The sequence below is a fragment of the Oncorhynchus masou genome, chromosome 31 (genome assembly GCF_036934945.1).
Source record: "Oncorhynchus masou masou isolate Uvic2021 chromosome 31, UVic_Omas_1.1, whole genome shotgun sequence".
NCBI lineage: Eukaryota > Metazoa > Chordata > Actinopteri > Salmoniformes > Salmonidae > Oncorhynchus > Oncorhynchus masou.
Window position 1 is genome coordinate 65,557,450 of NC_088242.1, and position 128,824 is coordinate 65,686,273.

The 128,824-nt window shown below is 43.3% G+C and overlaps 1 protein-coding gene and 1 long non-coding RNA gene across 4 annotated transcripts; both read left to right on the top strand.

The window, feature by feature from the left end:
* The first annotated feature begins 22,168 nt into the window (after positions 1-22,168).
* Positions 22,169-25,852, top strand: LOC135525264 (uncharacterized). The gene is made up of 3 exons (XR_010453106.1): positions 22,169-22,222; positions 24,264-24,405; positions 25,220-25,852. It is a non-coding gene; the product is annotated as an uncharacterized LOC135525264 (long non-coding RNA).
* Positions 25,853-52,281: 26,429 nt separating this feature from the next.
* On the top strand, positions 52,282-121,433 carry LOC135524280 (tripartite motif-containing protein 44-like). Of its 3 annotated transcripts, none has more exons than XM_064951684.1 (6): positions 52,282-52,548; positions 62,350-63,017; positions 65,815-65,892; positions 87,575-87,859; positions 92,011-92,033; positions 119,257-119,444. In XM_064951684.1, the coding sequence occupies exons 2-6, from the start codon at positions 62,397-62,399 to the stop codon at positions 119,339-119,341; spliced, it is 1,092 nt and encodes a 363-aa protein (XP_064807756.1). In that variant the 5' UTR covers positions 52,282-52,548; positions 62,350-62,396; the 3' UTR covers positions 119,342-119,444. The 3 variants fall into 3 exon arrangements, with proteins under 3 accessions (XP_064807756.1, XP_064807754.1, XP_064807755.1); XM_064951683.1 differs by having other exon boundaries at positions 52,287-52,548; positions 92,008-92,033; XM_064951682.1 differs by lacking the exon at positions 92,011-92,033 and having other exon boundaries at positions 119,257-121,433.
* The last annotated feature ends 7,391 nt before the right edge of the window (positions 121,434-128,824 follow it).

Consider the following 128,824-nt stretch of genomic DNA (forward strand, 5'->3'; position numbering starts at 1 on the left):
TGCATCGGTGATGTTGTACCCACGGCGACTATTAAAACCTTCCCCTACCAGAAACCGTGATTAATGGCAGCATTTGAGCAAAACTGAAAGTGCGAACCACTGACCGGAAACATGACCGATTACAAGGCAATCAAACAAGCTAAGCATCAGTATCGAGACAAAGAGTCACAATTCAACAGCTCAGACACAAGTGGTATGTGGCAGGGTCTACAGTCAATCACGGGCTACAAAAAGAAAACCAGCCCCGTCGCGGACCCCGATGTCTTGCTCCCAGACAAACTAAACAACATCTTTGCTTGCTTTGAGGACTATACAGTACCACCAACACGGCCCGCTACCAAAACCTGCGGGCTTTCCTTCACCGCTGCCAACGTGAGTGAAACATTTAAACGTGTTAACCTTCGCAAGGCTGCCTGCCCAGATAGCATCCCTAGCCGCGTACTCAGAGCATGCGCAGACCAGCTGGCTGGTGTGTTTACAGACATATTCAATCAATCCCTATCCCAGTCTGCTGTTCATAAATGCTTCAAGAGGGCCACCAAGAAAGCTAAGGTAACTGAGCTAAACGACTATTGCCCCGTAGCACTCACTTCCTTCATCATGAAGTGCTTTGAGAGACGAGTCAAGGATCATATCACCTCCACCCTACCTGACACCCTAGACCCACTTCAATTTGCTTACCACCACAATAGGTCCGCAATTGCAATTGCAATCACACTGCCCTAACCCATCTGGACAAGAGGAATACCTACGTAAGAATGCTGTTCATCGACTACAGCTCAGTATTCACCATAGTACCCTCCAAAGTCATCATTAAGCTCGGGACCTTGGGTCTCGACCCCGCCCTGTGCAACTGGGTCCTGGACTTTCTGAAAGGGCACCACCAGGTGGTGAGGATAGGTAACATCTTCACCCATCTGATCCTCAACACTGGGGCCCCACAAGAGTGCGTTCTCAGCCCTCTCCTGTACTCCCTGTTCACCCATTACTGCGTGGCCATGCACGCCTCCAACTCAATCATCAAGTTTGCAGACGACACTACAGTGGTAGGCTTGATTACCAACAACGGCGAGACGGCATACAGGGAGGAGGTGAGGGCCCTCGGAGTGTGGTGTCAGGAAAATAACCTCACACTCAACGTCAACAAAACAAAGTAGATGATTGTGGACTTCAGGAAACAGCAGAGGGAGCACCCCCATATCCACATTGACGGGACAGTAGTGAAGAAGGTGGAAAGTTTTAAGTTCCTCGGCGTACACATCACGAACAAACTGAAATGATCCACCCACACAGACAGCGTGGAGAAGAAGGCGCAGCAGCGCATCTTCAACCTCAGGAGGCTGAAGAAATTTGGCTTGTCACCAAAAACACTCACAAACTTTTACAGATGCACAATCGAGAGCTGTATCGTCGCCTGGTATGGCAACTGCTCCACCCACCTTCATCCAGAAGGTGGGATCAGTACAGGTGCATCAAATCTGGGACAGAGAGACTGAAAAACAGCTTCTATCTCAAGGCCATCAGACTGTTATACAGCCATCACTAACATTGAGTGGCTGCTACCAACATACTGACTCAAATCTATAGCCACTTTAATAATACAAATTTGATGTAATAAATGTATCACTAGTCACTTTAAACAATGCCACTTTATATAATGTTTACATAAACTACATTACTCATCTCATATGTATACTGTACTCTATATCATCTACTGCATCTTGCCTATGCCGTTCGGCCATCGCTCATCCGTATATTTATATGTACATATTCTAATTCATTCCGTTACACTTGTGTGTAAAAGGTAGTTGTTGTGAAATTGTTAGATTACTTGTTAGATATTACTGCATGGTCAGAACTAGAAGCACAAGCATTTCCCTACACTCACATTAACATCTGCTAACCATGGGTATGTGACCAATAACATTTGATTTGATTTGGCAAGTCCTTTATTCTGACATTTAAACAATATCAGTCTAATAAAAATAAAATAAACTATCACACTAATCATTTGACGTCAGGTAATGTATTTTTTTCCCCAGAATATTATTGTAGTTGATGTGGTCTGTTGGTTTATTCTGTAAATTGGACTACTTTGAACATCATCGCTGACAGTTTTTAAGCATTTGAAAAAGCTAACATAAGTGAATGTGATAGATGGGAGCAATAATACATATTTTGTTGCAATCTCCAGTTGGCTCCTCTTTCTTATTGATATCATGGTTACTTTATTGAAATTATATAGCAGTTGAAATTTGGCCATAGAATCAATGACCAAAAAATACGTATTTTCAATGTCTGTAAATTACATATTTCTGATAAAAACGGATTTTCAACGTACAAGAAAAAATTGATTTCCGATGTCCAGAAATACGTATTTTTTCTCTCAGCACCTAAAACGCAACTGATTTCAACGTCCAGAAAATATGTATTTTTGACTTCCGTATATAAGACGTCTTTCAAACGTCATTATAAGATGGATTTTTGATGTCCGGAAAGGATGTCTTCTAACCTTTCATTCAGCACCAGAAATGCACGTGATGTCAATGTCTGGAAAAGACGTCTAAAATATCTATTTTCAGCGTAATTTTGCTTACTGGGATACTTTTATGATTATGTTGATGTTATAAGCAGTTCAGTGTTGCTCTATCATTGTTTGGAGGTCTTAGTAAAATAATAGCGTGGGAGAGTTTACTGTATTATCCCAGATTGGTTTGGCCACTGCCTAGCCATCTAGTCTTAGGCAGGGCCGTCCACTCAATGCTCAGCTACAGTAAATGAAAAGAAAAGGGAAAAGTAATCGGAGGCAGAGATGCTCTGCAGGTAATTCCCCACCTCGAGGCCATTGCTAAGCTAACAGGCCGTGCACTGATTAAGAGATTCATTTCCCACCTCTCAGAGATGCCATTACAAAGTCATCATCTCACTCACTCACACAGGCACACACACCGAAGGGATGAAAATCCACACACATTTATTTTAGCAAGCTGAAGAGGAATGATTTCCAACCTATTTGCTAGTACATTAATGTACATCCAGTATTATTATTTACTTATATTTCCTGGTTGCATCACTTAATCTCATAATCTGCTTTTGCCCTGAATAGTTTTGTTTTCATCCAAAGATGCCTGACATACAGCTTAATTAACCACAAACACATACACACACTCATATGTGCACTGTCAGCCTAATCAATGAGGCTTAACTTTCATTAAATCTAAATTTTGATGATGATTATTTCGTTCTCCCCCCTCCTATCCTTTTCCCCTCTTTTCTCTCTTCCCTCTCGCTCTCTGTGACACAAAGCTAACAACAAACGTTCCGACAACTTTAGAGAATGTTCCCTTAAGAGTCTCATTAGGCTATAAATTAACGTTGTAGGAATGTTTCCAAGAGAATGTTTCGCTTAATGTCAAATTGAACTTACCCAGAACGTGGTTATCATGATCTCAGAACTTTAGGTAATAATGCTCTAGAAATGTTCAATGGGAACATTGCAAAAACATTTGTGCCCAGTTTTCTGTGGGTTAGGAGAATAGTTCTTCAAAGTCACACCACATTCACAGAACATGGTTGACATGTTCTCAGAAGATAATATATTGATGTTCTAGAAACGTTTCAAGAGAACGTTGCAAGAAAATGAATGTATACAATTACAGATCAAAATGCAATGGCTACAGCTGATGTGATTCCTAATCAGAGACAGGAGACAAAGGGCTGTGTGACAGGGGTTTAATTCTAGATACATGGGAAGTGGGATGTATACAGAGGGTGCATGGCCACATGAAGGAGAACAGCAAAGGGGCTAAGGACCTTAGAGATGGGGAAATGGACGATTAAACAGGGGGAAAGTTTGCGGGACTCCACACGGAGGGTCAGATCCCGAGTGGAAAGCCATCTGCCCAAGACGGTAGCGGGGAGCAGGGGTCTGGTGGCGGTCCGCCTGTTGTGGATACCTTTTCGGTAGTCTTGAGAAGACCAGGCTCTCTTCCAGGTACGGCCGACTTCAGATAATGTGCGTGGGAAAACAAACTCCAACCCAGTCGATTAGGGGGTTGTGCCTCTGGGGCCATGAAAACCCCGAAACTATGGGTACACGACGAGTCTCCAGGAGCAGAAACTGCATAGCCTCACTGTGGTTGCCTGACACTTGCAGGTTGAAAGGAACCGTATTGTGAGTGACTCTGCCAATAGAGCGCCCATCCAGCGCTCTGGCGTCCATTGGGATAGAAAGGGGTTGAGTGGAGATACCCAGCTCTGACACCAGGGTAGTCTCCATAAAGCTCTCGTCAGCCCCAGAGTCAATGGACTGGTCTCCCCACAACAGGGTAGCATAGAGGGGTTACGAGTAGTGAGAAATTGGAAACTCCCCGTACGGCTCACCAGTGTACTCATTCCTACTGATGAGCCTGGTCTTTTAATGGGCAGCTAGATAAGAATTGTCCCGTAGCTCCACAATACAAACAGCTGTTGGTGTACAGTCTGTGTAAACACTCAGCAGGAAACAATCTAGCCCTGCCCAGTTGCACGGGCTCCAGAGGAGGCGAGTCAACAGCCCTCTGTGATCTCAAAGGGAACTCGGGTGACACCGAATTCTTCAACGTAGTTGGAGCAGCTTACGAGCAGCCTCTCTCCCTGACAACGGAGAATCAAACACTTTTCATACCTCCGCCACAAACTCCTCCAGACTGAGGCAAATGGTGGACTGTTGCTCCCACACCGCCGTAGCCCAGGGCCCTCCTGGACATCAGCGTTATCAAGTATGCTATCTTTGAGCGGTTCGAGGGGAACGAAGAAAGCTGCAGCTCGAAGATGAGGGAGCACTGGGAGATAAATGCCCGGCAGGTTACAGAATCTCCAGTGTAGCACTCCGGAGGAGAGAAGAGGGTAGGCTGGGAAGAAGCGACGGTGGTGGCGGGGTTGCTGAGAGTCTGGGGATTACTGTTGTGGCTTGCTGCCTAGTTGGTAATCCGTGGAATTGCTCCAGCAATGTATTCAACCCATGGTCATGGCATTCTGCCAGGGTATGGAGTCTTTGGCTTTGCAGTAACTCCTCATGTCTTCCAATGGTGGCTCATTGGGAGTAGACAGCGTTGCGGAGCTGGTCCAAGCCTGCTGGGTCAGTCATGGCTAGTTCGTACTATCACGGCTCAAGCTAAGACCCAGGTAAGTCAAGGCAGGCAAAGAGTAGTAATCCAAATCAGAGTCAGGCAGGTACAGGACGGCAGGCAGGATCAGGGTCAGGACAGGCAGAAAGGTCAGAACTGGGATGACGAGAAAAAGCAATAACTAGAGCACAGGAAACATGGGAACACTTGACGGGACAAGACGAACTGGCAACAGACAAACAGAAAACGCAGATATAAATACACATAAGGTAATGGGAGACAACTGGTGGGGTTTGGAGACAATCACAAGACAAGTTAAACAGATCAGGGTGTGACAGTTGCCAAATAACAACATTAGCATATATTACTAAGATTGTGGTAGTAGAGCCCCCCCCCCGCAGCAGGTCTTGAACCCAGGCTACTAGCACCAATAACATAACTATTTCTAACTTTGCCAACAGACTAAAAGAGCTGTAAGCAATCAGGCCCTTGGTGGGCTTGGCAACAGTAACAAGGTATGATGTATTTTTGGGAGAACATTTCATTGGGGACCATCAGACGACGTCCTAACAACTGATGCTCAGAAATGTTCTTGGAACGTTCCCATGAAATGTGTCTTGAACATGAATATCTTGTATTCTGAGAACATGGCAACCGTGTTCTCTGTTTGTTTGGCCAAATGTTGATGGAACATTCTCCTAACCCCCTGAAAACTGGACACATTAATAATGTTCTTGCAACGTCCCATAGAACATTGTAAGCACGTTCTGGATAAGTTCTGTTTGACATTAAGGGAATGTTCTCCTAACTTTAACACCAAAACAAGCTATCATAGATAGAATGTTCCCCTAACTAATGGAAACTGGACACAAATAGGAATATTACGGGTAATATTACAAAACTGTTCTCTCTCCCTAGAATTGTTAGCTGGACAGATACTCTTCCCTGGTCTGTTGGCTGTCGCTGGCTCTACACTCCCTTTGGCACTTCAATAATTGTTTTAGAAGTTGATATTGGACATTGACACAGAGAGAAGGAGAGAGAGAGGAAAAGAGAGGGAGAGCACACTCCATCCGTCAGCCAGGCTGAGACAGAGACCAGCGGCAGGTCATAGTTTTATCCTTTTGTTTTGGTGAAGGCAGTGTTCCCGTCTCTGCGAAGATGAAATTCAATCTTCTTCCTTTCACTCACACTTTCTTTTTCTCTCTACCTCCTATTCACTCTCTTGCTCCCTTTCCTTTCTCCTTCACTCAACCTCCCCTTCCCATTACTTCTCTATCTCTCCATCAGCCACATCAGCCTATCCACCCCACACACAAAGCCCTCTCTTCTGTTGTGTTCACCTCAGGCTTCGTTGGATTGCGTTGTTTGAGGGAACATTATGTAATTCACATTCACCTTCAAATCTGTAATTACCTGAACAATTGTGCCAAATGCTAGCAGCCCCCCCCACCTCCCCATGTTACTCTTATAGAGAACAGAACAGGTTTTGATGCTGCAGACTTCTGATTGACAGTTTAGATAAGCTACTCTGAGCTTCATGCCAAGCTGAAGAGAGTGCAGAAATGGGGCCCGGTTAGAAGGTTAGATACAGTATGAAAAGAGAAGGACGAGAAAGGAGAGAAAAGAAAAGGAGCCGCACTCCAGAAATAAGAGGCTTGTCACTTGATATAATATGATTTTCAGATATTTGTTTTACATCTCTTTTTCATGGTTATAGTAAGTGAAAGTAACCTTAAACACAGTCCACCACAAAACTGTCATGGGTCAGTAGCGTTGCCAGTCATTTTCAGGTCAGAGACTGAAGGCAATGATGACATACAGGTATTTTGGTTGTAATCAGTCTACTTCCCTCCTTAACAACCCAACCCTGTGTCCAGGCTGGGAGCTAGAAAGTCTGGGGCTCTGAGTGGCAGGCAGGCAGGGGGCAGGCCTGGGGGAGAGAGGCCAGTGGTGGGTTTGGCAGGGTCTGGCTCTAGGGCCTTTTGGCTGGACAGTCAATTATGGTAGGGGAGCCACCTAGGGCCACAACAGTGCCAGGATGGCAGTCGCTATACCCAAGCTCAAGACCAACAATTTAAAGTAGGCAACAAAAAACAAAAGGGTACTCTAAAATCCTTCCAATCCAGATTAAACTGCAATGTCTGTTTAGTGTATACAATGTCTGGCTTTAGGACTATGTGGAGCATCGCTCAGAGAGCAGCTGCCAGTCTGTGCACCTTTTCTGTCACTTTTAGAAAGAAGACGGCAGAGACAGTGTCATTTGCTTTGCCAGTCAGTCATTTAGGCAGTGCACAGATTGCTTTGAATTTGATGTTGACATTTGAACGCGGCCTTGTAAACCTTGTAATCTGATAGCCATGCATGAACTGAACCAGGCATTGGCAGCACTCCTTTTTGGTGACTATTAAAATGTAGGTTGTGATAGCTGTAGGCCTAATTGTTATTTTCATTAATTTGACAGTACGATAGTGCAACTTTGGTTTCATGTTTCATGCTTATTGGTTTGAAAATAAACGCAACTGGGCCTAGTTTTCCAAAAGCATTGTAAGGCTAAATTCATGTTAGAACCATAGGATCTTGTAGTTCTAATGATTAAGTTAGCCTTGTTAAGATGCTTTTGGGAAACCGTGCCCTGAACAACTTGCTATTTAGACCATTTCCCAAAAATACATGTCTTGTTTTGTCCTTCAAATACAATAACATTTGTGAGCCATAATAACAAATGTGCATTGTCATGCAGTGACAGAATGATAATTGAGATAATGCAAATCATTAATAATTACTTAGTTGGGCTAGATCTTCAGTTCCTTGGAAATTTCTCGCATGGCATTGCCTTCATTTCTCAGAACAAGAATGGACTGATGAGTTTCAGAAGAAAGTTATTTGTTTATGGCAATTTTGAGCCTGTAATCGAACCCACAAATGCTGATGCTCCAGATACTCAACAAGTCTAAAGAAGGCCAGTTTTATTGATTCTTTAATCAGGACAACAGTTTTCAGCTGTGCTAACATAATTGAAAAAGGGTTTTCTAATGATCAATTAGCCTTTTAAAATTATAAACTTGGATTAGCTAACACAACGTTGGAACACAGGAGTGATGAATGCTGATAATGGCCCTCTGTACGCCTACGTAAATATTCCATATATCTGTCACTTCCAGCTACAAAGGTCATTTACAACATTAACAATGTCTACACTGTATTTCTGATCAATTTGATGTTATTTTAATGGACAAAAAAATTGCTTTTCTTTCAAAAACAAGGACATTTATAACAAATTTTGTTGTACTACTGAATGAAGATGAACTCAGACCAGCCTTTGAACCGACGTTAACTACATTACATTAGTTGGCTGCTTTGAGCAAATATTGTATGTAATATAACCTATTCTGGGAGTCATGTGTGTGTGTGTGTGTGTGTGTGTGTGTGTGTGTGTGTGTGTGTGTGTGTGTGTGTGTGTGTGTGTGTGTGTGTGTGTGTGTGTGTGTGTGTGTGTGTGTGTGTGTGTGTGTGTGTGTGTGTGTGAACCATATGGAATATATTTGGACAATTGGCTTCCAGAAGGAGAAATTTGACAGAAGGAGAAATTTGAGTCTGACAGAGGTCATCACGCTGATGGGGATGGTGATGGAGGTGTTTGTTGTGTTGGTGGTCCACACAAGGAAGAAGCAGGTGACCCTTCCAGTGATATAGAGCTGACCTTGGACCTGGTGCCGGAAAGGATGGTCACCACGGAGGCTGTAAAACCCTCCGTCCTTGATATAGAAATGCTTTGACTTCACTGCCTCTTCAATGGTAAGGTCCCTTGCAGCATAGGGGCACTTGACCTCCATCACTGCTGTGACCAGACCATCCAGCGACCCAGCGACCCAAAGCCCTGACTCCTGCACATCCATTCCTGTAGCCATTTGTCTTGATGCCTCAACAGATGGCCTGGTGCCCTCCTCTTCGTTATCTGTGCCCCAATTTACAGACAACTCCCCATCCAATGACTGTGATCTGAGGAACCTTTTTAGCAGCAATGGAGTAACGCGCTTGGCGGATCTCAACCTCCCTCTCCTCATGGTGTGCCAGTTGGGGTTGATGCACTGTCCAACTATTGCCTGCCGTACAGCATCCTGCTGCTCCACCGACAGCCAGGATGCTTGCATGCCCCAGGTGTCCTTGTTTTTTAACAATGTCCAGTACAGACAAGGATGACAGGGTGGGTAGCCATTGTTCTGGCTCAGGTTCAAGGAGACATGCCATTCCACTAAACCTGCGCCAGAAACACGTTTTTTAGCCACTGAAGATCCTCCTATTTGGGCTATCGGGACAGAGGGTTGTCATCATCAAACGGGTACAGGTCCTCCCCTGACTGCACTTGGTTGGGTATGGCTAGCTTACTTCACTCGCATTCCACATCCAAACTCCCGATATTATGAACCACTAAAAAAGGCTGCGCGGCTACATTTATGAGCTCCACCGAGGCATTCACAGGCGGTAGAGAAAATCCCCTGGTCACCTATAGAGACCTGCCGAGAGGAAGGATGAAGTGCCACATGCCTTTCATTGCATGACTTTGAACACCTTGAAATGCATGTGTTGTAAGAAATGTGCTATATAAACAAAGTTTGATGACATTACAGCTGTAGAATATTTAATAAACTGTCATTTTCTCATGAGGACAAGTGCAGTTTTTTCATAAACTTAATTTATCACTTGGGATTTGATCACTTGATATTAATCATATAGTGAGAAGGATCCCATAAATCAAGAATGTGTGAATGCATGTACGGTACCACTTGGTGGTCTTCTCACCTTTTCATTGTACTTCACCGGGGCAAATCTTCCTGCCATCCAGGACCTCTATACCAGGCAGTGTCAGAGGAAAGCCCTAAAAATGGTCAAAGACTCCAGCCACCCTAGTCATAAACGGGACCCTCTGCTACTGCACGGCAAGCGGTCCCGGAGCTCCAAGTCTAGGTCCAAGAGGCTTCTAAACACCTTCTACCCCCAAGCCATAAGACTCCTGAACAGCTAATCAAGTGGCTAACTAAACTATTTTCATTGCCCCCCCCCCCCACCTTCTATGCTGCTGCTCCACTCTGTTGTTATCTATGCATTGTTACCTTAATAACTCTACATACATGAACATATTACCTCAATTACTCAACACCGGTGCCCCCGCACATTGACTCTGTAACGGTACCCCCTGTATATAGCCTATTTCTATTTTATTCCGTTTGTCCAATTATATTCTTCATACTATAAAATAATGCCACGGAATTCTAAGCAAATCTTGTCTGCTAAATGAACTAGTGTAGCCCACAGCCATTTGGCATAGCCAGATCAGGACCTAACATAAGGACAACTCAGTGTATGCTATTCTGTTCTTCTTAAGAGACTACATTTTCTTAATATCATGCTTCTTTAGACCTGTCTCAAATAAATAATGGATTTATTGTGAAGGTGTCGGCTATATTACATGGTATTTATTAAACGTTTTAAAGGTGTGGAAGGCAGGAGATGCTAAATGTGTTTATGTTAATTAACGGTCAATTACAGTGAGACCGAAGGTTATTTGCTTGACAATCACCTCCTGATGAAATGTTGAGGATTTGTTGGCCCATGACAAACTTTTTCAGCCTCCTGAGGGGGAAGATGCGCTGTTGTGCCTTCTTCACGACTGTGTGCATCTGTTTGTACCTTTTTAAGTATTTAGTGATTTGGAAGAACTTGAAGCTCTTAACCTGCTCCACTGCGGCCCCGTCTGTGGATGGGACCACATTCCCTGTAGTCCACGATCAGCTCCTTGAGCTTACTGATGTTGAGGGAGAGGTTGTTTTTCTGGAACCACACTGGCAGGTCACTGACTTCCTCCCTGTAGGCTGACTCATTATTGGCAGTGATCAGGCCTACCACCGTCGTGTCTTAATTAAGCAAACTTGATGGTGTTAGATTCGTGCATGGCCACGCGGTCGTGGGTGAACAGGGAGTACAGGAAGGGACTAAGCACACACCCCTGTGTTGAGGATCAGCGTGGCAGATGTATTGTTACCTACCCTTACCACCTGGGGGAGGCCCGTCAGGAAGTCGGTGATCCAGTTGCAGATGGAGGTGTTTGGTCCCATGGTCCTTAGCTTAGTGATGAGCTTTGAGGGAACTATGGTGTTGAACGCTAAGCTGGAGTCAATGAATAGCATTCTCATGTAGGTGTTCCTTTGTCCAGGTAGGAAAGGGCAGTGTGGAGTGCAATAGAGATTGCATCATCTGTGGTATGCAAATTGGAGTGGGTCTAGGGTTTCTGGGATAATGGTGTTAATGTGAGCCATGACCAGCCTTTCAAAGCACTTCATAGCTACAGACGTGAGTTAGTGTTCTTAGGCACAGGGACTAAGGTGGTCTGCCTGAAACATGTAGGTATTACAGACTCAGTCAGGCATAGGTTGAAAATGTCAGAGAAGAAACTTGTCAGTTGGTCAGTGCATGCTCACAGTACACGTCCTGGTAATCCGTCTGGCCCAGCGGCCTTGTGAATGTTCACCTGTTTAAAGGTCTTACTCACATCGGCTGCGGAGAGCGTGATCACACAGTCGTCCGGAACAGCTGATGCTCTCATGCATGTTTCAGTGTTACTTGCCTCGAAAGTGAGAATAGAAGTAATTTAGCTCATCTGGTAGGCTCGTGTCAAAGGGCAGCTCGCGGCTTTGCTTCCCTTTGTAGTCTGTAATAGTTTGCAAGCCCTACCACATCCGAAGAGTATTTGGAGCCGGTGCAGTACGATTGAATCTTAATCCTGTATTGATGCTTTGCCCTTTTGATGGTTCGTCAGAGGACATAACTGGATTTCTTGTAAGCGTCCGGGTTAGAGTCCAGCTCCTTTATCTTATTGCGTCGAGCAAACCGGATCCGGGATTCTATTTATAGCCTCAAGCTCATTAGCATAACGCAACGTTAACTATTTATGAAAATCGCAAATGAAATGAAATAAATATATTTGCTCTCAAGCTTAGACTTTTGTGATACTCCCCATCCCGGATCCGGGATCGTGAATAAAGCCTCAGCTCATTAGCATAACGCAACACTCTTGAAACTCCCCATCCCGGATCCGGGATTGTGAATAAAGCCTCAGGCTCATTAGCATAACGCAACGTTAACGATTTCTGAAAATCGCAAATAAAATGAAAATAATGCGCCTGCTCTCATGCTTAGCCTTTTCTTAACAACACTGTCATCTCAGATTTTCAAAATATGCTTTTGAACCATAGCAATTCACTAATTTGTGTAAGAGTATGCTAAGCAAGCTTAGCATTTTGAGTAGCATTTAGCACGCAACATTTACACAAAAACCAGATAACCAAATAAATAAAATCATTTACCTTTGAAGAGCTTCGGATGTTTTCAATGAGGAGACTCAGTTAGATAGCAAATGTTCAGTTTTTCCTGAAAGAATCTTTGTGTAGGAGAAATCGCTCCGTTTTGTACTTCACATTTGGCTACCGAAACGAACCGAAAATTCAGTCACCAACAACGTCAAACTTTTTCCGAATTATAACTCCATAATATCGACTGAAACACGGCAAACGTTGTTTAGAATCAATCCTTAATGTGTTTTTCACATATCTCTTCATTGATATGTCGTTCGTGGTAGTCTCCTTTCTCCGGTGAATCGCTTGGAAAAAGATGTGCAGTTGAAGATGACGCACCAATTTCGACGGAGGACACCGGGCAGACACCTGGCAAATGTAGTCTCTTATGGTCAATCTTCCAATGATATGCCTACAAATACGTCACAATGCTGCAGACACCTTGGGGAAACGATAGATCGGTCAGGCTCATTCCTTGCGCATTCACAGCCATATAAGGAGACAATGAAAAACAGAGCCTCAAAAATCCTGCTCATTTCCTGGTTGAAGTTTCATCTTGGTTTTGCCTGTAGCATCTGTTCTGGGGCACTCACAGACAATATCTTTGCAGTTCTGGAAACGTCAGAGTGTTTTCTTTCCAAAGCTATCAATTATATGCATAGTCGAGCATCTTTTTTTGTGACAAAATATTGCGCTTGAAACGGGCTCGTCTTTTTATCCAAAAATGAAATAGCGCCCCCATAGCATCAAGAGGTTAAAGCAGCAGCTCTACCCTTTAGCTCAGTGCGGATGTTGCCTGTAATCCATGGCGTCTGGTGGGTGTATGTACGTCTGGTCACTGTGGGGATGGCGTCATCGATTAACTTAATGATGAAGCCAGTGACGAATGTGGTGTACTCCTCAACATTTTCCAATCTGTGCTAACAAAACAGTCCTGTAGTTTAGCATCTGTGTCATCTGACCATTTCTTTATTGACCGAGTCACTGGTGCTTACTGCTTTAGTTTTTGCTTGTAACTGGGAATCAGGAGGATAGAATTATGGTCAGATTTGCCAAATGGAGAGTGAGAGAGAGCTTTGTGTGTGTCGTAAATGTCGTCTAGAGTTGTTTTCCCTCTGGTTGCACATTTGACATGCTGGTAGAAATTAGGTAACACAGGTTGAAGTTTCCCTGCATTAAAGTCCCTGGCCACGCTGCCTCTGGATGAGCGTTTTCCTGTTTGCTTATGACCTTATACAGCTCATTGAGTGCAGTCTTAGTGCCAGCATCGGTTTCTGGTGGTAAATAGACAGCTACGAAAAACACATCTGATAATTCACTTGGTAAATAGTGTGGTCTACAGTTTATCATAAGATACTCTACCTCAGGTGAGAAAAACTTCAAGACTTCCTATTATATTGTGCACCAGCTTTTATTGCATCACCCGATTTCAACTTCCTGCTACTCATGCCAAGAATATAAGATATGCATATTAGTAGATTTGGATAGAAAACACTCTGAAGTTTCTAAAACTGTTTGAATCATGTCTGTGAGTACAACAGAACTTATGTAGCAGGTAAAACCCCGAGGACTAACCATTCAGAATTATTTATTTTTGAGGTCACTGTCTGTTCAATGAGTTCTCATTGGGAAACAATATTTATTAGGCACTTGTTTGCAGTTCCTTCCGCTTCCACTGGATGTCACCAGTCTTTGGAATTTGGTTGAGGTTATTCCTTTGTGCAATGAAGAATTACGGCCATCTTGGAATAGGGTAACACTGTTGAGAGTTGGGCAAGACTAGAAAAGTAGCTTTAGTTTCCTCTCATCCTCTATTGAAAACAGATAGACCCGTCTTCAATTTGATCGATTATTAACGTTTAAAAATACCTAAAGTTGTATTACAAAAGTATTTAGAAATGTTTTGGCAAAGTTTACAGGTAACTTTTGAGATATTTTGTAGTGACTTTGCGCAAATTGGAAGCTGTTTTTTTTCTGGATCAAACACGTCAAATAAATGGACATTTTAGATATATATGGACAGAATTAATCGAACAAAAGGACCATTTATGATGTTTATGGGACATATTGGAGTGCCAACAAAAGAAGCTCGTCAAAGGTAAGGCATGATTTATATTTTATTTCTGCGTTTTGTGTAGCGCCTGCAGGGCAGAAATATGCTACTCTCTTTGTTTACTGTTGTGCTATCATCAGACAGTAGCATCTTATGCTTTTGCCGAAAATACTTTTTAAAATCTGACATGTTGGCTGGATTCACAACGAGTGTAGCTTTAATTTAGTACCTTACATGTGTGATTTAATGAAAGTTATATGTTTATATAATTTTATTTGAATTTGTAGCTCTGCAGTTTCCCTGGCTTTTGGCCAAGTGAGACGTGACTGTCTCCCTATCCTAGAGAGGTTTTAAAGAAACAATCTTCATCCAGTACAAGGTGAGTAATCGCTGTCCTAATATCCAGAAGCTCTTTTTGGTCTTAATAAGAGACGGTGACAGAAACATTATGCACAAAATAAGTTACAAATAACGCAAAAGAACACACACAACAGCACAATTGGTTAGGAGTCTGTAAAATGACATCATCTCCAGCGGCATTCTGTCATATCTAAACTAGCCAGCTGCATTTGCGAGCTAAGTAAGTGAAACAGAAAGTTAAAAAATTACAAAATCTCTCTCTCTCTCTCTCGCTTTCTTCTCCTTCATTGTTGAATAAATTAAATCCATTTTTCAATCATCCATTTGTCTTGTTTCCATACACATTTGGTTTTCATTTCCCCAATCAATCTACTTGTATTTAACCCTCTGTTTCCCATCATGTTTTGTGTGTAATTGTTTCATGTTATGTGAAGTTAGTTTACCTGCTTTACTTTTATGTTCCGTTGTTTGAGAGCGGTTGTTTTATGTAGTGCTCTTGTTTTTGGAACTATAATAAAAGTGCGCCTGTTCATTATACTCTGCTCTCCTGCACCTGACTTCACCTCCCATACACCATTGACACACAGGTAAGACATTTAACTTGATTTGGTATAGTCCGTTTGTGACTCCACTGATTACTTGTAGCTGAATAGTCTGTTTGTGTTCACGTGGCTGCTAGCACCTTCATTAAAAGGGTCATGAGGGAAGTTCTACAATATTACGTTTTTATGAGTATTGAGAACATTCGGGAGCAGGCAATATTGAAACGTATTCTTAAGACATGTACTTTTCTTAAATGTGGTTTTGTAATTGACTAAAACAAAGTATCAATAATATTGTGTTTGGAAAAGTAAATGTTTTTGAAGTGAGCCAATGGGGTAACCTAAGTAACCACAGGTTGTTTTCCCCACAGCTGGGCGGGGCCGTGACGTTGTATCTAATAACGACTGGGACTTATAGCAAAGACTTTTATAACTAACCCAAGATAGACCACGTTTCAAATGGGAACAAATCAGTCAGAGGACTTTTTTTTTTTACACTGTTGTAACGGCTTTCTTCTACCTCCTTCTCTGACGAAGAGGTGGAATAAGGATTGGACCAAAATGCAACGTGGTTCGTTCGATACATCTTTAATAAAGAAGAACACGAACAATACAAAACAACAAACGTCGAAAACCGAAACAGCCCTGACTGGTGCAACAAACACAGAAACAGGAACAATCACCCACAAACACACAGTGAAACCCAGGCTACCTAAATATGGTTCCCAATCAGAGACAACGATAATCACCTGACTCTGATTGAGAACTGCCTCAGGCAGCCATAGACTAATCTATACACCCCACACAACCCCAAGACGAAACACACTACAAATAAACCCATGTCACACCCTGGCCTGACCCAATACATGAAGATAACATAATAAATATAGACCAGGGCGTGACAACTGTGGAATGGGTAAAGTCTATAGTCAAAACTTAGTCCACTCTGTTCATGGCAGATTCTAGTTTTAGGAACAGAACTGTATTGAGATCAAATGTTTTATCAAATAGAAGACTTGCAAAATCAATTTGTTCCATCTTCTCCCAATGCCTGCAACTGGGATTCCTCTCACTACCATATTTGGAGAGATAATTGCTTGATGGAAAAGTGTTTTCTCATGTGATTCTTATTTAGTATTTGTCAAGTGCTACAGTTTTTTTCCCCTATTGTAAATGTCTTTCAAATGATTTCCTTCTTTCAAATGATTTCCATATTTGGTAGTGAGTGGAAACGACAAGCGGATGCTTCACATTTATACATCCGGTGAGATATATGTCTCATTGTTCTATCTGTGCTTACTGTCTCCTTGGGAGTGTGTGGTCATAAATGTGATGCCAGTCCCCTTCATTGATTTTAACACATAAAGCAATGTATTAATGGTTTCTTTCCTCTCAAGCAACTGAGTTAGGAAGGACGCCTGCATCTTTGTAGTGACTGGGTGTATTGATACACCATCCAAAGTGTAATTAACAACTTCACCATGCTCAAAGGGATATTTTGTTTTTACTCATCTACCAATAGGTGCCCTTCTTTGCGAGGCATTAGAAAACCTCCCTGGTCTTTGTGGTTGAATCTGTTTGAAATTCACTGCTCAACTGAAGAAACTTACAGATAATTGTATGTGTGGAGTACAGAGATGAGGTAGTCATTCAAAAATCATGTTAAACACTATTATTACAGAGTGAGTCCATGCAACGTGTTATGTGACTTGTTAAGCAAATGTTAACTCCTGAAGTTATTTTAGCTTTCCATAACAAATATTTATTTACTCAAGACTTTTCAGCTTTTAATTTTTAACTAATTAGTAAGCATTTCTAAAAACATAATTCCACATTGAAATGATGGGGTATTGTGTGTAGGCCAGTGCCACAAAATGTCAATTTAATCCATTTTAAATTCTGGCAGTAAAACAACAAATGTGGAAAAAGTCAAATGGTGTAAATACTTTGAATACTTTATATGCATCTATTTCATGTTGCACTGTATGCCCCATTCCACAAGTAAATTAGTCAGTGTATGATGAGGTTGAGTGGTGGTTGACATTGTACATGCCGTTCCACAGACATTTAAACCTAATATTGAGGTGATAATTAAAGTCTGGGGTCAGATTTGTTCATTTTTGCTGTTCCTCAAATAGCATTTTGGAGTTGTTTTTATTGTGTAGAAATGCATAAAATGAGCTTCAACTTCTACACAACCTACTTTGCCATACCTTAGGTTTAGCTGAACTGACACACAGAGGACCGTTGTGCGCTCACGGTTAGGGCCCTGGTGAAAGGGGAGCACTGGGTTTTATTGTAAGGAGGAGTCCAAGGACATGTTCTGTGTCCTCTGCTATGATGTCACGGCTGTGAGGATTCTAATTGTGGTGGAACAACATGTGAGAATGGAACAGACAGACTGATAATAGTGCCCTAATATGTGCACTGTGAGTGGAGGCATTCAAAGCATAGGCTCTGTGGAGAAGAACGAGTAAGTATGAGTGATGTGTGTGCATGCATGAGTGTGATGTTGGAATGCCTTTTCTGTATCTTTACAATCCACTCTTCCGTTGAATTGAACCATTATGGTATAGTCCGAGAAAACTGTTATCTAACAGTGCCTGTTAGAGAGTTCATATCTCTGTGTCAGTGGTGTCCTGAAGTATCTGGCCCTCTGGAGTGAAGTGAAGTAGAGTAGAGCAGCACTCAGACAAGGAACAGGCATTGACTTGCCAACCTCCGATGAATCACTGATACGGTATATCAGTGAGCGCCTTCAGTGTCGTACCCCATGCCAACACGTGATAGTCTCAGACAAATCCCCATTGTGTTTGGTTAGGACTTGTATACCCTGCTTTACCTGGCAGAGGAGGCAGTCAGTGTTTCTGTCTCTATTCTGCTGATCTGGACAAGATTAAGTGTTGTGTTAGGACTTAATTATTCTTGACAACATAGATGACAGTATTTGCTTACTTTAGAGCTACTCCTCTTTGCTCCCTGTGGAACCTAAGGCATTAACAAGGCCTTAACATACTTAACAAGCCCAGAAGCTACAGTAAAGTAATTGTAACTCCACTGTTCCCTTGTAAGGATTCTGTCTGAAAGACTGTTAGGACCAGTGGCGTCCGGTCATTCAGGGTCACCTGTTTTGAGCCCCAAATTTTTGGCAAATGAATAAATACATTTTAGGAAATGTTTTTGGGGTTGCCTGTTTTGCATGTTGTTTTGGCATTAATGTGTTACATATCAGTTTGCAAACAATGTAAACAATAATAATAAAATCTCCATATAAACATGGTCTCTTTTTTGCTTTCTTGAGTAAGGCAGCTCCAAAATGCAGGTGCTTCAGCTCTAGTTGCGCCGTGATTGGCTCAGGGTTCTGTCACTCATGGGGACACTACGTCACTGCCAAATCTAAAGGGGGAGCTCGAAAATTCAAGGCCCTTGGGTGCTGCCATAGAGTTACATTAGAAGTGCCCATCCAAAAAGGCTCAAGGTCATTGACCACAGATAAAATGACGTCAAATCACATTATATCTAGAGTAGCTGTCACGTTCTGACCATCATTCGGGTGTGTTTTCCTTGTTTTAGTGTTGGTCAGGACGTGAGCTGGGTGGGCATTCTATGTTGTGTGTCTGGTTTGTCTATTTCTATGTTTGGCCTGATATGGTTCTCAATCAGAGGCAGGTGTTAGTCATTGTCTCTGATTGGGAACCATATTTAGGTAGCCTGTTTTGTGTTCGGTTTTGTGGGTGATTGTTCCTGTCTTTGTGGCACCAGATAGGACTGGTTTAGTTTTTTCATGTTTTGTAGATTGTTGTACTTTCATCTTTATTAAAGATGTACAAAACTAACCACGCTGCATTTTGGTCCGCCTCTCTTTCACCAGAAGAAAACCATTACAGTAGCTTTGATTGGACTGATCATTTCAACATCATACTTTCAAAATTTTAGCTAGCGGTCATGAATCAAGTCGACAACCCTACTCACAAATACTTCTTAATCCTTGTCATATGAAGAGAAAGTATAGCTAAAACATATCGGTGCTAATCGGCCATTGCACATAAACATTACACAACAAGTTGGAAATCGCAAATTCAACAGTGAGTGGTTTGGAAGGAATCAGTGGCTAATTGCAAGCATTGCAAAGCAATCACTAGCCTGCTATTCTGTGGAGTGGGTGTGTTGTCCCAATTCTTGGATCATGGTTCTCTTTCCCAGTTTAAAATGATAAACATTCAACATTGGCCATGCTGTCAATCCAGCATGATTTCTGCCACACTAAAAACAACTGTTAAAACTTCTTGGTAGCTTGGATGAATAAGGTGCCCAGAGTAAACTGCCTGCTACTCTGTCCCAGATGCGAATATATGCATATTATTAATAGTATTGAATAGAAAACACTCTGAAGTTTCTAAAACTGTTTGAATGATGTCTGTGAGCATCACAGAACTCATATGGCAGGTGAAAACCTGAGACATCCAACCAGGAAGTGGGAAAACTGAGGTTTGTAGTTTCATTTAAGTGGTTGCCTATCCAATATGCTGTGTCTTTGGGGCCAGATTCCACTTCCCAAGGCTTCCAGCAGATGTCAACAGTCTTTAGAAAGTTGTTTGAGGCTTCTATTGTGGAAGGGTGTCGAATAAGAACTGTTTCAACATGTGGACTAGGCTGAGGCCAATCAGTTGTTTACTGCTATTGTCCGGTTGGAATATTATTGATTTTTTATTATATAACGACCCTAAAGATTGATTGTAAACATCATTTGACATCATCATCATCAGTTTCTACAAACTGTAATGGAACTCTTTTGACTTTTCTTCTGGATTTTGCGCTCGCACATTGTGCCTTTGGAATAGTGAACTAAGCGCGTAAACAAAACTGAGGTATTTGGACATAAATATGGACGTAATCGAACAAAACAAACATTTCTTGTGGGAGTCCTGGGAGTGCATTCCGATGAAGATCAGCAAAGGTAAGTGAAGGTTTATAATGCTATTTATGACTTGTTGACTCCACAATTTGGCGGGTAACTGTATGGCTTGCTTTTGTGGCTGAACCTGTTCTCAGATTATTGAATATTGAGCTTTTGCCATAAAGCTTTTTTTTTAAATCTGACACAGCGGTTGCATTACGAACAAGTTTATCTTTAATTCTATGTAAAACATGTATCTTTCATCAAAGTTTATGATGAGTATTTATGTTATTTGATGTGGCTCTCTGCAATTTCTCCGGATGTTTTGGAGCCATTTCTGAACATGGTGCCAATGTAAACTGAGGTTTCTGGATATAAATATGAACTTGATCGAACAAAACATACATGTATTGTATAACATTGAGTCCTGGGCGTGTCATCTGATGAAGATTGTCAAAGGTTAATGATTAATTTTAGCTATATTTCTGCTTTTTGTGACACGTCTCTTTGGTTGGAAAATGGCTGAATGCTTTCTGTGACTAGTTGCTGACCTAACATAATGATATGTTCTGCTTTCGCCAAAAAGCCTTTTTGAAATTGGACACTATGGTTGGATTAACAACAAGTGTATCTTTAAAATGGTGTAAAAGGAATTTATTTATGAGATTTCTGTTTTGAATATGGTGCCCTGCAATTTCACTGGCTGTTGGCGAGGTGGGGCGCTATAGCGTCCCGAACGATCCCAGAGAGGTTAAGTCAGAACTGGGAAATCTGACTTTGGTGAGTTCAAGATAACTGGGAACTCAGGAAAAAACGAGCTCCGACTGAGAAAATACATTTTGAACGGTCATCCAACTCAGAATTGTAAGTCGAGGAACTCGGGCCTCTTTCTAGAGCTACGACCTGAAGATCACTGACGTCATCATGATTCAATCTTTTTTTTTTTTTTTTCTTGAGTACCCAGTTGTCTTGAAAGCACCATAAATCCAGAGAATGCCAGACTTTGATGACAAAGTTTGATGACAAAATTTGTCCACGAAGGAACACTGGTCTATTTTCCCCTCTTAATTCTGCCTATTGTTCTGACTTGGTGGTTGACATGCAGCCTATGACCTGTTTTAGAGAAATGTAATCATCGAATATTGTAAGAGCTTTCATTGTCTGCTTACATGCCCCCTGTATTTATCCTACGGTTCTGACTTGGTGTACAGGGAGGAAACTGTAAGAACGGCCCATGTTCTGAATTCTGGCGCTGTACATTTCAAAAGTGCTGAGCAAATAGTTATATTGACTAACTCCGTCCTAGCTCGCTTATTGTCCTAATCTTAATAATAATTATGGATTGCCTCTTATCTGCTTGTCATCTTCTTATGCCATAGTTTGTACATCTCATTTGTCAGTAGGAACTACATTTGTTTAAGCAAGTCAGCATTATCAGCTGAATTAACTATTTTGAACTGCCAGACAAGGCTCTGCTGATAGCCAGGTGGAGCAGTGGTAGGGTATTGGGACTGCTGTTGGGAACTTTGCTAACCTATGGTTCTGTTCAAATAAGGGTTGAAAGTTACACGGATTGGCATAACTTGATCTCTGGAGATCAAGCACAAACAGAAGTGGAAATCCAAGAGAGATATTAGAAGGCAAACAGAATGTCATACATAATATTAGCTGAATGGGTTGTTTGACTAAATAACTCTCTCTAGTTTCCCCAGCTCTGACAGCAGTCAGAAAAAGCAGGGGCCGACCTTGCTGGAAACCGACGGAGGCACATCGCTGCCCTCAAATTGGTAGTGGAAAATGGTTACCATGGAGACGGCCTGTGTGAAGAGGGGACTAATAAGAGGTAGTCGTGGATCGAGTGGGGTGGAACGAGGCTGCAGAACAGGACTGCGTTCACTAAGGCTCTGATGGTGAGTCACCGATTTATCTGATTATTTACATGTCTGTCTAACTGACTGACATGGCACAGGATCCAAACCGTAGCCAAATCGATAGAATCTTGTTTGCGGCTCGGTGGAGCTCGTCTGGAGCCCAGAGCATGAGCAATGGAATGGTAGGGAAAGGGATTGTGCTCTGACGTCTTTGGAAAATATGGTACACTTTCAACCTTTGGATGACCATTTTGTTTTCACCCCTTTTGAGCAGAGAAAACATCAAATATTGGCCTCAGTGGACAAATTAGTGTTCCCTGTCGTGGAGGCTTTTCTGAGCTGGGACCGGGAGATCAGTTGATTAGCTTTGATCAGTATACTGATTGATATAAAGCAACTTTGATAAGGCATATGACAGTGGTGATGTTTACAAGCTTGCATCTCCTTTCAGTTTGTCTCCAGACAGCTGGCTGGGTGTCAGGCTTGACAGCATCGGGGAAACGCTTTTCATCTGAGCCACAGAGTGACAGGGGCTATTGTCCATATATTGTACTGTCAACACTCAGTGAATCACTGTCAAGGAGTACACCGTTTTCCTTCCAACAGTTATTTGATTGTGCCAGTCGTCTCATCAATCAAACGACTGCCAGTGTTAACCCAGCCACTGTAGCATATTGACTAACCATACATCCTCTCAAAATCGAATTGTTTTGAACAGATTAACAGAGGATATTGTTCATGATTTGGGATGCATTTTGTTTTATTTTAGGCGCGGAGGACATTGTTAGTGATTTGGGGTGCATTTTGGTTTAGTGGATGAGCCTCTTTAACTTTTGTATATACTGTAGATATTTACCCTGGTCAGCCAGCCTGACCCTCTCCCAGCCTCTAATTGGCTCAATGGAAGTTACATTCACTTCTATTGAATCTTTGTGTTCATTTCAACAACTTTGTACTTGTAATGTACGAGACACCTTGAACAAGATTGATGTAAAATAAATCCACTGGGGCTGATTTGCTTGATCCTTTCTTGCTGCAGATTTCTGCTCCTCTGATTACAGAATCTTTAACACATATTTATAACCTTACTATTATTTCTGGTACCATCCCCAGGGTCTGGAAGGTGGCCATATACTCCCCCTTCACAAAGTTGGGGACCCCTGTGACTGAAATAATTATCGCCCCACTTCAAAACTCTCTTGATTTGCAACAATTATAGAATTGGTGGTAAATATTCAACTTACATCCTTTTTAACTTCAACATTTATTCTAAATGTCCACCAGTCAGGTTTCAGATTAGGTCATAGCATCATCTCTGCTACTTCTTTGGTTTTAAATTATGTTCTTAATTGTTTGTAAAAGAAGAAACACTGTGCGGCACTTTTTATTGACCTGTCTAAAGCAACACTGTGGACTACTCATTACTTATCCATAGGCATTCATACATTTGGCTGAACCAGGCTGCAGGTAGCTGGTTTGGAAATTATTTAAAGGACAGAATAGTGTGTATTTACTGATGGTGTCAAATCATGTTTTCTGGACAAAACGATTTTTGGTCCGGTTCTTTTTACCACTTACATGAACAATATTGGTTTATCTGTAAAAAAAAAGAAAATGCTTTCACCTGAATGCAGATGACACTGTGGTGTATGCTATTGCCCCCACAGCTGACCTGGCTCTGTCATAGCTTTAATCTGCCTTTATTGCCCTGCAAAAAGCCTTTGTAGAACTGAAATGGGTACTTTTAATGCAGGTAAAACCAAGTACAGTGCATTCGGAAAGTATTCAGACCCCTTGACCTTTTCCACATTTTATTATGTTACAGCCTTAAATATTTTTCCCCCTCATCAATCTACACACACTAGCTCAAAATAACAAAGCAACATCTGGATTTTAGACAATTTTGCAAATGTATTACAAATTTAAAATGGAATATCTAATTTACATAAGTATTCAGACCCTTTACTCAGTATTTTTTTGAAGCACCTTTGGTAGCGATAACAGCCCTGAGTCTTCTTTGGGTATGACGCTACAAGTTTGGCACACCTTTATTTTGTGGAGTTTCTATTCTTCTCTGCAGATCTTCTCAAGCTCTGTCAGGTTGGATGGGGAGCATCACTGCAAGGCTCTGGCTGGACCATTCAAAGACATTCATATACTTGTCCCAAAGCCACTCCTGCGTTGTCTTAGCTGTGTGCTCGGGGTCGTTGTCCTGTTGGAAGGTGAACTTTAGTACCAGTCTGAGTGCTCTGGAGCAGGTTTTCCTCAAGGATCTCTCTGTACTTTTCTCCATTCATCTTTCCCTCAATCCTGACTAGTCTCCCAGTCCCTGCCGCAGAAAAACATCCCCACAGCATGATGCTGCCACCACCATGCTTCACCGTAGGGATGGTGCCAGGTTTCCTCCAGACGTGAAGCTAAGGCAGGGTAGAGATGGCACCGGAGATCAAGGCAGACATTTTAGGTATTCCTAACCAATTGTGTTTTTTGTTCATTTCTTTGCGTTGTTTAACTTATTTTTTAAACTTATTTTGTACATAATGTTGCTGCTACCGTCTCTTATGACCGAAAATAACTTCTGGGCATCAGAACTGCGACTACTCAACATGGACTGACAGAATCCTTTATTTCCTTTAACGAGTCTGACGAGCCAGATGTGAATGATATACTGTTTTCCCGGGAAAAGGCCCAGATCCCCGTCATATGCATGAATAAAAGGCAGAGAAAAAGGTGCCAGAGGGCAGGATGCGTTCTGAGAGTTCGTAGGCAATTGAATAAACCCTCACTTCCTTCCATTCAGCTAGCAAATGTGCAATCTTTGGAAAATAAAATCGATGACCTACGCAGAAAATAAAACTACCAATGGGACTTTCAAAACTGTAATGTCTTATGTTTCACGGAGTCGTGGCTGAACGACGACATTATCAACATACAGCTGGATGGTTATTTGGAGTATCGGTAGGACAGAACAGCAGTGTCTGTGTTATGTTCCCCAGTTTGTGTTGTAGTTTGTGTATTTGCATGTGTTTATTTCAGGAAATGGCTTCCTGAAATCCCTCAAGCAGCTGATTGGTCGACTCCATGGCTATTTGGAGAGCTGACCCCGCCCCCTCGTCAAGACACAGCTGTCTCCAGTTACACATTCATTCTGAAGCTATATAAAAGCCAGTGTTCTGTTCAGGAGGTTAATTGCTGGGAGGTCATTGCAGAGAGATTGAATGTGATGGAGAATCATTGCTGAGAGAGGAGGCTGATGGCTATGGATAATTTACTATGTTAGTTGTTGGTAGCAGTTGGTAAGTTCAGTGAGTTTGTTGCTCAGATAGAGCTTATTTGATGTCCTTTGTTTCTTAGTTTGTTTGAGAAATTATTTGTTCTCCTGTTTCATTTGTTCCCAGGGGTTAAGGGGAAGGCACCTAGGGAGTGCTTAGGCAAGAGGCCCGCGGGCATGCATATACCCGTAGCATTTTCACTGTCTAGGCACAATAGGTAAGACCTGGGCGGACCACCCCCTGTATTTTGGTTAGGGCACCAGGTGGTGCTAAATTAGGTAAGTATTGGTTAGGCAGGTAAGATAGGAGAGGGGGGGGGCTTTGAGATTTACTTTCTTTGCTTTGGTTCCGTCCAGCCCCTTTTCCCCATATTACCGTGTAAAGGAATAAAGTCCTTGTAAACGGTACCACATTCTGTCTGTCATCCTTACTCGCACCTACAGTCCATACCTTTTTCACTTCACGGAGAGTTGAGTTGTAGCAGGGTGTTGCATTCCCTCTTCATAGAGGCGTGCGTAACAGTCTGGAAAGACAAGGGACGGCAGACTATGTATTTTTTGTAAATAACAGCTGGTGCACGATATCTAAGGAAGTTTTTGCTCACCTGAGATAGAGTATCTCATGATAAGCTGTAAACCACACAATCTATCTAGAGTTTTGATCTGTAATTTTCATAGCTGTTTACATATCACCACAGACCGATGCTGGCACAAGGGCCACACTCAATGAGCTTTATTCCGCCATAAGCAAACAGGAAAATGCTCACCCACATGCGGCACTCCAAGTCGCCGGGAAGTATAATGCAGGAAATTTCTAGCAGCATGTTAAATGTGCAACCAGAGGGGGGAAAAACTCTGGACCACCTTTACTCCACACACAGAGGTGCATAAAAAGCTCTCCCTCACCCACCATTTGGCAAATCTGAACATAACCCTATCCTCCTGATTCCTGCTTACAAGCAAAAAATGTAAGCAGGAAGCCCCAGTGAATCGATCAATAAAAAGTTGTTAGATGAAGCAGATGCTAAGCTACAGAACAGTTTTGTTAGCACAGACTGGAATACGATTCCTACGATGGCATTGAGGAGTACACATCAGTCATTGGCTTCATCAATAAGTGCATCGATGACGTCGTCCCCACAGTGACTGTACGTACATACCACAACCAGAAGCCATGGATTACAGGCAACATCCGCACTAAGCTGAAGGCTAGAGCTGCCGCTTTCAAGGAGCGCGACTCTAACCCGGAAGCTTATAAGAAATCCCACTATGCGCTCAAATGAACCATCAATACAGGACTAATATTGAATTGTACCTCCCCGGCTCCAAACACTCTTGGGATATGTCAGGGCTTGCAAACCATTACAGACTACAAAGGGAAGCACAGCCAAGAGCTGCCCAGTGAGGCAAGCCTATCAGACGAGCATAACTAAATCTATGCTCGCTTCGAGGCAAATAACACTGAAACATGCATGAGAGCACCAGCTGTTCCAGAAGACTGTGTGATCACGCTCTCCACAGCTGATTTGACTAAGTCCTTTAAACAGGTCAACATTCACAAGGCCGAAGGGCCAGATGGATTACCAGGACGTGTACTGCGAGCATGTGCTGACCAACTGGCAAGTGTCTTCACTGACATTTTTGATCTCTCCCTGTCCAAGTCTGTAATACCTACATGTTTCAAGCAGACCACCTTAGTCCATGTGCCCAAGAACACTAACATAACCTGCCTAAATGACTACTGACCAATAGCACTCACATCTGTAGCCATGAAGTGCTTTGAAAGGCTGGTCATGGCTCACATCAACACCATTATCCCACTCCTATCTGCATACCGCCCCAACAGATCCACAGATGATACAATCTCTATTGCACACTGCCCTTTCCCACCGGGACAAAGGAACACCTATGTGAGAATGCTATTAATTGACTACAGCTCAGCGTTCAAAACCGTAGTTCCCTCAAAGCTCATCACTAAGCTAAGGACCCTGGGACTAAACACCTCCCTCTGCAACAGGATCCTGGACATCCTGACGGGCCGCCCCCAGGGGGTAAGGGTAGGTAACAACACCTCCGCTATGCTGATACTCAATACAGTGGCCCCTCAGGGTCGCGTGCTCAGTCCCTTCCTGTACTCTCTATTCGCTCATGACTGCACGGCCAGGCATGACTCCGACACCATCATTTAGTTTGCCGATGACACAACAGTGGTAGGCCTGATCACCAACAACGACGAGACAGCCTATAGGGAATAGGTCAGAGACCTGGCCATGTGGTGCCAAGACAACAACTTCTCCCTCATAGTGATCAAGACAAAGGAGATGATTGTGGACAGCAGGAGAAAGAGGACCAAGCACGCCCCATTCTCATTGACGGGGCTGTAGTGGAGCATGTTGAGAGCTTCAAGTTCCTTGGTGTCCACATCACCATCCAACTAACATGGTCCAAGCACACCAAGACAGTCGTGAAGACGGCACGACAAAACCTATTCCCCCTCAGGAGACTGAAATTATTTGGCACGGGTCCTCAGATCCTCAAAAGGTTCTACAGCTGCACCATCGAGCACATCCTGACTGGTTGCATCACTGCCTGGTATGGCAACTGCACAGCCTCCGACCGCAAGGCACTACAGAGGGTAGTGCGTACGGCCCAGTACATCCCTGGAGCCAAGCTTCCTGCCATCCAGGATCTCTACACCAGACTGTGTCAGAGGAAGGTCCTAACAATTGTCAAAGATTCCAGCTATCCTATTCATAGACCGTTCTCTCTGCTACTACACGGCAAGTGATACCGCAGCGCCAAATCTAGATCCAAGAGGCTTCTATACAGCTTCTACCACTGAGCCATAACACTCCTGAACATCTAATCAAACTACCCAGACTATTGGCATTGCCCCCCCCCCCCCCACACACTTTTATACCATTGCTACTCTCTGTTATTATCATCTATGTATCGTCACTTTAATAATTCTACCTACATGTTCATATTACCTCAACTAACCGGTGCCCTTAACTCTGTGACGGTACCCCCTGTGTATATTCTCGCTATTGTTATTTACTGCTGCGCTTTAATTACTTGTTACTTTTATTTATCCTTTCTCATATTTGTTTTTAACTGCATTGTTGGTTAGGGCCTTGTAAGTAAGCATTTCACTGTAAGGTCTACACCTGTGGTGTTTGGCGCATGTGACCAATACAATTTGATTTGTCATTCAAGCCAAAGAGTTCAATCTTGGTTTCTTTGTCAAACTCCAAGTGGACCTTCATGTTCCTTTTACTGAGAACTGGCATCTGTCTAGCCACTACACCATAAAGGCCTAATTGGTGGAGTGCTGCATAGATGGTTGTCCTTCTGGAAGGTTCTGCCAGAACTCTGGAGCTCTGTTGGAGTGACCATCGGGTTCTTGGTCACCTCCCTGACCAAGGACCCTTCTTCCCTGATTGCTCAGTTTGGTCAGCTCTAGGCAGAGTTTTGGTGTTTCCAAAGTTCTTCCATTTAAGAATGATGGAGGCCACTGTGTTCTTGGGGACCTTCAATACTGCAGACACAATCCTGTCTCGGAGCTCTACGGACAATTCCTTTGACCTCATGGCTTGCTTTTTGCTCTGACATGCACTGTCAACTGTGGGACCTTATATTGACAGGTGTGTGCCTTTCCAAATCATGTCCAATCAATTGAATTTGCCACAGGTGGACTCCAATCAGTTGTAGAAACATATCAAGGATGATCAATAGAAACAGGATGCACCTGAGCTCAATTGAGTCTCACAGCAAAGGGTCTGAATAATTATGAAATAAGGTATTTCTTTTTTTGTTTTTTATATAAAAATTATCAAACATTTCTGATAACCTGTTTTCACTTTGTCATTGTGAATTTTGTCATTTTGTGTAGATTTATGATATATACTTTTTTAAATCCATTTTAGAATAAGGCTGTAACATAACAAAATGTGGATAAAGGGAAGGGTTCTGAATACTTTTCACATTTATAGTCCATATCACATAAAAATGTATCTGGTGATTTATATATACATACTTTGATGGTGCCCTTCATTGATTGTTTGTATACCTGCTTATATACGGTATATTTGGGCATCTGGATTGTGTAACGGTTTTCTTGTGGTGAAGGAGAGGCGGACCAAAATGCAGCATGGTGGTTATTCATGGTTCTTTAATATAGACTCTAGACATGAATAAACTAACAAAACAAGAAATGTGAAAAAACCAAAACAGCCCTATCTGGTGCAAACACAGAGACAAGAACAATCACCCACAAACACACAGTGAAACCCAGGCTATCTAAGTATGATTCTCAATCAGAGACAACTAATGACACCTGCCTCTGATTGAGAAACATACTAGGCTGAAACATAGAAATACCCAAATCATAGAAAAACAAACATGGACTGCCCACCCCAACTCACGCCCTGACCATACTAAATAATGACAAAACAAAGGAAATAAAGGTCAGAACGTGACAGATTGACCTAAAAGCTGTTCATTTTAAGAAACTAAGAATGCAAATAGGCTTATTCCATACGAACAGGTCCTGTCGTTCGTTAAATAGCGTAAAATAAATCATTATTGACAATGGCCATATTGTCTATATGAATGCAGCTGCCACTGTATTGGAGGCAGTATTAAGGTTGATGGGTTCAATACACATCATTGCATTTTGTGTCAGAAAGTAGGGTGGCCCACCATGAAGTCTCGTAGATCGATGCATTGCGCTCTTTTTGACTTTAAAGCCCTCATACATAAACCGCCATACATAAACCGCCATACATTAGCTCATTGTCAACCTTCAGACGTACAGTATAAGTTACCAGACCCAGAGTCAGGGATGTCTAAACTTGGAGATCCCTTCCATCTCCACCAAGCTTTTAGTTTTTTTGCATCTTATGTTGGTGCCTCTAGGGCAATTCAGGCAGATGTTAGAGGGCCTTTTTATTGAAGAATGTGTTAGTTTCATATGATTACGTTTTTCTTTTAATGTATTTTGTAAATTAAGATGTATACAAATATGTATAGGTGTAATTGTTTATTGTAATGTTCATGCAGAGCTCATCTCCTTGAAAAAAACATGGACTTAGCATGACTCCTAATGTCACGCCCTGGCTTTAGTATTCTGTGTTTTCGTTAGTATTTTGGTGAGGCCAGGGTGTGACATGGGGATTTATGTGATTTGTTTTGTCTGGGGTTGTTTGTAGTTATGGGATTGTGGTTAGAGTAGTACTCTAGGTAAGTCTATGGTTGCCTAGAGTGGTTCTCAATCAGAGGCAGGTGTTTATCGTTGTCTCTGATTGGGAACCATATTTAGGAAGCCATATTCTTTAGGTCTCTTGTGGGTGATTGTTCCTGTCTCTGTGTTTGTTTGCACAAGATAGGCTGTTTAGGTTTTTGCGGTACGGTTCTTGGGTTGTATTGTTCGTGTTTATTCGTTTATTAATCATGTATCAAAATTACCACGCTGCATTTTGGTCCGCCTCTCCTTCAATGGAAGAAGACCTTAACACCTAAATAAAGGTTGAATAAGAAAATATGTGGAGTAGAAGATTTCACTCCAACCTGTTGTGTCTTAGCCATTCTTCTGTTAGTGGTGAAAAATGGCATGTTAAGACCTGCAACTTCCTGCCAAGTGGCTCTCTCCCACACTCCTAGCGTTACCATCTGCTAGTAGCAATAAAGTCCAGGTCAGGCCTGGTTTTATGATAATAGACACGCTACATACCTGCCTCAGGAAATGATTGAATCATTGACTTATTGGGGGAAAGTGTCCAGTAAACCTGGGTATCGATCCTATGGTAATATAAGAGAAGGAAAAGGAAAAATGGGCAGATGAAGGCTTTCGCAGTCTCATAAAATAGCCTGAGAGCTGTTAGTGAAGTGTGAGTGATGTGAAATTACCAACATTACTGAACATAACATCAGAGCTGAATGCTGCATCCAGATTGTGCCTAACACCACACACACACACACACACACACACACACACACACACACACACACACACACACACACACACACACACACACACACACACACACACACACACACACACTGTGTTACCTTTCTATCATTGTATGAAGCAAACACTCTCTCTGCCTTCTCTCCACTTCTCCTTCCTTGCCTCATATGCATGTACAGGATTAATATAATTCTGACTGCATAAGAAATATACAGATTATATTGAATATTATATTAGGGGTTTTCAGGAATGAATGATTCTGCAGAAAATTGTTTGAGAGTTTTGTATTGAATATAGAATATTCTGGGATGATTCTGAAATTATTAGCTTTTCCTCTGGGACAGCAGAGGATCAGGAGCAAATTCAAATGTCCCCCTTTGGCATTATAATCTCTCTCTTTCTGTCTGACCTATTTCAGTCTCTTTCTCCATATCTCCCACTATGTTTATTCATTGGATGGGTCTCCCATTGATCGGATTCCCATCTACAAATATCTCGGCATCTGGATTGACAAATACTTCATGTTTAAAAAAAGTATGGATGAGCTAGTTAAAAAGCTGAAGTGACATATATATATATATATATATATATATATTTTTTATTTTTTTTAGATCTTGCCTCTCCCAAAATATCAGGAAGCAGATTGTACAGTCCAACTTCCTGACAGTTCATTATGGTGACTCCATTTACCAGATTGCAGCAGCCACCACTCTTAAACCTTTGGATGCCGTCTACCATAGCGCTATTCATTTTATCATTGGTGACAGTTTTAATACTCACCACTGCATCCTGTATCAACAGGTTGGCTGGTCCTCATTAAAGGCCCATAGATAAGTAAATTACTCCCTTTTTGTTTACAAATACCTGTTATACAAGCTTCCAACTTACCTGACTTCGTTGCTAACATCTAAAATAATTTGATACCAAACCAAGCATGGTTTATTAACTCTTCAGATTCCTCGGGTCTCCACGGAATTAGGTAAATCTGCTTTAAGTTTTCACACTCCACATTTTTGTAATCACTTGCAAAATGTATTACATTTGGATTCCGTGGTGCTACTAGGGAACTAAGACAATTGTTTTAATTGATTGATTGTTTATGATGGCTGTGATGTTCTAATGTAATGTAGTTGTTATTGTATTTTGTAATTTTTTAAATATTTTACTTTATGCTCTCAGTGCACAATTGAAAATGAGACCCTGGTCTCAATTGGGCTCCCCTGATTCCTCTCTATATCTCTCTCTCCTTCTATTTCTCTCTTTCACCCTTTTCTAGATCTCTTCTCCCTCTCCATTTCTCTCTACTCAGCAAACTGGATGCAGTCTATCACAGTGCTATCCCTTTTGTCACCAAAGCCCCATATACCACCCACCACTACGACCTGTATGCTCTTGTTGGCTGGCCCTCGCTACATATTAGTCGTCAGACCCACTGGCTCCAGGTCATCTATAAGTCTTTGATAGGTAAAGCTCCGCCTTATCTCAGCTCACTGGTCACCATAACAACACCCACCGTAGCACGCGCTCCAGCAGATATATCTCACTGGTCATCCCCAAAGCCAACACCTCCTTTGGCCGCCTTTCCTTCCAGTTTTCTGCTGCCAATGACTGGAATGATTTGCAAAAATCGCTGAAGTTGGAGACTTATATCTCCCTCTCTAAATTTAAGCATCAGCTATCTGAGCAGCTCACCAATCGCTGCAGCTGTACACAGCCCATCTGTAAATAGCCCATCCAACTACCTACCTCATCCCCATATTGATTGTATTATTATTTTTTGCTCTTTTGCACACCACAATTTCTATTTACTTGCACATCATCATCGGCACATCTATCACTCCAGTGTTATTTTTCTAAATTGTAATTACTTTGCTACTATGGCCGATTTATTGCCTTACCTCCTCACTTCATTTGTACACACTGTATGTAGATTGTTTTATTGTTATTGACTGTACTTTTGTTTATCCCATGTGTAACTCTGTTTTGTTTTTTGTCACACTGCTTTGCTTTATCTTGCCAGGTCACAGTTGTGAATGAGAACTTGTTCTCAGCTGGCCCACCTGATAAATAAAGGTGAAATAAATCAAAAATAATCTCCCTCCACACAGACCCATCTGAGCACCACCAGTCCAGACACTGACATACTCTCTAAAACCTATTGATTCTGCATTATTATTATTTGACACAGTGTTATACCAGGCAGGGTGTACCGGGCTTGAAGAGAGCAGCCCAGGAACTGACCTGCTTTGAGATGAGTGAGAGAGAAACAGGAACGTACTGTATATTCTGCACCTTTCCATTCAACCAAGGTGCATGAACAGAGGGACACACTAGGTTGTAGAGCAGGTATGTCAAACATATTGCCTGCCAGGGGGTCCAATACGGTCCGCGGGTGGTATGAGTAGAAAATATATAATATACAGTAACAGTCAAAAGTTTGGACACACCTACTCATTCAATGGTTTTTCTTTATTTTGAATATTTTCTACATTGTAGAATAATAGTAAAGACATCACAACAATGAAATAACAAATATGGAATCATGTAGTAACCAAAAGTGTTAAACAAATCAAAATATATTTTACATTTGAGATTCCTCAAAGTTGCAACCCTTTGCCTTGATGACAACGTTGCACACTGTTGGCAATCTCTCAACCAGCCTGGAATGCAATTCAATTAACAGATGGGCCTTGTTAAAAGTTAATTTGTGGAATTTCTTTCCTTCTTAATAATGCATTTGAGCCAATCAGTTGTGTTGTGACAAGGGTAGGGTGCTATACAGAAGATAGCCCTATTTGGTAAAAGACCAAGTCCATATTATGGCAAGAACAGCTCAAAAAAGCAAAGAGAAATGACACTCCATCATTACGTTAAGACATGACGGTCAGTCAATGAGGAAACATCAAGTGCAGTTGCAAAAAACCATCAAGCGCTATGATGAAACTGGCTCTCATGAGGACCACCAAAGGAAAGGAAGACCCAGAGTTACCTCTGCTGCAGAGGATATGTTCATTACAGTTACCAGCCTCAGAAATTGCAGCCCAAATAAATGCTTTACAGAGTTCAAGTAACAGACACATCTCAACATCAACTGTTCAGAGGAGACTGTGTGAATACGGCCTTCATGGTCAAATTGCTGAAAAGTAACCTTTACTAAAGATGAAGAGACTTGCTTGGGCAAAGAAACACAAGCAATAGACATTAGACCGTTGGAAATCTGTCCTTTTGGTCTGGAGTCCAAATTTGAGATTTTTGGTTCCAACCACCGTGTCTTTGTGAGATGCGTAGTTGAGTGGATAATCTCTGCATGTGTAGTTCTCACCGTAAAGAATGGAGGAGGAGGTGTGATGGTGTAGGGGTGCTTTGCTGGTGACACTGTCAGTGATTTATTTAAAATTCAAGCCACACTTAACCAGCATGGCTATAGCAGCCTTCTGCAGCGATACACAATCCCATCTGGTTAGGCATTTAGTGGGACTATCATTTGTTTTTCAACAGGACAATGACCCAACATACCTCCAGGCTGTGTAAAGGCTATTTGACCAAGAAGGAGAATGATGGAATGCTGCATCAGATTATCTGGCCTCCACAATCACCCGACCTCAACCCAATTAAGATGGTTTTGGATGTGTTGGACTGCAGAGTGAAGGAAAAGCAGCCAACAAGTGCTTAGCATATGTGGGAACTCCTTCAAGACTGTTGGAAAATCATTCCAGGTGAAGCTGGTTGAGAGGATGCCAAGACTGTGGAAGGCTGTCATCAAGACAACAGGTGGCTTCTTAAATATATGGGTGGCTACCTAAATATATTTTCATTTGTTTAACACTTCTTTGGTTACTATATGATTTCATAAGTGTTATTTTACAGTTTTGATGTCTTCACTATTATTCTACAATGTAGAAAAGAGTAAAATAAAATTAAAACCCTTGAATAAGTAGGTGTGTCATCTTTTGACTTGTACTGTAAATTAAATATAATGTTGTTGTTTTTTTGGGGGGGGGTGAACTCAATTAAAAATAGCAACATGCCACAATTTCAAAGAGTCAACTGAGTTTCAGTCCATGAAAGGAAATGAGTCAATTGAAATAAATCAATTAGTCCCTAATCTATGGATTTCACATGACTGGGCAAGGACGCAGCCATGTGTGGGCCTGGGAGGGCATAGGCCCACGACTTGGGAGCCAGGCCCATCCACTGCATAGCCAGGTCCGGCCAATCAGAATAAGATTTTTCCCAAAAAAGGTCTTTCATACACCAAGAAATACTCCTCAGCACCGCCTCACACAATTCCGCAGGTGAAGAAGCTGGATGAGGGGGTCCTGGGCTGGCATGGTTACAAATGGTCTGCGGTTGTGAGGCTGGTTGTAGGTACTGCCAAATTCTCTAAAACGACGTTGGAGATGGCTTATGGTAGAGAAATTAACATTTCATTCTCTGGCAACAGCTCTGGTAGACATTCCTGCAGACAGCATGCCAACTGCACGCTACGCCAAAACATCTGTGGCATTGTGATGTGTGACAAAAATGTACATTTTATAGTGGCCCTTTATTGTCCCCAGCACAAGGTGCACCTGTGTAATCAGCTTATTGACATGCCACACCTGTGAGGTGGGTGGAATGTCTTGGCAAAGGATACATTCACACTAACAGTGATGTAAACTAATTTTTGCACAACATTTGAGAGAAATAAGCTTTTTTTGCAAATGGAAAATTTCAGGGATCTTTTTTTTCAGTTCATGAAACATGGGACCAGCAATTTACATGGTGAGTTTATATTTTTGTTCAGTACACATTAAAATTATTAAATCCAAATTGAAATGATAACGGACCTACAGCTTATTGACGGTGTCCAGCTCACTATTAATCATGTAAGCTAGACAGTCAGCAAAAGTTTGCAAGAAAAAATAATATGATTTAGAAGGCTAAGATCACATTTCCATCTTTAATAAAATAAATATTTAATCATATTTTTTTACAACATTTAGATGTAAATCTGATATATACAGTGTGTATCTGTTATAACGTCTGTATGATAATTTTAATGACATCACAAAATAGACATTAATTTCCCATATTCCATCTCTCATCATTCCCAACGTTCGTATGTTGAAATATATTGTCCCAGTGTTCATCGTTTGTTGTTGACGTTTTGGGCAAGAGTCTCTCTGTAATACCAAGACATTCCATTCTCCCAAAATAGAGATCAAGAAAGAGGAAGTTCTCTCTAAATTTTATGATCGACTGTTAAGTCATAAAATCGCCACAACTCCCCCATTTCCTCTCCTGTGGGAGAGAGGGGGGATGGTTATCTGTCCTCCAATAGCTTAGCTGATCTGGCACCTTTGATTCTCACCAAGGAGAGAGAGTCATGACAATGGTATGGGTGATACTATCTTTGTTCTCGATTCGGGCCCAAAAAGTATCTTCTAAAATGTCCAGTGTCCAGTTTGTTTGAGGGGGGTCCCCAGGACCGAGTTTGGGAAACCCTCCTGTAACATATAGTATATAGTAAGTCAACAGCCAAACCTTGTGACACTTCCACTCCCGCTCCTCCTCTCCAGCGCTCGATGTCACCGGTCTACTAACCACCGGTCCTGGCAACCCATCCTTACGCACACCTGGCACCCTTAATTCTGCACACCTACGCCTCATTAGGCACACCTGGACTTCATCATCTCCCTGATTACTTCCCCTTTATACAGCCCTCCATTGAATCACCCACCAGGCAATATTGTTTATGTTTCCATGTTTAGACACTTTCTTGTTTTGTATCATTCAATGTCCTTTGTCACTAAACTCACTAACTGCACTTCCTGACTCCCTGAGTCTACGTTACAGAATATTGCCTCACAAAATGGAATCAGCAACCAACCGAGACATCTCCTAGATGGTCGGCGAACAGGGAGACCTACTTCGTCAAAACACCACGATCAGCTGGCGCAACTGGGGACAGTGATGGATGAGGTCCTCCACCTTCTTCAACATCTAGATCTTCCCCACAAGGCCTCACCCCAACGAGCGGAGGATCCTCAACCATGGGTTGATGGAGCGAGCCAGCACCCTAGCACATTCAGCAGTCTGCCCAGGTCAGCGATTCCCATTTGTACCTTCCAGACAGATTTGACGGGACCCCATCCAAATGCCGTGGCTTCCGTCGCCAGTGCTCCCTCTATTTCCTCATCAAATGGGAGCCCCCGCCACCGAGATGTCCAAGGTTGCCACGGATATTTCAATGTTGACTGGGCTGGTGTTGGAATGGGCTACGGCCGTCTGGGAGAGAGGAGAGGAGGAGCCTGGTTCCTATATGAGGTTCGTGGCTTTGTTCAAAGGAGTCTTCAATCATCCACCGGAGGGAAGAGCGGGGGAGTGAGCACCTACTTCAACGACGACATGAGGACCAGACCGCTGCGGATTTGTCCTTGGCCTCCCGTGGCTCCAACACCACGACCCCACCATCTCCTGGCAGAGGATGGAGATTATGGCCTGGGCCCCGGATGCCGGAAGACCTGCTTTCCCTTACCTTGTGGTTCCATTTCGGTTGAGAGTTCTGTGGTTGTCCACCAGGACGACATCCCAGAGGTTTACCAGGATCTCAGGGAGGTTTTCTCCAAGACTCGTACCACCTGTCTCCCCCCTCATTGCCCCTGGGAATGTGCCATTGACCTGCAAACAGACTCCGAGCAACGTCATCTACCCCCTGTTGGAGGCTGAAACCAAGGCTATGGAGGAGTACATCCAGGAGGCTCTTTAACAGGATTTCATCCGTCCATCCACCTCCCCTGCGTCAGATGGTTTCTTCTTCGTGGCCAAGAAGGAGGGGGGTCTCCGTCTGCGTATTGACAACAGAGGTCTCAATACCATCACCACCAAGTACTGTTACCCCCTCCCGTTGGTGCCGGGGCCCAGTTGTTTCGCCCACTCCGGATAGTCCTGGGACGCCTCCTGGAGAACCATCTGTAAGTGAAAGCAGAGAAGTGCCAGTTCCATAAGGTGGATGTCTCCTTCTTGGGATATCAGATCAGCCCACATGGAGTGGTTATGGAGGAAAGGAGGGTAGATGAGGTCAGGTCATTACCAGTCCCAACCACCATAAAGGGACTACAATGGTTTTTGGGGTTTTCCAACTTTTACTAGGCCTTCATCAGGAACTTCAGCTCCATCGCCTCTCCTTTCACCTTTCTCCTCAACGGTGGTCCCTGTTAGTTGGGGTGGAATCATGCAGTTGATGAGGCCTTCCGCCTACTGCAGGGGGCGTTTCACCTCCGCCCCATTGCTGAAACACCCAGACCCTAAGCTGCCCTTTGTGGTGGAAGTGGATGCCGCAGAAGGGGGAGTGGGGGCGATTCTGTCACAACGTCAAGGTAATCCACAAAAACTGATCCATGTGCATACTACTCTAAAAAACTGTCCCCTGGTGATCGGGAGCTCCTTGCAATGAAGTTGGCATTAGAGGAGTGGAGACACTGGCTGGAGGGAAACACGGACCCATTTCTCATCCTCACCGACCATCGGAACTTGGAGTACATACGGACAAGCGAGATTGCTGTGGCCGCGCCAAGCAAGGTGGGCCCTTTAGTAGATTCAACTTCACCTTGTCATATACCAAAGTCGGTACAATGTCCCGACTCCACCATTCGGGAGAAGTTCCTGTCCTGAGTGGTCCAATCATACTGCCTTCCCGAATTGTTGCCCCGTGCTTTGGGACATAGACGTGGACATCCGCCAGGCCCTGGAGAGGATACCTGTACTGGCTACCTGTCCTCCGGAGCGTACCTACATTCCCAGGGTGTTAAGGGATTGGCTTTTGACCGAGGGGCACACATTGCTTGCTGCTGGACACACAGGTATCATCCGGACCACTCAATCTATCTACATTAAAACCTCTTGAAACTCTGGGGGCGCAATTTCATTTTTGGATGAAAAACGTTCCCGTTTTAAACAAGATATTTTGTCACAAAAAGATGCTCGACTATGCATATAATTGATAGCTTTGGAAAGAAAACACTCTGAATTTTCCAGAACTGCAAAGATATTGTCTGTGGGTGCCGTAGAACAGGAGCTACAGGCAAAACCAAGATGAAACGGCAACCAGGAAATCAGCAGGATTTTTGAGGCTCTGTTTTCCATTGTCTCCTTATATGGCTGTGAATGCGACAGGAATGAGCCTGCACTATCTATCGTTTCCCCAAGGTGTCTGCAGCATTGTGACGTATTTGTAGGCATATCATAGGAAGATTGACCATAAGAGACTACATTTTCCAGGTGTCCGCCCGGTGTCCTCCGTCGAAATTGGTGCGTCATTTTCAGCTGCTGGTATTTTTCCATGGGATTCTGAGGGGAAAGCAGGCTTCCACGAACGGCATATCAATGAAGAGATATGTGAAAAAACACCTTGAGGATTGATTCTAAACAACGTTTGCCATGTTTCAGTCGATATTATGGAGTTCATTCTGAAAAAGTTTGACGTTTTGGTGACTGAATTTTTGGTTCGTTTCGGTAGCCAAATGTGATGTACAAAACGGAGCGATTTCTCCTACACAAAGATTCTTTCAGGAAAAACTGAACATTTGCTAGCTCTTCAAAGGTAAATGATTTTATTTATTTGGTTATCTGGTTTTTGTGAAAATGTTGCGTGCTAAATGCTACGCAAAATGCTAAGCTAGCTTGCAATACTCTTACACAAATGCTTGATTTGCTATGGTTCAAAAGCATATTTTAAAAATCTGAGATGACAGTGTTGTTAAGAAAAGGCTAAGCTTGAGAGCACGCATATTATTTTCATTTCATTTGCGATTTTCAGAAATCGTTAACGTTGCGTTATGCTAATGAGCCTGAGGCTTTATTCACGATCCCGGATCCGGGATGGGTAGTATCAAGAGGTGGCCCACCTTGGTGCAGGATGTCTCCCACTATGTCAACACTTGCTCTGTATGTGCCCAAACCAAGTCTCCCTTGAACACATCAGCAGGGGAAACTCCCTCCCCTTCCTGTGCCTCAGTGGCCTTGGACCCATCTGTCACTAGATTTAGTCACGGATATTCCCTTGTCTGATGGTTTCCCCACGTATGGTTGTTGTGGACAGATTCTCCAAATCCTGACGTTTTATCCCTCTCTCTGGTCTCCCTGCCACTCTCCAGGTTAATGTGGCACTGTTTCAGCAGGTCTTCTGGCACTATGGCCTTCTGGAGGATATCGTCTCCGACTGTGGTTCCCAATTCACGTCACGTGAATGAACATCCTTCATGGAGAAGCTGGGGTTATGGTCAGCCTAACATCCAGGTACTGGCCTCAATCCAATGGGCAGGAGGAGAGGACCAACCAGGAGCTGGGGAGGTTCCTGAGGAGTCACTGTCAGGATGGAAGATGGAGTGGGCGCGGTTTCTTCCCTAGGTGGAGTATGCTCAGAACTCACTTACTTCACTCCTCTACAGGGTTGTCTCCCTTCCAGTGCATCCTGGAGTACCAGCTGGCCCTGGCTCCATGGACCCCGAGCTAGATCAACACCCACATGAAATTCCAATGCGCCAGAAGGAGAAGGCGAACTGCCAACTCAGTGAGGCACCCGTTTTCAATCCTGTTTGATTGTGTCTGGCTCTCCACCAGGAATCTCCCACTCCGCCTGCTCAGCCAGAAGCTGGGAACCAATTTTGTGGGACCATTCAAGTCCTCAATGAGGTAATTTACCAATTTACAGCTTCCCAATGACTAAGGGATCTCACCCTCTTCATGTTTCCCCCCTAAGGACGGTGGTTCCGGGTCCCCTGGTTGGTGCAGTCCCCCACGACACCCCTCCCCTGGACTTCGAGGGTAGTCCCGCCTATGACGTAAGGTCCCTTCTGATCCCCATATATGAGAGCATCAGCTGTTCCAGATGACGGTGTGATCACACTCTCCGTAGAAGATGTGAGTAAGACCTTTAAACAGGTCAACATTCACAAGGCCGCAGGGTCAGACAGATTACCAGGACGTGTACTCCGAGCATGCGCTGACCAACTGGCAAGTGTCTTCACTGATTTTTTCAACCTCTCCCTGACTGAGTCTGTAATACACACGTTTCATGCAGACCACCATAGTCCCTGTGCCCAAGAAATGATTACTGCCCCATAGCACTCACGTCGATAGCTGGTTATGGTTCACATCAACACCATCATCCCAGAAACGCTGGACCCACTCCAATTCACATTCCACCCCAACAGATCCACAGATGACGCAATCTCAATCGCACTCCACGTTGCCCTTTCCCACCTGGACAAAAGAAACACCTATGTGTGAATGCTGTTCATTGACTACAGTTCAGCATTTCAACACTATAGTTGCTTAAAAGCTCATGACTAAGCTAGGAACCCTGGGACTAAACACCTCCCTCTGCCACTGGATCTTGTACTTACTGCCATGCCGATCCTCAACACCGGGGCCCCTTAGGGGTGCATGCTTTGTCCCTTCCTGTACTCTCTGTTCACCCATGACTGCGTGGCCAAACATAACTCAAACACCATCATTCAGTTTGCTGATGACACAGCAGTGGTAGGCCTGATCACCAACAACAATGAGATGGCCTATAGGGAGGAGGTCAGAGACCTGGCAGTGTGGTGCCAGGACATCAACCTCTCCCTCACGTTGAGCAAGACAAATGAGCTGATTGTGGACTACAGGAAATTGTGAGCCGAACAGGTCCCATTAACATCGACTGGGCTGTAGTGTAGCTGTTTGAGAGTTTCAAGTTCCTTGGTTTTCACATCACCATCAAAATATCATGGTCCAACCACATGAAGACAGTCGTGGAGACGGAACGACAACACCTTTTCCCCCTCAGGAGACTGAAAAGATTGGGCATGTGTCCCCAGATCCTCAAACATTCTACAGCTGCACCATTGAAAGCATCCTGACCGGTTGCATCAATGCCTGGTATGGCAACAGCTAGGCATCTGACCTTAAGATGCTACAGAGGGTAGTGCGTACAGCCCAGTACATCACTGGGGCCAAGCTTCCTATCATCCAAGAATTATATTCCAGACTGTGTCAGAGGAAGGCCCCAAATAATTCAAACACTCCAGTTACCCAAGTCATAGACTGTTCTCTCTGCTACTGCATGGCATGTGCTACCGGTTAATAACAGCTTCTACCCCCAAGCCATAAGACTGCTGAACAATTAATCAAATGACCACCCAGATTAGTTACATTGACACTGCTGCTACTGGCTGTTTATTATCTATGCATAGTCACTTTACCTCTACCTACAGTTGGGGGTATGTATTGAAATGGACTGGTGATTTCCTATCACAATAAGGTTTATTTAAAGCATGGCAGAGGTTGTCCATTGAGATCTATATTTGGTACAGTTGAAGTCAGAAGTTTACATACACTTAGGTTGGAGTCATTAAAACTCATTTTTCAACCACTCCACAAATTTCTTGTTAACAAACTATAGTTTTGGATAGGCTAATTGACATAATTTGAGTCAATTGCAGGTGTACCTGTGGATGTATTTCAAGGCCTACCTTCAAACTCAGTGCCTCTTTGCTTGACATCATGGGAAAATCAAAAGAAATCAGCCAAGACCTCAGGAAAAAAATTGTAGGTGGTACGCGGTCTGCGTTCATCTGTACAAACAATAGTACGCGAGTATAAACACCATGGGACAACGCAGCCATCATACCGCTCAGGAAGGAGACGTGTCCTGTCTCCTAGAGATGAACGTACTTTGGTGCGAAAAGTGCAAATACATCCCAGAATAACAGCAAAGGACCTTGTGATGATTCTGGTGGAAACCGGTACAAAGTATCCATATCCACAGTAAAACGAGTCCTATATTGACATAACCTGAAAGGCCGCTCAGCAAGGAAGAAGCCACTGCTCCAAAACCGCCATAAAGAAGCCCAACTACTGGTTGCAACTGCCCATGGGGACAAAGATCTTACTTTTTTGAGAAATGTCCTCTGGTCTGATGAAACAAAAATAGAGCTGCTGGCCATAATGATCGTCATTATGTTTGGGGGAAAAAGGGGAAGCTTGCAAGCCGAAGAACACCATACCAACCGTGAAGCATGGGGGTGGCAGCATCATGTTCTGGGGGTGCTTTGCTGCAGTAGGGACTGGTGCACTTCACAAAATAGATGGTATTATGAGGATGGAAAATTATGTGGATATATTGAAGCAACATCTCAAGACATCAGTCAGGAAGTTAAAGCTTAGTCTCAAATGGGTCTTCCAAATGGACAATGACCCTGAGCATACTTCCAATGTTGTGGCAAAATGGCTTAATTAAGGACAACAAAGTCAAGGTATTGGAGTGGCCATGACAAAGCCCTGATCTCAATCCCATAGAAAATGTGTGGGCAGAACTGAAAAAGCGTGTGCTTGCAAGGAGGCCTACAAGCCGAACTCTGTCAGGAGGAACGGGCCAAAATTCACCCAACTAATTGTGGGAGGCTTGTGAAATGCTACCTGAAACGTTTGACCCAAGTTGAACAATTTAAAGGCAATGCTAAAAAATACTAATTGAGTGTATGTAAACTTCTGACCCACTGGGAATGTGATGAAAGAAATAAAAGCTGAAATAAATCCTTTTCTCTACTATTATTCTGACATTTCACATTCTTAAAATAAAGTGATGATCTTAACTGGCCTAAAAAAGGGAATTTTTACTAGTTATTAAATGTCAGGAATTGTGAAAAACGGAGTTTAAATGTATTTGGTTAAGGTGTATGTAAACTTCCACCTTCAACTGTACATGTGCAAATTACTTTGACTAACATGTACTCCCACACATTGACACTTTTTACTTTGTTTATTATGTATTTCATTTAACTGCATTGTTGGCTAAGGACTTGTAACTAAGCATTTCACGGTTGAATTCCGGGCATGTGACAAATAACATTTGATATGAAAAGTCCTTACAAATTAAATTCTTACGTACTCCTCTTTAAATGTACGCATTTCTCCAAGGCTCAGTTGTCCTGAGTCTGCACAGAACTGCCAGGACCTAGGATCAATGGAGACACTCAAGTTTCTGAATCCTGTATCTCTTTACACATTCATGAAAATAGTCACGGCCTCCAAACCTTCAAGTTGAATACTGGACCCTATTCCAACTACTGAAATAACTACTTCCTGTGCTTGAACCTCCTTTGTTGAATATAATAAATGGCTCCCTATCCTCCGAGTGTGTACTAAACTCACTAAAAGTGGCAGTAATAAAGCCTCTCTTGAAAAAGCCAAACCTTGACCCGGAAATGTAAAAAAAAATCGGCCTATATCGAACCTCCCATTCCTCTAAATATGTTTAGAAAAATCCGTGAAGGTGGTAAATTACCTTTTAATGGCATCAGACTAAGGCTCTGGATCTGTCCTCGTGCTTCTAGACCTTAATGCTGCATTTGACACCATCGATCACCACACTCTTTTGGAGAGAATCGAAATCCTAATTGGTCTACATTGACAAGTTCTTGCCTGGTTTAGTTATTTTCTGTCAGAAATATATTAGTTTGTCTCTGTGGATGGTTTGTCCTCTGACAAATCAATTGTACTTTTCAGTGTTCCTCAAGGTTCCATTTCAGGATCACTATTGTTCACTATATATTATTGTCCACTATATATTATTGTCCACTATTGTTCACTATATATTCTACCTCTTTGTGTCGTCATTCAGAAGCACAATATCAAATGTCACTGCTATGCGGACGACACACAGCTGCACATTTCGATGAAACATGGTGAAGCCCCAAAATTGCCTACGCTGGAAGCTTGTGTTTCAGACCTAAGGAAGAGGATGGTGGCATATGTTACTTTTAATCTTGGACAAAACAGAGATGCTAGTTCTAGGTCCCAAGAAACATAGAGATCTGCTGTTGGATTTGACAATTAATCTTGATGGTTTACAGTCCATCTCAAATAAAACTGTGAAGGACCTCGGTGTTACTCTGGACCCTGCTCTCTTTTTTGACAAACATATCAAGAATATTTAGAGGACAGCTTTTTAAAATTGTTGTAACATTGCAACTGTTTGTCCAAAAATGATGCAGAAAAGCTAATCCATGTTTTTATCACTTCCAGATTAGACTACTGCAATTCTCTACTCTCCAGCTTCCCGGATAAAGCACTGAATAAACTTCAGTTAAAGCTAAACACGGATGCTAGAATCTTGACTAGAATCAAAAGATTTGATCATATTTCTCCAGTGCTAGCCTCTCTACTTATGTTAGGACTGGTTTCAAGGTTTTACTGTTAACCTACAAAGCAGCACATGAGCTTGCTCCTACCTATCTCTCCGATTTGGTCCCGCCATACATACCGACACATACGCTAAGGTCACAAGACGCAGGCCTCCTTATTGTCCCTAGAATTTATAAGCAAACAGCTGAAAGAAGGGCTTTAACCTATAGAGCTCCATTTTTATGGAATGGTCTTTCTATCCATGTGAGACTCATCTCCTCAGTAGGTCCTATGATTGAGTGTAGTCTGGCCCAGGGGTGCGAAGGTGAACGACAAGGCACTGGAGCAATGAACCACCCTTGCTGTCTATGCCTGGCCAGCCCCTCTCTCCACTGGGATTCTTTGCCTCTGACCCTATTACGGGGGCTGTTCAACTGGCTTACTAGTGCTCTTCCATGCCTTACCTAGGAGGGGTGCGTCCCTTGTCATGGAAATTCATACTGAGAGAGACTCCCATTTCTTCAAACAAACATCTTTATTTCAAATGGATTCATTAATGCAATAATGAGGCTGGTCGACCCCACACCCTTGAGTGTTGGACCGAGTAACCTAACCTTTACACAAATGCAGAGTACTATATATAGCTGACACTAACATTGCTTCGTCGTGGTTGGTTCAGCCCCTCTCATGCAGACCAAGAGGAATCATAAACCACTCTGGGTTCATCCGGTCGTTATCTGCACAGGGTTGTTGTCTTAACCCCACCCTGGCTTAGTTTCCCAGTTGCAAGGATGATTTTGAGACAATGAGGGATTGTTCTACTCCTATGCTATCTCTAGTAAAACACATTCTTGTCTACAGTATGTAATGCAATCTTGAACTCATGTGTCAGCTCTAGTCATCTCTAGTGACCATACGCCCAGATTAGCTGCAGGGAACTAGAATGGAGACCATAAAGACACAGCCACTAGTAGGACAGAAATGTCTTACTATGAGTCGGTTGAGTCACTGACCTGATCTTCCTGTCCGTTTTTGCGCCTCCTTGGGCTTGTTTCGGTGGAGGAGATCCTCGTGGGCTATACTCAGCTTTGTCTCAGGGTAGTAAGTTGGTGGTCTGTTGATATACCTATAGTGGTGTGGGGGCTGCGGGGTTATATTCTGCCTGGTTGGCCCTGTCCGTGGGTTCAACTGTTCTGCCTGCGGCTATGGAACCCTGACCTGTTCACCGGACATGCTACCTTGTCCTGGACCTGCTGTTTTCAACTCTCTCTCTCTCTCTACCGCACATGCTGTCTCAACCTCTGAATTCTCGACTATAAAAAGCTAATTGACATTTACACCTGAGGTACTGACCTGTTGCACCCTCTACAACCACTGTGATTATTATTTGACCCTGCTGATCATCTATGAATGTTTGAACATCTTGAAGAACAATCTTTAATGACCATGTACTCTTATAATCTCCACCTGGCAAAGCCATAAGAGGACTGGCCACCCCTCAGAGCCTGGTTCCTCACTCGGTTTCTTCCTAGGTTCCTGCCTTTCTGGGGAGTTTTTCCTAGCCACCATGCTTCCACATATCCAATGCTTGCTGTTTGAGGTTTTAGGCTGGGTTTCTGCATAGCACGTTGTGGCATCTGCTGATGTAAAAAGGGCTTTATAAATACATTTGATTGATTGATTGATAATGGAACAGCATTTCATAACCTTTATTGTGGGAAAGTTGATATGTTTCAGTTTTCTGCCGTATGACTGGTTTCACATTTGAATCCAGTGATCAAAAGATAAATAAATCTAAAAAGTAATTTATATTCACAATCCCCTTATGCAAATAAATTACTCAACAGTTTGTATTAATTTGGAAATTACAGTGCATTGAGAATGGTGTTATTTCTATCAGGAAAAAATAAAGTAGATGCATTTCCAATTGGGACCATGTTACGAAAATGTTCAATCCCAATGATGATAACTAAACAATTATTTAAGCTTTGACCAATCCCCAAGGTTTGTAAGACCCTGGGTTTAATAATAATTAGGCAAAGACTCAGCTTCGGCAAAAGGTTGGTTCTTTATTCACGAGAACGTTCTAAAGTCATCCAAAATTTGAACAGTCTTTATAACCCCCTCTACACACACACACACACACACACAGTTTTATCACTTTTCTACCAGCCTTGGTAGTTTCTCGCCGTTCTCTCCTCTCCTCCCTAGATTAGAGAGACCTTGGAAGGGCTCTCCTGTTGTCAGCTTTTTCAGAGATATCATGTGTAGTCTACCAGCCTCTTTTCTCAACCATACATTTCTCCCTCCTAACTTGTCCCACACAGGTATTATTGGAATATAGTCTTACAATTCTAATACATTTCACGTAGTCTTATACATTTCAGGGTGGAACTCTTTAGTCATTACTTTAAACATATATATTCCCTTAACAGACCAGTAGATTTGCTAGAACTTATCAATGGTGGTCGAATTATTAGGGAATTAAAAGGCTGTGCATTGTCAAACTGACTTCTGCATTGGCCGTGCAGCATTTATGGTGATATGGTCTCTGCAGAAGTCAGGGCATTCATACTGCTTGCGCTTCACAGAGCAGTGCAGAGCTGTTGGGCAGAGATCTTGTCAAGGAAGTGAGTTTGTGATTATATAGGACTTCCTGCCCCCACCTACCGTCAACCAATCATGTCAATGCGGAGCTATATGGAGCCCTATGCATTGTTATTAAAATTGGGAGGCGCACAGTGATGAAGTACCAAGCTCAATTTGGCCTCTGCATGCCTCAGGTGGCTCCACAATTGTGTCACACCTTCCATAAGAAGCTTTCGGACACATTTCCGGTTTCAAGCATACAGTGCATTCGGAAAGTATTCAGACCCCTTGACTTTATCCACATTTTGTTACATTACGTCCATATTCTAAAATGTATTAAACAGTCAATCTACTCACAATACCCCAGAATGACAAAGCAAAAAAAGTTTTTTAGAAAATGTTGCTAATTTAGAAATAAAAAATAAAATAATTAATAAATAAAATATCACATTTACATAACTATTCCGACCATTTACTTTGTTGAAGCACCTTTGGCAGTGATTACGGCCTCGAGAATTCTTGGGTATGACGCTACAAGCTTGGCATACCTGTATTTGGGAAGTTTCTCCAATTCTTCTCTGCAGATTTCTCTAGCTATGTCAGGTTGGATGGGGAGCATCCCTGCACAGCTATTTTCAGGTCTCTCCAGAGATACCCTGCTCTGGCTGGGCCACTCAATTACATTAAGACTTGTTCCAAATCCACTCCTGCATTGTCTTGGCTTAGGGTCGTTGTCCTTTTGGAAGGTGAACCTTTGTCCTATTCCGAGGTCCTGAGCACTCTGGAGCAGATTTTTATCAAGGATCTCTCTGTACTTTGCTCCGTTCATCTTTCCCTCGATCCTGACTAATCTCTCAGTCCCTACTGCTGAAAAACATCCCCACAGCATGATGCTCCCACCACCATGCTTCACCCTAGGGCTTGTGCCAGGTTTCCTCCAGACATGATGCTTGGCATTCAGGCCAAAGAGTTCAATCTTGCTTTCATCACACCAGAGAATCTTGTTCCTCATGGTCTGAGAGTCCCGGGCTGTCATGTGCCTTTTATTGAGTGGTTTCCGTCTGGCCACTCTACAATAAAGGCCTGATTGGTGGTGCTGCAGAGATGCTTGTCCTTCTGGAAGGTTCTCCCATCTCCACAGAGGAACTCTGGAGCTCTGTCAGAGTGACAATCGGGTTCTTGGTCACCTCCCTGACCAAGGCCCTTCTCCCACCATTGCTCAGTTTGGCCGGGCGGCCAGCTCTAGGAAGAGTCTTGGTGGTTCCAAACTTCTTCTATTTAAGAATGATGGAGGCCACTGTGTTCTTGGGGACCTTCAATTCTGCAGAAATATTTTGGTACCCTTCCTCAGATCTGTGCCTCGACACAATCCTGTCTCTGATCTCTATGGACAATTCCTTCAACCTCATGGTTTGGTTTTTGCTCTGACATGCATTGTCAACTGTGGGACCTTATATAGACTAGTGTGCGTCTTTCCAAATCATGTCCAATCAATTGAATTTGCCAGAGGCACTCCAATCAAGTTGTAGAAACATCTTAAGGATGATCAATGAGCTCAATTTTGAGTCTCATAGCAAAGGGTCTGAATACTTATGTCCATTTTTGTGTTTATTTTTAATTTTTAATACATTTCCAAACATTTCTTAAAACCTGTTTTTGCTTTGTCGCTATGGGGTATTGTGTGCAGATTGAGGATTTTTTTTTTTGGTTTTTTTGCCCTTTTTCTCCCCAATTTCATGGTATCCAATTGTTAGTAGCTACTATCTTGTCTCATCGCTACAACCCCCGTACGGGCTCGGGAGAGACAAAGGTTGAAAGTCATGCGTCCTCCGTTACACAACCCAATCAAGCCGCACTGCTTCTTAACACAGCGCGCATCCAACCTGGAAGCCAGCCGCACCAATGTGTCGGAGGAAACACTGTGCGCCCGCCACCACAGGAGTCGCTGGTGCGCGATAAGACAAGGATATCCCTACCGACCAACCCCTCCCTAACCCGGACGACGCTAGGCCAATTGTGCGTTGCCCCACGGACCTCCCAGGCGCGGCCGGTTATGACAGAGCCTGGACGCGAACCCAGAATCTCTGGTGCAGTACAGCGCCCTTAACCACTGCGCCATCCGGGAGGCTAGGATTGTTATTTTTTTAATATCACTTTTAGAATAAGGCTTTAATTAACGTAACAAAATGTGGAAAAAGGGAAGGGGTCTGAATACTTTCCGAATGCACTGAGAATTGGCTTTGAATTGGCTTAAAGTGAAGGTCCGAATACGTTGTATCTTTAGACACACCTCCACCACACCTTCATTTATTTGCGTTCCACCTCAAACGGTTAGTGGGTGAATAGCATGCTATTCTCATACTAAAGTTCAAGGTCAGAATAAGCATAGAGAAAAAGTGCATAAAAAGGCAATGATGTTCTATAGTGAGTAAGTTATGTGGTCTTGCCATATCTTGCCAATTAGAGCTTACTTAACCCTCTGCATAGTTTCACCCTTCTCCAGGTTTTCACCATCCTTGTAAAGCCCTAGTTATTTTGTTGCTTTGAGAACATTATTCCTGATGATTGTTATATATTTCATGTGATTAGTGATTCATTTTAAGGGGGGGAAACCTATCCCTCAATTTAAGGTCAACCGTGAACTGAACTATTTTAATTTGGTGAAGCTATTCCTTTAAAAAATGTTTTTTTCAAAATCAACATTGAACATCTAATAGTCAAATCATAGTGTAAAAGCAAGTGAGCTCGTTCTACTCTTTTTGGCCACTTTTGAGTGCAAAACTGAGTGGGTCGAGCGTAACACCTCAACAATGTTACCCATAGACAGGCTAGAAATGTTTTAACAGTTACATGTTTTATTTTATTTAACATCTTGAGATGGGAAATGTGTTTTTTATTAAGTTGGATGTGCTGGTCGTGACAGAATTAAAATTAGGTAAATGTTTTATTCCCCACCAAGTTACACAACCCAAAAAGGGACTCTTGTGAAACTACCCAAGTGCGATATATCAAGTGTTGTCTTTGTTGTAATCCGACCTTCTGAGTTGTTTTTTTTTAGCCACCCTTATTCTCCACTGGAAATCACTAAAGATTTGGACAATATAATTTTCTCATCTGTTTGTGCTAAATGCTTGTCTGTTGTTTATTCTCTTGCAGTGTGGCTTGTCTGGCTTTGTTATTTTATATTTTGTAATTGGCAACACATCTTTGTCCACATCCTCTGAGGCCCACTCAGACTGTGATTTCAGTTTACACCTTGACCAAACTGGCTCTGTGCATGCATCCTCCACCATGCACATGTTGATTTTGTCTATTCCCACCAGATGCATTCATGACACGCCGGTTAAAATAGCAAAACCAACTGTGAACCAACTATATTCATTTGGGGACAAGTCAAAACACAGATGAAACATTAATGGACATTTCTAGCTTGCTGTTGCTGGGTAATTTATCTTGTTAGATAATCATTGGGTTGTTGTTGTTTTTTACCTGAAATGCATATGGTACTTTTTTTAGCTGGATCTTTGTAGAATTTTGACCCATTTTGTGTCATATTTTTTCTAATCTGACATTTAATCCACAGATAAAGGGGAAACCTAGATAGTTTTTAGTTAGTTCTCTTTTATTAATCTCTCATCTTTCTTCTTCTGTGAATTCTATATGGCAGTTGGCAACCAACTTTAATGTGCATTACCGAATGGACTGGCGTGTGGACCTTGTTCATTTTTCAATCACCCCTGTGGGTTAGTATTCTCCTAAAAAACAATTAGTAGATGGGAGAGGCGGACTTTCAGCGTGTCAATCGTCTAAAATAGCACATGGCCACTCAACGTAGCCGGTTTAGTTAATGGAACATGTATTTATGTTTCACCATAGAGTAGGAGGCAGCACTCTAAACACAGACCAAACACTTCTGCTTATGTGGAGCCTAGCTCAATAGCCTCTTAGCTCTATCTGAGGAGAACGGTGGAAGAGTTTGTTTCCTCTCCCTCTGAAGCCTTTTAATCCTGCTCCATTGTCTGTGTTTGCTAGCGGGCTGCTCCCTCTGCCTTTATGGTTGTCAATATAGTTTCTCTCTCTCCGGCTGCCGCTAGAGAACCAGGAAGTAAAGAGAGAAAGGGGGGAGAAAATAAATACCCAGCAGCTGAGGAAAACAAGGAAGTGAATGCAGCTAGAGCTTCAGCTGTGAAATGAAAGTAGATCAGGGCAGTTTGCATAAGGAAGTGCTAGCTAGCTAACGTCAACACTGGCTGTGCTCTCCCCAGCAGAGAGTTTAACGAAGAGCGACAGAAAGAGAACGAGACTGCAGCGCCTGCCTCACAGAAATACCAGCAGCGAGTACCCATTTCAACTGAGCTGCCCACTGGTAGACCTTACAGGGGAAAAGTGAGTGTATGAATGAGTCAGAGAACTGGATATAGCAGAGGGGAGAAGATGGTGATGTTTTTGTTGTTGCAGCGAAGCCCGGTTTGTGCTGGTTGTTCGTGTCAGGAAGGAGAGAGAATACCCGAGCATTGTTCAGGAGGGAATAGGCCTCAACACAGAGAAGGAGAACAAAATAGAGGATTTGAATGAAGTTTAGGCCCTGCTGTGTATAATCGTAAATATTACTACTGACCTACAGTACCAGCCTTTGTCTCATACACTATTATTGAATCCCAAAATGCACACTTGTGTTCTATCTAGAGCGTATAGCGAGTACGTAAGACAACTGTCATTTTCAAGTGCGAGTCCAAACATAAGAACGCAAAAAGGCAAGTATGTACTAAGTTTACCGGAAGTTCTATAAGCGAAAAGTCTGGAAAACAAAGCACGCATGGGAACACATTTTTTCGTTAACCGGGGAGGATATCCCATAACACCTTGCGACAGAGCGAAACTTTTAAATTAACGGGGTCTGAGGTCCCTGCTTGGGAGAAAATGTTCCAGAGGAATAAGGAATAACTTTGTAAAATGTAAGTATTAGGTTTATTGATTCACCATATTTTGTTAATATTGAACGAATTACTTTCATATAAATGTTTTATTCAAATGTTGAGTCACTGCGCCAACTGGTTTGGAGGCAAGACATTTTAACATCGGATAAAAAAACCTGCAGGAAATGCAGCTAACTGTGTTCTGTTCAATCTAGGCTTGCTAGCCAGGCAAGTTATTTGTGCATTCTTAAATTATCAGAAAATACAGGCATGTAGTATGTTTACCTAACGTTAGCTAACTTTCTTCTTGTCACCCCCCCCCCCTTTGTTTCACCATTGCATATAATGAAATTAACGTTTTAAAACTTAAAACGTGATCAAGCCAATGAATATGAAAAACCATTGCACATTAACAAAGCTAGTTGTGGTTCTCAGCAGCTTCAACCAGCATTTTAAATTTGAGCATTGAGGTTAATTTATCCTCTCTTGGCTTTGTTTCTGCTCTGTTTTCCTTAGGTTGATGCACATCCCACCCCATCACCCAGACAGATGTGAAGAACTTGAGGACCTCCTGTCCACCAGGAAAATCACCCTATCACAGGAGTTTAGTCAGGAACTTATTCAGCAGTGTGCAACGTCACTATGTTAGAAGTGGATCCACACAGTATTCTCCATCATGCAGAATTGTCAGCTCATTGTAACATATGAAGCTCTTTCTAAAATACAGATGTGGATGATTTCTGTGTGCACATTTTATTACTGCCCAGCAAACACAATGTTCAACTATTTGTCTACAATTTAGACAACAATTAGTTGAATGAGTTGAATGTCCTGTGTATTTAAAAAAAACAACAAAAAAAAAACAACAACTTGTGGCTGTTGTGAAGAAATGTACCCCCATGTCCTGAACAAGCTTTTGAATGTTAATCTCCTTGATGTGTCTCTCTTGGGATTGATTAAAGGTTTATGCTACTGAGCAATTTACTCTTTGTTGGTATTCATTTTATTTCTTATTATTCTTTGTTGAGAATGAACATGCACATAAGAACTTATTTGGACCATATGTAGTATCCTGTTGTATTCATAATGTACACAGATACAGGAAAACAACAGGGTTAATATTTTATAAGAAATAACCAGTATTGATGTTTCCAGACAATTCTGGTTTTGAGGCATGGGCATCTGGGGACTGCAGTTCATCTGTCTAATCCCCTGCAAGGAGAGAGAAGGGCATTAGTCATATTTGGTGTATTCATTTAATTGATATTCCTGTTTATGTTTGCATATAATTAAATTGGACCTGTTCTCCTTTTATAATATGCCAGTGTTTGTTTTGAATCCAATACATTAAGATGAAGTAGTCTAGACCTAATGTCGTTGTATTGAATCATATTGCCTATCAATTAGTTATCAATGCATAGGGTTCAAGCTGTCTTGAACATCGGTGTAATTTAATAATATGCATGGTTGTTGTATGAATTTATCACAATGTAAGCCTGCTCGTTGGAAATAAAACACCAGCAGTCCTAATGCAACTGCAGATTTACAGTTTTCTGGCTATGTATCATTCTTAAACAGTAAGCAAAATAGCTTATTTCACTTTTTTTTTTTTTTTTGCTTCAGCCGCGGTACAATTCATGAAAGCTTACCTGTCATACGTCCACAATGATGTAGCAGCAGACCAAGCAATTCTGGTTGGTTTCACCTTCATTTAGTGAATGGTACTGAGAACATTTATTCTGTTCCTTTACTTAGTATTTGTGTTCAATATTTCAATTCTGGCATAGTCCTTCACTGAATTGGTAGCACTAGTGGCTAACACTACTACATTGGGTATATTGTAAATGGATGTAGCTAGCTACACTACATGACTAAAAGTATGTGGACATCTCATTCCAAAATCATTGGCATTAAAATGGAGTTGGTCCCCCTTTGCTGCCGTAACAGCCTCCACTCTTCTGGGAAGGCTTTCTTTGGGGGCTTTCATTCAGCCACAACTGCATTAGTGAGGTTGGGCACTGATGTTGGACGATTAGGCCTGGCTCACAGTCGGCGTTCCAATTCATCCCAAAGGTGTTCGATGGGGTTGAGGTCAAGGCTCTGTGCAGGCCAGTGTAGTTCTTCCACACCGATCTTCACAAACCATTTCTGTATGGACCTCGCTTTTTGCACAGGGGCATTGTCATGCTGAAACAGGAAAGGGCCTTTCCCAAACTGTTGCCACAAAGTTGGAAGCACAGAATTGTCTAGAATGTCATTTTATGCTGTAGCATTAAGATTTCCCTTCACTGGAACTAAGAGGCCAAGCCCAAACCATTAAAAACAGCCCCAGACCATGGAAACCCATTTTTATTAAGATCCCAACAAACAGTTATTGTGCTGACGCTGTTTCAAGAGAAAGTTTGGAACTCAGTGAGTGTTGCATCTTAGGACAGACTATATTTTTTTCTTGCTACCCACTTCAGCACTCGGCGGTCCCGTTCTGTGAGCTTGTGTGGCCTACAACTTTGCAGCTGTGCCATTGTTGCTCCTAGATGTTTCCACTTCACAATAAGAGCACATACAGTTGACTGTGGCAGTTCTAGCAGGCAGAAATTTGATGATCTGACTTGTTGGGAAGGTGGCATGCTATGATGGTGCCACGTTTAAAGTCACTGAGCTCTACTACTGCCACTGGTTGTATATGGAGATTGCATGGCTGTGTGCTCGATTTTATACACCTGTCAGCAACGGGTGTGGCTGAAATAGCCAAATCCACTAATTTGAAGGAGGGTCCACATGCTTTTATGCTACACAATATATCTTTGTTGACGCCAGGTGCGTGATGAACTTTACTGTTTAGGTTAGAGGTCACATCGAGGTACCTTTCAGTTTTGGGGGATTTTAAGCGCTCTGTGTTCTCCCAATCTATACGATATGCTGTTTCAGGTGTTCTCAGAAGAGCACCCTTGAAAGAACAGGAGAACGCATAATGCAAGTGGGTATTTTGAACACAAACTATGTGAAGGTGGACACATGGAGTGTGAACTGTGACCGTTAAGGGGTAGGGCATTCTACCACATGCTTATATCTTATTTCTTGCTTTATACGTGTGGGTCAGTTGTAATTCAAGCCACCTTTTTATAGCTTATTTCTTGGTATAAATGCGGGGACTTAAGGAAAGTGTTGGCAGGACTTATGGGAAGTGTACAGTGTATTTATAATTGTGCTCAGTCCTGCAATGGTCACACCTCATTAAGCTAGCCTCTTTGCATAGCTTGTTCACTGTGGAACACATAAGAGCAAGAGTCTAGGCAAGATGGCTGCAGGGTAGGCGGTCCCAGAACCGGAAGGCTAAAACCGCGAGGGTTCTGGTGGACAGAGTCCCACAGACAACTAAGACAAACCGCCAGCGCCGCAATACTGGTCGACCAAACTGAGTATTGCCCATGTTAGTACACTGTCACGAGTGATTTAAAAACAAGAACAAAACCCGAACGAGATGACACAAGTCAAACTGAGTGGGGGGACAGCAGAGCACCCAAATAGAGAGGCTCGCTAGCTGCTCCAAGGTATTGAATAGCAGCGGGTATACTTCTGTGCTTATACACTCTCTAATATAGAGCTCTTACCAAGCAAATCCTCTCTGGAATGAGCCAAGAAATGAAAGATTTGGAAGTAGTGCGGCGGCAGCTGCACTACCCGGTACATGGGACTAATCTTACTTGGAATGTATCCTTCCGCGCAGAAGGATACCATATTGGAGTGATTCAATATAGTGCCACATAGTGTTTGAATGAAGCTTAGGTCCTGCTGTGTGTGTCAGGCAGGCAGTGCGGGTAGCCTGCATTCTTATATGCTCTCCTGTAGAGTGAAATGAAAGAAAGGGACAGGAGCAAAAGATGACGAGTGAAGTCATTTAAAAAAATAAATTTTAAAAAGTAGCGTATTGAAAAAAAACTAACTGTAATCCGTTACGTTACCAGCAAAAATATTGTAATCAGATTACAGATGATTACTTCTAGGATTAGAAGAAAATATTTATCTTTAACATTTTTCTATTTTACATTTTTACATTCAAATCAGCATTGAAAAAAGGCACAAGTTAAAGTTTGTTCCACATGAGTCTGACAACAAGTCAGAGACCACTATTACACACCAAATCTGTGATGGATTGCGGGAAAAGAGCAGGAATACGCTTTTATAGGCCATAGTCCAAGCTATGTCTTCCAATGTGACTGCTGTCAGCATCCAAAGATTATCCAACTTGAATAAATGCTTGGAAGTAAGGATGACCGCAGTGGCAGGACGACAGCAGTGGCATATTCAATACCCGTTGAATATGCATAAATTGTAGTTTACCAGGAATGCATTTAAATTAACAGGTGTGCATTGTTAAGTTAATTTGTGGAATTTCTTTCTTTCTTTAATGCTTTTCAGCCAATCAGTTGTGTAGTGACAAGGTAGGGTTGGCACACAGAAGACTGTCCTATATGGTAATAGACAAAGTCCATATTATGGCAAGAACAGCTCAAATAAGCAAAGAGAAACGACAGTCCATCATTACTTTAAGACATGAAGGTCAGTCAATGCGGAAAATGTAAAGAATTTGAACGTTTTTCCAAGCGCTGTCCCAAAACCTATCAAGTGCTATGATGAAACTGGCTCTCATGAGGACAGCCACAGGAAAGGAAGACCCAGAGTTACCTCTGCTGCAAAGGATAAATTCATTAGAGTTACACGCCTCAGAAATTGCAGCCCAAATAAATGCTACTTAGAGTTCAAGTAACAGACACTCAGTAACAGAGATCTCAACATCAACTGTTCAGAGGAGACTGCGTGAATCAGGTCTTCATGTTTGAATTGCTGCACAGAAACCACTACTTAAGGTCACCAAATAGAAGAAGAGACTTGCTTGGGCCAAGAATCCCGAGCAATGGACATTAGACCGGTGGAAATTTGTCCTTTGGTCTGGAGTCCAAATTGGAGATTTTTGGTTCCAACCGCCTTGTCTTTGTGAGAGGCTGCGTAGGTGAACAGATGATCTCCACATGTGTATTTCCCACCATAAAGCATGGAGGAGGTGTTATGGTGTAGGGGTGCATTGCTGATGACACTGTCAGTGATTTATTTACAATTCAAGGCACACTTAAGCAGCATGGCTACCACAGCATTCTGGAGCGATAAGCCACCCCATCTGGTTTGGGCTTAGTGGGAATATAATATTATTTTTCAACTGGACAATGACCCAACACACCTCCAGGCTGTTTAAGGGCTATTTGACCGAGAAGGTTGAGTGATGTAGTGCTGCCTCAGATGACCTGTCCTCCACAATCCCCTGACCTCAACCAAAGTGAGATGGTTTGGGAGGAGTCAACAAGTGCTCAACATATGTGGGAATACCTTCAAGACTGTTGGAAAAGCATTCCAGGTGAAGCTGGTTGAGAGAATGCCAAGAGTGCAAAGCTGTCAAGGCTATTTTGAAGAATCTCAAATATAAAATCTATTAAGATTTAACACTTTTTTTTTTTGGTTACTACATGATTCCATAAGTGTTATTTCATAGTTTTGATTTCTTCGCTATTATTCTACATTGTAAAAATAAAGAAAAACCCTTGAATGAGTAGGTGTTCGAAAACGTTTGACCGGTAGTGTATATTTATATAAAAACATTTTTTACTCCACCTGTCAACCACAGGAGCCCGCTCTGCTAATCATCAAATGGGAGGAGGAGAAGAGGTAGGGGGCCCACATGGGTAACTGGGGGGCCCTCCTTGGTTGGGTAAATGATTCTACACCTAAGTGAGCCCCCCCCCCCCCACCTCTCGGGCAAAACACTTTAGTCACCACCCTCTTGACGGCAGAGAAGTTCACTTGCTGCAATTCTACACATTTTCCCATGGGGTGTAGAGAAAATGTTGTAGTTTTAAAACGAATTACCTGCAATTATACACATTTTGCCATAATTTATGCCATGTTAATTATATCTGAGTGAGAGTGACTAACAAAATCAAAAAATCAAATCAAATTTTATTTGTCACATACACATGGTTAGCAGATGTTAATGCGAGTGTAGCGAAATGCTTGTGCTTCTAGTTCCGACAATGCAGTAATAACCAACAAGTAATCTAACTAACAATTCCTAATCTACTGTCTTATACACAGTGTAAGGGGATAAAGAATATGTACATAAGGATATATGAGTGTGTGATGGTACAGAGCAGCATAGGCAAGATACAGTAGATGGTATCGAGTACAGTATATACATGTGAGATGAGTATGTAAACAAAGTGGCATAGTTAAAGTGGCTAGTGATACATGTATTACATAAGGATGCAGTCGATGATATAGAGTACAGTATATAGGTATGCATATGAGATGAATAATGTAGGGTAAGTAACATTATATAAGGTAGCATTGTTTAAAGTGGCTAGTGATATATTTACAACATTTCCCGTCAATTCCCATTATTAAAGTGGCTGGAGTTGAGTCAGTGTCAGTGTGTAGGCAGCAGCCACTCAATGTTAGTGGTGGCTGTTTAACAGTCTGATGGCCTTGAGATAGAAGCTGTTTTTCAGTCTCTCGGTCCCAGCTTTGATGCACCTGTACTGACCTCGCCTTCTGGATGATAGATGGGTGAACAGGCAGTGGCTCGGGTGGTAGATGTCCTTGATGATCTTTATGGCCTTCCTGTAACATCGGGTGGTGTAGGTGTCCTGGAGGGCAGGTAGTTTGCCCCCGATGATGCGTTGTGCAGACCTCACTACCCTCTGGAGAGCCTTACGGTTGAGGGCGGAGCAGTTGCCGTACCAGGCGGTGATACAGCCCGCCAGGATGCTCTCGATTGTGCCTCTGTAGAAGTTTGTGAGTGCTTTTGGTGACAAGCCGAATTTCTTCAGCCTCCTGAGGTTGAAGAGGTGCTGCTGCGCCTCTTCACGATGCTGTCTGTGTGAGTGGACCAATTCAGTTTGTCTGTGATGTGTATGCCGAGGAACTTAAAACTTGCTACTCTCTCCACTACTGTTCCATCGATGTGGATAGGGGGTGTTCCCTCTGCTGTTTCCTGAAGTCCACAATCATCTCCTTAGTTTTGTTGACGTTGAGTGTGAGGTTATTTTCCTGACACCACACTCCGAGGGCCCTCACCTCCTCCCTGTAGGCCGTCTCGTCGTTGTTGGTAATCAAGCCTACCACTGTTGTGTCGTCCGCAAACTTGATGATTGAGTTGGAGGCGTGCGTGGCCACGCAGTCGTGGGTGAACAGGGAGTACAGGAGAGGGCTCAGAACGCACCCTTGTGGGGCCCCAGTGTTGAGGATCAGCGGGGAGGAGATGTTGTTACCTACCCTCACCACCTGGGGCGGCCCGTCAGGAAGTCCAGTACCCAGTTGCACAGGGCGGGGTCGAGACCCAGGGTCTCGAGCTTGATGACGAGCTTGGAGGGTACTATGGTGTTGAATGCCGAGCTGTAGTCGATGAACAGCATTCTCACATAGGTATTCCTCTTGTCCAGATGGGTTAGGGCAGTGTGCAGTGTGGTTGAGATTGCATCGTCTGTGGACCTATTTGAGCGGTAAGCAAATTGGAGTGGGTCTAGGGAGTCAGGTAGGGTGGAGGTGATATGGTCCTTGACTAGTCTCTCAAAGCACTTCATGATGACGGAAGTGAGTGCTACGGGGCGGTAGTCGTTTATCTCAGTTACCTTAGCTTTCTTGGGAACAGGAACGATGGTGGCCCTCTTGAAGCATGTGGGAACAGCAGACTGGTATAGGGATTGATTGAATATGTCCGTAAACACACCAGCCAGCTGGTCTGCGCATGCTCTGAGGGCGCGGCTGGGGATGCCATCTGGGCCTGCAGCCTTGCGAGGGTTAACACGTTTAAATGTTTTACTCACCTCGGCTGCAGTGAAGGAGAGACCGCATTTTTCCGTTGCAGGCAGTGTCAGTGGCACTGTATTGTCCTCAAAGCGGGCAAAAAAGTTATTTAGTCTGCCTGGGAGCAAGACATCCTGGTCCGTGACTGGGCTGGATTTCTTCCTGTAGTCCGTGATTGACTGTAGACCCTGCCACATGCCTCTTGTGTCTGAGCCGTTGAATTGGGATTCTACTTTGTCTCTGTACTGACGCTTAGCTTGTTTGATAGCCTTACGGAGGGAATAGCTGCATTGTTTGTATTCAGTCATGTTACCAGACACCTTGCCCTGATTGAAAGCAGTGGTTCGTGCTTTCAGTTTCACACGAATGCTGCCATCAATCCACAGTTTCTGGTTAGGGAATGTTTTAATCGTTGCTATGGGAACGACATCTTCAACGCACGTTCTAATGAACTCGCACACCGAATCAGGAGGGCTCCCTGGAGGTCAGAGCCCCTGGGTATGTGCCGGTATTCGGCCATTATTAATAGTTTAGATATCTGGCTAGACTAATTTACCAATCAAAAAATTGTTAGCTGACATGGCTAATTTGAGTGACATAACAAGATAAAAAAACTGCTGATACACAACATTTCAAATTTGCACCTTGTGTATCCTACTATTCTAATTCTCAACAGTAAATTGAGACCCCGACTGAGTATGTGTGTGTATATGCTCAGGTAAAACTATTTGGCTAGTCTATATTTCCATATAACATATTTAATATTCTTGAAGATCAAGGGGTATTAAATTAATTGGATTGATGGGAAATCTGACGGACATAGATTGTTTTGGAACGATATAGCCTAATCGTATTATTATCTGTCGTAGAAAGCAATGGGTTATAAGAGGCCTACATAACCAACCCATAAATGAAAATGCAACATTGATTTATGGCCAGCTATGTAAACTCTAACATTGGTTTATCCTGCAATATATCTTTGTCTTCTTCTAATTGCCTCTTAAGGGGAAAGTAACCCCAAGTAATCAGATTACTTTACTGAGTTTGGTTAATCCAAAAATTACTTTGCTGATTGCAATTTTGGACAGGTAACGTAACGGATTACATTTAGAAAGTAACCTAACCAGTACAGTACCTGTGGAAGAATTGGGTTGTGTTTTCCCTCTGACAGTAGTCGCTACAACTTGTTGCTGTTGCTTAGGTGATGTACAGTAGGAGGATGTGTTTGTTAAAGGTGTAGATTACTATTGTTTTCTTAGAGAGAGATTGTCTGTCCCTCCCAAACACATTTGATATATCTAGAAGCGCTGACTGTAACATTCTGACTACATAACCTTTCTTCAGAGCTTGGTGTGAGTATGTTCCCTGGTCAACACTATTTATATACTCTGTCCTGTACTACTGATCTCTCCTACAGGGTGTCCTGCTCATAGTCCCCTATTCACCCTACTCATACCCACCACAATGACAGACCAAGGGAAACCCTGGAGAGGAAGTGGAGGACCTGAGGAGGAGGAGTTACCACAGATGGATGGGTCATGTGACGCTTGTGAGCCTGACGAGGCCCAGCAGGCAACCCAGGTGTGTTACACCTGCAGCTTCGCTTTCTGCTCTACCCACGCTGAGAAACATGTCCACAGCACACGACACCTACTGACGCCCTACGACCAGGAAGTGGCGCAGCCCCAGGCCCGGTCCCAACAGCCGGCCAGGGACAGAGACCCAGGGGAGGGGGAGGAAAGGGTTCGAGAGATTGGGCGTAGGGCAGAGCAAGAGGTGGTGGAAAATGGGGCATGGGGTGGGACTGGGGTACAAGAGAACGAGGCGTGTGGAGGAGAGAGAGTCCAAGGGGAGGGAAAAGTTGATGATGAAGATGATGGTGATGAAGAGGCAGTGGCAGCCCCAGAGGGGGGCAGTAAGAGGGAGACGGTGACAGTGGAGAGGCTGCGCTGTAATGAGCATGGCCAGGAGGGTACTCTTTACTGCAAGACTGACGAGAAGGTCATCTGTGTGGTGTGTGCCGTGCAGGGGGAGCACCGCGAGCATGAGATCATCACCTTGCGCGAGGCCTACATCTGGCAAAAGGTGAGTCGCACTTAAATAATATCATACCTGCAGGCAGACTCGCAATGACTTCACATAAGAACACTGTACCACTGTTAATAAACTTGATATAAGTGCAGTACCACATTTATAACATGGATTTAAGCACAGTCCCACAATTTAACAAACACTACAGTACATGACCAAAAGTATGTGGACATCTGCTTGCCGAACATCTCATTCCGAAATCATGGGCATTAATATGGAGTTGGTCCCCCCCCTCCTCCCTGGCTGCGATAACAGCCTTCACTCTTCTGGGAAGGCTTTCCACTAGATGTTGGAACATTGCTGTGGGGGGGACTTGCTTCCATTCAGCCACAAGATAATCCGCTATTCTGATGGGGTGTCCTTTTATACTTTTGTATATAGAGGGTATACAAACATGCAGACCCTTAACAACGGCCAACAAGAGTTCTAAACATGCATTTCATTGTAAAGGGGGAGAGAGATCCTTGCCACCTGTGTCCTTGATTAAATGACCTGCAAAGGTATTCTTCATGGATAGAAATCGTATAGCAGTAGCAGTCATTGCCATTTAAGATGGCAATGACTGCTACTGCTATACGATTTCTATCCATTTAAGATGAGGGAGGCATTTAGTTTTTTTTATTCAGCATGGCCTTATTTCTATTACAGCATATTGGATGACTGTCATTCATGTTCCATTCACCCCGTTCAATGTATCAGCGATAGGTTTAGACTACTACACGATACTCAATGTTTCCCGATACCCATCACAAGGTTGCTACAACCTAGCCTATGAATGTAAGTTTACAATGTAGGTGCACACAGGTCGAGAGACAAATTTGAGGCGGCAGACAGTGACACATGGACAGACAGTGAAATTCCATACAGCCTTACACACTCCTGCTTGCATCTAGCTGATATAGGGTGTAATCATTAGTCCAACATTTGCAAACAAGAGTTTCTATTGGAGAAATTCAGGTATGTTTATCCCCATTTTGGGGATAATGAGAATACATTTTTCAACAGAATTGGTGAAATGAATACACCCCTGATCACATTCACTTTCATATCAGCCACGTTGTATTTCTTCTTGCGTCTATGGGCTCTCCTCCTCTCAACTCTTCCTTTCGCTTGTGGATTTCAATGCACATCAGCTGTATGTGACCAGGTGAAAAAAACCTTTCCAAGCCAAACCACTACACACAGCCTACATCGTAGTCACCATATTAGCTAAAGTAACGTCATAGTCTGCATAGCCAATAGAACTAACGCGTTCGTAAACCCGCTACAATCATGCAGTAACGTTACAGTGTAAAGTCAGTAAGCATTTACACCTGCGGCAATAAATTAGTCAAACCAAAGTTTACCTAGACTTGGAAGAGTTCCAGTGTTTTGTTGGATAGCCATAGCCCGCTAGCTAACATAGCATCCTTCTGTTTGAGCAGGATGTTTGAGTAGGCTAAACCTGCTAGCTGCATTTGATAGCTAAGTAAGGGAAACAAAGTGAGAAAAAAGACAATCTCTCTCTATTTCTTTCTTGCTTCTCTTTCATTTTGGAAGAAATGTACAACTACTGTCATTCTTTCTCTTTGATTAAACCACTCACCACATTTTATGCACTGCTGTAGTTTATGCTTTCAGTACTAGATTAATTATCTGACCCTTTGACTGGGTGGACAACATGTCTGTTCATTCTGCAACAGCTTTGATAGGTTGGAGGACTCTCCTAAGGAAGTTGTCATAATTACTGTGTAAGTCTATGGAAGGGGGTGAGAACCATGAGCCTCCTAGGTTTTGTATTGAAGTCACAGCCTGACTTCGGGGAGGACGGAAACTAGCTGTCTTCCAGCAACACCATGGTGCTACCCTACAGATAGCTGTTGAGGCTACTGTAGAGCTTCTTCGCCAAATAGTGAGTTTTAATCAATTATTTGATGACATGATTATATTTAGTATAGTTGTATTTAAAAGGATAACTTTTTCAATATTTTACCATTTTAATTTTCATGAAATTCACTGAGGAGGATGGTCCTCCCCTTCTTCCTCTGAGGAGCCTCCACTGGCATACAGTGAAGTGACACAGCCTGTATGTAACTCATTTTAAGCCATCTACTGCAAATTACATCCCCTATAGAGAAACAATACTATCAATATTGTTTATGTAGTGTCTGTAATATTATATGATTACAATAGACTAATAGCTCTCATGCATGGATACATTACCTCCAGTCAACACACTAGGGATTTATAAAAGTTGAGCAGAGTACCTCCATATGTTTAACACAATGATTTCATGTCAAAATAATAACAGTATGCCACCATGTAAAGGCTACAATGACCTCATGACAAATCCTCCCAATTATTAAGCCCTATTAATAATTTGTATGGAAACAACATTTTTTTTTTTTTGAATATGATTAACATATTCCAATGTCTGTTTGGCTAGGGAGGGATTCCTTCCCAGATGGCTTTTTACTGCAGGCCTTTTACAGCCCGTCCCATCCCGTGACTAACTGACTAACTGACTGCTCTCTGTGGGCAGAGGAGATATCATGGATAATGTGCAGGGGAGGGAATGACACATCATCATCACTACGTAGGGAGGAGAGAGATGACATTATCATGGCCCCATTTACACCCCGTATCATTATAGTACCAATTAGTGATGAACCAAGTGGGGTAATCATCATCATAATTTCGCCTCTGAGGAATAGATTAAGCCTAGGAATGATGGAATTTTACAAAATTCAAAAACAAACCAACTTGAAATTGTGTGACTGTCTGTCTCTGTGTTGTCTTTGTTCTCCTCCAGAGCAGGGAGGGTTATGACCTGCTGGGCTGCACACAGAACATGGCTGACCATATCAAGACCAAGTGGACCAACCCTGAGGTCAGTACAACCACACTATTAGAACTAACATTCCAATATGGCCGACAGTGTTTCTACCCCGGGAACACTGCTTTGAACGAGGAAGTCTGATTTATTCTCCTAATTCTCTAAGAACAAAACCCAGCTGTGGCAGTATGACACACATCAGTCTAGTGTGAGCTAAAGATGGAATACACAGAGATTGCATCCTAAATGAGACAGAGGAAGTATACATGGGAGCCAATTATTCCTATTTACTCACTGTGTTCCGTTCACTGAGAAGGCTCCCACTTGGCTTCCTGGAGCATCATACCTTTCTAAAAATCTAGATATTTATGACATCACCACCTAAATCTGTCTTCATAAACTCTCAGACAGACATCTATGGCTTTGTTGAGCAGTACTGGAGTAACAGGGATACCACCTGGTTTACTTCTGAGACATAGCAGAGGGCTCAGAAGTGGCACAGCATCTCAGTGCTAAAGGCATAACTACAGACCCTGTTTCGATTCCAGTCTGTATCACAACTGGTCGTGATTGGGAATCCCATAGGGCGGTGCACAATTGGACCAGCGTCAAGGTTTGGCCGGGGTAGGCCGTCATTGTAAATAAGAATTTGTTCTTAAGTGACTTGCCTAGTTAAATAAAATAGAAAATAGCACAGAGTCTTTTAGCACAGAGTCCTTTATACTGTGTTGGTGACTGTAGGTTTTCCTCTAAGGAGTTTATTGTTCAGTGTATGGGATTGATTATTTGGCAGCGGTCAGAGTGATATTAATAATTTCACTCTGTGCTGTTGGTTCCTACATTTACATTTACATTTAAGTCATTTAGCAGACGCTCTTATCCAGAGCGACTATTACTTACAAATTGGGTAGGCTATAGGATTGGCAGGTAGCTAAGTTGCTCTCCCTCTTGCCAGGTTGGCCCATTTTAACACACAGCAACTCAAATAGACTTTCTTTATCCCCGGTCAACCTTGGAAATAATGTCTTTAATGTCAGCCTAAATAACTGTGTGTTCGTGCGTGCGCACGTGGGAGGTCATTGCTAATCAGCCAGGTCTAATTTATTTACCATAGACAGTGTTGAACCTGGCCCTCCAGCGAACCCTGCAGCCTTAACACTCTGCTGTGTCGTTGCATAACTATGTCTCTCTCTGTGAGCGGAGCAGCGTGACGCCGCCCCCTCTGAGAGCTGACCCGCTGTCAAGCACCATAATGTAGCAGGTTCATTTGAACACCCTGTGAAAAGGTAATACCCTTATTGGCAAGTAGTCACTGAGTACAGTTACATGTACACAATATTATGATTATTGTGGATTAAAACAACGACATGCTTTGCAAGAAGAACGTTTTCCCTAATAATTATTTTTACATGGACACATCTGAAATCCGGCTACCTGCTAGCACTCTTATCAATGCCAATCAAAATAAACGTCCTACCACAGTGTTATGTTTGGGAAGCCTATTTGATTCTGAGTTCAGACATATATAAAGTTTGTATGTGAAAACTACTTCTAAGACACATGCATTCCGTTGTTACGAACTCACTTCACTTGTGCTAAAGAGGGAGGCTCTCGGCTGGTGGTAGCACATGAGCTGATCAAATACACCGCTGGAACGCCGAATGAGGTCTTTACATGTCCTAATAAGTTGAGAGATTGCTCAGAAAACCAGGTGTTTTAATCGACATATGCATACTTCAATTTGGACCTCATGGCGATTTAATATAAGCTGAATTAAGGTGTTTCTGTGACTATTGCATAATCTGCCTACTCTCATAATCAGTTTAATATCGTACTCACTGGAATACCAGCCCTGGCATATTATCATACTAGAATACCAATGCTGCCCCTGGGCCTTCCTAGACCTTTTGTCTCCTGTCTTCCCACCAGAGAGGTGTGGCCTGTTCAGGAGAATCCACTTCCCTCCTCACTCACAGGCTGAAGCGTCAGGAACCATTAGGTCGATTTGTCAGTGTGTCCTCTCCATGCTCTCAAATGCCACAGCTTCTCATTATGCAAGACTACTACCGTTCAGACTACAGTTCAATGCTGGCAGAGGGAAGGGTGTGTGTGTGTGAAGGGGAAGTTTGAAGAGATTAAACTTTAGCATGGTCCCAAGGGAGTGTGTGTGCGTGCGTGTGCTTTTCAGGGAGGTGAGTGGATAAAAAGGTTTAACCCATAGCTGCTGTTTACTTATTAAATTCCCTCTACTTAATTATGTACTCTGCCTCAGGTATGGGGATTTTAATCTTCACGTCTCTTAACTCATATCTCCATGCTCTGCAGGGGGATGGAACACACACACACACACACACACACACACACACACACACACACACACACACACACACACACACACACACACACACACACACACACACACACACACACACACACACACACACACACTATACCTGCAGGGGGAATGGAATATTATACAAAAAGCACAGTAATGCTGTGACTCAGCCCATACATATTAATGGGTGACCAGGGGATTAGGATAGCATGGGGGGTGTGCCTGCCTGCATATCTAACCGCCTGCCTGCATACCTAACCGCCTGCCTGCATGTCTCTCTGTCTGGGCATCTCTCTGTGTGTGTATACGTGTCTTTCTCAGAGAGCAGGTAACAGGGAAGCGGGGAGGTTTAGATCAAGGCAGCAGGTAGTCAGCATATTTACCTCTGTCTCTTTTTTATTTACTGTTTCCGCTGCATAATTCTGTCAGTGGCGCACTGCCTTCTGTGGTGTTGCTGGCTCAATCACCTCAGACAGGACCCATTGGTTTGTGGGATTTCACAAAGTGTAATCCATAATCAAATCAAATCAAAATCAAGATTTGATTTGATTTTTGATTTGATTTGATTTAATCCATAATCCATTTTGGAGGAAGAATTGTTGACATATATTTGACTTTTGTATCTAAAAGCATAATTGAGAAATAATTGATACAATTTGGCATATTTGTGACATTTGGCCTTCCACAGGCCTCCTTTAAGACTCCATAGTGTTTCATCTGTAGGTGCTACTAAGCAAACATTGGTGTCATATGAAGCTTTATCGTTTGCTCTGTAATATCAGTAGTGTTTTGATTTCAATAATTTTTTTTTTACATTACTTTACAAATATAAAAAAATATATTAACATGTTTGACTGGGCAAGATATTGCTGAACATAATATAATTTATAGGCATAGCAAGCATAGGTCTCTGCTACTTTTAGAGTTATGATCCGATTTGTAGGCATTACCAACAGAATGAATGTGAAGATTGATTCAAAAAGGTTGCTCTCTGCTGGTATTTGCCACTCAAGGATATTCAGAGACTTGTCCTGAAGCCACTCCTGTGTTGTCTTGGCTGTGGGCTTGGGGTTGTTGTCCTTTTGGTTGTTGTCCCCCCACCCACCCAGAGGTCCTGAGCAGGTTCATCTTTCCCTCAATCCTGACTAGTTTTCCTGTTTCTGCCGCTGAAAAACATCCCCACGGGTGTCCAGGTTACCTCCAGAGGTGATGCTTGGCATTCCAGCCAAAGAGTTCAGTCTTGGTTTCATCAGACCAGAGAATCTTGCTTCTCATGGTCTGAGTCCTTTAGGTGCCAAGCAGGCTGTCATGTGCTTTTTACTGAGGAGTGGATTCCGTCTGGACACATTACCATAAAGGCCTGATTGGTGGAGGTTCTCCTATCTTCACAGAGGAACTATGGAGCTCTGTCAGAGTGACCTTCTGTTCTGGTCACCTCCATGACCAAGGCCCTTCTCTCTGATTGCTCAATTTGGCCGTGCAGCCAGAACTAGGAAGAGTCTTGATGGTTCCAAACTTCTTCCATTTAAGAATGATGGATACCACTGTGGTCTTGGGAACCTTCAATTCTGCAGAAATGTTTTGGTCCCCTTTCCAGATCTGTGCCTCAACACAATCCTGTCCCGGAGCTCTATTGACAAGTCCTTCAACCTTATCGCTTGGTTTTTGCTTTGACATGCTCTGTCAACTGTGAGACCTTTTTATATAGACAGGTGTGTGCCTTTCCAAACCACAGGTGGAAACATCTCAGGGATGATCAATGGAAACATGATGAACCTGAGCTCAATTTTTTTTTTAAAGCTACGTTTGACACGATTACCTAGACATACTGACCAGCTCCAATAGACAGACGAGTGCTATATGGCACACCAATCCAAACTCATCTCTCGGCATGTCCAGCCCACTCATTATCTCAGCCAATCATAGCTATTGGGAAGGTTGCCTGCTTTTTCTATGGCTAAACCAACTATGCTTGTAATTTAACTCTTATTCATATTTACAGATGGCATACAAGTTTGATATTAAGGCACGTGAAAGGTCACATGGTCGAGAAGGCATTTCTGCTGAAAAAATGTTTTACTTTCACACAGCTCTCCTGTGAAGTCATGACTTGCCTAGTTTCCTGAATCGGGTCACAAATGTAAATAATGGTGGTCATTTGATTAATTGTTCAGCAATGGGGGGGTAGAAGCTGTTAAGGAGCCTTTTGGTTATAGACTTGGCGCTCCGGCACCATTTGCCGTGCTGTAGCAGAGAAAACAGTCTATGACTTGGGTGACTGGAGTCTCTGACAATTGTATGGTCTTTCCTCTGACACCTCCTATTATATAGGTCCTGGAAGGCAGGACGATTGGCCCCAGTGATGTACTGGGCCATACGCACTACCATCTGTAGCTTCTTACGGTCAGATGCTCCACAACAGCCCGTCAATGTTAATGGTGGCCTGTTCGGCCCGCCTTTTCATGTAGTCCTCTATTATACCAGAGAGTGCATTATATTCTAGTATCTCTGGTTATAATTAACCACCACGGGTCGTTGCACACCAAGCTAGCATTACTGGTGTAGACAGGGGCCGACGAACTCCAAGCACCTATTCTGCATACTAGGGTCCTTCGGCAGAGCATGCACACTATAGAGGCATGGTCAATACGTATTGGGGTTTTCATTCTCTAATGGCAGTGATCCTTTGAGCGTGTTGGGGGAGATGAAACAACGGAGCCCTAATCATAAGGGAAGGGCAGAGGGGTGATTTGCATATGGAGCTTGGCATAACGGGGCATGATTTCTTGTCATAATTGTTCACCCAAACCCAACCTTCATTTACTTGTTGTGACGCACGGAAGTTCCAAACTACGTTTCGACACGAGAATAAATGTTACTGACCCATATCGATGCCACATAGGCCATTTTCAAAGGGATTACTTGCTTTTTAGGGGAATTTGCTCTTTAAAACTAGCTGAGATTTGCACATGGAGTGTAATTTATTGAAAAATGTGCTTCTTTTTTCCATAGTCATTAATCAATGTAACAATTATTATATTGGAATAAAATACTCATTGCATAGCAGGCGCTAAATCTTCATATGACACCAATTTATGCTTTGTAGCATCTATAGGTTAAACATTATAGACTCTCTTAAAGAAGGCCTGGGTATGGCCTTCATGCCATCCAGGACCTCTATACCAGGCGGTGTCAGAGGAAGGCCCTAAAAGTTGTCAGACTCCAGCCACCCTAGTTATAAACTGTTCTCCCTGCTACCACACGGCAAGTGGTACCGGAGCGCCAAGTCTAGGACCAAGAGGCTTCTACTCCCAAGCCATAAGACTCCTGAACATCTACTCAAATGGCCAGACTATTCACATTGCCCTCCCCTCTCCACACCACTGCCACTCTCTGTTGTCATCTATGCATAGTCACTTTAATTCAATCTACCTACATGTACATATTACCTCAACTAACTGGTGACCCCACACATTGACTCTGTACCGCCACCCCCCTGTATATATTGGTTATTTTTTTTACTGCTGCTCTTTAATTACTTATTACTTTTATCTCTTATTCTTATCCGTATTTGTTTAACTGCATTGTCGGTTAGGGGCTCGTAAGTAAGCATTTCACTGTAAGGTCTACCTACACTTGTTGTATTCGTCGCATCAGACTAATAAAATTTGATTCGAAGGCCTGGGTGTGGCCAAAATGTCATAAAAACACAAACTTTGATCAATTATTTCTCAATTTTTGTTTTTAGATAAAAATGTCAACATTCTTTCCTTCAAAGGACTATTCGATGGATTACATTTTGTGAAAACCCCCCCAAATCATTAAAAACATTTTTTTTGCCTGGGTTTTGTGAGGAATCACTCCATTTCAGGAACACCTAGTAATACATACAGTATATATGCCATCTGTCTCCATCTCTTCACCCTGCTTCAGAAAATCTACAAGAGCAGTAGACACATTAAAGCTGTCACGGGGAGGCCAGGAACAGACAGAAATGCATTAAAATAAATCTGGTGATGGGCTATTTCTCTCTATTTCCCTCTCTATCTGCCTCTACCTCCAGTTATCCTTCTTTCTCTCTTTTCACAGCATTTTAATTTAATTACGGTATGTATCATTAAACAGGAGCTCACTGTAGCTGAGTTCTTTCACAGCCGATGTCACAGGCCCTCTCCTTCTCTCCCTCTCTGACACTCTCTCTCACTCTCCCTGTCTTGCTTTCCCCATTTGTACATTATTTTAGAGGGAAAAAAGGGAGAAAGTACATTAAAAAAAATGTACTTCTCCTTTGTTGAGTTAGTGGGTAATTTGGAGAATGTGATTGCTTGCAGAGAAATGCCGATAACAGAGAGCGAGAGTTAGAGAGAGAGAAGAATGGGGCTTTGGATCTCTCTGGAAAAGTGTTTAGAGCAGGGTCGTTGTTGCCAGAGGGAGGGATAGACCGTTCAAAGCCATTTAGTCCTAATGTTCCATTAATGCTTTTTAGGTCTTGTAAAAACAGTACGCAGAGCCTGGCACTGGGGATAAGCACCAGCCGGACCTACAGTATATATAGAGAGATGATCTGCACAGAAAGGTTTACAACAAGTGTACAGACCTTAATGTTTCATTTATGATTTGCTCAGTGTTGCTTTTAACCCAACCAGGTCTAAAGATCTGACCCATTATTACCGACTCAACATTTTTTTTCTTCCTATAGCGGATCTCAGGGACCGCATGGTCTAACCATTTGTTTATAGTCTGTTCAGTCATGTTATCTGATTGGCTAGCTGGCTAATAACCTGGTAGATTTACCAGTATAGCCAAACATTTGGAGCACAGAAAGAAAGTTAAAGGGATAGCTTCTTCAGGAGATCAATGATCATAGACATGCCAATGAATGATTGACAGATCTCTTGCATGTCATCATCACTATGTTTTTAGGGGACGTGTACAATTTTCAAAATAATGCATCTCAACAGGGAAATAGTGTTTTTACACCATGTAGAAACCTAATATTTCAATTCCAGGTATTTGTATAAGCAATTTAGCTTTTATAATAAACTCATGTCTTTACAGTGTTACATATTAGTTTATAGGGCACAACATGTGCTTCATAATAAACCACCCACTGGGCACACACTGGTTGAATCAACGTTGTTTCCATGTAATTTCAATGAAATTATGTTGAACCAACTCAGAATAGACCTTGATGTCTGTGCCCAGTGAGTAGAATTCATATTGACCCAATATAGGCTGTTTCTCGGTCAATTTAGACAATCTTATTTTCTGGTGCTCCTACATTTTAAAGTTAGCACCTGGGTGCATTGCTACTAGTGTTAGCACAATTACATGCTAGCAGTTCCCATAGGCTTCCAGTCATTGAGCCAACAACAATCCCTTTAAACAATATTTACATATGTGACCAACCTCCTCGATTCGGTCTTATGTAGCAAAATTTGAAATAGTATTTTTTTACAATGGATAAAAGTAATGACTCCGAGCTAGTCAATGGTATATCATACACTGCAGTTGAGGAACAATGGGAAGTAATTCTGCTTTGAAAGTTGATAAACTTGTAACCCCACTTTTGAGAAAATGGCCCTTGAATAATTTGTTACACCTACTGGAGAGTTCTTCTTTGTCTACACCATTTCAGCATCTTTCATACCCTCTTAAGCCTTAGCCTCACCCATCTTATTAAGGATTCACATGTGAGGCCATGTGGTAAACACACAATATATACAATAAAATCTATGTTTATTTGTCACATGCAAAGGATACGGAAGGTAGAAATGGTTCACTGAAATGGTGACTTGCATAGTAGCAGTATCAAAAACAGTGTCCAGATAAAAATATTTCAGAAATATTTTATAATTATTAGATGACACTTACTCAACACACAAAATTGATGGGCGATATGAAGGAAATTCTATAACCACCCCCCAGCCATGTTTAGCTAAGTGGATGGGTCACTATTGTCTAGCCATGTACACATGTTCATGAAGTACAATAGATTGTCGTAATCACCCCCAGATACACCTGGCTAATTTGATGAGTCATGTAATAATCTGTCCGAAGTGGTCTTTTTGTCTAGACATGTAGCTAGCTAGCTAAACAATGAACCGGCATAATCCGAACTTGTACTACTACCAATACAAACATTGTCATAGCTGTAGTACGAATCCGCAGGATGCTAAAGCTAACAATCTAGGTTCAGTGTTAGCTAGCTAACATTAGACTAACTAGCAATGCGCATGGATTTCTGATTCAAATACTTTTAATTCATAGATCAACGACTTTCTGATAAAATTAGAAGCGTATATCGGAATATGTGGCTAGTCTCTTACCTGTGTACATGGATAAACTCTTCACGGCAGACTGGAACCTCAGTTTTGTTTGTAGCTACATCTTGTTTTGTCAAGTCACTCCAGTTCCCACTGAAAGTAGCCCATCACTTTTTACAACTGATCTGTCGATAGCGCCTGCTAAATTCAGGGCATCAATGTTGTTAAGGAAAAGTAGCAACATTTTTGTAATTCTCGATGGTTAACGTTATATACTTTTCAAAAATGGCGTGTTAGTCCTTTCTATCAGCACATACTGAACAGCTCACTTTACAGACAGAAGCATGCTACATGGCAGACCAAACCAAGCTCATCTCCCGGCATGTCCAGCCCATTATCTCAGCCAATCATGGCTAGTGGTAAGGTTCCTGTCTTTGTCCGTGGCTAAACAAACTAGGCTCGTAATTTAACCATTTCATTTGTATTTATGGATCGAATACAAGTTTATTATTACAGCACATGAAAGTTCACATGTTCCAGAAGACATTTCTGCCAAGAAACTCATTTTGATAGATTTTTTATATTTACATTCAAATGGCTCTCCTGTGAAGTAATGATGTGCGACATATGCCTAGTTTTCTGAATCGAGTCACATATTTTTTGCAGCAGGGGAGGAAGGAATATATGGGAAACGCTGATACTAAATATTTCAACGTAACCAAGACTAAGGAGATGATTGTGGACTACAGGAAAAGGAGGACCGAGCACGCCCCCATTCTCATCGATGGGGCTGTAGTGGAGCAGGTTGAGAGCTTCAAGTTCCTTGGTGTCTACATCAACAACAAACTAGAATGGTCCGAGGGCACGACAAAGCCTATTTTCCCATCAGGAAACTAAAAAGATTTGGCATGGGTCCTGAGATCCTCAAAAGGTTCTACAGCTGCAACATCGAGAGCATCCTGACTGGTTGTATCACTGCCTGGTACGGCAATTGCTCGGCCTCTGACTGCAAGGCACTACAGAGGGTAGTGCATACGGCCCAGTACATCACTGGGGCTAAGCTGTCTGCCATCCAGGACCTCTACACCAGGCGGTGTCAGAGGAAGGCACTAAAAATTGTCAAAGACCCCAGCCACCCCAGTCATAGACTTCTCTCTACTACCCCATGACAAGTAGTACCGGAGTGCCAAGTCTTGGACAAAAAGGCTTCTCAACAGTTTTTACCCCCAAGCCAAAAAGACTCCTGAACAGGTAATCAAATGGCTACCCGGACTATTTGCATTGTGTTTGCCCCCCAACCCCTCTTTTTACGCTGCTGCTACTCTCTGTTTATCATATATGCATAGACACTTTAACTATACATTCATGTACATACTACCTCAATTGGGCCGACCAACCAGAGCTCCCGCACATTGGCTAACCGGGCTATCTGCATTGTGTCCCGCCACCCGCCAACCCCTCTTTTACTCTACTGCTACTCTCTGTTCATCATATATGCATAGTCACTTTAACCATATCTACATGTTCATACTACCTCAATCAGCCAGACTAACCTGTGTCTGTATGTAGCCTCATTACTGTATATAGCATGTCTTTTTACTGTTGTTTTATTTCTTTACCTACCTATTGTTCACCTAATACCTTTTTTGCACTATTGGTTGGAGCCTGTAAGGAAGCATTTCACTGTAAGGTGTACCTACACCTGTTGTATTCGGTACACGTGACACGTAAACTTTGATTTGATTTCTAATGTATGCATGACTACGAGTTCAAGTGATGGTTAAATACAATTGTAAACACGTACAGGCTTTAGCTGTCAGCTATGAGACTGTGATGTTTTGCTGGTCCAAAGAATGTTGGCTCAATGTTAGCATTCTCTATCAGTACTAATTGGTAGCACCTTCTGAATCTTTAATCCCAAAGGAGCCACTGTCTGATGTTAATTTCATTGGAGTGTCTAGACTTCTGAAGTCATGTGCACAGCACTATTTCTCTCTCTCATGGCCAATTTAGTCAAACCCACAATTCTCCTCTGTAACATTTTGATTCCTAGCAGTCGTTCTCTGTCTTTGTGTAGCCTCGGAGGCACAGTGGCCCAATGCCCATGACCTTGCCAGTGTGTCCTCTCTCTCCTTTCCTCTCTCTCTCTGCCTCTCTCTTTGTTTCTCTCGCTCTTTCTCATCATCAAGTCCTGTACCCGCTCTCTCTGGTGTCTCCAGTTGAAGGCCTCGGTCTGCTCCAGTATAAATGAGGATTAGCATGGATGGCTGACTCCCCTCTCACTATCAGGGCAGATGCTTAGCTCCATCCAGGGAGAGAGGTCCAAGGGCAGAGGGCCATGCTCCACAAACAGGGGGACAGTGCTAGGAGCATGTCCCCCATCTGGTGCAGGGGTCGTGGGGACCCAGCAGGAAAGGGCAGGGGGCTCAATCGAGGGCCTGGAGGAAGGGAGAGGTGGTGAGAGAATGTGTCAACTGTGCCAGATTGATGACATGTTTTTGCATTAGGGACATGACCTAAGAACCTTGCTGCAAGCTATGCTGACTGAAATGTCCTTCCCTTTTAATTCTTCAATGGATGATCTTATTTCTCAGATTGATCTGTGTTAAAGCTAATGGGATAGCTGGGACTGAAAAAAACACTTTTAGATTCGGTACAGTGACTCCATGCCTACTAATTTGCTGTGATTCGATTTTCCTGGAATCTGAATGAGTGATGGGCATGTTTCTATCCCCCCATACAAAAAAAGTTAATTAAATGTTTTAAATCTCTCTATTGAGTTGGGGGGTAATTTGGAGAATCTGATTGCTTGTGCAGAAATGGCAGCTACTGACAAGACTTTGGTCTCCAATGGCCTCATCCAATGGCCTCAGCTATGCTAACTTCTGTGAGACTGCTCCACTGGAGCAGTTAGGGGGAGGGATGAGGGAAAGGAGGTAAAGATAGGAGGCAATGTGAGAGATGTTGAGGGCAGGTAAGGTGACATGAGGGCATTCAGGGGCAGAGGGGGTGCCAGGAGACCTTGATAGGGGGCTGGCTGGAACTCCTCAATGCGTTGGTGTGTTGCGTTGGAGGCGTCCCAGCGAGGGGCCTGCTAGTGAAGGTGTCGTATTCTAATGAGTCATAGCTAAAGAGAGCCCAGAAGCCTGGGGAGCTGGGAAATTGATTAAAATGCAATCTCAGTTTGGAGTTCAATTGCCCTGAAAGCCAAACAGATGGCATGGCAGCGGTGCAGATGGGCTCTGAGGTCTCTATCTACAGACTGGCACCGTGGAGGAGAGCCTAGGGAGGAGATGCACCACTCAGAGAGAGACAGAGAGAAAGAAAGAAAGAAATATAGAGAGACTGTTAAAAAGCAAGCGGAGGTTGAGGCCTGGCAGTTACTCACCCCATCCCTTTTTCACTCTTTCTTTTTTTCACTTTCTTTCATGGTCTTGATTTATTTTGCTATTTGTGTGTCGATCTCTCGCTATACCTCTCCCTCTCTGCTACCGTCTGGTGCTAGTCTTTTAGCTCATCATCCTCTATTCTTTTATAGTCTCCTCATGTCTTTTTTACTTCTACATTTATGCACTCGCTCTCCCCGTCTCGGTCACTGTTCACAGTTTTATGTCTACAGTGCATTCGGAAAGTATTCAGACACCATGACTTTTTCCACATTTTGTTACATTGCAGCCTTATTCTAAAAAGACAGCTTCATTAAATAGTACCTGCAAAACACCAGTCTCAACGTCGACAGTGAAGAGGCGACTCCGGAAGTTGGTCTTCTACGCAGAGTTGCAAAGAAAAATACATATTTCAGACTGGCCAATAAAAAGAAAAGATTAAGATGGGCAAAATAACACAGACACTGGACAGAGGAACTCTGCCTCTTCACTGTTGACTTTGAGACGGGTGTTTTGCGAGTACTATTTAATGAAGCTTGAAGACTTATGAAGCATCTGTTTCTCAAACTAGACACTTGTCCTCTTGCTCAGTTGTGCACCGGGGCCTCCCACTCCTCTTTCTATTCTGGTTAGAGACAGTTTGAGCTGTTCTGTAAAGGGACTAGTACCCAGCATTGTATGAGAGCTTCAGTTTCTTGGCAATTTCTCGCATGAAACAGCCTTAATTTCTCAGAACAAGAATAGACTGACGGGTTTCAGAAAAAAAGTTATTTGTTTCTGGCCATTTTGAGCCTGTAATCAAACCCACAAATGCTGATACTCCAGATACTCAACAAGAGTACAGGACAGTTTTTTTGCTTCTTTAATCAGATCAACAATTTTCAGCTGTGCTAAAATAATTGCAAAAGGGTTTTCTAATGATTAGTTAGCCTTTTAAAATGATAAACTTGGATTAGCTAACACATTGTGCCATTGGAGGACTAGAGTGATGGTTCTTGATAATGGGCCTCTGTACGCCTACGTAGATATTCCATTAAAAATAAGTTGTTTCCAGCTACACTAGTCATTTACAACATTAACAATGTCCACACTGTATTTATGTTAAATTTCATGTTGTTTTAATCAACAGAAAATGTCTATCTATCTAATCTGTTAGTCGGACGTTTACATACACCTTAGCCAAATACATTTAAACTTTTTCACAATTCCTGACATTTAATCCTAGTAAGAATTCCCTGTCATAGGTCAGTTAGGATCACCACTTTATTTTAAGAATGTGAAATGTCAGAATAATAGTAGAGAGAATGGTTTATTTCACATTCCCGGTGGGTCAGAAGTTTACATGCACTCAATTAGTATTTGTTAGCATTGCCTTTAAATTGTTTAACTTGGGTCAAATGTTTCGGGTAGCCTTCCACAAGCTTCCCACAGTAAGATGGGTGAATTTTGGCCCATTCCTCCTGACAGAGCTGGTGTAACTGTGTCAAGTTTTTAGGCCTTCTTGCTCGCACATGTTTTTTCAGATCTGCCTACAAATTTGCTATGGGTTTGAGGTCAGGGATTTGTGATGGCCACTCCAATACCTTGACTTTATTGCCCTTAAGCCATTTTGCCACAACTTTGGAAGTCTGCTTGGGGTCATTGTCCATTTGGAAGACCCATTTGCGACCAGGCTTCAACTTCCTGACTGATGTCTTGAGATGTTGCTTCAATATTTCCACGTAATTTCCTTTCCTCATAATACCATCTATTTTGTGAAGTACCCCAGTCCCTCCTGCAGCAAAGCATCCCCACAACATGATGCTGCCACCCCGAGCGTCACAGTTGGGATGGTATTCTCCGGCTTTCAAGCCTCCCCCTTTTTCCTCCAAACATAACAATGGCCATCATGGCCAAACAGTTCTATTTTTGTTTCATTCGACCAGAGGACATTCCTCCAAAAAGTATGATCTTTGTCCCCATGTGCACTTGCAAACCGTAGTCTGGCTTTTTTTTGGAGCAGTGGCTTCTTCCTTGCTGAGCGGCCTTTCAGGTTATCTCGATATAGTACTAATTTTACTGTGGATGTAACAGTATAACTTTAGACCGTCCCCTCGCCCATACCCGGGTGCGAACCAGGGACCCTCTGCACACATTAACAACAGTCACCCACGAAGCATCGTTACCCATCGCTCCACAAAAGCCGCGGCCCTTGCAGAGCAAGGGGAACTACTACTTCAAGGTCTCAGAGCAAGTGACGTCAACGATTGAAACGCTATTTTGCACGCACCGCTAACTAAGCTAGCCGTTTCACATCCGTTACATGGATATAGATTATTTTGTACCTGTTTCCTCCAGCATCTGCACAAGGTCCTTTGCTGCTGTTCTGGGATTTATTTTATTTTTTGTGGGGCGGCAGGGTAGCCTAGTGGTTAGAGCGTTGGACTAGTAGCCAAAAAAAGTTGCAAGTTCAAATCCCCCAGCTGACAAGGTACAAATCTGTCATTCTGCCCCTGAACAGGCAGTTAACCCACTGCTCCTAGGCTGTCGTTGAAAATAAGAATTTGTTCTTAACTGACTTGCCTAGTTAAATAAAGGTAAAATAACATATATTTTTTTGCACTTTTGGCAGCAAAGTACGTTCATCTCTAGGAGACAGGACGCGTCTCCTTCCTGAGCAGTATGACGGCTGCGTGGTCCCATGGTGTTTATACTTACCATTGTTTGTACAGATGAATGTGGTACCTTCAGGCATTTGGAAATTGCTCCCAAGGATGAATGAGACTTGTGGAGGTCTACACCTTTTATCCTGAGGTCTTGACTAATTGCTTTAGATTTTTCCATGATGTCGAACAAAGAGGCACTGAGTTTGAAAGTAGGCCTTGAAATACATCCATACCTCCAATTCACTCAAATGACGTCAATTAGCCTATCAGAAGCTTCTAAAGCCATGACATAATTTTCTGGAATCTTCCAAGCTGTTTATTAAAGGCACAGTCAACTTAGCATATGTTAACTTCTGACCCACTGGAATTGTGATACAGTGAATTATAAGTGAAATAATCTGTCTGTAAACAATTGTTGGAAAGATTACTTGTGTCATGCACAAAGTAGATGTCCTAACCGACTTGCGAAAACTATAGTTTGTTAACAAGAAATTTGTGGAGTGGTTGAAAAATGAGTTTTAATGACTCCAACCTAAGTGAAAATAAACTTCCAACTTCAACTGTAATCAGACCCTTTACTCAGTACTTTGTTGAAGCACGTTTGGCAGCGATTACAGCCTTGATTCTTTAAAAAAAATATATTTTTTTTTATTTCACCTTTATTTAACCAGGGAGGCTAGTTGAGAACAAGTTCTCATTTGCAACTGCGACCTGGCCAAAATAAAGCAAAGCAGTTTGACACAAACAGCAACACAGAGCTACACATGGAATAAACAAACATACAGTAGAATAAGTCTATATACAGCATGTGCAAATGAGGTAGGATAAGGGAGGAAAGGCAATACATAGGCCATGGTGGCAAAGTAATTACAATATAGCAATTAAACACTGGAATGGTAGATGTTCAGAAGATAAATGTGCAAGTAGAGAGACTGGGATGCAACGGAGCAAGAAAAATAAATAAATACAGTATGGGGGTGAGGTCGTTGGATGGGCTATGTACAGGTGCAGTGATCTGTGAGCTGCTCTGACAGCTGGTGCTTAAAGCTAGTGAGGGTGATATGAGTCTCCAGCTTCAGTGATTTTGAAGTTCATTCCAGTCATTGGCAGGAGAGAACTGGAAGGAAAGGCGGCCAAAGGAAGAATTGGCTTTGGGGGTGACCAGTGAGATATACCTGCTGGAACGCGTGCTACGGGTGGGTGCCGCTATGGTGACCAGTACGCTGAGATAAGGCGGGGCTTTATTTGGCAGGGACTTGTAAATGACCTGGAGCCAGTGGGTTTGGCGATGACTATGAAGCGAGGGACAGCCAACGAGAGCGTACAGCTCGCAGTGGTGGGTAGTATCTGGGGCTTTGTTGATAAAACGTATGGCACTGTGATAGACTGCATCCAATTTGTTGAGTAGAGTGTTGGAGGCTATTTTGTAAATGACATTGCCGAGGATCGGTAGGATGGTCAGTTGTATGAGGGTATGTTTGGCAGCATGAGTGAAGGATGCTTTGTTACCGAAATAGGAAGCTGATTCTAGATTTAATTTTGGAAAGGAGATGCTTAATGTGAGTCTGGAAGGAGAGTTTACAGGCTAACCAGACACCTAGTCAGAACCATCCAGAGTAGTGATGCAGGACTGGCGGGCAGGTGCGGGCAGCAATTGGTTGAAGAGCATGCATTTAGTTTTACCTGCATTTAAGAGCAGTTGGATGCCACGGAAGGATAGTTGTATGGAAGTGAAGCTCTTCTGGAGGTTAGTTAACACAGTGTCCAAAGGAGGGCCAGAGGTATACAGAATGGTGTCGTCTGCGTTGAGGTGGATCAGAGAATCACCAGCAGCAAGAGCGACATCATTTTTGTTTTATACAGAGAAGAGAATCGGCCTGAAAATTGAACCCTGTGGCACCCCCATAGAGACTGCCAGAGATCTGGACAGCAGGTTCTCCGATTTGACACACTGAACTCTATCTGAGAAGTAGTTGGTGAACCAGGCGAGGCAATCATTTGAGAAACCAAGGCTGTTGAGTCTGCCAATAAGAATGTGGTGATTGAGAGAGTCGAAAGCCTTGGCCAGGTTGTTGGATACGGCTGCACAGTAATGTCTCTTATCAATGGCGGTTATGATATTGTTTAGGACCTTGAGCGTGGCAGAGGTGCACCCATGACCAGCTCTGAAACCAGATTCCAAAGCGAAGAAGGTACGGTGGGATTCGAAATGGTCGGTGATCTGTTTGTTAACTTGGCTTTCGAAGACCTTAGAAAGGCAGGGCAGGATAGATATAGGTCTACAACAGTTTGGGTCTAGAGTGTCTCCCCCTTTGAAGAGGGGGATGACCGCGGCAGCTTTCCTATCTATGGGTATCTCAGACAATACTAAAGAGAGTTTGAACAGGCTAGTAATAGGGGTTGCAACAATTTTGGCAGATAATTTTAGAAAGAGATGGTTCAGATTGTCTTGCCCGTCTGTTTGTAGGGTTCCAGATTTTGCAGCTCTTTCAGAACATCAGCTATCTGGATTTGGGTGAAGGAGAAATGGGGAAGGCTTGGGCGAGTTGCTGAGGAGGGCTGGTGATCGGGGAAGGGGTGACAGTGTTTCCTTGCCTCAGTGCATTGGGCAGCTGGGGGGAGGTGCTCTTATTCTCCATGGACTTTACAGTGTCCCAGAACTTTATTGAGTTTGTGCTACAGGGTGCAAATTTCTGCTTGAAGAATATAGCCTGCTAACTGCCTGTGTATATTTGTTCCTATCTTCCCTGAAAAGTTGCATATCACGGGGGCTATTCGATGCTAATGCAGAACGCCACAGGATGTTTTTGTGCTGGTCAAGGGCAGTCAGGTTGGGAGAGAACCAAGGGTTATATCGGTTCATGGTTAAAACATTTTTGAATGGGGCATACTTATTTAAGATGGAGAGGAAGGCACTTTTAAAGAATAACCAGGCATCCTCTACTGTCGGCATGAGGTCAATATCTTTCCAGGATACCCAGGCCAGGTTGATTTAGAAAGGCCTGCTCGCCCAAGTGTTTTAGGGAGCGTTTGACAGTGATGAGGGTTGGTCGTTTGACCGCAGACCCATTACGGATGCAGGCAATGAGGCAATGATTGCTGATATCTTGGTTGAAAACAGCAGAGGTGTATTTGGAGGGCCAGTTGGTTAGGATGATATCAATGAGGGTGCCCGTGTTTACGGATTTGGGGTTGTACCTGGTGGGTTCATTGATAATTTGTGTGAGATTGAGGGCTTCAAGCTTAGATTGTTGAATGGCCGGGGTGTTCAGCATGTCTCAGTTTAGGTCACCTCGCATCACAAGCTCTGAAGATAGATGGGGGGCAATCAATTGACATATGGTGTCCAGGGCACAACTGGGGGCAGAGGGTGGTCTATAGCAAGTGGCAATGGTGAGAGACTTGTTTCTGGAAAGGTTAATTGTTTTAAGTAGAAGCTCGAATTGTTTGGGCACAGACCTGGATAGTAAGACGGAACTCTTCAGACTATCTCTGCAGTAGATTGCAACACTGCCCCCTGCCCCCGAAACATGTTATAGTTAGGTATGGAATTTTCAGGGGTTTTGGTGGTCTTCCTAAGCCAGGATTCAGACATGGCTAGGACATCCAGTTTGGCAGAGTGTGCTAAAGCAGTGAATAAAACAAACTCATGGAGGAGGCTTCTAATGTTAACATGCATGAAATCAAGACTTTTACGCTTACAGAAGTCAACAAATGAGAGCACCTGGGGAGTAGGAGTGGAGCTAGGCACTGCAGGGCCTGGATTAACCTCTACATCACCAGAGGAACAGAGGAGGAGTGGGATAAGGGTACGGCTAAAAGCTATCAGAACTGGTCACCTAGTGCGTTCGGAACAGAGAGTAAAGGGAGCAGGTTTCTGGGAACGATAGAATAGATTCAAGGCATAATGTACAGACAGAGGTTTGGTAGGATGTGAGTACATTGAAGGTAAACCGAGGCATTGAGTAATGATGAGAGAGATATTGTCTCTAGAGATGTTTAAACCAGGTGATGTCACCGCATATGTGGGAGGTGAAACTAGTTGGTTAAGGCATATTGAGCAGGGCTAGAGGCTCTACAGTGAAATAAGACAATCACTAACCAGGACTGTAATGGACAAGGCATATTGATATTAGGGAGAGGTATGCGTAGCCTGGTGATCATAGGGGTCCAGTGAGTGGTTGGGCTGGCTGGAGGCACGACGATTCAGTCAGCTAGTAGGCCGGGGCTAGCAAGCAAGCAGAAGGGCCTTAGAGGGACGTCTCGATGGAGGAAAAGTCTGTTTTAGCCTCCGTGTGCGGTGACGTCGATAGAACCAGTCGTGATGGATTAGTAGGGTTCCGAGCAGCAGAGGGGTCCAAGTCCAATTGGCAAAATAGGTATAGAGGACCAAGAAATTGTCCGATGGGTGTATACAGCTAACAGTCCAATATTCTCTAGCCAGCTAGCGGGCTGCGGCTAGCAGATGGGCATTCAGGGGACGTAACTATGTAGGGGCCAGTTGAGTACCCCCTTGAGCAGATCACGTCGTAGTCCGGTCGTGAAGGTCCGGTCGTGCCCCGTACCGGCTGTAGAAGGGGTCCGGCTATTGTATCTCATTCTTATTGGGTATGACGCTACAAGCTTGGCACGCCTGTATTTGGGGAGTTTCCCCCTTTCTTCTCTGCAGATACTTTCAGGTTGGATGGGGAGTGTCGCTGTACAGCTATTTTCAGTTCTCTCCAGAGATGTTCGATCGGGTTCAATTCTGGGCTCTGGCTGGGCCACTCAAGTACATTGAGACTTGTCCCGAAGCCACTCCTGCATTATCTTGGCTGTGTGCTTAAGGTCGTTGTCCCCACTCTAAGGTCCTGAGTGATCTGGAGCAGATTTCCATCAAGGATCTCTCTCTACTTAGCTCTGTTCATCTTTCCCTCGATCCTGACTTGTCTCCCAGTCCCTGCCCCGCAGCATTATGCTGCTCCCACCATCGTGCTTCACTGTAGGGATAGCGCCAGGTTTCCCCCAGACGTGCCGCTTGGCATTAAGGCCAAATATTTAAATCTTGGTTTCATCAGACCAGATAATCTTGTTTCTCATGGTCACAGAGTCCTTTAGGTGCCTTTTGGGAAACTCCAAGTGGGCTGTGATGTGCCTTCTACTGAGGAGTGGATTTCGTCTTGCCACTCTACCATAAAGACCTGATTGGTGGAGTACTGCAGAGATGGTTGTCCTTCTGGAAGGTTCTCCCATCTCCACAGAGGAATTCTGGAGCTCTGTCATTGTGACCATCAGGTTATCTGTCCATTCCTTAACCAAGGCCCTTCTCCCCCGATTGTGCAGTTTGGCTGGCGGCTAGCTTTAGGAATAGTCTTGGTGGTTCCAAACTTCTTCCATTTAAGAATGATGGAGGCCACTGTGTTCTGTGGGACCTTCAATGCTGCAGACATTTTTTGGTACCCATCCCCAGATCTGTGCCTTCCTTCGATCTCATGGCTTGGTTTTTGATCTGACATTCACTGTCAACTGTGAGACATTTATATAGGCAGGTGTGTGCTTTTCCAAATCATGTCCAATCAATTGAATTTACAACACGTGAACACCAATCAAGTTGTAAAACAACTGAGGTCACTTCTGGTGACTTTTTAAAAGGACATTCTACACCAAAATCAATTTAAATTCAATTATGGTGACACCATCCAAAATATAATTTTCCCTTTAAAAGCATTATAACCTGTATCCCAACTAATGCAGCATTGCGTCATTCAATAAATAGGCTGCCCATCTGCATTTACCTAATTGAAAACACCCAAAATAATCTACAAATACACGTTTAAACTTGCCTCTTCAGGTGTTTTTCTGGATCAAAATGGGGCTTAGGTGGTGGTGTGGTGGTGGGCTTAGTCAATTATGCAGTCGCCGACCTATTGTAGTGGCTCTCCTCTTGGCCGCAGAGACATTTGATTATTTTAAAGATGATTTCCTATGAAAAATGAACGTTGCTTTTACATTGATAAAGTTTGATCGTAAAGTTACTCGTCTCCCCCGTATCAAACACTTGCATTCAGGAGGCGGGATTATTAATGTTATAGGGTGACATCATAATTTTAATACACCAACGGTAACATGATATTTTCTTCCCTAATTTAAATAAGTACCGTAACCAACATCAAAGAAGGAGTGGTTGCAGAGGGGTGTGATTTAAATAGCTAGAGAGCTACTCTTCTGTTGGGAACATTTGACTGTAGGGTGTCAGTAAATATAATTAAAAGTTTACCATATTCATCTGTGGCAAAGATACTTATGTTTTCCCTTTTCATCTGTGTCTGTTGTTGGCTAGTTACTGGCTAGCTAGGTCTTCAGCCAGATTGGAACAAAGGGTCATTCAAAACTCCAACGCAGTTGTCATGTCAACACACCTGTTAGTGCTGCTGTGAACCACCTCACAGAAGATGGTCTTAGTTGTTTAAGTTTACACAGATTTTTTTTACAATCCCGATTTACAAAAATATATATATTTACTAGGATATCTGAAAAGCCACAGCATGTTGATTGTTAATTCAACATGCTGTGCCTTTTCAGATATCCTAGTATGATGGTGGGTGAGGATAAAACATTTATACAGGTCAGTTATAAGGTCGGTGCTGAGTATAAAGGGATAAAATTAGTTTGCACCACTTTTTTAAACTCATGTTTAGTCTATGAGACCAGGCTAACGCAGTAAATGTAAATCCGGGTCACTCAAATTAGTATTATATGTTATGTTTGGTATGGTTACATAAGACCAGATGGTTACTTAAGGCAAAAATTAAAGTAGGGTGGTTGTTGGGCAGGCGTATAACGTGAGTGTTCAGCAACCCGAAGGTTTAGATTTCAAATCTCATCACTGATAACTTTAGCATTTTAGCTAATTAGCAACTTTTCAACTACTTAAAAAAATGTGTTTGTTCTTTTTTTGAGAAATTGATATAGGGGAGACACTGAATCAGGCCGACTGTCTGTAGACCGTCAATGCGACTGTTGCACCTTTTCATCCTGCTATTCTTCCTCACATCTCTTCACCTTCTTTCACATTCTTCCATCTCTCTCTCGCTTTCTCTCTTGCTCTCTCACTCTCCTCTCTAGATGTCTACAGAGCAGTTGGAGGCGTATGTCAACAGTCAGTTTGATGAGCTCCACCGGCTAGTTCGTCTGGAGGAGAAGAGGACCCTCCACCTAGTGGACCTGAAGGAAGCCTTCCTGACTGCCGCCGCCGCCGAGAAGATCGCTGAGATCACCGTCCACACCGAGCAGCTCCAGGAGGAGATGGCCTGTATCACGCAGCAGCTGGGCCAGCTGGACCAGGCCGAGGCACAGCCTGGAGCCGGAGTAGCCGCCCTAGCCCAGGGAGGACCATGCCCCAGACCAGCGGTGAGGCACCTCTCCCTTATACACCACAATTGTCAGGGTAGATGATACCACTGTAGGCACTGATCTTGGATCAGTGCATCATTGGGTGTGTAACGCAGCACCGACCTTATAACTGACCTTATAACTGACCTATATAAATGTTTCATCCTAACCCACCATCATACTAGGATATCTGAAAAGCCACAGCATGTTGATTGGTAATTCAACATGCTGTGCCTTTTCAGATATCCTAGTATTGATGGTGGGTGAGGATGAAACATTTATACAGGTCAGTTATAAGGTCGGTGCTGAGTACAAAGGGATAAAATCAGTTTGCACCACTTTTTTAAACTCATGTTTAGTCTATGAGACCAGGCTAACACAGTAAATGTAAATCCGGGTCACTCAAATTAGTATTATATGTTATGTTTGGTATGGTTACATAAGACCAGATGGTTACTTAAGGCAAAAATTAAAGTAGGTTGGTTGTTCTTGGTGGATGGGCAGGCGTATAACGTGAATGTTTAGCAACCGAAGGTTTAGATTTCAAATCTCATCACTGATAACTTTTGCATTTTAGCTAATTAGCAACTTTTCAACCACTTACTACTTTTTAGCAACTTTGCAACTACTTAACATGTTAGCAAACCCTAACCTCGCTAACGTTAGCCAGCTAGCTAAAGTTGGCCACCTAGCTAGATTTGCAACATATCATACGTTTTGCAAATTCGTAACATATTATATAATTTGCAAATTCGTAACATGTAATACGAATTGTAATTCATAACAAATCATATAAAATGGGTGATGGTTATCCACAAATTAATACAAACTATATGTAACATATGATACTAAATGGATTGTCCTGGATTTACCCACAGAATAATACAAAATGCCCTGAGACCAGGTTTTTTATTTGGGAAGCTGCTTGTGTAAAACTAGGGTGGGTTCTTAGATGTAAACATGTTTAGCACTGCATAGCTGGGGGTTTAAGTGTAACTACGTATGTCCTCTGGCTGCTTGTCAGGTACACACACACACAGAGAGAGAGAGACGCCAGCTGGAAATACTGTACCTACTCTTCTACATACCAATCCCTGCCGAGGTTACTTTCTCATACGCCCACACCATTATTCGCACACTCATACAGTGACACTGACATTTACATACGTACACATTTACACACATATACACATATGTATTCTCACTCACTCACATAAATTAGACTATTCCCCTCCCCACCCACTCCTCCTCCCTCATACTAGTTAAAAGAAGGCTCTTATTTCTACAGGGGTAAATAAAAAGATCCTCCTGGCCCATTACTCAACTGCTATAGTTTAACTGTTGGAGACGACTATTGTCTTCCCTGGTAGAGCCTCTCAGGCATGAGCCAGTCAGGGTGGCTGGCAGTCAGGGAGAGACGGAGGGATGTAGTAATGGCTATGGCCAGCCTGCAGATTGCTTTCCTGTGTGAAATGATCGGCTCGTGGTCCGAGTTCATTAAGGGCCTAATTGAATGGTGATGGTTGCCCTGTTTGTTCTCTCCTGTAAGTCATTTCTGCTTTGAGTAATGCCCCGCTGTGACTTAGAGATGTCTATAGGAGCGAGAGAGAGAGGGAGACATGTACAGTGTTTGAGATGCCTTAGGGATATATGTGTGTGTATGATGAGGTACAAATAGAAACATTTGTGTGTGTGCAAGAGATACAAGATAGGGAACGAGTTAGAGAGAAGACCCTAATACCAATTTATACACACAATCTAATCACATTCTCGAGCGCGTTTCAGTTCTAGCCGTCTGTATTCTCTGATGTAGTGGCCCCACTATCTACTTACAAGATGGAAAAGATGCCAACTGCAGATCTGAGAGAGGAAAGAAGCGCACTGTATGAATACCAACAGACCAGCAACCACAAACCACATCTGAAAGAATAAGACTATGGAAATAATTTAGGATGGAATAATATCATCCCGATAATTATCCTTCCTCAAACCCCTCTCTAAAGCATACTTCTCATAATTGAGATGGGTCCGCTTGCTTTAGATCAGGCAAACGTAGTGAATATTACTGTAAATGTTCGAAGGATTCTAGGTAATCTATCACAAGACATCTCGTTTCCCTTTTGGGTACTTCGGATTATCACAGGTGTCTGTCATTTTCTCTGGCCCTCTGTTTTGCCTTTTCACATGTAAAATATATAACATGGTTTTTAAACAAAAAATAGAATGACAAAGCTGTAAAACCATTATCCTAAATGTATACCATCAACTTATTGAATGCCACTGGTGTTTAATATGAGGGCTTCAGCATGAATTGTACTATGTCAATATGTCTTTGTTGAAAATGTTTTGTCGTCAAACTGGTGGCAGTTGTGAAAAAAGTCAATAGTTGGAAGAGTTGCAGAGTTAATTGAAAATAATGCCATTGTTGATGAGATGCTTTTTTTTTTTATAAATTAGACTATTTTCTATTGAACCATATGGTCTATCCTCCAGAAACTCATGGGAAATATGGACATAATTTAGAAAAAATGAATGCTATACATGAATTCATTTTTGAAAAGTTATTCAAGTGTAAATGACCAATGTTACCATAGATTTTCAGGGTAGCCTAGTGGTTAGAGCGTTGGACTAGTAACCGGAAGGTTGCAAGTTCAAACCCCCGAGCTGACAAGGTATAAATCTGTCGTTCTGCAGTTAACCCACTGTTCCTAGGCTGTCATTGCAAATAAGAATTTGTTCTTAACTGACTTGCCTGGTTAAAAAAAGGTAAAATAAAATAAAATATATTTAGGCAAAAACATTTAACATAATTCTATAATTTATCCTATAAGATACATACTAGTTTGAGAAGTCCAGTGCATAAATGGAGAATGATGCTTGTGCGTGTGTGTTTGTGTTAATTCTCGCTAGGCAGTTAGCCTAAATAGAGGTAACGCTGATAAAGAATGGGCCAGCTGTTATGGCAGTTGCTGTGTACATTTATTACAGAATGAATGGGCTCCTGTTTTGCAGTGTAATCTACAGATCTGTCATTAAATCAATAGAGAGCGGGACGGGCTGGCGGGCGGTAGGTAGGTAGGTAGGCAAGTAGCTCTACAGACGTACGCCCGCTGTGTTTACCCTCCAAACACCACCCACCATGATTACTGAGCACTGATCTGTCACCCCAGAGGAAATCATCCCTCAGCCTGTCTGACAGAACACACACACAAAGTCTCACATAGCACATGCACACAACCACACACATAGTCAGAGAATCCACACACACACACACACACACACTGCCGAACACACACAGCTAAGCATACAGACAAAAAATTGTCAGACTCCAGCCACCCTAGTCATTGCCATAGACTGTTCTCTCTGCTACCGCATGGCAAGCGGTACCGGAGCTCCAAATCTAGGTCCAAGAGGCTTCTGAGCAGCTTCTTCCCCGACATCATAAGACTCCTGAACATCTAATCAAATGTCTACCCATATTATTTGCATTGCCCCTCCCTCTTCTGCTGCTACACTCTGTTATTATCTATGCATAGTCACTCTACCTACATTACATATTACCTCAATTACCTCGACTAACCGGTGCCCCCGCACATTGACTCTACCGGTACCCCCTGTATATATCCTTGCTGTTGTTATTTTACTGCTGCTCTTTAATTATTTTTTACTTTTATTTATTTATTTTATTTATTTTCTTAAAACATTGTTGGTTAAGGTCTTGTAAGTACGCATTTCACTGTAAGGTCTCCACCTGTTTTATTCGGCGCATGTGACAAATAACAACATTTGATTTCATTTGTTTTAATGAAAAGGAGCCGAGAGATGGAGTTAGCAGGGCCCTCCAGGGGAAGCTACAGTATGGTACTGTCTTGTTAGTCTCTGCGGTTCTCCTCTATAGCTGACGGCTGCATGGTGACTGAGGTGGCTGCTTGTGGCTGCTAATTAAAGTGTGAACAGTGTCTACTGTCAGAGAACTGATCCACCACTGGGCTCATTTACTCTCCTCTCATGTAACACACCGATATCTTTGAGAATAGCTTTTGATATGTGATGTCAGCTGTGTGATGTCTTGCCATCTGTGTAGATGTTTGATTGTGTCAGTGTCAACCACAGTGCTGTGTTATAGTCTCCTGTATTTAAACTGCTGTTTCTCTTGTCTTTTTCAGCAGCGCGACATTGAGGCCAGGCCAAGGTAAGACTGATTCATAACAACCTCTTTTATAGCATCTGGCAGAACTGGGAGAAAAATACCCTTTTAAATCCCCACACTCAGGTGGTTTTACAGTGGGCTTACAGGGAGAGGGGATCAGTATGCGACACACATCCATGCTCACACTCACACGTACAGTAAACTCACACATGCACTCCTCTCACACACACACACACACACACACACACACACACACACACACACACACACACACACACACACACACACACATTTGTTTTACTATCCTTGTGGGGACCAAACAATTGATTCCCATTCAAAATTCCTATTTTCCCTAACCTTAACTCCTAATACTAACCCAAATTGCAAACCTAAACCTAACGGACGTTGCTTTTACTGTCTTTGTGAGGACCATTCCTCACAAGGATGATAAAACAAAGAAAGTGAGGACATTTCGCCGGTCCCCACAAGGAATAAGGCAATAGCCAAAATGTCCCCACTTTCCTTGTTTTACAATCGTTGTGAGGACTTCTGGTCCCCACAAGGATAGTAAAACTAAAAACACACACACACACTTCTCTCTCCAGCCCTTGCACAGTATCCCCCCTCCTTTTCTCCTCCTCCCCTTTAGTACTGTATGTGTGTCACGTCCCTGGCCCAGCCAGGCAATTAGCTGCTCTAATCTCTGTCCCCGCTGGAATTAAATGCTTGGAAAGGTGACGACTTGCCCTCTTTAATCACACGGCAACACAGAATGACCTGCCCCTGTCCGCTTCATTGGACACTGGGCCGAGGCGGGCTGGATGCTGGAGAGACACACTGTCCACTAGTGTGTGGTCAAGCTGTAGTCTGATTATTGGGGTCAACTCAAGCCTTCAGGTGGATCGACCGTGCTTTGGGCAGCACTGTCTGTGTTGTAGTAGGCTGGTCTGGTAGGTAGTCGTGTAGGGGGTGTGTGTGTCTTGCCTGTCTGCCTGCCTACTATCTGTAAGTCTGTCTGTTCATCCTGTCGTCCATCTGTCGACCTGTCTCTCTCCGACTGTCTGACTTGTAAAGGTGTGTAGGCTAGTGTGGGACAGTAGGTGTAACAGATAGCCTTTACCAAGTCACACACGTATTGATTCCCTGACACTGACATGGATCTCAGAGGAGCTGCCTTCCCATCACCCCCTGCTGTGTCCCTTTGGTGTGTGTGTCTCTCCCGGCCTTGATGTCAGGCTGCCTCCCCACCTCTCTCTCACGCATACACACACACACGCATGCACACGTACACACTCACTCGCTCGCTCAGTAAAGGTCTGAGACACAGGCAGTGCCTCTGTCTGCCTTTCTGAAATGTCAGCCTCAGTGTATCCGGTGGGAAATAAATGCTTTATCTGAAAGGGACTTTGTGGTTGAATAAAGGTTAAAGAAGACAGTGTCTTTTAAGACAGACACCATCAACAAGCTTTGAACTAAAAGCTTTAGAGAAAGACAGACAGCTCTGTGTTTTATCTTTGGAATGTTGTTGGATTTTCAGAACAGATAAGTGATAACACAAATAACCAAATAGCAGCTACGGCAGGGAAACTGAATAAACACATCAATCAGCATTGCCTTGTTTTGTCACACACCTGCAGAATATGGAGCAAGTACATAGAGGAGTTGGAGTATTTGTTTTGGAGAAATGTACAATATTTGCAGATTCTAGTGTTTTGTTTTTAATGGCCCTGACCCAGCCATGGAGAGGCCCAGTATAACTGCCAGCTCAGGGGCTGTAACTGATGGGCCTGCCAATGGTAATGCTGAGACCCAAGCACAATCCACTACTCTCTATCAAGACCAGATGGCTGACAGTTGGGACCCCACGGTTGGATAACGCTTCTACAATGCCCTTGGTCAAGGTTAACCCACATAGATAGATAGATATCTAACACACACACACACACACACACACGCACACACTCTCTACCAGTCAAAGGTTTTAGAACACCAACTCATTCACTGGTTTTTCTTTATTTTTACTATTTTCTACATTGTGGAAGAGTAGTGAAGATATCAAAATTATGGAATGACACATATGGAATCATGTAGTAACCAAAAAAGTGTTAAACCACAGGATTCTGCAGCGATACGCCATCCCATCTCATTTGCGCTTAGGGAGACTATGTTTTTCTACAGGACAATGACACGACACACCTCCAGGATGTGTAAGGGCTATTTACCATGAAGGAGAGTGACGGAGTGCTGCATCAGATCCACAATCCCCCGATCTCAACAAAATGTAGATAGTTTGGGATGAGTCTGACCACAGAGTGAAGGAAAGCATCCAACAAGTGCTCAGCATATGTGGGAACTCCTTCAAGACTATTGGTAAAGTATTCCAGGTGAAGCTGGTTGAGTGAATGCCAAGCGAGTGCAAAGCTGTCATCAATGCAAAGGGTGGCTATTTGAAGAACCTCAAATATAACATATATTTGGATTTGTTTAACACTTTTTTTGGTTACTACATGATTCCATATGTGCTATTTCGTGGTGTTGATGTCTTCACTATTATGCTACAATGTAGAAAATAGTACAAATAAAGAAATCCCCTTGAATGAGTAGGTGTTCTAATACTTTGAACGATAGTGTGTACACAAATGTATGCACACACTCATACATGTATGCACATACACTACTCTTTTCCATCTTCATAAAATGCTGTGGATGCAGAATTTAGCCCAGCTCCCTGCCTGGGTGAAGGCATCAGATACCAACACGTATAAAGCATAATGAAGTCCTAAATGCAAGAAGAACGGGAACTAAAGGAAGGAGAGAGGGAGGAATGTGACTGGGAAAGTGGAGGGAATACATGTCTTTTTCATTTCTGTAGGGTTATAGCTTACAAGCTTACAATTGTTGTGAAGAAGACTTCAGGGCGCCCAAGAAAGTCCAGCAAGCGCCAGACCGTCTCCTAAAGTTGATTCAGCTGCGGGATTGGGGCACCACCAGTACAAAGCTTGCTCAGGAATGGCAGCAGGCAGGAGTGAGTTTATCTGCATGCACTGTGAGGTGAAGACTTTTGGAGGATGGCCTGGTGTCAAGAAGTGCAGCAAAGAAGCCCCTTCTCTCCAGGAAAAACATCAGGGACCGACTGATATTCTGCAGAAGGTACAGGGATTGGACTGCTGAGGACTGGGGTAAAGTCATTTTCTCTGATGATTCCCCTTTCCAATTGTTGGGGCATCCGGAAAAAAGCTTGTCCAGAGAAGACAAGGTGAGCGCTACCATCAGTCCTGTGTCATGCCAACAGTAAAGCATCCCGAGACCATTCATGTGTGGGGTTGCTTCTCAGCCAAGGGAGTGGGCTCCCTCACAATTTTGCCTAAGAACGCAGCCATGAATAAAGAATGGTACCAACACATCCTCAGAGAGCGACTTCTCCCAACCATCCAGGAACAGTTTGGTGACGAACAATGCCTTTTCCAGCATGATGGAGCACCTTGCCATAAAGCAAAAGTGATAACGAAGTGCATATGGGAATCAAACATCAATTTTTTGGGTCCATGACCAGGAAACTCCCCAGACCTTATTCCCATTGAGTACTTGTGGTCAATCCTCAAGAGGCGGATGGACAAACAAACACCCCACAAATTCTGACAAACTCCAAGCATTGATTATGCAAGAATGGGCTGCCATGTGGCCCAGAAGTTAATTGACAGCATGCCAGGGCGGATTTCAGGGGACTTGAAAAAGAAGGGTCAACACTGCAAATATTCACTCTTTGCATCAACTTCATGTAATTGTCAGTAAAAGCCTTTGACACTTATGAAATGCTTGTCATTATACTTCATTGTTCCATAGTAACATCTGACAAAAATATTTAGACACTGAGGCAGCAGACTTTTTGTGAAAATTCTCAAAACCTTTGGCTACGACTGTACTCTTCCCTCCCTAGCTTCCTCTCCCCTGTGTTAGTGAGGTTTTAGTGATTAGCCTCTCTCCCTAGTCCCCTCTCCCCAGTGTTAGTGAGGATCCACTCTCCCTAGTCCCCTCTCCTCAGTGTTAGTGAGGAGCCTCTCTCCCTAGTCCCCTCTCCTCAGTGTTAGTGAGGAGCCTCTCTCCCTTGTCCCCTCTCCTCAGTGTTAGTGAGGAGCCTCTCTCCCTAGTCCCCTCTCCTCAGTGTTAGTGAGGAGCCTCTCTCCCTTGTCCCCTCTCCCCAGTGTTAGTGAGGAGCCTCTCTCCCTAGTCCCCTCTCCCCAGTGTTAGTGAGGAGCCTCTCTCCCTAGTCCCCTCTCCCCAGTGTTAGTGATGAGCCTCTCTCCCTAGTCCCCTCTCCCCAGTGTTAGTGAGGAGCCTCTCTCCCTAGTCCCCTCTCCTCAGTATTAGTGAGGACCCTCTCTCACTAGTCCCCTCTCCTCGGTGTTAGTGAGGAGCCACTCTCCCTAGTCCCCTCTCCCCAGTGTTAGTGATGAGCCTCTCTCCCTAGTCCCCTCTCCTCGGTGTTAGTGAGGAGCCTCTCTCCCTAGTCCCCTCTCCTCAGTATTAGTGAGGACCCTCTCTCACTAGTCCCCTCTCCTCGGTGTTAGTGAGGAGCCACTCTCCCTTGTCCCCTCTCCTCAGTGTTAGTGATGAGCCTCTCTCCCTAGTCCCCTCTCCCCAGCGTTAGTGATGAGCCTCTCTCCCTAGTCCCCTCTCCCCAGCGTTAGTGATGAGCCTCTCTCCCTTGTCCCCTCTCCCCAGCGTTAGTGAGGAGCCTCTCTCCCTAGTCCCCTCTCCCCAGTGTTAGTGATGAGCCTCTCTCCCTAGCCCCCTATCCCCAGTGTTAGTTCTACATAGACACAGGACATGACCATACTTGTCATCTGGCTCTAATCACACAATTGAAGCCTCTTTATGAACTTGGTCATGGTTTGCCTGTTTGTGTGTGCTAATGATGTATTATGAGATTCTCTTTAATTGAATCAAGTTATATCCTACCAAGAGGTGCCCCCCTTGCACATCTCTCACATAATACACCACACACACACATTGATTTGGTTAATGGTTTCTCATCATCCTCCCTGAGCCCCCTTGAAATAACTCTTCCCTGATCAGAGAGTGGTGTTGGTTTGGGATATGGTAGGCCCACTGATCAATAGTTTGTGTGTGCGCATGGGTGTGTGTTAGTTTGTTCTGATCGATGGAGGAACAGGAGAGGTGCTTAGCATCTCCACACACACCTCCTCAAAGCATCCTGGGACAGGCCATAAACGGTTCATTTCACAGAGCCAATGTGTCTCCCTGGAGAATATAGGAGGATTGGAGAGAAAAGAGAGAAAGGGGGAGAGGGACAGCAAAAGAGGTGAGATGGAGGGGGAGTGCATGAGAGGGAGGGAGGGAGAGGGGGACAGAGACATTGTGCAACTTTGCAAATGAGAAGGGTGAGTTGTACTAAAGAAAGCAAATGAAACATCCCAATCGATGGAGTCTCTACATCTCTAAACGTTGATCATTGCTTGCATTTTTAGATTGTATTTCACCCTGGGTGAGTTGCAAGTTATGCTAGACAGGTGGTCCTTAAGGGACGAAGATTAGGGGAGCAGGGTCTCTGTTAGTTGTCTGATAAAAAGAGAGGCTGGACATTCACTGAGGCCTATGCCACCGGAATCTTCAATAATTTTGGCAATTAACAGAATCTATGGCAGTCTACCAAATGTATGTAGTTCTGTTTTTGAGCTGTTCATGTCTATTAATGTTCTGTACTATTTCATGTATTGTGTGGACCCCAGGAAGAGTAGCTGCTGCTTTTGCAACAGCTAATGGGGATCCTAATAAAATACCCCAAAAATACCAAATCATAACTTAATTTATACTTAATTTATATTAATTTATAATTTATACTTGAATAACTTTTTAAAAATGTGTTCATATACAGTACCAGTCAAAAGTTTAGACACACCTCTAAATATCTAAATATATCTAAATATATTTTTGATTCTTGAAAGTAGCCACCCTTTGCCTTTACGACAGTTTTGAACAATCTTGGCATTCTCTCAACCAGCTTCACCTGAAATTATTTTCCAACAGTCTTGAAGGAGTTCTCATATATGTGGAACACTTGTTGGATGCTTTTCCTTCACTCTGTGGTCCAACTCAACCCAAACCATCTCAATTGTGTTGAGGTAGAGTGGTTGTGGAGGTGAGGTCAAGTGATGCAGCACTCCATCACTCTCCGTTGTCAAATAGCCCTTACACAGCTTGGAGGTGTGTTGGGTAATTGTCCTGTTAAAACAAATTATAGTCCCACTAAGCGCAAATGAGATGGGATGGCTTATCGCTGCAGAATGGTGTGGTAGCCATGCTGGTTAAGTGTGCCTTGAATTCTAAATAACTCACCGTGTCAGCAGCAAAGCACCATCACACCTTCTCCTCCATGCTTCACGGTGGGAATATCACATGCGGAGATCATCCGTTCACCTACTCTGCGTCTCATAAAGACTCATCAGACCAAAGGACAGATTTTCACTGGTCTAACGTCCATTGTTCATGTTTCTTGGCCCAAGCAAGTCTCTTCTTATTATTGGTGTCCTCTAGTAGGGGTTTCTTTGCTTCAATTCGACCATGAAGGCCTGATTCATGCAGTCTCTTCGGAACAGTTGATGTTGAGATGTGTCTGTTACTTGATCTCTGTGAAGCATTTATTTGGGATGCAATTTCTGAGGTTGGTAACTCTAATGAACTTGTCCCCTGCAACAGAGGTAACTTTGGGTCTTCCTTTCCTGTGGCGGTCCTCATGAGAGTCATTTTCATCATAACTTTGAAAATTCTTAAAATGTTCCGCATTGACTGACATTCATGTCTTAATGTAATGATGGACTGTCGTTTTTCTTTGCTTATTTAATCTGTTCTTGCCATAATTTGGATTTAGTCTTTTACTAAATAGGGCTATCTTCTGTTTACCACCCCTACCTTGTGACAACACAACTGATTGGCTCAAACACATTTAAGAAGGAAAGAAATTCAACAAATTAACTTTTAACAAGACACACCTGTTAATTTAAATGCATTCCAGGTGATTACCTCATGAAGCTGGTTTGGAGAATGCCAAAAGTGTGCAAAGCTGTCATCAAGGCAAAGGGTGGCTACTTTGAAGAATCTAAAATATAATACATATTTTGATTTAACACTTTTTTTGGTTACTACATGATTCCATGTGTGTTATTTCATAGCTTTAGATGTCTTCACTATTATTCTACAATGTAGAAAACAGTACAAATAAAACACCCTTCAATGTGTAGGTGTGTCCAAACTTTTGACTGTTACTGTATTATATTCCTTTTTTATCTGTCCATATTGTCTATTAGTTTCCAGTATGTCTCTTAAACCATATGGTCTACAATCAATTACCTCTGCAACTCGTCCAACTATAGACTTTTTTCACAAGTACCACCAGTTTGACACGAAAACATTAGCAACAAATACACACTGGCAGTCAAATAAGTGAGTTAAAAAAAGGATATTTCATGCTGAAACCCCATATTTAACACAATGGTATTAACTAAGTTGATGGTTTATATTTAGGATAATGTTTTACGACTTTGTTATTCTAGTTTTTGTATTTTAAAATCATCTTATTTAATAATTATCTGTTTTTGTGATGAGGCCACATAGATGGCCAGAGATAATTACAGACACCTGTGATAATCTGAAGTGCACAAGGGCCACATACAGTGGGGCAAAAAAGTATTTGGTCAGCCACCAATTGTGCAAGTTCTCCCACTTAAAAAGATGAGAGAGACCTGTAATTTTCATCATAGGTACAGTTCAACTATGACAGACAAAATGAGTGAAAAAAAATCCAGAAAATCACATTATAGGATTTTTAATGAATTTATTTGCAAATTATGGTGGAAAATAAGCATTTGGTCACGTACAAACAAGCAAGATTTCTGGCTCTCACAGACCTGTAACTTCTTCTTTAAGAAGCTCCTCTGTCCTCCACTCGTTACCTGTATTAATGGCACCTGTTTGAACTTGTTATCAGTATAAAAGACACCTGTCCACAACCTCAAACAATCACACTCCAAATTCCACTATGGCCAAGACCAAAGAGCTGTCAAAGGACACCAGAAACAAAATTGTAGACCTGCACCAGGCTGGGAAGACTGAATCTGCAATAGGTAAGCAGCTTGGTTTGAAGAAATCATCTGTGGGAGCAATTATTAGGAAATGGAAGACATACAAGACCACTGATAATCTCCCTCGATCTGGGGCTCCACGCAAGATCTCACCCCGTGGGGTCAAAATGATCACAAGAACGGTGAGCAAAAATCCCAGAACCACACGGGGGGACCTAGTGAATGACCTGCAGAGAGCTGGGACTAAAGTAACAAAGCCTACCATCAGTATCACACTACGCCGCCATGGACTCAAATCCTGCAGTGCCAGACGTGTCCCCCTGCATAAGCCAGTACATGTCCAGGCCCGTCTGAAGTTTGCTAGAGAGCATTTGGATGATCCAGAAGAAGATTGGGAGAATGTCATATGGTCAGATGAAACCAAAATCTAACTTTTGGCTAAAAACTCAACTCGTCATGTTTGGAGGACAAAGAATGCTGAGTTGCATCCAAAGAACACCATACCTACTATGAAGCATGGGGGTGGAAACATCATGCTTTGGAGCTGTCTTTCTGCAAAGGGACCAGGACGACTGATCCGTGTAAAGGAAAGAATGAATGGGGCCGTGTATCGTGAGATTTTGAGTGAAAACGTCCTTCCATCAGCAAGGGCATTGAAGATGAAACGTGGCTGAGTCTTTCAGCATGACAGTGATCCCAAACACACCGCCCGGGCAACGAAGGAGTGGCTTCGTAAGAAGCATTTCAATGTCCTGGAGTGGCCTAGCCAGTCTCCAGATCTCAACCCCATAGAAAATCTTTGGAGGGAGTTGAAAGTCCGTGTTGCCCAGCAACGGCCCCAAAACATCACTGCTCTAGAGGAGATCTGCATGGAGGAATAGGCCAAAATACCAGCAACAGTGTGTGAAAACCTTGTGAAGACTTACAGAAAACGTTTGACCTCTGTCATTGCCAACAAAGTGTATACAACAAAGTATTGAGATACATTTTTGTTATTGACTAAATACTTATTTTCCACCATAATTTGCAAATAAATTCATTAAAAATCCTACAATGTGATTTTCATGATTTTTTTTTCTAATTTTGTCTGTCATAGTTGAAGCGTACCTATGATGAAAATTACAGGCCTTATCTTTTTAAGTGGGAGAACTTGCACAATTGGTGGCTGACTAAATACGTTTTTGCTCCACTGTACATGGCTTGTGATAGATTACATTAAATCCTTGAAAGATACCACAATTCGGGTAGTTTACTGGCAAACTTCAAAAGTTTCCAGTAATGTACCATCACTTTACAACCTCAGTTGAGACTAATATATGTGTGTCTGAAAGAGTTACTGGACTGTGATGTGCAGAAAGTCTGCTTAGCAAGGGAGGCTTGGCAAGCATATAAATCATGCAGTGTAATCACACTAATATGATAAGGCACGCTGGGGAGTCTGGCACTTATAAGGATGATAGGAGGTCCCTCCACTTATTCCTCCACTCTGTCACATCACTATGGTCTTTCTCTGGAGCCACGCAATGCACCCTGACTTCCAGACCCGCTTTTTCATGCGTGGGACCTGTGCGCGTGCATACACACCCATTTCCTCTGTTTTATCACGAATAGGACCTGAGCAGAAGTAGCGTTACCTCAGAGAGTAGCGATTGCAGGGCTAAGGGCTAGTGCTCTCACCAGAGCCTTTATGTAATCACACGTACTCTTCTCTCTCTTGCTCCTTTTCTCCATCTCTTGCGCTCTCTCTCTCTCTCTCCCCACGGCTATCTCCCTCACCCCCCCACCCGCTCTCTTGTTCTCACTCGCTCTCTCGTTCTCAATCGCTCGCTCGCTCTCACATACGCTACTAACACCAAGACGTTTATGTAACACACACAGCCTGAACTGTGAAATTGGTTGCTGTTGTGATCTTTCTCTCCTTGAATGGATGGTTAGTTAGTAGTGTTTTAGTTGGGCTGGCAAGGCTGCACAGGAAGAGGAAGTGGTAGCTCTCTGGCGTTGCCCTCCTGATGTTCAGTCAACACATCTAGGGTTAGGAGAGTGAAGGGTGTGGTGTTGAGATGATTTGGCTCAGCTTTAGAAACTATGTTGAGCCCTTTGCCCTTCAGAGGGACAACCAGATAGGTGGAAGGGAGGAAAGAGAGGAGTTAAGTGGTAGAGGGCTGGGGAAAGACCCCTGAGATGGAAACACGGAGCTGGGTTTCCGCTAATGAAATATTTACAATCCCCAGAGAGAACAAAGGCACTGCAGCCTCCTCCCCCTCTCCATTATCCCATCACATTTGTGTGTGTGTGTGTGTGTGTGTGTGCGTGAACGTGTGTGTGTCTTACTGTGTGTAACTGTATGCTGCAGTATAATCAACATGCCCTCACTTAATAATTTAAGTGGCTGTAGTTGGAAACACCAGCCAACATGGTTTAAGTGACTGCTGGTGCGTGTGTGTGGCGTCCGTGCGTCCTTGGGTGCATGCGTGCGTGAGTAACAAGGCCCAGCTGGCTGCTGTGGATGATGATGGAGGATCACACTCCTTTCCTTTCACATTCCAATGGGACTGTGGATCTCGCATCCCACACTTCACCCTCTATACTATCCTGCTAAACATGCACTGGCATGTGTGCACTAACACACACACTGACATAACACTGTTCTCTGTGCAAGCACATATATACACACTCACACACACCACTCACTGAATGTCACACCACAAATAAATATGCATTATTAATCGAAAGAGTCACATGTACTACACACAACCCACAGACTTAGGTTCATGTCACTGGTACTCACTTTGAGGTCCACTATTGAATGACAGACAGCCACAGCAGCTCTAATCTTAAACCTGTGTGCGTGCATGCGTGCGTGTGTGCGTGCTCGGGTGTCTTGCGCAATCTTTTTTTATTTTTTTATCTCCGGGTTAACTGGAATGCAAAAAAGGTCAATTTACCACAACAAAGCTTCCGATAACAACCACAATTTAACCTTGGGAGTTGCCATAGCAACTCGTACATTATGGTTTTGTATTTTGTTCCCCTGTTCAGCCATTCTGAAGAGATGTGGACCTAAATGGAAAGGGTAGTGCTGCTTAAAGTGGTTTGGAAAATGTAAAGCTTTTTAGATTAATAGAGTTTCTGAAATGTCAGAATCCGAATCATAAGATTGTATTCTCGCACATCAAGAAAATGGTGCAGTTGACAATAATATATTTTCATAAAAGATGTGACTGAAAGTGTCTGGCTTTATAATGGATGTGGAGGAGCTCAGATTTTGTTGAGTTGTAGAGAGGTAGACTTTAAACAACCTTAGCTAGATATAGCCTGTGGAGTTAAGTTTTGAATCCTAGGGGTTGGAGTAAATACTAGACTCTGGTCATGTGTGTTGTTCTGTGTTGACTATCATCCCCAGTAAGAAGAAGGGAGGTGTAAAGTGCCAATCTCCGACTAGTTATCTGCCTGGACTTTGATCCCAGAACTCCTAAGAAAACAGTGGCAAGTGTTACTGAGTGGATTATCCTTGCTCAATAAAATTCAATGAAATATGGTTAGTTTTAATGGATACTTTGGGCAATGTATTATTAAGGGATTCTGGCAGTAAAATTGTTAAAGTGCATTCTCTTCTGGCTCCTTTTAAATAGCAGCAGAAAACTCTGAGGATAACTGCTTTCAAATGAATGAGTAGGCAAACACACTGTTTAGATATACTTAACTGACGAACCGACACACACACACAAATACTGCAGACAATTCATTATTTATAGGCACTATAGGCTTGAAACATTAAAGGGATACTTCGGGATGTATCTACTTCCCCAGAGTCAGATGAACTCGTGGATATTATTTTTATCTCTGCGTCAAGTGTGAAGGAAGTTAGAGGTAGTTTTGCGAACAAATGCTAACTAGCATTAGCAAAATGACTGGAAGTCTACAGGAACAGCTAGAATGCTAGAAGTTCCCATAGACTTCCAGTCATTGCGATAACGCTAGTCAGCAATTGTGCTAAAGCCAGTTAGCAAATTCCTTTAAAACTTCACACAGAGACATAAAAATGGTATTCACGAGTTCATCTGACTCGGGGCTAAAGGGCATCATTGCCAAAATCCCGAAGTATCCCTTTAATGTTTCAAGCCTATAGTGGCTATAAATGATGGATTGTCTACAGTAGTTCTGTGTGTGTTAGTGCGTGTTTGTCGGTTCGTCAGTTAAGTATATCTATTTATATCTAATTCATTTGAAAGCCGTTAAAGTTTTCTGCTGACATTGAAAAGGAGCCAGAAGAGGATGCACTTTAACTATTTAACAAGGGAATCAAGAGGATAACTTAAAATATTAATATATATACCCCCAGTTACCGCTTTAAGTATTCAAGAAAGGAGAGATCATGTTTAACTCAGAATAGAGAAGGGAAAGAGGGGAGATGATAAAATGGGGGAGTAAGCTTTCTGGGCACGGGGTAATATAGAAGGACAGGGCATGAAAAATGGGAGCAAGCCTGGTGAATCATATCTCATAGGGCTCCAGTGCACAAGACAACAACAATAACTTAGTCTGACAGCCAACTTCACCAAGTACGGTGGTATAAACAGTTTGCTATCTTCTCCTGTGTTGCACATTGAGTTATATCTGCTTCCAGTGATACCCTTGCTGATAAGCTTGTGGTATCCAATATGTTCCCAAGTATTACACTTCCTACCAAGTCCATGTACTGTTTATGAATACCTCTTGAGGTCAGTACAACTGTTTGACCCTTTCAAACTCCAAATGTATTAACGGATTGTTTGTGTTTTGACTGCATGGACTGTCAGTCCTTGCATCCGCAGCTCTGTCAATTAAATTGAGTGGTTGTATGTTTAGCTTGTTCTGTTCCAAGCCAAGTAGTGGGGCTGCTTTTGGGCCGACTCCAAATTGTGGCTGTAATACATTATATCTGAATATTTATTTTGTTTGGTTGCTGGTTAATCACAACGTTGATGGTTTGTTTTTGTGAAACACTCATCCTTTCTCATTTGTTTGTTCTTTGTCTCTTTCTCTCTGCACCTGCTCATTAAAAGGGTCTGCTCTCCTCTTTTACTCTGCTCTCCTTTCCTGGAAAGTAATCATGCCACTCGTTGTCAGCACTAGCTTGAAAGACTGGGCTGTTGAGGAGGGAGAGCGAGCGAGTAAGAAATGAAGTGAGCTTAAGACAGACTGAAAATGGAGAGTGCGTGTCAGAGAGAGAGCCTATATGAGAGAGGTAGACTGCTGGAGAAGGTAGGAGCAGTGTATAGTATAACACAGATGTGTTGTGATTCTGTGTGTACAGTGTGACTCCATCAAACACTAGTCATCGTCTGTAGGGAATCGTTCTGGTACAGCTTGACGAGACCAGGCAGCATCGCCATCGGTAAGGCGCTGATGCAGGAACGATGGAGAACATTTAATGGTTTGTAATGGGCTATGATGGCTAACTGAACACTGGCCACGTATGGCAACCACTCCAACGAGGAGATGCCAGTCAATCTAGCAGTCTCAGTCTCCAGGCTGGTAGAATCTTGGGTAAAAGACTGTGAATGCCTGCTTCAGTGTTTACTGGGACAGAGGGTTGAGTTGAGTTGGAATAACTGGGTGATGTGACTTAGTAAAATAAGTATAACACTCCCTCCTCCGTCACATACAGACAACAATGTTGCAATCTCTCTCTCTTTGAGTGCCAGTGGTTTTCCCAAAGCAGACTGTCACCCCGTATCTCTGTTAAGGGTAATCCCACACACACCACTCTAGAAGTTACAGAACACATAAACATTGTTTATTGCATTCCCAAGTACTAAACACAACACGCACACATACTTCTTGAGCCTGATGTCAAATATTCCTTCCTTCAGCCACATGAAGATGATGCTCACTGTGCCCCTCTCCCTCTCTCTCACACACAAACACACACACAGTCTGACACCCCGGGGTAGGGTTCCAGGTCTGGTGTCAGCTCAGTGGAGATGTTGGCGGGGTGATAGTGGTGAGCTGAACAAAGGCTGATGAATCCTGCCCCTTGCTATGACCTGTCAACACGGCAGCAGCAGAACCATATCACACCGCCTCATCTCCGAGCCCTGCTCCCTCCCGGCCCACTACACCACCAATATACTGTTAACACTGTTACATGCAGACAGGGGCCCGCTGAATCGTGTGACATCACAACACACGGCTCACGGACCCCAGGCTCAGCAGAGTGGAAGGGCCGAAGATGCCTGTCTCTTCTCTCATCCTTTCCTCTTTTACTGCCTCCATTCCTCTGCTGGAGAGAGCGCAAAGAGAGAGAGGGAGACTACGAAGGTTGTCATGTTTTATTCAGCAGCCTCCCGACAGGCTCTGTCACTGTTGCAATTTATGTGTTGCTGTGGCGTTATGTTGCCTAGCACATCAGTATCAGTATTCGGCAGCAGCGGGAGAAGGCAACCTTGAGTGGAATGTAGAGAATGGGAGGAGTGAAGGAGTGTGAAGGGAGACTGTTCTTAATTACCCTACTATAGAGGAGTGTTAGTATGCACACCACATAGCACACCACCTCTCACTGGTCACACATAAAGAAAAGCTTCTTTCTCTTTTACTATTGGACTTTGTTTTTTTCTCTCTTTTGCATTGGAAGGTGCGAGGGGTGTTGAGGGAGATGACAGATCAGTTTTTCTTTGTTTGAATGACATTTTAGAGTTGTTTTTTTCCTCCATCTTTCTGGTGGTAGGTGAGAAATATCTTCGTATAGGAAAAATATATATGTAAAGGTTTGGTGGTTGCTGCGGGCTTGGTCCTGATTTAAATGACAGTGTAGTGTTGTTTCCCTCCTAGCCTCCACTGAAGGTGTTTGTCTGGGGGGGGGGGGGGGGGTTGTGTTTTAACTTATAGGCATGGATGGACAGGCCACTGGATTTCCCAAAACACTGAAATTGCCTTCTGTCTTGTGCTATGATAAAATATAATGGGGGGAATATTAGTTCCAGGGGCTGGCAGGCTTTTATGACAGATGTTTTACAAGACGCATTAGCACCCATAAAAATGTATTAAGTCATCCAACTAGCACTGTGGAGCAGTCAGGGCCCAGTGAAAGTGTCTGCCTGTTTCTCTTTCTGCTCCTGTCCCAGCTCAGTGTCAAATCAAATCAAACTTTATTTGTCACACGCGCCGATAAGTGTAGACCTTACCTTGAAATGCTTACTTACAAGCCCTTAACCAACAGTGCAGTTCAAGAGTTAACCAAATAAACAAAAGGTAAAAGTAACACAGTAAAATAACGAGGCTATATACAGGGGGTACCGGTAAAGAGCCAATGTGCGGGGGTACAGGTTAGTCGAGGTCATTTGTACATGTAGGTAGAGGTGAAGTGACTATGCATAGATAATAAACAGTGAGTAGCAGCAGTGTACAAAACAAATGGACGGGGGTGCCAATGTAAATAGTCCGGTGGCCATTTGATTAATGGTTCAGCAGTCTAATGGCTTGGGGGTAGAAGCTGTTAAGAAGCCTTTTGGTCCTAGACTTGGTGATCTGGTACCGCTTGCCGTGCGGCAGCAGAGGAAACAGTCTATGACTTGGGTGACTGGAGTCTTTGACAATTTTGGGGGCTTTCCTCTGACACCTCCTATTATAGAGGTCCGGGATGGCAGTAAGCTTGGCCCCAGTGATGTACTGGACCGTACGCACTACCCTCTGTAGCGCCTTACGGTCAGATTCAGCGCAGTTGCCATACCAGGCGGTGATGCAACCGGTCAGGATGCGCTCGATGGTGCAGCTGTAGAACCTTTTGAGGATCTGGGAACCCATGCCAAATCTTTTCAGTCTCCTGAGGGGGAATAGGTTTTGTCGTGCCCTCTTCACGACTGTCTTGGTGTGTTTGGACCATGATAGTTTGTTGGTGATGTGGACACCAAGGAATTTGAAACTCTCGCCCAGCTCCACATACGGGCCTGTCGATGTTAATGGAGGCCTGTTCGGCCTTCCTTTTCCTGTAGTCCACGATCAGCTCCTTTGTCTTGCTCACATTGAGTGAGAGGTTGTTGTCCTGGCACCACATTGCCAGGTCTCTGACCTCCTGTCGAGTCTACTGCTGCTACTGCAGGAACACACAACTACAGGAACTCGTCAACACAGCTCTATTCTATTGTATTCACTTCTTTCTATTGTATTCATCATTAGCACAGGATTGTATGCTCAAACATTAAACATGTGATATCCCCAGTGGTAAGTATTCTGGGCGAAGGTTCTAATTCTGTGTTGTTTTCTTTTGAGAGGACATGTGGAACTGAGGGACAGGGAACGTTTATCAGGAGAAAAGGGTTGTGACAGCAGTTTACAGGCAGGCAGCAGGCAGAGAGGATGCTATAGTCTTCCTTTGTGTCCTTCAGACTTAGGCTATGTACGTGAGGATGACAGAACTTGGATGGGGAGCGTTCACATAACAGAAGACTTAGCCGGGCTGTCTCTTCTCCGTCACACTCTCTCTCTTTCTCTCTCTTTTAATCTCCTTCTTTTCTTCCTCTGCTGCCATATGGTCTTCTACCATCTCTCCATCTCTGATGAAGGGAGAGAATGGGGGAAAAGTCCTTTCCATGACATCGCTCAGAGACACAGCACACACAGACACAGCATTCCAAAGCATTCCCGGACAGCTTGCCTCGGCACCTGGGCAATTTGTTTTTCTTCCATGGTGGCGGCGACAGTAGTCCACCGTTAGGGAGGGAGATGAGGGCGGGACGCAGCTGTGCCAGTCTGCCAAGTGTGTTCGTGGGAGCGTGGGCACCGTGACCAGTCACTCTTCATAATGGCCCAGCCTGGAACGACTCCCATACATCACATGGGACAGATATGCAAATAAAACCAGGGGGAGTCCACCTCTAGCAGAGCCCACTTCTAGTAGAGCAGAATTGATGGCTCCGGGAGGAGGGGGGGGGGGGGTGGTGGGGAGGAAGAGTGTAGGGATAGGGCAGGGTTTCACTGTTATTTATCCCCTGTTAGCTATTGATATGGTTTCTCAGCACACTTGAGGTGTTGTTCAATAGAGGGATAGATAAAAGTTTATCTGGCTCTAAATAGTTTTTCTCTTTGCTGTCCTTGACGCTCCAGCTTTTTGAAGGGAAGTTTAAGTTATATTTTGAGCAGTGGTGAAGATAGAGGTTTTTTAAACTGAGAGGAAAAATAAACCTTGTTTCAAGAAGCTGGAGAGAAATGACAAAGGTTCCTCCAAACTCTGCTCTCCTCTGTAGAAATGTCAGAGCATACCGCAGAAAGATACAAATACCTATTCCAGGGGTGGAGCCCACACAAAACTCAAATTCAGGCGTGGCCAACCCTCCTCCTGGAGCACTGACTGGGTACGAAGGATTTTGTTCCAGCCCTTCTCCGAATCATTTGATTCAGTAAATCTAAGTCCATCCCTGCTCTAATTCAATAATCCTACCACCCCCTCGTCACTCAGAAGGACTTTTTCTCCATTCAACCACATTCTAGAGCTTATAATTTTAGCAATGTTCCGGAATGCAGTGTGATCGTAGTGTGACAGCTCAGCAGTTCCATAAGAATGGCTTGTCCAAGCTGATTAGAGCCTCTACTCTGTTACCCTCTGACACATGGTGGAACTCTATACTCTACAGTCACTACTGCACCCCAAATGTCACCCTGTTCCTTACATAGTGCGCTACTTTTGATCAGAGCCCTGGTCAAAAGTAGTGGACTATATAGGGAATAGGCTGCCTTTTGGGACACAGCCTATACTGTCATCGTCTGGGAGCTAGTTAGTAGTGCAGTACCATACCGCTTCAGGCCCTGTTCTCATATGCAGTCCCAATGAAACCCAGGACCAAATGGCATTGCAGCACTATGGGGACAGTGTTTATAGTTAATTGTAAACAGAGAGGGCTTCAGCACCAAGACCTTGGTTGTTATGGGTTCTTCCTTCACTTCCTCATTTCCAGGCTGTCTAGTGTGTTCTGCAGGCTGCAGAACACACTGCCGGGGACCCCGGCACATTGTCCTGCATTATACTACAGCATTACTGGAGGCACTGATATGCTCCATTTCTCCATTTGGCCCCAAATAGAACTATGGTTGAGAATGAAACGAATATCGTCTGCCTTTCAGGCCTGATCCATCACTTCCTTTAGAGATGATTGTTCTCTCCCCTATTTCTCTCTCTGTCTCTCGGCAAGGCCAGATGGCTATTGGCAAGTTCGGCATGGTGGCAGCACTTTTTACTTTACTCTACATTAAAGAACGATACATTCTCAGTAACTTCTGTCATGCCAACACTTCTGATGGCATCCAGCACTTCGGATTTGGAAGGAATGTTATATACCAAAACGATCATCCAAGGCCAGTCTGAAATCTCAAATTAATGGAGATCTTATAATAACTATGCCTTCTCTTATTGGGTGATATACATCAATGCCTCAGTTTATCATGAACACAAACGGCCTATGCAGTCATGCACCTCCTGCGAATATTGGGTTAGAGTAACAGCAAAGCGCTGGTATGTTTGGAATACGCGCAGTGGATTCATCTAAAATACAGCGATCCTAGCTTTGGGAATGGGCTCAATGAAACTTACCTTTGTTGTCAGTGTACTGTACCCACCAGGGTTTGTGAAACAGTGCAAAGTATGATTTACTTAATATTGGTGTCTGATTGCAGAGTAATAGTAATTGTCTATGGAATCAGTGATCATTTTATTACATTTTGCACAAGGAGGGTTTTTCAAGATATTGTTAAGTGTCACAAAACTATTTGAATCAAATGAACTAAAAAAAAATAACATGTTGAAATATTTATGGCGCAAGAGGGTAAAATTGTCTGGGCATCTGTGCTGGATAGTGTAGGGGTAGACGGTGCCTGGGAAGCCTTTAAATGTAGATTCCGTGAGGTGGTGAATGTGATGGCTCCCATTTAGATGGGTCAGAGTAAAGCTGAGATCTATTCCTTGGTTTAATCATGAGATTCTAGAATCTATTAAAGCAAGGAAAAAGGAACTCTCAAGAGCAGCCTGATTTTGTCCTATATAAACGTAACAGAAATGTAGCACAGAGCAGGATGGATGAAGCTAAGAGAGGTTACTTTGCTGATAAAATCATTGAGAACAAAAATGACCCTAAAAAGTTTTAGAAATAATTTAAGGAACTAGGCTGTAGTACTACCAAAAAAACAAACGAAACAGTATTGGACTGAACATCAGGGGGGAGATGATATATGAAAAAGCAGAGGATGCCAATGAATTCAACTCTTTATTTACATCTGTTGCCAGCAAGCTGGTCAAGAAGTCAAGAAGTATTATGCAGAGTTAGGGGTTCAGCTAAAACGTTTTTCTTTTGCAAAGGTAGCAACAACCAAAGTAGCCTGTATGCTAGCAGAGCTTAAATGCTCCAAAGCCACAGGCCTGGATAATATTCCTGCAAGGTTTCTTAGAGATTCTGCTGAGCAAATTTCCCCTTGTATTACGCATATCATTAATCTCTCTCTTGAACAAGGCATCTTTCCTAGGGACATGTAACACACTAAAGTTATACCTCTGTATAGGAAGGGGGATCAAGCCTCACCCTGGGAACAATAGGCCTGTATCTATCCTCAGTATAGCATCAAATATCCTAGAGAGAGTTGAACATGAGATATTTATAAATGTAAAACAAAAAGCAAAGTCTAATGTATGATTTTCAGTCGTGGTTTTAAAAAAAAAAACTATTACACTGATTCAATTTGACTTTACTTGACTGACTACATCAGGAAAGAGTTTGATGAGGGAAAACTCTGTGGATTGGTACTGCTTGACCTACAGAAGGCCTTTGATACAGTTAACCACTGTCTAATTTCCAAACTGAAGGCACTGGGGTTAAGCAGTATCCCTTTAGGCTGGGTAAAGTCCTAGTTGTCTTATAGGGAGCAAGTGGATAGAGGTTAATGGTTCACCGTCTCAGGCAAAAACCTCTACTGTTTTTACTGTATATAAATGATATGAAATATGCTTGTTCGTTCCGTCTTTTCCTTTTATGCGGATGGCTCTACACTTCTGGTGTCTCATAAAAGTAAAACTTTGTTGGAGAGGATAGTTTGCACAGAGCTTATTAACGTTAACTTATAGCCAATTGCTATCTCTGCACTTAGGTAAAACTGAGGCCATTACTTTTGGATCCAGACCTAAATTGTGTAGGTCCTCTGAAGTCAGAGTGGAGTTAGGGGGTGAGGTGCTGACTACAAAAACCTCTGTTAGTTACTTGGAATGCATCCTTGATTGAAGTTTGGGAGGTGTGAGCATGGCCACTAAAGTGCTAGGAAAGGTTCATGCCTGGACTAAGTTTGTGGCTAGAAAGTCCAAGCTGCTTGATAAGGACTCCATGAGAGTGCTAGCCACTACCCTCATTCAATGCCGTTTTGACTACGCTAGTACTTCCTGGTTTGGGGGCTTATCTAAGCTTCTGAAGGGGAAGCTCCAGATAGTTCAGAATAAGCTGATCAGGGAAGTATTGAAGGTGAGTCCACATACTTACATAGGCAGGAGCTGCTTTCAGGAACTCAACTGGCTGCCTGTTGAGGCTAGGGTGTCCCAGATTTAGACTGGGTTTGGTTTACAGGAGAATTTATGGTTCTGCGCCCAGATATCAAACTGATTACTTTCCCCATGTTAGGGATGCACACCATCACAGCACCAGATCAGGTGTTGCTGATGTGTGCTTATACAGGTTCAAGAGTAATGCTGGGAAAGGTACTTTCTTGTATACTGGAACCTCAGAGTGGAATGTGTTGCCTCTGCCTATAAAAACGATGTCCTCTCTGGGCAGCTTTAAAAATACAGTTAACAGTTTGATGTGCTCTGTTTGAATGTACCTTACGATCCAACTGCAATGATGAGATGTTTTCTTCTTTGTTTTTATGTTTTATTATCTCGCTGTCAAACTCTGCGCAGCCGTGTTGGATCTTGCCTAGTCATCTTGTCTCAAGAGGACCACAATGACAATAAGTCCCAGACTTTGTGTGTTATCCTCTGTGATTTTACTCATGTGCATGTATGGCTTTTCAAGTTTCAGGTGTGCTGTTTTTTTTAAATGGTCGAATGAATAAACTACACCTCTCTCTCCCTCCGGCTCCTCTTTCTATACCTGGCCCTCCACTTTTGGGTTTTTTCTTCTCTCTCCTGTCTTCTCTAGGATGCTCTTTAAGAAATGAATTAAGGTGGAGTAATAGGACTTTAACGACTCTGAAGGAGATATAGGAGGCAGGCGCCGGCTGAACCAGGATGTGCTGAATTCTCTCTAATTGTTTATCAATCTATTTACATCTCTGTGAAAATTGGCTTTATGGGGGAATTATCAGCCACGTGATGCCGCGCTACACTAACAGCCCTCCCCGGAGCACAGAGCCGCCAAATTAAATTTCACACTACTAATTAATGAGAGATTTTATTTCTGTGGCCTACGCAGGCGGCGGAGACAGTGTTGCTCAATGCAACTCCCCTCAATTAGGCTAATTCCTCAATTTTCCCTGTGGCAACAAGTGATTGTAAAAGCACTAAATGAGCCTGTGTCAGATTGACTCTTTACAATAGTTAATGCTCTTATCAGAATGGCTCTTTGTTAATTCCTGTAAACGAGTAACGCAGGTGCGTACGTTGTCGGACATGCACAGGAAATTGGCTCTGGGTGGATAAGTGTTCATACCGGCTGCAAAACTGCTGCTAACTCACATCTCCTCAATGATTATTCTATTGGATAAACATCACCGACGCTTGTTTTAATTCCACATCACTGGCCTTGTGTGTTCCAGAGTTGTATTTCAGAGCCGGTAGCACACAGAGACATTTTCAGGCTAATATATGCTACACTTCACATGGTGGGGGGATTGCATGGATTTCTTCTGGTGAGTGGGTGGTAGTATCCAGTGAATTTCATAATGTACATTTTTACATAATGGCATGTATGAAGATGAGCTGGAATCAGGGCGGCTGGAGGCTGTGGATCAGTAAGCTAATGAGATGGATTCATCTCCAACTGCACTGAGCAGCATTTTGCTCACATCAATCACATGCAATGTAAACTAAAGGTCATATCCTATGCTCCTCTGCCTGTAGCATCACACTTCTCCCATTGGTGTACACTATTGCTGTACCCTTGACAGTACTGTATAAATATATGTATGGATACGGATGAGAGGGAATGCAGTATCTATCTGGCTGTGGGCTGAGATTACAGAATGGTTAGTACATAGAATGGTATGTGTGTGCGTCACATGACCGGCTTCTCCATAGACTCAGGACATGATTGGTGGCTAGATAGCTTTTGCGTTTTCACTTTCTCTCTACTGCAACTTAGGTTTGAGGTAGCTCTATCAAATGAATTGTTTTCAAGAATGTTCTGGGAACTGATATGCGATGATATCTCTTTTCTCGTGGAAAAATATCCCTCTACTCTTGTTATTTTTCCCTCTGCTGCTTTATTTCACAGCTTTATTAGCCCGTCTGTTCACTCTTTGTCTCTATTTTAGTGTGCATGCTTGTGTGTGAGCTGGTGTGAAGTGAAGAGGAGTGAGATGATGTGTGGGTGGATGGATGGGCGTGAAGGTGTTCACTCCCTCTCAGGGGTAGGTTGCATCACCAAGCCGCTCCAGTTTATAATACACTCCAATATCAATAACAGCTTTTTATAGAAAGAATACTCTTATCCAGCGTACTGAATCGCTATTGACAGCTCTTATCTAGAGGCGCTGTGGTGAGAGCATACATTTACAAAATCCTCTCTCACCCTTTCAACCTATGAAACGCTATGCGCTGACAAACACACAATCTCCAATTTACATAATAGTAGTTCCTCCTGCTTCCTCTGAATCACTCTGACAGAGAATCCATTTCCTCCCCGAGCATGTGAAGCACTGATACAGTATATCCTTGTCTTCCTCTCTGCCTTTCCATCTCTCTATTTCCCTTATTCCCTACCCTCCCTCCAACACCTCCTTCTACTCTGCATTTCCCCTCATCACACTCCATCCCCAGCTCAGATTCTCTGTGGCAGGATGATTGCAGTACAAAGTGCTGGGGGATGGCACAGGGTCTCCCAGGGACAGGTGGATGAGCAGGGGCCATTTCTAAATTACACATTTCACACATAGCAGATGTCAGATGGAAGAGGACAGATCTACTGACATTAACCATGAGACGGAGAGAGTGGGATGGAGAGAGGGAGATAGAGCGAGCGAGGCAGACATGAGGATGGAGAGGGAAAGAGGAAGAGTGCTAAATAAAGAGAATGAGAGACAGAGAGAGGAGGAAAGGGATGTAGTGCCTCGCAGGACAATGGCCAATTAGGCCCAGTGGAGTGTTCACTCTGCTATGTCAAATTACCCATCATACTCCTGGTTCCATTTTCCACAATGGACTGCCATCTGGACTCTCTCTCTCTTTTGTTCTCTCGCTCACTCTCTTTCTCTCTCTCTCTTTCTTCTCTCATTCTTTTGCTAATAACCCTCAACTCAATCTTCATCACTCATACTCCCTCTCATCCTCTCTTCATCCCTTTCTCCCTCCTTTCCTATATCACTCCCCCATCTACTTCTCGGTTGGTCCATGTCTCAGAGCTGTGTGCGATGTTAAATCATCCCGGAGAAGATTCAAGTTTTACTTCATTAAGTAGTGGCAGAGTGCAGTGCTTACTGGAGAGCCAGGGTAAGAGACTGTCCTGGAGGCCCTATCGATAACCATTAAGGATCCTCTCTCATTACAGCCCCCTTCCCTCTCAGGCCCCCAGGGGTCCTGAGAAATGGGCCTCTCTCCCTAGCTAATGTGATTGAGTAGTAGGTCCAGGCGGCATCACCGCTGTTTGGAAATGCAAATGGGGGATATTTATTTACCACTTGGATGACTGGCATGAGTGTCTCTACTCTGGTGCTCTGGTGAAGTGCTCACTCCGACAACCTCTATGCTTAACCAGGAAAGACCTAAGTTACTTCCCTGTCCCCTCCTCATCAGCCTCTCCTCTTCGTCTCTCCACTACTCCTGCTTTCCCCCAGTCGCCTTCAAGCACTAAAGTACTGCTAAATCAGCCCCCCCCCCCCCCCCACATTGAGCCTGTCCAGAGTACCGCAGTCTGATTATACACAGAGCAATAATGCTAGATTGACGCGGCAAGTCTGGAGCGTGATGGGCGCATTTCCGGATGAAGACTTAGAAACCCTGCAATTTCACTGCCAAGAGCAGTGAATCAAACTCAATCAGGCCACAGCTCCCCTCCTTCCCTCTCTCCTTCCCTCTCTGTCTGTCTCTATAGGCCTCAGCAACCCCACCCCCCCCCCCCGCCAAAAAAAGAAAGAACAAAGTCAGAAACACCGTGCTTGATCCTACCCCCTGTTCCTCGCAGGGAGAACAAAGCTTTCCAAAATGAGCAATTGGTTCGTTTTAAGAGGGAGGGTAAGACATTTCCAATTTACACAGTCAGTGGATGTTAGTAAGATTCAGAGACTTTTTGAAAACTTTTCACCCAGAGCACGCTCTTTTTCTCACATACACATTTGTCTCTCGCACACATACACATCTGATCCCATCCATTGAGACCCCATCTATGCATCCATCACCCAGGGGTCTCAGAACTCTCCCGACCCCAGACAGTGAGCCCCGCGTTGGGCTTTTCAGCTCAACGTGCCCCCTATCCGCGAGCCACGATCACAGGCAAAGGAAAACGAAAAACGTATCGATGCTAATCAATAATGCACGGACTGCATTAGTCCTCAGTAAGACGGTACTTAAGATGGAGGGAGTGGGTGGTGGTGGTGGTGGTGAAGGGAAAGGGAGAAAGAGAGTGACTAAGAGAGGTGTTGGAGGAGAGGTGTGTACAAGCTTGTGCACGTTTACAGAAAGAGAGAGAGGTAAAAGCAGAGAGCAGGAATCTAACCTTGTCGGGAATATTTCTCCCCTCATCTTGACATTTTGTTCCTTATTAACGCTTATCCCTGTTCTCTCTCTTGACGTACTGCGCTGTCTCCTGCGGGTGAAATAAATAAGTTATTACGTCCAAGGGCTGAGCCAGGACTATTGCAATAGAAATAGTTCATTTCCCACCGTAGGGGAGCCATGTGAATATATGTATAATTACATTTTCATATCAAACAGCAGGGAGACTTTTTGGTTGACTGGAGATGAAAGATGAAATTGCCTTTTACACAAATAAGACTTTCTGAGTTTCTCCCAAAACACAGCTTCTCCTCCTCATGTCAGGCATGGGGGAACAATGTCACTGTGTGTGTGTGTTTGCCAACCTCTCTCTTCTCTCTCTGTCTTGCTCTCACTCTGAGAAAAGGTGTTTAGAGTATAACAGCCATCAGAGGTGCGAAGGTGTACACTTTCACACTGACTTTGTTGAGGAAAAATATAAAGACAACAACCTGGCCTAAAAGACATAACATAGTAAACAGTTACATAAGACAGAAGGTTACATCAAAAAACGAAAGGAAGGTGGGCGTATAACGTGAAGATCTAGCAACCCACGGGTTGAATGACATTATGGACAACTTTAGCATTTTGACTAATTAGCTACTAAGCAACTACTTAGCATGTTAGCTAACCCTTCCATTAACCCAAACCTTAACCCCTAACACTTATTCCTAACCTTTAACCCTAATCTTAACCACTAGCCTAGCTAATGTTAGCCATCTAGCTAATGTTAGCCACAACAAATTGCAAATGTATTATTTATCACATATTGTACGATTTGAAATTCGTTAGATATAGTACGAAATGAGTGATGAACATCCACAAATTAGGATGAAGAGAAGTGGAGGGTGGGATTGTGTACTTGCAGGTGTGTGTGTTCTGCTCTTTGAGGTGCCCTGATAGCTGCCTGCCTGCTTCCTATTCATGGATGTGCTGCTCTGCTGCCTGAGGCCGCACCACAGTCGGAGGGGAGCAAGAGAGGGAGGAGGAGAGGGGGAAAGGCCAAATATCTGGGTTGTTAAAGGAGGAGAGAACAAAGTAGTAGCCTCTGAGGAGGTCCCAGAGGCAGGAGAGGGCTGTTGGGTTGTTAAAGGAGGAGAGAACAGCGTAGTAGCCTCTGAGGAGGTCCTAGAGGCAGGAGAGGGATGTTGGGTTATTAAAGGAGGAGAGAACAGCGTAGTAGCCTCTGAGGAGGTCCTAGAGGCAGGAGAGGGATGTTGGGTTGTTAAAGGAGGAGAGAACAGCGTAGTAGCCTCTGAGGAGGTCCTAGAGGCAGGAGAGGGATGTTTGAATTCAGACAAAGTGAAATCCAGCAGAGATGTGGTCTTTGGGAGGAGATCAGGGGGTGAGTAGAGTGAGAGGGGAGAATGGTTAGAAGTACAGAGAAAGTTCAGTTAGCAGAGTGGGGAGTTGGAGGAGAAAGAGTAGGAAGTGGGCAGAAAGAAGAGAGAGAAGGATATAGAAGGAAAGAGAGGAGAATGAGTGTGCAGACATGAGGAGGAAGAAATTAGGAGGAGACTGTCTGTTTCTTGGCTTCTCTCTCTCTCTCTGGGAGGAAAGAGGAGGAATGAGAGAAGTAGGATGAGAGGAGGAGAGAGAAGTCTTTTTTTCCTGTCCCTTCCCTTCTCTCTCTGGGAGGAGGGCTGTTCTGTCGTTCTGTCACCCTCAGAAGGTTGTCCAATTATGGGATATGATTAGTGCAGCCTGTCCCCGGTGGAATGGAATCTATCACACCGTCTCTGATTGCAATAGGCTCCACCAATTTGGCAATCACTTTACCTGCGTCACTCGACAGCCACTAAGTAGAGTAAAGCATTTCTACTTAACATCTCAAAATAATACAAGCTAAGACTTTTGATTGGTGACATGTACTGTAGTGTTTGTGCATGCACCCGCAAATGTGTCTGTTTTTTGGGTCCTCACAAGGATAGTAAAACAAGGAAAATTTCACTGGTCCCCACAAAGAAAAAGGCATTTTAGGCTTAGTGGTTAGGGTTACAATTAGTTAGGTTTAGGGTTTGATTTAGGTTTAGGTTTAGGGTTCGGGGTTAAGGTTATGTTAGGGATAGGGGTCAGGGAAAATAAGATTTTGAATGGGAGTCAATTGTTTGGTGCCCACAAGGATAGTATGTGTGTTTGTGGCAGAGAGAGTGAGAGAGTGAGAGAGTGAAAGAAAGAAAGAAAGAAAGAAAGAAAGAGAAAAAAAAGATGTTCCTCTCACCAGATCTTCTTGTGTGTCTCGTTCCTTCAGACTCCCAGAGCCAAGACGAGACCCTCAGGACCCCAGGGACTATGGAGAGGGTGGGTCCAGATCCTCAATGGGACACGCCCCTTGACACCAGCTGCCCAATCACAGATCACTTCCCACTCCTCTCTTTCCTCCTACTTCTGTCCAGGAGACCAACAAAACCAGAGAGATTCTCCTCTCCATGTCTGATGAAAACGGAGTGAGAATGAAGAAGGCTGTAACAAAATGGATGGCTCTTTCTTTCTGCTTTCAGAACTTTTAAAACTCTACTAAGTCTTTTTTAAATTGAGGTTCATGAGTCGATTGCAATCTATTACCGTCAGGCAAAATTTTCACACTCAATCAGATCCTTGTCTGGTGAGCTGTGCTCAGTGAGTAGTGTAGGTAGAAAAGCTGAGGACCTGCTAAAACCCAGCAGATGTCAGGATTGGATCATGAAATTCTGAATGTGACACGCTGTGCTTTACATTAATTTCTTCAATGTATTTAGTAATGACAAGCAGCATTGACCAAAAAAAAGCCAAGCAAAATAAGTTGACAGAACACCTTAGATCAGAGGAGGAATATAGAATGTACAGGACAAGGTGGGTGTTCCTGTTTTATACTCTGAAGGGAAATATATCACAAGTGTCTTAAATCTGCCTTGACGTATAAACACAACCTAGTACTTACTAACTGCTCTTGTCTTCTCTTGTTTGTCCTCACCTTCAAATTCTCTCCCCTCCTTCCTCTTGTTTTTGTCAGATTCGTCATCAGATGATGCGTTGGCACATATTGATTTCTGAGAGCTGCTGCGTACATGTTACGGGGAATCGAAGTGTATTTTGCCTGTATGTAATAGCTCTCTGTGCAGTGTCAGCGTTCTCTGTAATACCATGCCTCATTACCCGAGACAATCTGCAGTGTACAACAGACAGTGCAGTCCTGACTCCTGACGACTAACTGCATACAGTACTTTGTCTTACTCCATCATGTCATTCAATAATCACACACAGAAGGTATATATATATTTTTTGATGCGGTCTATTTTGTCTTAAAGGAGAAAGTAACCTTTAACCGAATCAATATGATTTGGGTTGTGACCAGGACCAAGCCCTACCCAATGGATCATGTTATTTTGTAGCAGTTATGAAATGATTAATAGAAAGATATATAATCATTTCATGACTGCTACAAAATAAGTAATATATATATATATATATATGACTGCTACAAAATAAGTAATATATACTACATGACCAAAAGTATGTGGATACCTGCTCGTCGAACATCTCATTCCAAAATCATGGGCATTAATGTGGAGTTGATCCCCCCCTTTGCTGCTATAACACCCTCCACTCTTCTGGTGTTGGAACGTTGCTGCAGGGATTTGCTTCCATTCAGCCACAATAGAATTAGTGAGGTCGGGCACTGATGTTGGGCGATTAGGCCAGTCTCGCAGTGGGCGTTCCAAAGGTGTTCGAAGGGATTGAGATCAGGACTCTGTGCAGGCAAGTTCTTCCACACCAATCTCGTCAAACCATTTCTGTATGGACCTCGCTTTGTGCACAGGGGAATTGTCATGCTGAAACAGGAAAGGGCCTTCCACAAACTGTTGCCACAAAGTTGGAAGCACAGAATCGTCTAGAATGTCATTGTATGCTGTAGTGTTAAACCCAGATTAGTCCATCGGACCGCCAGCTGGAGAAGAGTGATTCATCACTCCAGAGAACGCATTTCCACTGAGTCCAATGGCGGCAGGCTTTACACCACTCTAGCCAATGCTTGACATTGCGCATGGTGATCTTAGGCTTGCGTGCGGCTGCTTGGCCATGGAAAACCATTTCATGAAGCTACCTACAACCAGTTCTTGGGCTGACATTGCTTACAGAGGCAGCACTCGGCGGTACCGTTCTGTGAGTTTGTGTTGCCGACCACTTCGCGGTTGAGCCCTTGTTGCTCCTAGATGTTTCCACTTCACAGCAACAGCACTTACACTTGACCAGGGCAGCTCTAGGAGGGCAGAAATTTGACGAAATTACTTGTTGGAGAGGTGGCATCCCATGATGGTGCCACGTTCAAAATCACTGAGCTCTTCAGTATAGGCAACGGGTGTGGCTAAAATAGCCAAATCCACTCATTTGAAGGGCTGTCCACATAGTTTTGTATACATAGTGTGTGTATATATATATATATATATATATATATATATATATATATATATATATATATATAGATTAGTTTTGATTCAGCAATCATGGTAAGAGTAAAGGTAAATAGTCAGGATATGAAATTGTTTATTAATGCTGTTGCCTTGAATTAATTAATAAATGAAATGGCATAATTGTTTCACTAGCATATTTTCTCCCTTAGTAATTATTTATTAGACAAGCTAAGTTCTGTGGTGTTTTCCACCTCCTTATGTGAGGGCCATTTCTCAAAACATCTGCCATCACCCGTCCTTCTCGGCTCCTCAACAGCACTTCTTTGTAGGGGAGGGAGAGAAGGAGGAGTAGATGAGCTGGGTAAGGAAGGGAGTCATTTTCTGTCTTTCCTTAATCAAGATTCATGGCACCCTTTCATTCAGACAGGACTGGGGGTTGGGGAAGTAGAGGAATGGAGGGAAAGGGGAGAAGGATAGCTGCTCTTAAATTATGTCTTCTAACAGCCAGCACCATTTAATTGCAGTCAACAGCCAGAAAGAGATTCCCCGTAGACGCAGCCAAGCTAGAACCACCCTCTCTTTCACAGCCACGGTTCGAAAAATCTTTGTCTCATCTTCCGCTCCCCCGCTTCCCTTTTTACGCATTTAACAGAATCCTGGCGCAGCGCACACTGCGGCTTCACACCTGCTTTCAAATGTATATCGAACATCAAGTGTGGAGCTGCAGTTTCAACAAACCTGCCAATGTCTTTGCATTGAGAACTCAACGACTATAAACGACTGGCCATGGTCAGCTGGAGCTTAGTATGCCTTTCTACATGTTCTCTCCTCACCTGTTTCCCTTTATAGACATGGGCCTTAATGACTTACTGTAGGAGTCATTGATCCCCATCCAGGCATGGCTAAGCCACTGCTGAGTGTCAGCGGACCAAAGCACTAAAAGCCTATTGGTGGGGCATATTTTTTCTCTTTGTGCAGCTAAATTGATTTTGTCCAGACAAGACGTATAGATGGAGAGGGGCTTTTATGCTATCAAAGGAGGGCTGGTTTCAACGCGTTATCATTAGCCTGTCATCTACGTCGCCTCGATCGTTGATTCCAACATGATCAAAGCAATAATAACAGACCTGAGGGGGAACAATGCACCCTGTTGTCTGAGGAGGAAATGGAGAGGAGAAGATTGTTTGATCTAATTGAGCGAGAGAGACCACAAGTTTCCTTTTTCCCACATCCAATTACACCTGCTCTCCCAGGCTGGGCTCACCTCGCAGAGCACGCACACATCTGTTAGACCTCCATTTTCCCGATGGGCAAAAGAGACAATATGTTTGTTTGTATTGACAGGAATTAATTGCTTTGTGGGTTGTGAGATGAAATTAGTTACGTGATATGGATGCTAGTGGCGTGTGGCTTTAATTAGTGTGTTTAATAATTTTAAAACACGTCTGTAGGCTGTGGTTTCAGAGTAACAGAGCAGCTCAGACGCCCACCTTCGCACTATGACATGCTTTAATGATTCTGCTTATTGGCATGCAAGCCTGGAGTAGCAGGGAGAAATTGTACCACACACTGCAAGAGGCTCAAACCTGGTTGTACGGTTGCCCTTTTCAATATGTGGCTGTACTTTTGTGTGTGTGCACGTGGAAGTGTTTAACTATTCTTGTGGGGACCAGAATAGTAAACAAACAAAAATGCGACTAACTGGGGACATTTGGTTATGGTTAAGGTTAGGTTTTTGGCTTAAGGTTAGAGTAAGAGTACGGGTTAGGGCTCGGGGAAAATATAATTTTGCATGGGACTGAATTGTTGTGTCTCACAAGGTTAGCTTTACAAGACAGCCTGTGGTTGTGTTTGTGTGGGTGTGTGTGTGCCTGTCTAAGATGGCATCCATTTATTTGACGAAACCCACCCTTGCCTAGAGGGCTGTTATGGTGACCGTATTAACGCCACACTGGCTGTCACGAGTCATGATGGCAATCAAATTCCACGTGACCGTTTAGTCATGGTAATGAGGCTGCTCAAAACATCCTACGCTGCTGATGGTCATTCGTAGCCTGCCGAACTTGCTAACTGCCTGGTATTTAGCACTCTACTGTCCCTCTAATAATTCTGACATCAATGCAAATGTAATCAAAAATCGAATCAAACACTTCATGAGAGCCCATGAGCTCATGTTGTGCAACATTTCTATAGACTATGCAATTGCATGAGAAAACAGAGGGATGACCTCTTAGAAAGAGGAGGATCCAATCAGCTTTATTTATTTCATAATTTTAAGCACATTGCTTCTCTTTACAACAGATGTATAGCCTACCTGGCTGGCATGAAAATTAGCCACTGGAAAAGCATCCTCCATTCGCTATTTAAGTGCATAGATAACATGTAAACCCAGCAAAAAAATAAACGTCCCTTTTTTAGGACCCTGTCTTCCAAAAATAATTTGTAAAAATCCAAATAACTTCATTGTACAGAGTTTAAACACTGTTTCCCATGCTTTTTTTCAATGGACCATAAACAATTTATGAACATGCACCTGTGGAACGGCCGTTAAGACACTAAAAGCTTAGACGTTAGGCAATTAAGGTCACAGTTCTGAAAACTTAGGACACTGAAGAGGCCTTTCTACTGACTCTGTCATCTACTGACTCTGTCATCTCCCGTCTGGATTACTGCAACTCGCTGTTGGCTGGGCTCCCTGCCTGTGCCATTAAACCCCTACAACTCATCCAGAACGCCGCAGCCCGTCTGGTGTTCAACCTTCCCAAGTTCTCTCACGTCACCCCGCTCCTCCGCTCTCTCCACTGGCTTCCAGTTGAAGCTCGCATCCGCTACAAGACCATGGTGCTTGCCTACGGAGCTGTGAGGGGAACGGCACCGCAGTACCTCCAGGCTCTGATCAGGCCCTACACCCAAGCATGGGCACTGCGTTCATCCACCTCTGGCCTGCTCGCCTCCCTACCATTGAGGAAGTACAGTTCCCGCTCAGCCCAGTCAAAACTGTTCGCTGCTCTGGCCCCCCAATGGTGGAACAAACTCCCTCACGACGCCAGGACAGCGGAGTCAATCACCACCTTCCGGAGACACCTGAAACCCCACCTCTTCAAGGAATACCTAGGATAGGATAAGTAATCCTTCTCACCACCCCCCCCTTAATGATTTAGATGCACTATTGTAAAGTGGCTGTTCCACTGGATGTCAGAAGGTGAATTCACCAATTTGTAAGTCGCTCTGGATAAGAGCGTCTGCTAAATGACTTAAATGTAAATGTAAATGTAAAAACACCAAAAGAAAGATGCCCAGGTTCCCTGCTCATCTGCATGTACGTGCCTTATGCATGCTGCAAGGAGGCATGAGGACTGCAGACGTGGCCAGGGAAATAAATTGCAATGTCCGTACTGTCAGACGTATAAGACAGCAATACAGGGAGACAGGACGGACAGCTGATCGTCCTTGCAGTGGCAGACCACGTGTAACATCATCTGCACAGGATCGGTACATCCGAACATCACACCTGCGGGACAGGTAAAGGATGGCAGCAACAACTGCCCGAGTTACAGCAGGAACGCACAATCCCTCCATCAGTGCTCAGACTATCCGCAATAGGCTGAGAGAGGCTGGACTGAGGGCTTGTAGGCCTGTTTTAAGGCAGTCCTCACCAGACATAACCAGCAACAACGTCGCCTACGGGCACATACCCACCGTCGCTGGACCAGACAGGACTGGCAAAAAGTGCTCTTCACTGACGAGTCGCGGTTTTGTCTCACCAGGGGTGATGTTCAGATTCCCGTTTATCGACGAAGGAATGAGCGTCACACCGAGGCCTGTACTCTGGAGCAGGATTGATTTTGGAGGTGGATGGTCCGTCATGGGTTGGGGCAGTGCGTCACAGCATCATCGGACTGAGCTTGTTGTCATTGCAGGCAATCTCAACGCTGTGCTTTACAGGGAAGACATCCTCCTCCCTCATGAAGTACCCTTCCTGCAGGCTCATCCTGACATGGCCCTCCAGCATGACAATGCCACCAGCCATACTGCTCGTTCTGTGTCTGATTTCCTGCAAGGCAGGATTGTCCGTGTTCTGCCATGGCCAGCGAAGAGCCCGGATCTCAATCCCTTTGAGCACGTCTGGAACCTGTTGGATTGGAGGGTCAGGGCCAGGGCCATTTTGCCCCCCCCCCCCTTTGTTAAAGGGACATATTATTAAATTTCTGTTCGTCACATGTCTGTGGAACTTGTTCAGTTTACCTCTGTTGTAAACTGAATCTTGTTATATTCATACAAATATTTATACATATTAAGTTTGCTGAAAATTAACACTGTTAACAGTGAGAGGATGTTTCTTTCTTTGCTGAGTTTATTTCGGTTCCCTGCCCGTTTCAAGACAGGTGCATTATACTTGTCCATTCTAAATCAAAACAAATTTCACACATACAGTGCATTTGTATTCAAACACCTTCCCCTTTTCCACATTTTGTTACGTTACAGCCTTATTATAAAATGGAATAAATTAAACATTTTCCTCATCAATCTAAACAGAATATCTCATAATGACAAAGTGAAAACAGGTTTTTAGACATTTTTGCAAATATATAAAAAATGTTTTTAAAAACGGATACCTTAATTAAGTAAGTATTCAAATCCTTTGCTATGACACAGGTACATCCTGTTTCCATTGATCATCCTTGAGATGTTTCTACATCTTTATTGGAGTCCATCTGTTGTAAATTCAATTGATTGGACATGATTGGGAAGGTCACACACCTGTCTATATAAGGTCCCACAGTTGACAGTGCATGTCAGAACAAAAACCAAGCCATAAGGTCAAAGGAATTGTCCGTAGAGCTCCGAGACAGGATTGTGTCGAGGCACAGCTCTAGGGAGGGGTACAAAAACATTTCTGCTGCTTTTAAGGTCCCCAAGAACACAGTGGCCTCCATCATTCTTAAATGGAAGAAGTTTGAAACAAACAAGACTCTTCCTAGAGCTGACCGACCATCCAAACTGAGCAGTTGGGGGTGAAGGGCATTGGTCAGGGAGGTAACCAAGAACCCGATGGTCCCTCTGACAGAGCTCCAGTGTTCCTCTGTGGAGATGGGAGAACCTTCCAGAAGGACAACCATCTCTGCAACACTCCACCAATCAGGCCTTTATGGTAGAGTGGCCAGAAGGCAGCCACTCTTCAGTAAAAGGCACGTGACAGCCCGCTTGGAGTTTGCCAAAAGGCGCCTGAAGGACTCTGACCATGAAAACAAGATTCTCTGATCTGATGAAACCAAGATTGAACTCTTTAAATAGTTAAATAAATAAAGGTTACATTTACAACAACAAAAATGCCAAGAGTAAAAAGAGTCTGGAGGAAACCTGGGGTTGGAGTTCTTGAATGGTGCAGCGGTCTAAGGCACTGCATCTCAGTGCAGACGCCCTGGTTGAAATCCAGGCTGATTCACAACCGGCCATGATTGAAGTCCCATAAAACGACGAAGTAATGTATTATAAAAGTCTCTATGGGGAAGCATGGTGGTGGCAGCATCATGCTGTGGGGATGTTTTTCAGCAGCAGGTGTAACGGATGTGAAATGGCTAGCTTAGTTAGCTGTGCGCGCTAAATAGCGTTTCAATCGGTGACGTCACTTGCTCTGAGACCTTGAAGTAGTGGTTCCCCTTGCTCTGCAAGGGCCATGGCTTTTGTGGAGCGATGGGTAACGATGCTTCGTGGGTGACTGTTGTTGATGTGTGCAGAGGGTCCCTGGTTCGTGCCCGGGTATGGGCGAGGGGACGGTCTAAAGTTATACTGTTACACAGGGACAGGGAGACTTGTCAGGATCGAGGGAAAGATTAAAAGAGCAAAGTACAGATTAAAACCTGCTCCTGCGTGATCAGGACCTCAGACTGGTGCTAAGGTTAACCTTCCAACAGGACAACGATTCTAAGCACCCAGCCAAGACCATGCAGGAGTGGCTTCGGGATAAGTTTCTGACTTGATCCCAATTGAACATCTCTGGAGAGACCTGTAAATAGCTGGGAAGTGACGCTCCCCATCCAACCTGACAGAGCTTGATAGGATCTGCAGAGAAGAATGGGAGACACTCCCCAAATAAAGGTGTGCCAAGCTTGTAGCATCATACCCAAGAAGAATCAAGGCTTTAATCGATTCCAAATGTGCTTCAATAAAGTACTGAGTAAAGCAATATTTTCAGGATAAATAATTTACTACTGGAGAGCTCTTCTTTATCACCACCCATTCAGAATCATTCACACCCTCTTAAGCCTTAGCCCCACACATCTCTTTAAGGATTCACATGTGAGGCCATGTGCTAAACAGAGTGAGTCGTTTATTAAACAACCAAAGATTTCAAGACTAAAAGTGGTAAAAGTAGTAACCTACAATAAGGAACAACTGCAGGTTGTACATTTTATCTAGTCTGAATTTGGTGCAAGTCATGTTGTCCTTTACATTAACATCTCTGGGAAACACACTTTATCAAATAAAATGTATGTTTATTTGTCACATGCACATGATTCAGAAGGTGTAAACAGTCCATTGAAATGGTTTCATGCATAGTAACAATATTAAAAACAGAAAGTGTATGGATATAAATAGTTTATAATTAGATTATGCTTACCCAACACACTTGTCTAAATTAATGGGCATGTGAAGGAAATACTATAACCAACCCCCAGCCACATCTAGCTAAGTGGATGGGTCACTATTGTCTAGACATCTACACATTCATGGAATGAAATATATGGCGTAATCACCCCCAGACACACCTGGCTAACTGGATGGCTCATGCAATCATCCTTCGAAGTCTTTTGTTTAGACATCAAATCAAATTTTATTAGTGACATGCGCTGAATACAACAGGTGTAGTAGACCTTATGTCAGTGAAATGTTTATGATCTTGATTTATTATTAGAACGAGCCCCTAACTTTTACAACAATGCAATAGATAAAAAATGGCAGGTGTTTCGTGAAATGTTTAAATGCAGTTTTAAAAAATAAAACATTGAAATAAGAATAAGAAATAAAAGTAACAACTAATTAAAGAGCAGCAGTAAAATAACAATAGCCAGACTATATACCGGGGGGTACCGGTACAGAGTCAATGTAAGTAACAAGTAATTAAAGAGCAGCAGTAAAATAACAATAGCCAGACTATATACACGGGGGTACCGGTACAGAGTCAATGTGCAGAGGCACCGACCGGTGAGTCGGGCTAATTCAGGTAATATGTACATGTAGGTAGAGTTATTAAAGTGACTATGCATAGATGATAACAACAGAGAGTAACAGCGATTTAAAGGAGGGGGACAATGCAAATAGTCTAAGTAGCCAATTGATTAGATCTTCAGGAGTCTTGTGGCTTGGGGATAGAAGCTGTTTAGAAGCCTCTTGGACATAGACTTGGCGCTCCGGTACTGCTTGCCA

What these genes read in the sequence shown, in the direction of transcription:
- LOC135524280 (XM_064951682.1), top strand. Translation starts at nt 62,397, where the DNA reads ATGACAGACCAAGGGAAACCCTGGAGAGGAAGTGGAGGACCTGAGGAG. An exon ending in AGGCCTACATCTGGCAAAAG is followed by an intron (nt 63,018 to 65,814) that starts GTGAGTCGCACT and finishes GTTCTCCTCCAG; the next exon opens with AGCAGGGAGGGTTATGACCT. An exon ending in GACCATGCCCCAGACCAGCG is followed by an intron (nt 87,860 to 119,256) that starts GTGAGGCACCTC and finishes TCGTTCCTTCAG; the next exon opens with ACTCCCAGAGCCAAGACGAG.